Below are 120,893 nucleotides of genomic sequence, written 5' to 3'. Positions count from 1 at the left end.
CATAAAATATGTGTTTCTTCATTTTGGTGTCATAAATGTTGCGATCACACCAAAAGTATCGTCGGAAGCGTTATGCGTTAATATTGCATTAGCCTCCATATACCTTAGCGGAAATGGTTTTCGGCACTCCTCGTTCATATCAAAACGAAGCCGCGGATTTTCAAGACACGACCACGTACTTCAAGAAATACCGCTGCCAAAGTAGCTTTGAAATAATAAAAGTCCACCAATTTCTACATAAATAGTATGATGTTAACTTCAAGAAAAATCATTATTTCGCTGTTTATCACGAGCCTACAGTTCACATTAGCACAAGACAGATGAAGGTTGCACCATAATAGAGCTAAAATTGTACTAAAACTTGAGGGGGTCCGCGAGGGTCCGTGACGGTCAAAAGGGGTCCGCGAGGCCAAAAAGGTTGAGAACCACTGTTCTAGTGCAACTATGATGTTATCGACAATTGACAAGTCTTCAATATGACGTCACAAGCCGACACGGCGGCACCTATTTCTTCGTTGCTACATCGGATGTTACTGACGTCTGACAGACTCTAGATTACTATAGATAACTAACCAATGGGTAGATTAGTAATCTATATAGGCCAGGAAGGGCCAACCTTCTGGTCTATAAGGGACACATGAAATTGACGATGGAGCGCGCGGTCCGCTAGCCGCGCCAAGCGGGTAAAATTTACAAAGTTTATGTATAAACCAGGTCAATAATATTATTACTTGAGTAAATTTCGGGTCTACTGTATAGTATACCGCCTGCTAGGCTCAGTTTGCAAGGACACGACTATTCGGCGTTTGGCCACATCTATATCGAAGGTCTCCGATAATATGCGATAATCATTTTGTGCCTACATTTCACCGTCGACGATCTTTATGCGAGCGCAAACGCGAAAAGACTTTCTCCCGTAATTGCGAATACAGTTAGACTCAATCGGGTAAATTAGGCGTTTTTTTTTCATTTTCAGTAGGGGGTAGGCTACCAAGCAAGAAATCGCGTGACAATAAAACACGCGAAGCTTGAAGAAAAATTTCACTGCTATTTTAGTTTATTGTAATGTACGACGATTTAATGAAAATTTGACTGGACCCTGGACCTGCCAATGCGTCGGAACTGATATTTTAGTCATCAACATCCCAAATGTCGCAGCCAGACTTGTAATTTATGGTTGGCATTGCAATTTTTGGTTGGCATTGCAATTTCACAATCTGACCAATTCATTTTCGATGATAATAGGAAGGGAATTACATCGCGGGCCACGCAAAACCCTCTCGCGCGGGCCATATTTGGCCCGCGGGTTGGCCACCCCTGATATAGACAGGCCAATTCGATGATTTCAGAGCCGGAGCAGGGGTAGTAATGCCGCTCCGGAGCTGGAGCTGGAGCTAATGTATGATTGAAGAAAGCGCCGGAGCTGGAGCAGTTTAAATTTCCGGCTGCTCCAAAGCCCTGGTGCTATGTAGGCCTGCAGCAATAGGAATAGGGCATGCTCCACGATTGCCGGATCGTCGGTTAAATACTGTTCTGCAGGCGCGGCCAGTTATGCTAGTAACACTTTGACAAACAACAACCCGACTTTTGAGCACATTTTAATATACTCCGCTGATGCACATTTGATTCCCAAATCCCTAACATATCAAACTTGCTACGATCTTGAGATATGGCAATGTTAGTTTGTCCAAGTTATTATCGCAGCGATCGAAGTGATACTCAGATTTCCCACCTCTGCAATATCATACGCATGATTAACTGCAATTGCGCAACAACTTCATTATTGACTATATGAATGACAGGTCTATGAACGCGAGTAAGCGGTCAGCGGGGTCATTTTGTTATGTTGGGTATCGTAATACAGAATGAATGTAGAGATTATTGCATTTGCAAAGGATAATCCAGCTACTATGCTATTCGTATACTATTTGACTTGAGCATATTTAGTAGAATCCTTTGCGGCATTGTGCAGTTCGGTGCTTAGCAACGGTTGCCCCTTGGTCTTGACCGGCGGCATTTATCCATTGACCATTGGATTGAGTAGAAATCATTCATTGCAGCACGGCAGGTGGAAAACGGAATCTTTTAATTTCTACAAATACTGTTTATTTGATGATTTGATGAATGATCATGTTTTTATCTCTTTTCTTATAGCTGAAAATAATAAGTGTGTACCATACTTGAAATTCCCAATAATGGCATTGCAAGAAAAAGAACGATTTCCCGCTTTCAGATCAGACGTGCGAGCTTCTGGTTTAGCCGAAGTCTGGACGCACACCACAGATGATCTGAAATTCAATCAATTTGGATGGAGAAGCACCACCAAAGAGAGCAGTTACAGTACTGGCACTTTGATCGGAAACTGGTGTGAGCAAAGATATGACAATAATTACAATTTGAAAACGTTGAAGCCACTCCCATCTCAGTATGCCCATTATTTTGAAACCACCGGCGCGGCGGACTACAGAAATACTCCGGTCGTTAAGGGCTCACAAATGAAACTGGATCTGATGAAAAAGGCGGGTAAAGAAGCACATGCCTTTCCTGGTCATCAGCCTGAGTTGGATCATAATGAAGACAAAGCCATTTATAACTCCTTCATGACTACGTCTAGAGTCGGCTTCGTTCATCCAGACTGCAGAAGACAACTGTCTAACTAAAGATAAACTATTGTAGTGCTGTATTAGTGGGTGTGTGGTAGATTTGATGTCATATTTTATGTGTACATTTTGATATTAACTGTATAATTATTATGTTTTCAGTGTTAGCAGGGATGTAGGCATGCTGCTGCCAAATTTGACTCAAATTCTTGTCGTTGTCTCGATAGAGCCACAGCTTGTTTGAGCGTTATAGTTTTATCTGAAAGATACATCGGACACAAGCCATTCATTAATAAGAATTCTATATAACACTGTATTTATAAAGTTCCTGATGTTCTAAGGAAAGGCAAAATGCTCGTGGTGGTACTATCCTCCGTACCACTAATGCGGCAAGCTATCCTCTGGATTGCGTTACTGATTAACATACCTTCACAACTGTAGCAACATTTTAGATACTGAATTCTCACTGTGTTTATTTCGTTAGAAAAGTGATTTGAGCTGTGTATTTTTGCTCCAATATTTTCGTGCATAAATTGAGTCGTTCCTTCAAGCCTTATTGCAGCCTTCAAGAGATTTGTTTACCAACCAAAGTATTATTTCCACATTCAGAGTGATGGTATTTTATTGTCTTCCGTATAATATATTTTGTTGTATGATCTGTGTGGAACTGTATTTTTAGATATACAATAGCATAGTCGGTAAATATTTAAGTAAATATTTAAAATCTTCATTTGCAACAATGCACAATGCATCATTAGCTTTCGTAAGGCTTCACCTTTTTCCAAAAAGATGTGCTTCCATACAGAAAGTAAGTACTGTGGACTGTGGTAATTTCCTTTTTCAAGTCAGACGCCATCTCTTGAATCATGCCAATTGGACCTGAGAATCCTCAAATTGCCGTCAATTCGCCCGATTTCATTGAAATGGTGTCATGACAAAAATTTGTGTTATTGGTAATGGCCATAGGTGGTCAGTAACGAAGTACTTCTACTTTTTAGAAGTACTCAAGTAGTTTTCCTCTACTTCTGGTACTTACTCAAGTAGATCTGATTTTCGCTACTTCTACTTCGTAATATTTTGTGATCTACTTACTTATTTTTCGCCATTTTCAGTTTGTCAAGTAGAAGTAGTTTAATCTTCCAATCAGGAAGATAGCCTGAGGAATTTCGGGGCTGTTTTCACGGAGTATCAACATTAAATTTTCATAAAAGTTTAGTAAAGCCCAGAATTTTCGTCGCGCTTCGCGCAGTGCTGGGTAGGAAGTGTCCAGTATGATTTCACGAAAGTATCGGTGAATATAATTTAAGTAGAGGGTTGGCGTGGTTCCGTTCACACCAGATTGTCGCCCTTCGTCCATATCAAACAATTCATCACAGTATATATGGCTCATCAACTGATGTTTTGCAATCTAGCATTTACTTGTCATATCGTAATCTAGCATGTCCATGGCGTGTCCAAATCTGAAAAAGTGGACTCTGAATTTTTATTTAGTTTTAGAGCTGTTTTAGCATACCACCTTTCTGGACTGAAAACGTGACATACATGTTCTGCGTTTAGAAGTATGGTAGTATTTATATTTCACTTTCAATTCCCAGTATCATATACTTTGAGTTATAATTAATATCAGTTCTTTTGTCTGGATAAAATACATGTTGAAGTATAAAAGCAAGTGTAGTTATGCCTTTAATTTCTGGAGATAAAACTACACAATATGACTTTTTTACGGTCTACCATATTTATTATTAACGTTTACTAATCGCGCAAAGTGTTTACACCGTATTAACTACACAACTTCTCCGTGTTGCTCTTCGACTAAACTACTTATAATATAGGGTTACCATACGTCCTCTTTTAAGAGGATTTGTCCTCTTTTTTGACTTTTTTGAAAGTGTCCTCGGAGGACGCCCTTTTGTCCTCTTTTTTGAGATTTTGTCCTCTTTTTTGAAAATCTAGGTCAGATTTAGAGCAAATTGCCAGTGATATGCCGTAAATTAGCACAGAAGTTACGCTCCGGCGGGTATTTCGGAGTGAAAACGGTGATTTTAGCTCTGAGCGGAAAAATGACCTTTTTTTTTAGTCACCCACCTAGCAATGCGGAGAGAAAAACGGTATTTTGAGCTCTGAGCGGAAAGATGACCTTTTTTTTTGTTATTCAGTCAACCGATCACAAAGTGGGAAAAATTCACCGGTTTTTGAGAATTCTTCTCCGGTTTTGCAAGTCTCAGATTTCTGAAAAAGTGTTCTCTTTTTAGATTTCCAAAATATGGTAAGCCTATTATAATATGGGGAATGGCGCCATACCATGCTATTTTCTAAAACGTGCTGTTCGAGAAAACAGAGGATTATCATCGCATTTCCATATCAATGCTATCATTTTCACCCCATGATGTGGACGAATACTTATGCTATTGAAAATTGGATGCCTGCTGGTATGCATCATTATGATTCAAGCTCGTCACCAATCGCATAGCTCAATTTGCACCTTTTTACAATCCATGTGAACGAATTAGGATTGTTTTCATAACTACTTACTTACTTAAGTACTTTTAAAGTCAGTCAATTCTACTTCAAGTAGTTTTAGGTTGCTTATGGAATAAGTATTTCTACTCGTACTTGAGTAGATATTTTCGTCGCTACTTCTACTTGAGTAGATTTCTTGATAGATACTTTGACCACCTCTGGTAATGGCTTAGTATTCAATCCTCAATCACTGCTATGATTGGATATATTTGTATTTCAGAATAACGCGAAACAATAACTTCATATTGTTAATTTAGTCGCTAAAAGCTTTTCGACTGACTCTCATGGCGTTATTCTGAAATTCTGTACCCCAAATGGCTTGTTCAAATATCTGTATTTGCATATCTCTTTATTACAATGTTGTTAATTCTTTATATTCGCCGTTTTAGTTCAACTCAATATGGAAGTATCATTCTCGTTTCTTTACTTCGTCAACGACGGAAGATGAATACTTGAAGAAGATGAGAAATATCGGAATCGCAGCGCATATAGATTCTGGAAAGACCACAGTTACCGAAAGGCTACTTTTTTATACCGGGAAAATTAGCGAAATGCATGAGGTAAGACTTTCAAGTCTCTCCATTTAATGATCGGAATTGAGTGTCAAGGAAAGTAAACTGTTTGAGACAACTGCGTTACTTCAGAACAATCTCTTTGTCTAGATACACAACCTTAACTAATGGAAGATATTCCTAATCACAGATTCCTATACTATGAAAACTTCTCAATAGTGATATATTTCTATTTCAATATATAATATATCATAATCGTTATGTGCTAATACCTGTTCCGTCGTTTTCCTAGGTCAAAGGTAAGGACAAAGTTGGCGCTACCATGGACTCTATGGACCTTGAACGACAGAGGGGTATAACTATTCAAAGTGCCGCCACTCATGTGTCTTGGAAGGGCCACCCCATCAATATCATCGACACACCTGGTCACGTTGATTTCACTGTCGAGGTGGAAAGGTCATTACGTGTGCTCGATGGAGCGGTGAGTTGATTGTGATTAACCTAACAACTGATCTCGTCACTTCCGCATTTTTTATTATTAGTGTGAAAATTCTTAGTCTTTATTGAATTTGTTGTGTTATTGTACGGGGTCACTTTTGTATAAACTTTCATCACTTTCAGATTTTAGTCCTTTGCGCTGTGGGCGGAGTTCAGAGTCAAACGTTTACTGTTAATAGACAAATTCAAAGGTATAGAGTTCCGTGCATTGCATTCATCAACAAGTTGGACAGACTAGGTTCGAACCCCCACCGATGCCTAACAAATTTAAGGTAAAAAAACTATTTTTTCGGCGTACTTAAGTAGCTTTTGCCTACTTACAATAATTACACACTGGCATGGTTGTAACGCAAGTTGCAAGGTTCCGAATCACAAGTCAATCTCACTTTTATAGTTTTGACTCGACTCAAGCCGAGTTATTTCCAATTCATCACCGAGTCAATTCCGAGTCCAAGTCAGTGAGTAGAGAGTCAAGTCCGAGCCATAGTGTTTTGACTCGAGTTCGAGTCCAAGTCATTGTGTTCGCTGTTCAGTTTTGAGTTCAATTCCGGTTCAACGCACTTTTTTCAACTCTGCTCGAGTGATACAGAATGGCTCGCATTTTCTATATCGTAATTTTCCTCAGTTCTAACAGTTTCTGCCCCTATTTTCCTAGTATCAGGACTGATAGACGAAATACCAATCATGTGGGGACTTAACTATTCTTCGAAGTTACAATGAATGTCTGTCTTGGCCGTCCTAGTCTTGAGTCATGCCAATTGACTCAAGTCGAGTCAATTATCAAATTGACTCGAGCCAAGGCGTTTTACGCATTTGAAAAAAGGACTCGAGTCAAGTCAAGTCACCAAAAAATCGTGACTCGAGTCATTACAACCCTCGCTGGTTGTTTTTAGACTACATTCACCTCTACCTAACTGTCTGTTGCTATAGCAAACTACTTTTTCTACTTTTGGATTTTCACACCCTTAATTTTCTACTTCCACTTAATGAAATTTAGACAAAGGCTGGAAATCACTTCTAATTAAGTAGCAACACTGGCTACTTTGACCACCTGACCTAGATTAAGTTGAAGTACTTTGTTAGTCTTGTCTTGTAAGTTAAATACAGTTGCTGAATCCATTCAGGGGTAAACTGGGACATCACGCAGCATACTTGCAGATACCGATCGGGTTGGAGAGCGATTGCGCAGGTCTGGTGGATTTGATTAGAAGAAAGGCAATCTATTTTGAAGGTAGCAATGGCGAATCAATCATCGAAAAAGACATTCCCGACAATCTGAAGGAGGTCTCGGAAGAAAAACGGAAAGAACTCATTGGTAGATTACTTATTTTCTGCTACTTCTATCAATAAGGTGTAAATGAAGGATGGTAAGCAGATGTGGACGGTAGCGTCTGTCTGAGTGATCATTTTTTTTTCAAATTTCACCTACTAGTTGATAAAATTGTACCCTCCACCCCGCCAAAAGAAACGATTCACATCAAATTTAGGTCCCATGCAACATCATGTGGGAGCGTAGTTATAAGACTAAAAAATTATAAATGAAAAAAAAATTCAAATTTCACTGGCTCTCTAATGAGATTGTTACGCTGTCTAAAAAACGATGTATAACAGATTTGGCTTATTTCCAACTTGTAGAAGTTATTGCAGCATAGCTTGATGGAGTTTCCCGCCGTAAACAGCCTACTATTGTTTCAAGTCCAAAATTTTCAACTGCAATACTCTAATCATGGTGTAGCTAGCAAAATTTAAACCACTTATTTTGCAAATAAAGCCGAAATTTCTTACTCTGATATGAGTGATATCTACGTTACTGCACTTTTGGTTTAATTTACTTCTTGAGCTACGCGAGTACATCACCAGCAGAATTTTCTCTGCTTGAATATCATGGTCATTGTAGTGTCGCAGATATTCCAAGATGTCCCCATGCCCGAAAATGTTAGGCATTAATCACGTTGATTGAATTCGATTTGAACCGACGAGCCGTGATTACCAGTCACCAAGTGAGGAATTTGCTAACAGTGACCTGGCAAGTTCTATTGGTACTCCGATAACTCAACAATTGTGACTATTCTATAATTCCAGGTTGCGTCAGTGACGTTGATGATGAGCTAGCGGAAATTTTTCTAATGGACGAAGAACCAACTGAAGACCAGATTAACGTAATTATGATTGTTATAAACTACTGTTTTGTGGCTTGTGTGTTTAATTCTGCTGATGTCATCTACTTATTCTTAGGTTAGCCTTAGTAAATGTCTCTGCTATTGCTCTGTCACATTCACCTTTATCTTATAGGCTGCAATAAGACGAGCCACGGTTGCCAGAAAGTTCACACCTGTTTTAATGGGCACTGCATTGAAAAACAAAGGTGTCCAGACGCTGCTAGATTCGGTGGTGAAGTATTTACCTAATCCGTCCGAAGTAGATAATTTTGCACTCGACAATAAGAGACAGAATGGGTGAGTTTGGTGTAAAATATTTGCCCATTCCAGTGTCAGATTTGGTGTGCTACTGTGCATGGTTGGTGTGGAGCACAATTTCTCATTGCTTCTGCATAAGCGCAGAAAATGTAGTGACAGGCATATTTTGATGTGAAATTACAATACCAACGATATCCCAATGCTCATGATCCAAAATTTACCCTGGCCTCTCTTTACACAAGAGTAATCGATAGATGGAAGTGTTATTCTTTACCGTAATCCATATTTTGTATATTCATATATTTTTAGTGATAAAAAAGATCGTATTCTTATGAGTTCCGAAAGAACGAAAGAAAATTCGGCGGTCGGTCTGGCTTTCAAGTTAGAGGTGCTTCTTTTTGTGTGTCGATAAATTCGTAAACGGATTCACGCTACCTTCTGGTTTTGCAGCAAAGTGCATTTGGTCAACTTACTTATATGAGGATGTATCAAGGCTGTCTGGAAAAGGGAGACACTATATTCAACATCAGAACTGGAAGGAAAGCGCGTGTGCCTCGACTTGTACGGATGCACTCGAATAAAATGGAGGTATCCTTGGTGCATCTCCTAGAAAATGTTATGATTTATTATGATTTAAGAACTATCTAATTTTCATAATTAATAATTCCCTCTATCGGCATAATGCAGAGAATCCAACGATACAGTAAGGATGCTTAGAACAGGGGTACTCGCCATTAGGCGGAATGTGATCTACTTCTTGGATGCAGATCTGGTGACGAAAAGAACAGAAGAAGAAAAAATGCCAACACTCCCACTCCCCAAACCTTATACCACACTATCGCATCTGCTGGCTGATCAAAAACAGAGGCCAACACGTAGCTCGTACCGAATTATGCCAAATAATGACTTCTTTGGGATTTACTTCGGGCCCTAATCTTGCTAATTTAGTGTCAATGTTGACCGTTTCGTTATAGCCTGTGATTTGTATTGTTCCGCGATTGGCTGAAAGGCTCTCACAAGCTACCAAAAATGCCTTGTGAAGTTGTGATCTATCGGTAGTACGCACGCAACCTAGTGAGCATAAATGTCAGCATGCTTGACATGGTAGAATGCTTCGAACGGTACCTACAATGGGGAACTTCTGATGTCAATTCTTACTGTTCAATTTGTGGCTTTTCCGAATGTGAGACTGCTTGAGTCAAATTTGAGTCACACTTTAATAAGATTTGAAAGAGATCGAGTCTTGTCGGTAAATGCCTGAAACTTTACACTATAGTGGCATTTTATTGACAACTTCTGACTGGTTGCACGGCGCTGCTCACTGCATATCTGCTTATTTCTGTGTCGTAATGCAACCTATGTATCTTCGTGCATATTATGCTCGCTCGAATAATCAAATGTTTACTTTTAAGGACGTGGACCGGGTATACGCGGGTGATATCTGCGCTCTTTTCGGAGTCGACTGCGCCAGTGGTGACACGTTTGTTAAAGATAAGACACTGGAACTGTCCATGGTAACGTCGCGATCGTCAATCTTGTACGGTCCATCCAGCCAAGTCAATTTGATGCAATGCAGGAATCGATACACGTTCCTGATCCCGTCGTTTCAATGTCGCTCAAGGTGGAAGGTCGTGATGACGCAGGGAAACTGAGCAAAGCCTTGAATAGATTTACAAAGGAAGACCCGACCTTCACCACCCAATGGGATCAGGAGGCAAGAGAGGTGGGAAATGTTTAAAACGTTGAATTGTGCTTTTCAATAGACGCATGCTTGCCACTGATTTTTCCAGCTGATCGTATCCGGAATGGGAGAACTTCACTTGGAAGTCTACGCGCAAAGGATAGCGTCGGAATACAAGCTCCCGGTTGTGCTCGGTAAGCCAACCGTGGCTTTCAGGGAGACTTTCACGGATTCAATCAAGTGAGTGACCTTCCGTTTGTGTATATTCACAGCAACAGCCTCAGTCAAAACAGCGGATTGTTCTCCGTCTTTATGATACTCACAACTTTCTCGGTGGCTGTCAAAGCCGAATCATATATTTTCATTAGCTGCTACCTTGAAACACGTCTTACAGCAGCGGTTCTCAGCTTCCCGTGTATAACGGGCCGCATTTTAACAGCAAAAGACGCTGCTGGCCGCAGAGCAATGGTACTTTACTATATGTACCATTAGCATTACTGTAACTGTTTCGTAATAGAGGCAATCATCACGTCGAGCTCTTGACCTCATGCATATGAAAACTACAGTGGTATGAGCGTTTCTGAGCAAACCAATCAACCCTTTCTCATTTCCTAGCATGGCTGGAGGCCTGGAGCCCTGCACCAATAGTTACAGAAGTCAGCTTTGTTACGTTGATGTTTTTCGCTGGTCATCTCCCACCGTTTGCCCTGCCAGCAATTCCTCTGCGAATGTGCCCACTCGGATAAAATGCACCCATATTATTATAAGTATGCAATGTCTGTGGAGTCGGCGGATTCGTCCAATGCTAGGCTAAAAGTAGCCCAAGCGGCGACGTGTTTCAGAAACTGCGATAAAAGATCGACTGACATTGCTGGTACTCTTTGGGCCACGGTTGAATCAGACAACTGTACTTCGAAATTTGTCAGGTGATGTTGTCCCCTGCAAGTTCCGGAAACAGCGAATATTCACACAGTGTGCGTTTTTATTAAAGCACATCTTCTCTAGCAGATTTATTGGCTTTAGCGATGCGATATTCCAAGCAATTTCGAACCATGCGTCTGTAAAGTTGTCGGCTATTTTTACAATGACTCGAAATATGGATTGCAGGGCTTGGCACCTAGCTAGCAACGTTTTTTCCGCGGGCCGCGTGTTGAGAACCCCTGCCTTACAGTATTGTAGGTAACCGTATGTTGCAATTAGAGTGTGCTGTAGCGATTTATTGTAGCATCGCACTGCAGCTATGAATCTGTGTCCACCTACCGCTATCCCTTACAAGCTGTCCCATTAGCATTGTAAAAATCAAATGACGACCAATGGTATGAATTTTACTGGAGAATGCAAACGGATAACAACTCAGAAGGATGTGCGTAAAATATGAAGGTTCATATAAGCGACGACGTATCAAACAATCTTGGCAAATGCATTTGCGATCACTGTTAACGCAGGGTATATTAAAATAGAGCCACATTCGGGTGGTGCTAGAAAACGCTTCACCACATACTTTTACATGAGTGTATGGACGGACAATTGCGCATCAGACACAACACACTTTGCAATAATTTAACACAGTTCAACGGGCACAGAGTTTCAACGTTAATACACAAGTAATGTCATAATTTTCCTATTTTCGCAATGTGGCTGCGTGCGTGCGCCTTTGCCGGAATATGCATTATACAAAATAACTTGAAGGTGAAGTCACAGTTCAGTTGTATTGGATATCTACTGATATCGTGGAACAGGGCTACAAAACTGGTGAACCGCGGTCTGAATGCGGACAATTTCAGTGCTGAATCCGGACCGTATTTGTCTATTTACTTAGTACATGTAACAAAACCAAATCCATTATCGTTGATTTGCAAAAACAAAGTGCCAAAATGCCAACTCTCCCACTAGCTATGAAGATAACTAACAGAACAATTAATAAATTGCGTTTATAGCTTTTGCTAATACCGCTTTACCGAATTTTGTATATAGTTACACTGTATTACATTCGTACGACTGCAAATTACTTCATGAGAGTTCTAACATGCCTAAACAAACAAATTTGAAACATTTGTAACTGAACCTTTGCTAAAAATGTTGAGTAGCCCTATCGTAGAACATGAACGGCGTGGATATATGCTGAAAACAATTTGTCTTCCGTTGCGGTCACGTGATCGCCGTGAAAGTCGCGCCGGCGCTACACTTATAAAAATTTGCCCACGAGTCGCCCGCAAGTCAGGTTACAGAGAGGTGTTGTCCATCACGATTAGCGAAATCGACACCAGTCTCGAATCACCTAACTTTCCAAGTCTTCGGTGTGGTTTGCGATGTTACTTATCGCGCTCACCGCTGGCGTGGTAGTGAATGAGACGCTGGAACTTATTCACGGCGGAGTATAAATAGAGGCAAATGGTTTGCAATAAAAACGAAAGCGTCTGCTACCGGCCGTCAGTGTAATGTTTTCTGGTCGCTCTGCAATGGAATGGATTGGATTGGTGAACGGAAGCCGACTGGCAATCGCCGCGAATATGTTACTAACCGGAGCCACCAGATTTCCAAGCAGGATCTCCGGAAACCTAACGGTCGCTTGCGATGTCTGTAAGAAAACGATGGACATATAAATACCAGAGGTGATCAGTAAATAAGTACCTCTACCCTTCCAAAGTATGCGTATTGCATACTCAAGGGGGTTTCGCCTGCTTTCACCACTTACATAAAAGGTAATGGTTGTGAACTGCTTTCACGTCTACTTAACGGGGTTTAAAGCAAAGCTACTAACTTTTGTACACTCTAGATTTTTTGGGAGTGAGGGAAGTAGTTTTTGGATAGGTTTGCGTCACTTTTGATGATGAAATTGTCATGACAACCGAACAAAATAGGTCCGGCATCATTTTCTCGATAGTTGAACCCACTCGCATTTGTCATTAGTCATTTTGTGTTATCCGTGATGGTCCGTCTTCTAATGCGAAAGTAAGCCTTCGCCAAATGTACTTTTTGAACCTATTACATGAGTAGTCTTGATACTATGCTCTTCAACGCGAAGCAGTTTTGGCAGCACGTCTTGGAAGAAACTACTTCTCGTGAGTGGCAATGCTGTCTGCTTCGACCGCCTGCGATTAAGACTCACCGCCTCGTCCCATTCTACTATGGGAGCTGCTGCGTGCTGAAGTTCTGGCCCTTCCGCGCTGAAACCCGACTCCTGTAATTCAGAAAAGGAATGGAAAAGGGGTATATGTCAGGTAGTTAATCTGCTCTTAGTCATTGACGAGACTGTTATGCAGAGATTTCGCTCACTCGCGTCATGAACGGTAAAACGACACTCGCGATTCTGATGTCTGGGTAAGCGAAATTCACTCGCAGTGCAAATGCGAAAATTAAACTCGGTCTGGAAATGTGAACTAGCTGGACGTGTAATCGAGATTTTGGTTGAAATAGACGGAAATAATACGTGTAGAATACGTATTTATATCCACACCTATAATTATCAACCCGGCGGCATGTATACCAGTCGCTCAATCACGGAGATAATATGTATGACTTGTGTTTATCAATAGCGCAACAGCTAAGATATCAATAATATGAACACTGGAGATTTCTATTGATATCGCTGTTGTGTCGCTCATAACGTGAAATGCTCGAGTGTCAATACGAAAATATCCGGTCTCAATAATGTTGGTAGACGCGGTGTCAGACTCGGGTATTACAAAGTCGCTCCATGTCCTAATCCAAATACTTTTACCGCTACACCGTTCCAATTTTATCAATACTACGAATGGTGATTTGGTTATATATTTTAAGAACTTCTTGAAGTTACAAAATTTCAATATATTGAAATGATCCGCATATTTTCGGCTGGCACTCGTGGGAGGTAATCGTCAGCAACTAGTAGACAATGGGAAAGAACATTGTATATCAACAATCGTATATATCGTCATCGTCATATTTCGTGACACGATGTATATATGTTACAATATACAATGTTATTTCCAATTATCTACTTGGTGACGATTACCCCTGACGAGTGTAAGCCGAAAATATTCGGGTTCGTTTCAATAGGAATATACTTTTCAATTCTATATTTCCGACCTATCCGCAAGTCCAATGCTGCGTGACATCGTATGATCGGAACATAAACATGAGAAGATGAGATGTATGTCACAACAAGGTATGAGTTCATATGCTTCCGAAATTCGTTGAGAATCTGCTACCTCGGAAACCTCTTTTGTGACTTTGGCTTTGGATGCTTTTGGACGGCGTCGACGTTTCTTCTTCGATTTCATCTTTCGTTTCTTTTGCTTCTTCAATTTCGCGCGTTTGGCTTTCATTCGCTTGCGATGTTTCGCGGTCTTCCGCTGTTTCCGTCGCCAAGCTTTCAATTTGGGCAGCGGCATCCTGCGCTCGCAAAATACCTGCAGTTCCCGCACGACGTTTTTCGCGTCCACCTTGGCGGACACTGTGCACATCCGCTTGGGGTACTGCGAAAATGAAGCTCGACTCAGTGAGCTGCCACAGTGCCTTGGCGAAAGGATTTGCTACCCGGCACCAGTTAAAACATAGAGATTTCATGAATTAAATGGAGCGCAAGAATTCTCAGGAAAGGTAATTAAGCATTGTGTTTCACATTCCGAAACACTATGTAACGCACTGGCTTTACTTTGTACTAGGAAACTATGAAGATAACGATCATAATGAGCATAGGGAAGCTAATAATGAATGAATATGGTGATACCGATGGAAACCTCTAGACACCGTATTAAAACTAATCCACCCTCCTATAATTAGGCTTTATTATTCCGCAATTGGATACATCCAATCCAAATCTGTTTTTTTTTTCGAGCTCAAATCAAGATTTTTCGAATTCAGATCTGATATACCCAATGTTAAATCAAGAAGTCTTATTCCAGGCTTTTTTATTCATTTTGTCCATCGATATTCATTACTTTCCTCATTTTTCGTTGTGTTTCTGTTTCGTGGTACAAAATGAAGACACCCCTGTCTGTTTTGCCCCGTGCCAGAATATGCGTGATTGTGTTCTAGTGTTAGCGGTATACCAAGTGATCTACTAGCACAGTGGTTCCCAACGTGGGCGATTTGGCGTTCTAGGGGGGCGAAAATGACGAAGGGGGCGATAGGGGGGGGCGAAAATAGCGAAGGGGGCGATGGCGCGTCAAAACAGCTGTCCTTTTTTTTTTAGTCAACCTACGGAAATTTAGTTACAAAAGTGTGTCAAATTAGGCTTCGAGCCGTAAAGTTGACCTTTTTTTTCTAATCAACCCGCCGGTGATTACAGTTTGTATGCCCAATTTTCGGTACACAAAATTTGGGGGGCGATGATCGGTGTTGAGTTTGAAAAGGGGGCGATGGGTCGAATAAGGTTGGGAACCACTGTACTAGCACAAAGAGCTTCGAACCCTTGTCGCCCTATGCAATATGCATCTATCGAGAGTATAGCATTGCGACCGAATTTGACACGGGGCAGGATCTCCAGCGCTTATCGTACTGTGATGACCTGTCCGACTTACCGATCTGTTAACGCCGCAGACGCAGGATTTTGACTTCTTCAGGCACGCAGGCGCTATCGTCATTGCCATCTCCACGCTTTTTAAGTACTCGCACTTCTTGGCGACGCATTTCTTGCATTTCTTTATCTGTAGTGAGACAAAGGTCATTTGGAAGTGTCCTGGTAATGTAATCCAAGTTCTTTGTCTAATAGGCAGAGAGGAGTCGGCGAATTCCACCGCGATCATATAACGAAACTTGAACATTGCCACATTCAGAAGAGAACACCCATGATGTGTTTAAATGTAAAATTTAGGATAGAGTTGATTTCCAGACATCCTGGTGTGGTAATGGACTAAGTCCACGCGTTTGGTTCTAGACAGCAATTATGCGTCTACTCACTTCGGATTGAGATATCGACTTGACGATTTCCCTTTTGTATTTCCCGAGATCTTCATTCTCTTTTGCTATCGCCTTTTGCAAGACAAGCTCCAGGGCTGGATGCATGGAGGGCAAGCATGTCGAGCGAAACTTGGACGAGCTTTGAAACAAAGTGACGTAAGATCAGACTCCGGATCAGCAGTAGACTATGATTTTCTATCACAGTCAGTTGAGAGCTGTGCAGTATTATTTCAGGGATATATGTATGTGTCCATGCACGCACCGTCATCACATGATTTGTACATGTACATTAGGGCTCTTCAAAAATGACTTTTTTTCTCAAATCGTACTGGCTACTTCTTAAAATTGTTAGGTTACCTAATTTAAGCCTACACACAAAATTTGGTTCAATTCCAGCCAGTAACCGCTTTGCTACAGGAGAAGTAAGTTTCTATTTATTATCTAAAAATAAATAATAAAAAATTTGAAAATTTTTTGTTCACCCCGTGAGAGTGTTAGGCTGTCTATAGAAACGATGCTCACCAAATTTGGTTCAATTCCAACCAGTGGAAGCGGAGTTATTGCCGTCGAAAAATTTGGATTTGAATAAAATAGTATTTACGGTGACCGATTCTTTGTTTATTTATTATAGTTGTGCTCACCGTAAATACTATTTTATTCAAATCCAAATTTTTCGACGGCAATAACTCCGCTTCCACTGGTTGGAATTGAACCAAATTTGGTGAGCATCGTTTCTATAGACCGCCTAACACTTTCATGGGGTGAACAAAAAATTTTCAAATTTTTTAATATTTTTAGATAATAAATAGAAACTTACTTCTCCTGTAGCAAAGCGGTTACTGGCTGGAATTGAACCAAATTTTGTGTGTAGGCTTAAATTAGGTAACCTAACAATTTTATTAAGTAGCCAGTACGATTTGAGAAAAAAAGTCATTTTTGAAGAGCCCTAATGTACATGTACAGCCAATAAACGTGAGGTAGGCCTACCTCAACCCGTGACAATCCCAGTTGCATGGTGTTCCGAGGAAGAGCAGGTTCGCGGAATCATACCAATAAAACAGCGCCCTCATTGGGCAGTAAAGGAGTAGCGGTGTTTACTATTTAGTGTTCAGGCTCAAAACTTATTGGCGGATTACAGACCGCTACCTCCATTCTCCCGCCCGTGTATATGTTTACCAGCCGTGTGTGTATCCGCCCACATACCCGCAATTTCTCAGCATCAGTACTGCATGAAATATATAAAGAGTGATTTTGGGTGCTTATGAATTATTAGCCCAGTATACCTTGAATTCTATCTCGAGGCTAAACCGGGGCGGATCATGTCATTATCATACCATGCTAGGGTTTCGCCATCCGGATGCGGGTATAGTCGGCGTTAAATTAAAAGTAATCTCTCACGTAAATGTTTACGCACGATAGTATTTTTCGATAATACTCAATCTTTTGCAACATAAACAGTGTTCCCGCGTCTGGTGTCGAGGCTGGCGGTGTGGAAAGGCTGAATTGTGTTGCGTTTAAGTATAATGCCTTTTTAATAACTTGCTACTGAGCGCACTTTTCGTACGCCGATCCGTTTCCGGATAGCATTCAACAACATCGGGAGTTTTGCCGAATCCAGCCTGCTATTATGAGGCTTTTAGCCCGCGGGTGACTGTAACGGCACGCAGCACAACGTATCACAGGTCGTACGTTAAAGCTTCGAAATGTGAGCTCCCCCGTGCACTAGCTTTGAAAATAAGGACCGGCATTTCATAGTAACGTGCGCTCAAGTTTCGCCACTTCATTCTGTAATATTGATGTACAAACGACATGCAAATCAATCGCTCTTGTAACTAGGCCTTGGTAAAAACTCTCAACTTATGCGGGTGCTACGTCACTGTGCTGTACGTACGTACGTGTATACGACGTGCACACTGCACAGCACAAGTGTCTCTTGAATTGATATTACCTTGATTCCGAGTATTTCGTTTTGGGAGGGGGAGCAGGCGCGTATCTCGGCCGGGCGGGTATGGAATTCCACGGATTGTATTGTGGCGCGTTGTAAGGTAGATTGGTCGCCGTATTCCATTGCGGTGGTAACACTCTGCCTCGATAGGCCGACACTTGACGAATTGCACCAGTGGACCAGCGTTGAATCGGCGTCGTCACGTAATTATACTGCCGTCCCGACCGATACCTTGACGGGCTTGTTCTTGATGGGTGGTAGCGCCTGTGAAGGTAACAATGATCAACCTGATCTTCTATGTCGGAATCTACCTGCAATTATCCATACCCGTGAATTGTCAAGCTAGCTTCGTTTAGCCTGATCGCGATTATAAATCCGATCAGGGCATTTGCGAGCGCCAGTGTCTTCATCACAGTGACACAGCCCACAAAAATTTCCTACTTTGGAACTATGCATAGGCTATATCTGTAACGGGATGTCTTTGGATTAGTCTTCCGAGGCGGAGCAGAATTCGGACAGCTCTTCCAGATAATCCTGCCGGAAATAGACTTGGAAAACTAGGTAATTCTAGTTGTCGAATTAATCCAATTAGTAGAGCGAAATTCTGGTCATGTAATTCTAATCTAAGTTCTGGTTTGCTGAAAATGCTACACGAGAACGATACAGTGCGAAACGAGCCAATCATCCTGATGTACACAAATTTGTAATTCTCATGGTCTAATTCTGAATTGAATTCAAATTCCAAGTTTTCGGGAATTCAGAAATTCTAATCTAATTTGTTAAAGTACTGAGTAGCTATAATTCTAATTCTAATGCAATTTGGTAAAGCTGAATATATCCTAGTTGTCCAACATGCACCTGACAACCTCAAACAAAACATGGGATCCGACACTTTGAATTGCAGTTCGTTTAGTGTTCTTGAATTCGCGGTAATACCCTACAGACGCATTTCACCGGCGATATCCATTGCATTGTTGGCGACATCAATAATCTTGTTCGAAAATGCGGTATCAAATGACCTAGTATCTATCACTGCGGCAATTCGGCCCTTGCCAATCGGTGTCGCTACCTTTTTGATGATTTATCAGCGAGATACGCGGCCGTTTAGCGCGTTTGTTGACCTTGGTTTCCGTCGGCTACGTTTAAGACGCTCGACGCTCGATAAATATAATTCGTTCCTGATCAGTCTGGATGAATGGCCACTGGCCAGTTGGAAACGCTGTCGCCGCGTGATTGATGTCGAAATGATGACCGCCCGCCTATCTCTCGAAATACCGATTGCTTTCTAAAACGCGGAGATTTCTATCATAAGTTGATCCTTTCCCGTCGAAGTGAAAAGTCCTGGGCTCGCATCGCTGAGATTTTGTAAATGTGCTCACGGCGACTGCGATTCACGCTTTCCCGTATCTGAAACATCTCTTCACGCCGGGCGTAAAATCTATCCGAGGCACGATTGTAAACCTTACTCGCACCATGCCTATTTTCTGATCACATTTTATCAGATATGATGCAGACTTAATGACCGCCAGCGGGTTCCCGCACTATAATACACGATTACACGTACTGCCGCGAAAGTCTTTGTTTTGCGTCGGCTATAAGCGAGAGAATCTCAAGAGACATTTGACCCTGGGGTCTTTCATTACATGATTCACGTCCCCGGGTGGTCGCGTCGCCAATTACTTTCAATTCCATTCCAGACGGACTATATTTAGGCTTGCCTCTGATCTCGCCCATGCCCAGTAGCCCTTCCGTTACGAAATAGGCGCAAATATCCGCGTCCAATCCACACCGCGATACCTCGATTTATCACCGATAAAAGCGCTCGCGTCAGAACTCTCGATACGAAACGACAGCTTCGTCATATGACTCACGGCGACGGGTGTGCAGAACAACGATACGTTGACGCTTCCTCAACACCCACAACATGTAAACTGTGGGTTCGGGGCTTTGTAGTTCCACGGAAGGTTGTTCGTTGTATAATCTCGTATTTTGGTGATCCGTCAAATTCGTGCGTTGTGACAGGTTGAGACGGGGTTCCATGCTATTCGCAAGGGCGTAGTTATACGCTTGTACCCTGGCGATACACTTGTGATTGCGTAAATAACTAATAATTTAATGTCAGATGCCTTACATGTCCTTAGGCTTGCTCACTGACCTCGTCAGTCGATAAACACGTTACAAAATATCCTGTTTCACGCGATTCTTCGAGTCTGCGCCAGGCCTGTCCTGGATATGGTGACACTAAAAAACAATCCCGCCATCCCGCATTTAACTAATCCCGGTCCAATCCGCTCGGCAAGTACCTTTGTATGCTTTGGTACTGGAGTCGAGAGCTTACTAGTACGGATGACTGGTATACTCATATATACTTAGTAGGTTTTTATTACTGGCAGCCACAAAATTTCTAAATACGGCATTGTCCACCGCGATGTAAGCCGTGTTTGTCTACTGTTGAAAAACAGTCCTTTTGTCAGTCACGGTAATTTGAGTTTTCCCACCAAATTGAACATCTTTCCAAGTGTGGCAATTCCATATTAAGACTTAGTTTACTCTGCGTCGGTAAGTGTTTTTCTCTGAGTGCGTACACAATACATGTCGTAATTTTCATATAGCATACCGCGATTTGACGAACATGAAATTAATTGTAGTAGGTTCAAAGAGAAACGGAAACCGTGTTGTTCTCACGGTAAATAATTCCGTCTTGCCGATTACCTGACTCAGTGTTGGGCAATGTATTTTTTTCGCAAGCGCCATTTCGCTACGCAGTACCTTCAAACTTACGATTTGCGATGCATGACGCTCGCAACTGCTCGACGCACCCACGGGGATTTGCGCGTGAGACCCTTTCGGGCAAATTTGTCGTCCTGCCCGGGAGCAGTGTTCCATAAGTTTCCGCAACGATTAAGACGCGCTTGAGGTATAATTAAGCATCACCCCGTGAACTTTCTTGTTTACATTCAACCAAAGAGGCTTTCACGAGTTGCCAATGTGACTCCGAGCGACCTGCGCAGCATGTTTCTTCACTAAAATTCCAAACGCACTGTAACGCTCCCGGATACCTTCTTTCTTACGTTATAAAGTAATAAGATCTTGGTTGCTTTCACACCTTATTTAGCGTCCACTTGCAACGTAGTAATTTTAATTTTAATATTTTCTATATCGTCTGCTATCGGTTCAAAGAATTATTCAGTTATAAAGTAAGCGTTGTGCTGCGTTGTGAATTGCCAAGTTTTAGCTGCCAACTAGAAACCTTTTATGGGTTATACACTCGATAAATAGCAGTAAAGTCTACCTGCAACTGTCGATCTTGTATCTACATTCTACATCTACAAACTCATGGCATAGGATACCCTGCAACCGCATATCTGCATGTGACGACCATTGTCAGCGGTTAACGTCGCCTGGTAACTGAAACTAACTAACCTGATGGAAATGTACTCCCTTCTCATAACCAACTAATTCTTATTTCACTGATGCGCCTGCTGCCCTTGTCGGCACCTGTGTAATGTGTATTGACAGCAGTGTGTGCCGGCACTGTGAAACGCGACATGTGAAGACCTCGAATAGTACTCTCGACAGTTGTGATAACATATTTATAACTAGTTTTGTGTATCTTTCTACGAAAACATGTCACGTGGCTAGTAATCTTCAGCTGAGTCGCTTGTAATCTGGTTTAATTCGTGCGCGCGACCGGGATCAATTCATACAAGCTACTGTGTGTATTCAGATTCAGACAATATCTCATTTTAGTTGCTTTAATTTCACTTGATTGTGCTCAGCCGCTATGGAAGGTAGAAACGACCAATACTGATAATATTGATATTTATAATTTGTGGTGGTTGTGATTGATTAATAAGTGCCTCTTAATGCAGTGGTCTATCACGCGTGCATGGGTGAGTCTTGCGTACGCGCGTATAGTCTGCGACGGCACGAACGCGTTATCGGGTGCCCACTGGAACGAAATGTCGCGCAGATACGCATCCATCGATTTGTAAATCACAGTTGAGTGTTCGCATTAGTCAAGGAACCCGTTGAAATTCCCGAGGGTGACAGCTTGCGGTTGAACGGATCACGCACCTTAATCACGTGCACGCGTTAATGCCTGGTTAATTGAACAGCGAAACACCCTGTTACGACTATATTCCGTTGTGATTTCCTGTTCGTCAGCCCTACTCCGTCCAGGGTGGATCGCTTTAGAGCCGTATTTTTCGCTAGCTATCAGACGTAACCTAGCAAGAGCAAGTTGCGACCCCTCTGACGGCTTCAGAATTCCCGCCGAAGTGTTGGAGGCTTATTTAGGCCCCTCCTCACCATCTGATTTGCGTATGCGGTGTCTTAAAAACCTAGAAGTGGCCGCGTTGCAAGTCGACAGATACGGAACGACCACAATACAGTCGAAACTTCATGAATACGACACAGCAACCCCTCTGGCGGCTGCACCACAGCGCGGCAGACATGGGATGATTTGATTACTGATTCAATGCAATCGATTGCGACGACGATTACTTCTGGATTGCACGTTTACGCAACTATTGCGATGAGGCTGCCTCGTGAGGGAACAAATTTTTGAAAAATTCGCTACTTGCGAGACGACGTAATGACGATCGCATCTAATACTTGTGATATATAATGAGCAGAAGAGTTTTCAAATCTGACGTTTATACTATGAATACTTCACTACAACGCACTATTTCTTGATCACAAATGTTTAGTTTGACCTAGTCCTCACTAAAATATACAGTTAAGTAATCGCCCCTTTGCAATGAAATCGATTGGAAATATAAACCGATCGATTCTGATCACGATTAATTTAGATTTTTCGGACGTTATCGATTGCGATTACTTGAAAATGATGTAATCGTCTTAATCGATTACGATTACAAATCTGTATTACCCAATGTCGGCTACACAGTGCCTAACAGTAGTGCAAATTGATTCCGTTACTGAAACGGTCAGGACTTTGAACCATAAAAGCTCAAGGCGTAATATTCCTAATTGCCGTTCAGTAAATGTCTCGTCAATGTGACACCGCGTATAGTCAAATGGTCTTATTTATTTTACTGCCAACCTCGATTCAAGTGCCTGGGCGCGTGAGAAATAAATCGAGAATCTTGCAAGATCGTGTGCCCTCCGGCTAGGCGTATTATGGGCGTGAGTCGTATCAGACATGAAATGCGCATCACGTCGGTAAGCGTTATGGGCGATTTGTACCGACCAAGTTTAAGGCTTTGAAATGTGTTGGCGTTTAAGCGAAATTGCAGCGATGAGTCCCCGCTGATTTACCGATCTCGCGAAAGGCTAAGTCTTCTTATGCTGGCACCGGATGGCGTGTTGTTGCTGGTGTACAGTTCAAGATGGGATTATCGCCGCTCTTTTGTTATATGCTTAATCCCGAGGCGATATTGCCACCTCACTCGTACAACGGTGTCGACATTTGCGAATGCCTTTCGCATTCCGGTAAGTATGTTAGGTTGGTCTGACTAAATATATTCGTCTACGACCCCGTAATTAACACTAAACACGGCTGTCTTTGCGGATTCTTCCTCTACGTACTGAAGATACGTCCGGACATTCTGTTCGTTTGCCGTTAAGCTACAGTTCTGTCTGTGGTGTGCGGTCTAATTCATACGCAGTTATTACCCACATGGAACTTCTATATTACGAACGAATTTCCTCGGCCCGTCTGCTTTGCCCTGCAAGTGGAATGAGATCTTGATGAAAACCCGAAGAACCGTGAAGTTCTGCGTTTTCAACCTTTAACACTATTCGGGTATAAGCTACCGTGAAATTCCTAGCAAAATTAAAATCCTTTAAATCGCCCGCGCCCAGGTTTGTGTGAAGTGCAGATGGGAATCGTTGCGAAACTCCCAAAAGATTTTGAGATCTTTTTACGTAATTGGATTAGAGAGAGGGTGCACCAAACCTCCCGTATCTGCTCCACGTGCGCTCAAGTTCTCACTATACTCCGTAACTCTGACCGAAATGAAGCCAAGATCAAGATAAAGCCCTTTAAACTAGAATACCGCGCACGCCGCAGTTGCTTTGGAATCGCCGTACTGTTGGCTCAGCTGAAACGCCAAAGCTGGACAGTCCGTAATGCCGCCTTGGGGACTCTATCTCGTCAACGACACGAATCAGGCTCGTGGCCAAGATTGAAGTAGCAATTTTACTGGGTTGGATTCCATCCACGAAATTGAACTGTTCTTTCTTTCTCCTTTGAAATTTCACTTCAATTTTTCGCTAGTATCTTAAGACACCTTGCTTTTTATCTCGTGGCGCGATCTTGTGTTGTCGGACGTAACTTCTTTACCTCTTTTGAGTAATTTCGAAAGCCGGTAACTAAGTGGGCGTCATGATTGGATACTTCCGGTTGGTCTTCGAAATTTTCCTGCTGGCCCTGCAATTTCAAATTGCAATCGTTCAAGGAAGAAAAAGTTTAGTCTAAATTGTCAGAATTTTGCTGTCGCATTTAGGACCTTCCCGTCCTCGAATTTTTGACTTATAATAGTGCGCCACTATCTGTAAGTGGCATCGCAATACCGCCGTAATTGAAATCAGATACTTATAAAAAATTCTTCCTCAAAATGGCATGCCTCCGCCGCTGTTTACTTACACCAATGAGATTTCCCGTTGAATTCCTTACTCGCCAAACCAGCTGTAATTTATTGATGATAGTATACTTTTTCTCGTTTTGGTGCGTTTCTAGACTTCTCCAGACTCTATTTCCCTTGCGATATTGAGGGATTGGGTTTATAGTTCAATGATTCCAAATTCGTGGAACTCTCACAGTAATTTGCGCGTCCATTTGAGTCAGGCCGGCCTTTGTACTCCTTTTTGGAATACAATTTCCCATATCGTTAATGGTGCGATTGTTCAAAAAACCCTTTGCACTTAACTTATCCCGTCGAATTTTTAGCTTTAACAAATCGGTTTTCAAGTACTATTGGCATTTTCGGAACTGTGCGCAAATATCAACTTGCGCCCGGTCATCATTCAGCCGCATTTTTGCGTAAAAATAGCGGCCTCCGTTGAAATTGAATATCTCAAAGGCTCGCTTATGTGTCCTGACTTTGTTTTACTGCAAATCAAAATGAAAAAGAAGCGCTTCCATTGCAAGATTGGTGATCGGGCCAATCACAGCAAGCGGCAACAAACCGTGCAGGTTTTACGGCTCGTGGGCCATCTGTCTCAACGCATCCTCCACCAAGCATTGGTAAATGTTGCTGTAACCTTACTTCAGGGTTCGCCGATAGGTGTGAAATTGATATGTCGCGATAGTTCAATAAGAAATCGATACAATCCGTCGTTCAAGCTTCAATCACAGTGGTAGGATGTACTGTACATCGTACAAACATGTGCACTACGATTCCGTTTTGTAGTCCATTACGTTGTGTGCGACCTGGGATATAGTCGAAGACTTGAAATCTCTTTCAACAATGCGGATGTGAACATTACTACCATGGCGGTCGTTTCTTTGTGATAGAATTAAGATCGTGGGTATTTTTCTTGGGCAATGAAAAATAAATAAAAACTATGAGCAGCCTTCCAAAAGTTATCACCCGTACAAACTTTGCATTTGTCGATTAAGGTCAAGATCAACTGAAAAACAACATATGACAAAGATAAATTCGTCGTCTCCGTTCCGACCACTCTACTTTCAACTTAGGAAAAATTAATGGGCGTTGGGAGTGTCAAAAAAGATCCCAGTAATGATGCAGTTTGCGGTTTTGTGGTAGCGCTAACGTCACACTGAAAATTAACCGACTGGGGAAGAATTAGTGCCCGCGCGCTGATATTACCCCATTGGCTACACCCCTACTGATAATGGCATTTCGTCGTCTAAAATACGATCGTTCGCATGCATGCCAAACCAAGCGGAAGTCTGGATTTGTGCAAGGCATTCTTTGCTTGCTACGACGGTGGTCTTGCGGCACTATGCCACTACACCTCTACACCTCGTCGACGTGTACCGCAACGGCATTGTTTGGTGTCTTGCCGGAATAACATTTTTTGTAATCTTGAAATTCGTTGCACGCGTGCAATTTACGATATACGCCTTTCATCATTCACCTAACGCCGTTTAGGTATTGTCAATCACTAATCGATTTCATGTCGTAAAGCATTTGGAAATTGAGCCACGCAGAGCAGCCGAAAACGGGGACGTTAGTGCAGTTAACGAGACGTGCAGATTTTTCATACAACGGTTGTTGGTAATTACATGTGCCTACTTCAAACACTTGTCGGCGATGATGGGTTAAATAGCCTTTCACGTCCTTCACTCCGGTCAATCATACAGGCCCGCATGCTAGAGATTGCAATCTCTTTTCCCACTGCATAATCAAGATGTACCAATCGCAGTTCTAGATCTTTGTCATCCTGTATGTCCGATACGTGAAAACGGGACCGCCTAATCTAGTTTATGAGTTGCCGATCACCGCGCCGCAAGCCTGTCACCTTGTTGTCGGAAATTGCTCCGATTGCGCCTTTGCGATTCTTATTTAATAGACTGTTTGACTGGTGCGAACTTAGAAGGTGCAAACACAACATTGTTCTTTGAAAATGTCACGGTTGTTGGAAAGTTTAAAATTGAGGTCGAAAGGCCGCAAGCGCAAATTTGGTACCGTTAGAAGTCAGATTCAATTCGACGTCGGTACCGCTTGCCGATACATGTGTGCAGCATCAGGATATTTCGTTCGACCCGTGGATAAGTCGATCAAGTTTATCGATAAAATGATCAATTCTTGGTTTTCCACCAAGTGCCAGATCACGACAGGGTCAGAAATTTAACGAGAACGAGTTTTTAACGAGTTTCCTGTCATGTCAGTGTCGTGCGTTCCGAGACAGCCCATTTTCGCCCGATCCCATAATACAATCTACCCATATACAGCAGAAAATATAACACAACCGGATCAGATTGTGGTTTGCAAGGAGGCGACACTATCACCCGTTTACCAGCCCAACCATTTCTCGATATCAAAACAACGGAATATTGAAGTCCGTCACTCAACAGCAGTATCGCTAATCTGGCTGGCTTGTCGCGTACAGCCACGATCCGCCGACTGAACTTTGGTCATGGCAAACACATCGCTGACAAGATCCCGCCGCGAAACGCCGCCCTTGACCTCCAGCCGTCGTTTATTTACCCTTTCTTCACGCTCCGCTTTGTTCCCATAATACCCAGGGACTCGTAAAATAGATCCTGCTTACGAATATGCCAGTTTATTTCCTCACGCCGACGAGTATTCGCGCGATATTCACGCTCGACACTATAGCGGCCTTTCACAGTTTCACGTAACAACATTGACTCAAAAAACATAATGTCTGAAATGGTAAACTAAAACGGCACGAGCTTGCTATCGTCGTCGTCCCATTTTTTGGCGTAAACGTCTTTCGCTGCGGCAGCTTTCGAAACTATACTTCGTGATCCCTGTGAGATATAATATATCCGAATGGATCGTATTAAAACGTGTTCGTGGTGCGGAACTTGAAGATTTATTGTATCGCAACATCTATTGCAAAAATACATATATTTAAACTCTTGATGAGAGGCACCCGAAAAATCTTCGAGTTGAAAATATACATATTCTTGCAATTGATGTTGTGATGAAAGAAATGGTCTTAAAATATTACATCACAGGGGAAAAGCAGCCGGGTTGGCGAATGGCGCCAAATTTCCGACTTGACCATTGTGACAAGTCCATACTCGCTTCAGTAGCCTACGTGACAATGGTTTTGTGATGTCACGTCATAGCTAAAAACTTAGGCCTACCCAAATTGCCATTCCGGAAACGCCTATGGGGCAAGGGTTTATATCCTTGGCTTATCGTCATTGTTGAATATCGTCAATCTCAAGTTTTGTTTACCCGCAATATTCTCAGCGTCCCACAACCCAGGGTATACCAAATTCGAAATATTTCCTTTTGTGAGGAATTTTACGTCTCCTAACGACGAAATCTATGGGTGCAAGCGCAACATGGGTTTACCAACTAGTTCTTTGGTGCTCTGGTTTCACGTCCTGGATTGCTGTCCAATTGAATCCTGGACCAAGCTTGATATCATCATTTGTTATTGATTGTCAAACCTGTTTCAGGTTATCGTTCGAGGAATGTATCAAATGTCGCCACGCGGTTTTACTCCCGTGTATTTATGCGTTTGCCGAATGTATGGTTGGATTTGTGATACGTATTGGTTTTTCAACGTACCCGTGAGCTATTCGTATTTTGTTTACTGGGCTACTGGATAACGAAGCATCGTGTTACTCGAAAACAGCACGAGCTACTACAGTAATTACAAATTAAAACAACACGCTCATTCTCCAGGGATATCTAGATGTCCCTGTCAATCTCATCTTCACCATTATGGTCACAGAGCAAAATCTATTCATGAAACCACAGGCGCAATGAGAACTCAATCCGCGGCCGTGTGCAATGACATGATGCGATACAGCAAGCATCCGAAAAAGGTGTCAGTGAATTTACGTTTGATACAGTAACGACACGCAGTGTCGAATTTACGAATTTGAGCAGCAGTACAGTGGCGAATGATCGAAGACCAACTTTACAATATGATACGTAATAATCTTACCCGATCAATTGCATTCGTGAGCCTACAGCGTTGCTGTGCGTACCCCTGACCCGAGATGACTGGAGTTGAAGTACAGACGAAATCATCCTGTTACAGAAGCGCCGCGTTATTCTCACTCCGCTAGTTGTCACTAGCGTACTGATTACATCTACGTCAGTCGGGTTTTGGCTATTAGGTAGCCGATGTCGGTCTTACTAGATTACTAGCCTACGGAGGTTAGTAATTTATGGTAAGATCAACCAATGTGGAGTAAATCGACCAAAATGTTCCCTAAACAGTAAGATTTGTTATCCATATCGGCCGATTGTCGTACTGCATCTTGTCAAGTTGTTTCGACACCTTCCTATCTTTTCATTGTATCGCAGTTTTGTGGTGTTTTCAAACGATGAAAATATTAATAAAACTGATTTATTTGATGGTACTTACCGAAGTGAGAGGCAGGCATTTTTCTGTGGCGCTGGTTCCGCAAATAGTCATCCGTACGATTTGCTTCAACACGCAGACATCTCCTTTGCATTGCTTCCGAGGTGGTGTCATGTAATCGATGAGAATGTTGTCCAGCATTTGCTCTTCGCTGTCCCATTCGGTTTCAGGTACAACTTCCTCAACTGGATTTAAATGATGCCTTACTTGACACACATAACTGTTACTAACACTGTAGAGTTGTGAGTCTTACTCTTTTACAGTAATGCTAATGATGATAAAATTCCGGCTGCTAGTTGCACTGGAGACTCTGGAGTATTAAGTAAGCCTTATATATCATTGGCTCAAACCGTACTAATATACACAGTACCATGTGTATAACCGGGTGAAATCTGGCGAAGTTGATTTTAGAGTTAACATGACATAGGGTTCAATCTGTGCTCTCGCGCCCTTGCGTTGGATATTGAACGCCATCACTTTTCGCCATTGAACGTGTGGCTGAGGAAATGCACCGCTCATTGACTGGCCGTGTTCGACCAATAATGGCTGATTTCTTTTATTTACGTCAAATTCACAGACTCACCGTAAATCTCGTCGTCTCTTGGTCTGGGAACAAGATCTTTGGTCCATCTGTGGTAGTACGGCAGGTACGCACTCTCCGATGTCGGGATTGTTACGAAAAAACTGATAACAGAGAGCAGTCCAAACGATGCGATGCCGAATTTAGCGGACATTGTGCTGGTCCAAGCGATTAGATTAGGATTATTCGTTACAGACTGCTTGGTAAAAAGTAGTGTCAGATTGCTGAGATAACATGACTGTAAGTCGCGTGACTATGACAACGTGGTGATGCGAGCCGTGATGTCACTATGGAGAGACTCGCGCCATGACGACGGTTTTCAATATTAAGTTGACCTTATTCTGTTGAAAGAAATCTTGAATACTAAAATTTCTTGTTGACCCAACTAATTGGTACCAGATGTGCAGCATCGTCTGACTGCCATGAATACTAGCCAGCCTTCACGATTACCGGACCACGACCTAACATCGACTCGCCTTCCGCCACATGCCACCTTATTTTGTCGCTTGCGTCTTATATTCTCTGCATTACTTTTCATTCAGTGCGCATGCCTCTTCTTTACTTCGCCTAGGCCAAGGTGGGTGTCTGATCTTAAAGACTACTCCAAGTTTTTTCGACGCCCTCCTATCTTTTCATTGTATCGCAGTTTTGTGGTGTTTTGAAACGATGAAAATATTGATAAAACTTAATGATTGATTGCCACTATTGCGTGCAGGCCTGCTATTTCGAGTATAAGACCTGAACAAGCCCATGACTTCAAACGTACCACGTACGTCGCAGTTTTATCAAGCTACAGAATTAAACGAGATCCTTGCAGCGGAGTGGGCCTTTCCAATACGGTCGGTGAAATGTGATCGACACTGCGTGTCGTCACGTTAGTCACGTCAGTCACGTGACGTCACGTTAGTGAAATGATTTTGCCAGCTTCGATTCGATGGCTGGATTACTCGACTCGCGCCCATTGGCCGTTTATGCGCTTCGCAACTGCATTTTCTGTTCTCTTGGCAATTCATTCTAGCATTCCCAAAGCATCTTTCCGGAATTTAAGGGCATTGCAAAATACCTTTTGATTGATTTCGTACAATTATTCATCCTTGACCATTTTGATACGTTATATATTCGTGGAGGGCTTTTGACTATGAGCTATATATAGGTCGTTCCAAGCCAATATAATCTAGATTGTCCGTAGCGAGTCCAAAATTTCTTTGGTACAACACAGAGCCAGACGTGTTACTCCAAGAACTCATTCCCAACTTGCTGAATGTTAGCAGGCACCCTGCTTTTTATAACCGTCGAATTCGAATTAATCCGTTAATATTCTCACGGTGGGCGATCTCACATTCCCCTAAATCCGCGCAATTCACGTTCCGAATCGCACAATTAACCAATTTTCGCCGATATCCCCGGCCTATTCTGTCCCTTAATAAGTGCCCTTAATAATTGAATGACCGGTGACGGGGTAATCCTACCTACCTAACGTCGCCGACCGTGTGAGATTAAGAAGCTTGAAATTTGGCAACGTAAAGGCAGAGTGCCAATTCCCGGTGGGCGCGGAGATTGATTGAAATTTTAGGATCGAAAATGACTGAAACATCCCTTTGCTGCGGCCGCACGCCAAAACTCTTGTAGACCGCGTACTATGACGGCGGTGCCCATTATCATAGTAATTACGCAAGCGTGTTTAGAGTGGTAAATATTATGGTGTCCGCGGGGTTATTTTTGTTAGTTGGCATTCATATCGACGCCCATTTTTAGCTAGCTTGCCGCAAATACGTTATAAACCTTGTTGGATGCTTTTATCTTGATATCAACGCGGGGTATTGTAAATACGTCAGCTGTCGGGACTTCGATAGAAAATCCGAGATGCCAAAAATGGATTAAACTGTACATGTACATTATGGATTGGTCTTTATCGCAATTAGTGAAGTGGATTTGGTACACGTAAGGTAGGAGGGGCAAACATTCATATTAAAGATGATTTAGTATTTTTCGATCATACCTAGTTCACTGGACTTTGTGACAATGCTATTCGTTGATAACTACTCAACAGAAATGTCAGTTTCATTAACGTGCGTAGCTTGCTGTTGTGTTTCGTATACTCCTATGCGACCAATCGAGATTTCAAGGCTCACATGGCGGGAAATAGTATTGAAAATATAATTCTCGTTGCAATTTTAACTCTTAAGCGCAAAAGAACATACGGAAACGAAACCCTTGTTTCTGCACCCCTCTCACTCCCGCCTGTCTGGTTATGCGTGCGTTTTGCAATACGTCGCTCTCAATTCGAATACACAGGGACAACTCTTATCCCTGCCAAATCCAACTACTGACATAACGTAAAAAATAAAATTGTGAAGTCGTGACCGCGATGCTAAATCGCCACAGTGTAAAAAAAAAGTACTAACGCTTCTCAAGTTACGATTAGTGACAGTATGACAGTGTGAAAGACGAGAAAAGTTCAAATATGTAACTTCAACGATACCGCAAGAAGTGTAATGTCAGTTATACCTCGCATTAAAGATAATTTGGTATCACATTGCACTTCGTGACAATGCTATGGATGACTACGGCTTCACATATATGTCATTTCCACTGATGTCCGTGGCTTTGTACTACATATATGTTGCGATGCAAGGCTTCCACTGTGAAAATACTATCGACAATGTAGTTTTCGATGATAAATTATCTCACAGTGACAAGAACGTATAATCTCAGTACTCGAAAATATTATCTCTCATTACACAACTCCAATCTTCGGAATAAATACCCGATTCAGATGCGAGCTCATTGTACCAAGCCTTATAGCTGCGATTGCAGCACAAGACACGGCGATATAGCGCACCATTTCTATTCTAACTGCTCTGCACCGTGGCATACAACTAGTCGTACTAATTTGCGTTCAACAGGTTCGACTATACGCACAAGCGACAAAGTGGCGGGTCGGGACAGTTCGGACGTGTTATCGGATACATCGAGGTGAGTCGAATATAGCCGAGATACAGCCACGGACCGTGGAGGTTTCATTTCTGTTGGTGTCTTGACAGCCTCTCGAACAAGAAAATTACACCAAGATCGAATTCAGAGATGATACGAAAGGCACAAACTTACCGCGGCAGTACATACCGGCAGTCAAAAAGGTAATTTGGAGAAGTTTGTCGTGGTTTAGATTTATAGCTCTGAGCTGGGGTTCAGTCTCAACATCTCTCAGTGTGTGCAGTATGTTTATATCTGTTTTGCTGAATCTTGACAATATGTAGACCTGTCTAGCCTTATTACGGACCGTGACCAATCATGATGGATCGTTAGCAAGCATATAACGCGGGCGTAGCGGACAGGTTTTGCATCCTCTCCCTGTAAGAAAGATTTGGTCTTAAAATTGTGAAATCATTTTCTTTATGTTGTCATAGTTCAACCTTGATGGCATCCCGAACCTCACGAAAGGTAACAACAAACCACAAAAATTAAATAGACAACTTCCGTTACCATTATATTGGAATCTGAAAGAACTTCGTAATTAAATGAAAATTTGGCTGTCTTCACGCGGTTGTCCGGAATCGAGAATATAGAATTCAAGACAGCTCAAATCTGGCTTGTGCTAGAATTCGAGTATTGATGCCGAATGTGAAAGAATCTGCAGTCAGTTCCAAAATCCTGATCCTCTCCGGCTCCGGACTCGGCCCGCCAATTTCTAAAGTTAGGTATTCACAGGCAATTAGAGTAATTTTAAGGCATGAAATCCTAGACTCTCACAATGAATATTTCATGCATTAATTACTACATGATGCGTCTAATCTGAAAATTAACCGTTCCTTCTCCATATCGCCTTCCTGGTGTGTCGATCATCTTTCGGCAAATGTTCTTTTTCTATCTGAGTTTTTTTCGCTGACAATCTCAATTTACAACTTGCCCCCATTTATCGTCTCGGGGGGTAAGTTATTTATCATCTACTGCAGTGGAATTGTATGGTGCCGCCAGACTCGATATTTTCACTTTTCAGCCTTTTTTCGTGATAATTTTTGCTTGTTCCAGTGACAATTATACCGAGTTTCACTGCCAGGTGATAATAATATGTTTATTTTCCGTATCAAACCTGTACACGCCCATACTTATCAGAATCAGAATGCTTCAGAATCTATCTGAAAACCGATATTTTGGGACCATGGCTGACTGCGATATATGTTGAAACACGCATTCCTGAATCAAGTTTCTGATATGACTAAACTGATATCCTTTCGCACTTTTTGGAAAGCGATTAGCGGCTATTATATTAACACATATTGCTGACTCTCATGCTGCCAAGATGGTCTCCTTGCTAGACTATATAGGCATATTATTGTGCATTTGTCATTCTCGGGAGCAAAAAATGAAAGGCAAAATCGAATTTGCGATGCCGCAATTTTCTTTATTGATTCGCGCGATCTGGAAATATGATAAGACGCGCGTGTATAAAGTCCATCGAGTTCTCCCAACACGGGAGGTATTCCGATTTCGAAACCACTTTATCTCCGTTACGTTCACTATTTGCCGGACAGCTCCTAATGCGCCACGCTGCAGGAATGAGTTTCGCGCGCAAATTTGCATGTTTTTCGTTAATGTGCACCGAGAATAAGAGACGGGTGAAACCGTTGTCGTGTTGGGTGCATTTGGTGGTATTTTGATATTGGGGCGTCGGCTTTGTCGCGGTTCAGGAGGCTATATCATCTCCAAATATCATAGAAACGAGGATTAAATGGGCGTATAATATATTCCATCAAGGTTTTTATTTATAAGGTGTTTCATTGATATCACCGAACTTAACAAATGATTGTGTGCATGGCCAAACATAGGTATATGTAGTGTGTATATATGTAGGTCTTACAAGTAAAATTGACATTGTACATCATGCATTTCATGTACTGTACATATTCGAATTTCAGTAAATTGTGTCATATGCCATGTAGTAGGCTTAATGTTCATATTACGATGCATTTCGTGATCAAAAACACTGTTAGCACTATAGGGCCTATAGGTCAGTGGTTCCCAACCGTTTTTAGAGCCGTGGCCCAACTTCCGATTTAAAAATGTCCCGCGGTCCACCCATAAATTTAGTAAGCCGGTTACTTGAAAGAAAAAAGTCGAAGGTATTTCCGCGTGTGATAGTGTGTTGATCCGATAACCATTTTTCCATTAGATACCGAATTTTGTTAGTGTTTCGTCGCGGTTATTTTGTCAATAAGTACGTTTTTTTCTTCATTTGATTACAATTGACACGCGGCGGTAAAGGGCATCGCCGCGCGCGTGCGTGCTATCAGACTCGTGCCTCGCATTACGGCCAAGTCGCTACGGTCCGGCACTTCATGTTATATATCTCTCAGCGGATCCCATGAGAGCGTAAATGTTGTGTAACGTGTCATATTGGAAATGTCACGTTTGTTTTTTGTAGAATAAAACACTTAATCTAATTACGTGATTGAAAGGTCTCTGTTGGTGGCGCACAGCCTCGTAATGTGACTCGGGCGAATGTTTATCGCATGCCAAATATTTTATCCTGTGTTGATGCTCATGTAGCTCCGTAAACAAAACTCCATTGGGTACAAAGAAGCACTAACCTTGCTACTCAGATCCAATATAATGGGCATGTGGAAGAATTTAATCTTGAAGCAGCCAGACACATACTCTTCTCGACTGGCCGGCGGGTCTGGTGAGAATCGATTAATACGAAATTGCGAAGCAAACTAATGCGCGCTCCAATTCTGCTGTGCTGTGCGATATATTGTCGATCAGTGACGTCACAAAAAAATTACTGACTTTACACTGCCAACACATACAGTATGGTATATTTACAGACGCATTTTGCTATCGATTATGAACTTTATAAAAGTATATAAATCGTAGCAGCACGGTAGCGAAAGTTTGCATAAGTCCCAGTTCTAACATCCAAGCCTCCTCCAGGGCATGGTAGAGGACGCATCTGAAGTCGGTCCGCTGATAGGGGCGAAGATCAGGGGATATCGAGTTGTGGTTCAAGACGGCGCTCATCATTTGGTGGATTCGTCGGAGGTCGCCTTCAGGCTGGCGGGCCAGGGCGCTCTCAAACAAGGTGAAAGATGGTGTCTGAAGTAACGTATGTACGAGTACGTACGGTGTATTTCATCTGAGATTATATTAGCAATGAAGTAGGCTACTTTTACTGTGCAGACTAGAGTGTAGGCTCAGGCACTGTAGGCTCAGTGTCTGTGTTAACTTACTACTTTTGATTTCATAGCACTTCCGTTAAGCATACTTTCCATGAATCATCAATTAGTAACGTTTAAATTGTTATCGTTTTTACGAATTAAATCACGGCAATCACTGTACGGTACGGCTCGTGGCCTCGTGTTTCTGAACCATGCAAACAATTCGTAGTTGCGATCTGGAAATTTGCTCTGGGTCGACGCAGCCGAGGATTGTCTTCCTACAGTAGGATATTATAGTTTTGGAAAGTGCCCGAGTCGCCTGAAAAAGTAGTCCGCGACCACTTTGATTTGTGAACTTCCTAAAATGTCTCGCGCTAAAAGTGTAGGTAGCAATCTATCAAGTATGCAATTATGCATTCTACCATCCACAACCTACGATATCTTATAGGCCCCACGATATCGTACTGCTCGGACCATTTCCTCGATGACTGTGTCAATGTTGTGCGTGAAGACAATCCTGCGGAATTGACCAAAACAGCATTGTCAGCTCGTGCTCAATTTTAAAAGAAACATGTGAATACTTGATTTTGCTTAAAAAGCTGTGAAATGGTAGCGGAAGTGTAGCGTGACAGCAAAATCACCGGACTGAGCCGTCCAGATTGATGAACCATCTTGATTACTCAGCAAAGTGGAAGTATTTCGATACCCGCCAATTTTACCTGTAATACCAGTACCACACTAACTGCAGCATCGCTAACCATGCGTAACAGTTAACCCGTCCTGTACTGTTAGTATAACAATCATCATTCGTCACTTGTTCCCGGCCTTTTCAGCCATTGAAAGCAGTAACCTGGTCGTGTTGGAACCGGTCATGAAAGTGGAGATCACCATACCCTCGGAGTTTGAGCAAAACGCGACAGCCAGCATCCTGAAGCGCAAAGGAGACATTTACGACACTGACAACCTGGGCGAGTTAGCGACGCTGATTGCTAACGTGCCGTTGAACGACATGTTCGGCTACGCGACGGAATTGCGGTCTCTCACCGAGGTATGTGAAATTAGGCGGTGTGATTGGAATTACTGCCGGAAACATTCATTTGGTGATTAACGACAATCGGCTGATATATTGGTGGTAGTACTGAGGACTCGAGTCTTCGGAAATATACTGACCCATTTAAATCACAAATATCGACCAGTATTGTAAAACGTTATAACCAGAGGTGGTCAGTAACGAAGTATTCCTACTTTACGGAGTAATTTCTTCCAAGTTGCACTACTTAAGTAGTTATGATTTTAGTATACTTCTACTTAGCAGTCTTCAAATATGTAGGAAATAATAGGCTTATAATGCTTGTACCTGAGTATGATTTTAGTATACTTCTACTTAGCAGTCTTCAAATATGTAGGAAATAATAGGCTTATAATGCTTGTACCTGAGTAAAAATTTACATTACTCCTACGTGAGCCGGAGTATCGGCGATGACAGGTTTGACCAAATCCCGATTAAACTTGACGCAAATAGGCCACGATTAGACCCAAGTTTGAGCATGGCATTAAGGTCACTGCGTAATTCGGATAGGAATCGAAGATTTAGGAACTGCAAAGCCTCGTCATGTTCTACGATCCCGTGACATTCATGATCATCTTCACGCATGTTGCGCTAGTCGAGTGGAATTCAGAATTGACATTTGTCCTTCCCAGTCAGGTATTTTCAAGACTTATTGCTACCATATTTTTGTACGGCGTGGCGTAGTAAACGGCATATAGCTGTCAAGCGTCGGCCGCCGACTTCATGTCTCTGCGCTTGAGGTCTGTTGGTGAACCGTCGTTCGACGTTTCTTTCAGGGTAAAGGCGAATACAGCATGGAGTACAGTCACTACGCCCCGTGTCGGCCGGAAGTCGAAGAGAAACTCATCAAGGAGTACGCGGAAGCGAATGAAGCTAAAGCCCCTAAGAAAAAATCTGGAAAAAAGAAATAATCCACACGCTCGCTACAAGTTTTAGCGGATCCCGCTTTACCACCGCTCTATATGGCCAGCGATTGGCTCTACAATGTGCGTCTGGCAGTGATCGATGATCAAGATCACATCTGTACCAGCTCTTCTACGTGCGGAACTTTAGAACTTCCAAGTTCGCTATCTCGATAAAGTGAATACGAAGTCAATAAATATGTCTCAGTATCAAGCTGGTGTTGTCTATTGCTCAACTATCGCTAAGATAGCACATTCAATCAGTGAAGTAGTCAGAATGATCATATTGCAAGGAACGATGTCTTGTTACAGTTATTTGCGATGACGGGACTACGCTGATTACGGCAAACAAATATCGCGTCACAATGTCGAAATTCGTAAATTATGAAGGCTACGTCATTGCGTTTGGTTTAATGTTAACCCCATTGTATTACGTGAGGCGTGTCCAGTCGCAGCGTGACGTTGAAAATTGTCAGTATACTGTTCGAGGAGTCGAATGTGTAGTCGGTTTCTAGTCCGTCTCCCGAACCCGCGTCAGCTGAGTCTTCGTATGTCAACACTGCGTCGATGCGTTCGGTTGTGACGCCGAGTATGGTCGCTTTTTCGAAGAACAAGTCGGTGACGAAATCGGTTGCGTAGTGAGCGACCTCAAATCGTAGTGTCGACTGTTCGAAAGGAAATGTCTTATCACTGCCTATTCTGGTTCATCCAATTTTGAGTTCAACTTTTGGTTGCAACGGCTTAGGATAGCAAAATCATGAAAATATATTGGTGGTCATGTGACTGCAAAATTTTAAGCTTTATGATCAGAATGATGATGCGAACTGCGCCAATTGTTCTCAATGTAATGGGGTCGACGCTGGTCTCGTGCTTTTAGACATGCGAAATTATGTGTCAAGCGCTGGAGATGCAAATATGGACGGCGAGCATATAGTTAGGTAACAGTCGGGAAGTCGGTTTTAACCGTTTTTTCAGCCTGGTCAACAAAATGGATGGCCCGGACAGTAATGAATTCCGCAATGACGACCGATATTGGTGCTATTTACGTAAATGTCGATACTATCATCAGCTGGACGGTGTTTGATCATAATTGTCGAGGCCAGAACCGTTATTATGAAGACCGTTCGTCCGCACTACCTCTGCGTCTGCCATAACAGAATGAGTTTCTCTGAACAGTTGAACGTAACCAACCTGCGTGCAATTGAAGTAAACTTCGTAATAGCGTTCACCAACATCTCTCGCTTCGCCGTCGTCCCAATACAGAGATCCCAACGCTTCGCCCATATCATTTAAAGCCGCTAAAATTGACATCGGTCTTTGTCTTGATAACACTGTTGTAGTAGCGGGTTGCTGTAAAGAATATACCCCCCGTCTGTCATCACGCACTCGTACAAGGCTTTCGTCTAAATAGGTCTGCTCACCTGCATTGGGATTATAGTCCCTCCTCTCACGTGTAAATTGATGTGATCTAGTGGGGCGTCCAAGGATATGTGGAACCCTGTAGGATGGAGCTCCTGTCCCTACAACGGAATATATTTGGCTGTGCAAGGCATCGGCATATCGACATATAAATCAAAGAAGCGTCCTGGATGTCTGCTACAGACAATTTTTGCGAAAAATGGTACACGGAGGCTACACTCGAAGGGGAACCGATCACGCATTCAAAATTAGCAATCAGAATCTTCATAGAATCTGTCGCACTGAAGACCTTTCAGTATTCATTGATCACCAACAAGCTAAATTTCTTGCACACATAATTCGAAAACCTAATGACAGTGTCGTGAAGTCAATAACGTTTGAAGATGAAAGGAGAACGAAAAAAGGAAGACCCTCCGCAACGCTAATGAGCAATGTGCTCAATCGGAACGACACCGACATCAGGACATTCTCAAAAGCAACACTTTCAAGGGAACTTTAATTTATAACCTAAATCTTTGATGCTCTCTTTGTTGATGGATACTTCCATCACATCGGTGATGGTGCTTCAAGTCTGAACGCAGACAGAGCTAGACCTATATATATATATATATATATATATATGCGCCACGAGTACGATAAATATTACCGTGTAGAAGTCGAACCAACGAGATTCTGCCGGAAAATATCCTGTTACGGTCCGCGCGCCGTTCTCCAGCACCGGAGTGACGAGAAATCCGCTGCCGACCAGAAATTGCTTGTGGTTATTCCATGCGTTTCTATCGCTCGGAAATCTGAACAAAGACGTTGTTAGTAAACAATCGTAAATATTCAGGCATTCACTTGGACTTACTCGTGTACTAACGACCTTATTACGGTACCGCCTATTTTATGGACGGTGTTGTGTTGGGTGTAAAAGTATGGTAGAATGGAATACCGAACTTCTAGGACCTTCTTCGACGAAGCGGTCGAATCCGGTCCAAAAACAGTGGGATGTTGGGGCTGAAATGTAAGAGCAATAGTATTAGTTCGGCGATTTCTGAACGCTAGCCTGCGGTAGTCGTAGATATTGTGACGTCACATCGCGACCGTCATGAATACTCATACTTAGTATTGTTTAATTAATTGTTATATTTTTCCTTCAACTATCGAACTCTAAAATAGACAGGTGTAAAAAGGTTAAATTACATTAGCTTAATCTTAACGTCTTAACCGGAACACCGCCTCCGGCATGCACCTTTCGAGTTAATGGTCGCCCGAAGGAGACTTGTGCTGATGAGAATTAACAGTGGTTTAACTGTTGTCTTGCGATTTGAAATCAAGCGATAACATTTTTAAAATGCATAAAAGTGGCGCGTAAATTTAATTACCTCTTTACCGTTGGCGTTATGGTTTCTGCTGAACGGATAGAATGCTCCGACCTGCATCCATCGCGTACACAATTCTGCGGTAGCGTCAAACATGAACCCACAAATATCAGCGCCCACCTATTTCAAGTGAATACAAGTGAAATAAATTCCTTTAGGTGCGAGACGTCTAGAATTGACGTAGAATAGCGACTCACATAAGGAATTCCAAATATATTAAATTCAATCATTCCCGTAATTGCCCATTCCATTGGCGGCCACGAGCTTTGATTGTCTCCCAGCCAATGGCCTGCGTAATGCCCCGTTCCGGCGAACGTGGATCTTGTAATAACGAAGCTACGCTTTGCCGGAAACATATTCTATTCGGAATTAATCATGATGATAGCAACGAAAAACACGAAAGGGAGTGTCTAGTTAATATATTATACTTTGAGCGTGTCATGGGTGACTTGGGACATTGTATGACCGTACAAACTGTGCAAATCATAGTGTCGTCCCAGAAATTGACGATTTTCCATGCACAAAGTTCTGCTGTGCAGACCAGTTCTGAATCGAAGTAGCCCTGCAATTGCGAAACTTCACGGTAGAACTTGCAGTCGAACTCATAACCAGAGGTGGTCATTAACGAAGTACTTCTACTTTTTCGAAGTACTCAAGTAGTTTTCCTCTACTTCTGGTATTTACTCAAGTAGATCTGATTTTCGCTACTTCTACTTCGTAATATTTTGTGGTCTACTTACTTACTTTTCGCTATTTTCAGTTTGTCAAGTAGAAGTAGTTCAATCTTCCAATCAGGAAGATAGCCTGAGGAATTTCGGGGCTGTTTTCACGGAGTATCAACATTTAATTTTCATAAAAGTTTAGTAAAGCCCAGAATTTTCGTCGCTCTTCGCGCGCAGTGCTGGATACGGAGTGACCAGTATGATTTCACGAAAGTATCGGTGAATATAATTTAGGTAGAGCGTTGGCGTGGTTCCGTTCACATCACATTGTCGCCCTTCGTCCGTACCAAATAATTCATCACAGTATATATAGCTCATCAAAACGTTTGAAACTGATGTTTCGCAATCTAGCATTTACTTGTCATATCGTAATCTAGCATGTCCATGACGTGTCCAAATCTGGAAAAGTGGACTCTGACTTTCTTTAGTTTTAGAGCTGTTTTAGCATACCACCTTTGAAACTTTCTGGACAAAAAACATGAAATGCATGTTCTGCTTTTAGAAGTAGTATTTATATTTCACTTTCAATTCCCAGTATCATATACTTTGAGTTATAATTAATATCAGTTCTTTTGTCTGGATAACATACATGTTGAAGTATAAAAGCAAGTGTAGTAATGCCTTTAATTTCTGGAAATAAAGCTACACAATGTGGCATTTTTACGGTCCACCATATTTTTTATTAACGTTTACTAATCGCGCAAAGTGTTTACACCGTATCCTATACAACTTCTTCGTATTGCTCTTCGACTAAACTACGGGCGTTATAGTATTGCGAATGGCGCCATACCATGCTATTTTCTAAAACGTGCCGTTCGAGAAAACGGAGGATTAGCATCGCATTTCCATATCAATACTATCAATACTATCATTTTCATCCCATGATGTGGACGAATACTTATGCTATCGAAAATTGGATACCTGCTGGTATGCATCAATATGAATCAAGCTCGTCACCTATCGCATAGCTCAATTTGCACCTTTTTACAATACATGTGAACGAATTAGGATCGCTTTCATAACTACTTACTTACTTGAGTACTTTTAAAGTCAGTCAATTCTACTTCTACTTCAAGTAGTTTTAGGTTGCTTATAAGTACTTCTACTCGTACTTGAGTATATTTTTTCGTCGCTACTTCTACTTGAGTAGAGTTCTTGACTACTTTGACCACCTCTGCTCATAACTCGTAGCTAGTACGCTTACTTGGCATATACGGAGGCTTGTTGATTTCTTGACTACAGTTGGTACCGGATAGATCTATACCTAAAGGCAATGCGTTGAGGAAGCTGGAAGGTTCGTTCATATCCTGCAAGATATCAAAGTCTTCAAGTCATATTGCCAACTCTAACAGTATCTCAGGAGATAATCCGAATTCTTACCACCCACAGTGCGTCGTACTTGATTGCAGTTTCGTTGTAAAATGCCCTGCACTCGTCCAGCCACCACGCCGACGTATTAGGGTTTGTGTAATCTGCATGGTGCGTTAACCCAGGCCATACCTTGAACAAAAATCACTATGCACTTGACGAAAGGAATACAAACATACTCCGAGATCTGCTGCTGGTATAGTTCTAATCTAAAGAAATGTTTCTTGTTCATAATAATTGGCATATTAGGTACAAATATAGTCGCTATATCATTGGACTGGAAGTTCTTGACTTGATGCGTAGCCATAAAGAGCGGCGTTACATAAAATTGACAATCAAATGAAATGACTATAGTTGCATTTAAAAAAATTAAAAAATGTCGTGGCGACAGTAGCGCATTGACCGCTGTAATCGAAATTCTAAAGATGGCGACTTAAGACAAGTTGGTGACGGTACCCTTGAAGTAGCGGGAGTGACGCCGTCTTCATTCATGACAAATAAACCATCTCGAATTCCTCTTTCGTATGGCTCATACCCATCCTCGATCTTAATAGCTGGATCCAAAATGATAACGTATCTATGAAAATGTCCACATTTACCTATGGGCGCGAATAACCAGCAGACACTAATGCCAAACCTCATTCCCCACTCATGAAGTTGATTCGTAAATTCAGGTAGACCGTCATAGTTTTCTAGATCGTACGTAAAGTCCTTCGAGCCATTCATGTAGTCAATATCTCCATACTAGGAAAAAAATGATATTGTTGCTTCATAGTACGAAAAAACTGCCAAATTCCAGCATGCATCATACTTGCACATCGAAAGGTATTTCAGCCTGCCTCATATCATTTACAACTTCTTTTACCCGTTGCAACGACCCATATCCCCATCGAGATAGCTGAAAGCCTAACGACCAGTACGGCGGCATCATAGGAAGTCCTTAAATAAGCTTAGGTATGATCAATTGTACTGTAACCGCAATCTTAGATTCACTATGTACCAACTAATCGCTGGTACTCCTGCGTTAAAGCCTCTTGTGATTCGGCAAGAAATATGTAGAAGTCGAGAACTCCTCCTGTTGTTCTATATGTCACTGACGGTCGCGGTTGCAAAACGACATCTGTAAGTTGACCGCGTTCTCAAAATAATACACGAATATAGTGTTACTTAAGCCAACTAGTTCTTGACTTACCCATCGCGTTGGAATTATGGAAGTAAATCCCTACAGCTGTCCCTATGTCTGGGTCATCGATTGACATGAAAAAACTCTGATGTCCATATAAATTGAAAGGACCCACCGGTAACCAGTCTCGTGTGAACATGCCCCATCGCCGCCAATTCGAATCATGCCTGAAAGTCAGGTATATTACTAAGTGTTATTGGCGTTAAGGGATATTGGCATTGGCACTAAAATTTTCAATATTGAACTATCATTTCAGCGCAATTATAATATATAGCTCGTCTCACTCGAAGACACCGAGTATACCATTTATACACGCAGGTTATACTTGGTAAGTTTGATTATTGAAGACTAACGAAATGAATATTTTGATATGTAGTTGCGAGAATTAAGTTGCATATTACATAAATTTACATGCATCTACATGTGTGCACTCAGAATTCATTAGCTATAATGTGTTTTCATTCTTGCGTGCATTATACTAACCTGTATCTTTTATGATTATGCTCGCCGAAACCAAATACGTTTTCAGATGGTAGTATTGTCGAAATTTGTAGATAACGCTCTTCGTAGACGAGAGGTCCAATAGATGAATCGAATCTGCATTTGGTTAATAATGAATCAATTAATTATCGGCTGATTGCTTCGATATAAGTCCAATGCATAACAGCTACTATTTATTGGTGCAGACTCAACAGATATTGGTGTGATGTTGATATTATATTGAGGCGTGACAACGCATTACCGATGAAAAATAAATATCTGATATGTGTAGTCCTGCGTATGTATCTATAGCTTTATGATGGGTATGACTATTATTTTTATTAATTAAAAATTAAAAAAAGCAATTACATCAACTTCCCGGTGCTTTTCCTAAATACTCTCAAATGAAAGGGGTTTTCACTTAGCGCTAGCGAATACAAAGATTCCTCAGCCGTCGACGAAGCCGGCGAAGAAATATTCAAGATTTCTTCTGGTATTTCATAATCTTCGCCCGAGACATCCTTGATCTAATAACAGAAACGGTCAGTCGGGAAGGAATGAGAATGTGTTTTAACGGATCAATATCATTAAAATCGACCTTAATGTGAAGTCTGTTATTTGTTTGATACTCTATTTCCGCAGTTAATTCTTCAACCGGAGATCCGTAGACCGAACGGGACTCTTCATTGATCGTTAATTTGTATCTGGAAGTGTGTTTCATATGAGAAGGTAGCCATGCGTATTGAGTCAATAAAAAGTCTGATGCTACTTCGAATATCCCACGTCTTGCTGTACAGCTGCTGCTGAGTATGAAGGCATTGTTAAAACTCCATCCTCATTCAACGCAAAGAAGCAGTTGGGCACGAAATTTTTCGATGAAGGCAACCATTCGCACCCTCTTTGCAAGCATAACACCCTGTTCGGTCCTGTAGTGCGAAACAAATGTAAATTGTACTTTTCGAACGGTTATTCAAGTTAGACTTGTAAACATGCAGATTTATTGAGATTAGCCAAAAGGTTGTGCCGGGTGTATAATTGCAATCAAATGAGTTTGGGCGGCATGACATTCTTTTTCTAGGCTAATAGGGTATGATGTTGTCGATTTATCCTCTGGTTTCCACCACAGAAGAACCATTTCTGTTAGTGTAAGATAAAAACGGAATAGAGATGCCACGCATATAGCCTAATTGTGAGCCCGGCACATGGGATTTAGTATAATTGTGATCGCTTACGTTCTGTCATGCTCGGCATGCAGTCTATCCTATTCCATTCATTTCCGTGTTCCCAATGTATCTCAAATTCTACATCCATATCCAGGTTCAAGTTCTCGACCAGTAGCTGAAAGCGGAGTTGGCTTAGCTCTGTTTTCAAAATTATACATATTCTCCGGTATTACTTGCTTCGTGCTTTCCGCGTAGGTATATGCGACATCCGTCCCATCAATTTTCACTCTAGTAACAGCTTCCTCAATGCCAATAATATTAATATTGGAAAGTGTCATATTCTCCCCGCTATTGTGCGAATGTAGCACTCTGGTTCGTATCAATTGCTGCGACAACAAACGCTGTTTATAGTTCAACATTGTACATAAATATAAAGCGATCATATCAACCTTATTCGTAGTAAATTCAATTTCTGTGTATTCCCCGGTAATGATATTGTCAATTGACACGCCATCGTCCCAAAAGAGTCTTCCAAACGACTCCCCGTTGTCGTCCAAAGCAACCGTGATGGAAAAGTTTCTTTCTTGACTGAATGGATTAATTTAACCACCCTGTTATATGCACTGGTAGGTTTATGAATCGAAGTACAGGATACCTGTTTTGAATTGAATCAGCTGACAATTGCATGGGTATTGTGTTTCCTCCGTGAATATGTAGATTTATGTGATCTATGGGCGCCGAAAGCACGTTCCTGGATCCACGTTTCGGTTCCTCCTGGCCGCTGTGTTAGGAAACCATTGCATTATCTATTGGCTTTGTTAACTTGGGATTGCGGAATTTATCCCAGATTATCATCGAATTTTATGGAAGCCTATATTTTCGAGACTTAAATCTCAGCCTCGCGACACAGATAACAGAGCAGATGTAAATCGTATTATTTTGTGGAAGTATTGTTTCACTATCACTGACCCAATTATCCAGCCGTCACTTGCTCATCTGCTGGGCCCTGTTGCCGTTTCATTAAGTCGATAAATTTATCATTATATTTCTCTTCTAATAGGACGGTATGCTTTGACTGAAGCAGATATCCTTCTATAGTTTTCAACAGTAACGTTTGAGCAACACATTGCTTTTCTGGATCAAGGACAATTTGAACCGCTCGGTAAGATTGATATTTTCCGACCAACTCGAGTCTCCTGTAGTGGCTAACATGGCCCAGACTTTGTTTTTATTCCAACGACTTGGGACATGAATTTCGCAAATGCGACTGATTGAGTGTTGCCGATGAAAAACTTCGCATTATTCTTTCTGCAATTCCTGCTCAAAGCGTTAAGATTGTCCAGTGCATATCCAAACGGATGTTGGTATCGCGTTAGCGAAACGCAAAAAAATCCGTTTTGGTGTTCCGCGGGCATTTATTAATGCATGTATTGAGTATGACGAGGCGTAGACTGGTCTACTGTATACCTGTAAAAGTCAAACCATCGTGAGTCCGGAAAATAGGCGTCAATAGTGTTTTTTCCAGCTTCGACCACCGGACTTACTAAGAGAGCGCTGCCCCACATGAATTGATCGTCGATTTCATAGGTGGCATTATCATTCGGAAATCTGAATTGATCATAAAATTTGGAGCATTACATGCGATTATTAACTTTTGTTCATATCCTTACTGGAACATCAAAGGTCTAATGACAGTCGATCCGTGACTATTTGCTTCATAAAACAGGGTGTATAAATATGGAAGTAACTTGGTCCTTGTTTCCATGGCCTCTCTGACGTTGTTGACGAACCTAATAGGGCAACATTGATTTATTATGATGTATATTGCTTTCATTGCAGTGTAATTCAATTAACTCAAAGACTTTTCGTGTTTCCCAATAACAATCATATACAAAAGGATCAAATGAAAACCAATTTGGCAACGTATGACGAGACTATGAATTTTTTAAACAACGCTAGACGAAGTCAGCCCTGCCGGTAATTATGCTGTATAGTGTATAGTCATAACATACAAAACGCGTGACGTGAGTAGTAGTATAGATCGGTCGCGATTCGCCATGGGGTTCTTATGGGTGCGGCGGCGATTCGCCTCGAAACTCGTCCTGAACCGGTGACCCTTTCAGACCCCCCTTCCACCCGACCGGTGCCTGGGTTGGTATAGGCATCTCTCGACCGGTAACCCTTTTCGGTATAGGGATCTCTCGACCGGTGCCTCGAAACTCGTCTTGAACCGGTGACCCTTTTCGGTATAGGGATCACTCAACCGGTGCTAGTATAGCCATCTCTCGACCGGTAACCCTTTTCAGCATAGGGATCGGTCGCAAGCGGCTCTTATGTCTTATCGTGGAGGTGGCATACGGCTATTGCGTCTTATGGTGTGGGTGGCAAGCGGCTATTGTGTCTTGTGGTCGCAGATCTCTGGCGATTCGCTGAATGAACCTTTGTTAATGTGTATATCGTAAATTATTATATATGATGTAGATTAGTCGTGACAAATGACCGATCGTGTTCTAAGTCTTTCCTCGCTATTGATCGCTAGCTGAATAGTACTTTCAGATCGGATTATTCGCACCTTGTATACCGCTGTTTCGCACCTACAGAATAGTCTGCTGTTCACAGTCGTGACTTCACCGCGATAGCGCAATTTTCGAATCAGTCGCATGGTAATGTTTTGCTATTTAGTTTACCACAGAGCCGGCGTAGACGACGATTCAAACACCGACAATAACCGCGTTCACATACTAACACTTCAAAAAGGTGCGAAATAGTTTGCAAAACCCCGCGATCGCTGACAAGATAATGTCTCGGACATAGTCATCTTTCACGACTTGGTGTCATAGCCATACCGATCGCTCACACGGTGAAATTTTCGTAAGCAGTTTGTCACAGAACTTGATTTCGCTCGTAAGATTTAATAAGTAACGAATAACAGGCCGTCAGTGTCGGTAACTTGAATAGCGATAAATTGTCACTTATTTCCGCTCTAACCCTAATCCTTTGTGAAGTGAACGCTTATTCAAATAGGTGTGAAATAATTTTAAAATCCTACGACACTCACAGGGTATAATGCTTCAGACAAAGCGATATCTCATACCCGCTCACAAGGTAACATTTCCGTAATTAGTTTGTCACAGAGTCGTCGCAGACGGGGATTCGTAAACCAACAATTTGACACTTTCTGGTGGTCGCTATATGTTTTTGACACTTTGGAACGTGGTTGACTTTAGTTGTATGATAAGAATCATGCGAATATTCAAGCAATGTATCAATTTGACAACGTGAAATGAAACTTACTACACAGCTCAAGTTGATTCGTATCTGAATGTGTTAATTCGGTACAATTCCAATTAATTTGAGAAATCTTTTTAACGCGATCTTTTGATTCGACTGTAACCTGAATATTACTGACGCCGAATTTCAGCCACATTGAATTATTCACACATTCCGCGCCGCTGTTTTCACGCCTATAGAATCAATACCAACTATAACTCAACAAGAATCAAGAATCACAAGTATGTGCATCATACAGTTATTGTCTTTGTCAACTTGAAATCAAACTCTTAATACAAACACGCATCTTATCACTTGTCAACTCTATCATGAAAATCCTCGAACCTGTATTATTAAGAATGTTATAGTACGACGTCGGAATCCACTCGCGAGATGTACTAAAGGTAAATCCAGATAATCCAAAATGAAATATTTGGACTTTGACATATTCTGAATTGAAATAGATTGACAAACATGACTAACAACTTTCAACCCAGTCATATTTAGAGATTATACGCGCATTGATTGGAAACAAGTAATGAAACATTACAACTCTATTCGCGACCTGTCTTTACGTTTGTCAAAGAGAGTTTCAAAAATATTACCACTATGACATCTCAACATTTAACATCTTGCCATCAATAACAGAGTAAAATACAAAAACCTTGTCAAGTCAATCCGTTTGTAACTCGCCGAACCAAAGCAAAAAGTGTCCATACGAAAAGTAGACAAGACTACGCGAGTAATCACTACAACCCACAAACATATCATGTTCGGTTTTAGGCATATACCACCAACTCGTCTTTTTTGTTCAACTGTAAAAGTCGTTACTATGCCGCAAGACAAAGAAATTACTATGCGGTATATTTTGTAAGACAAAAGTAATTACTTCTCGGTGTCGGCGACTTGGGGTTAACATAATATATTTGAGTATACGACATTTGAAAGTACGACCATCGTAGTTTCTTACAATCGAACGCAGGTGTTATATCGAAAATTATCGTGATGTAAACATAAGGATTGTCACATTGATTTGACATATGAGATTTTGTAATAGTTGATCATTACTTTATTATTAAATTATTTGTGTTAATTAGACCCGGCATTGTGGTAAATGTTACGACAGCAACAAACTTTTCAGTACCAATGTTATTAACATATTAAGCTGTAAAACTATGTGTGTCTGAAATGTTCTTGATAGGAAAATTACTCCACCTTGGTAAAAATCACTCTGCGTATCGCGGATATCAGAAAATATTACCAGTAACCAAGACTAAAGATGAAACGACAATATCGGTATTATTACATTCAACAATCAGTACAATTATTAAAATCTATCGTTTGCGATAAACAACACTAAAGATGTAATAATTCCAGTATTCATTCATTGAACATCCGATACAAAATGCTTTATTATCCCGATTCCCAACGGGTAATTGAAACGACTAAGTGTAGAATCAGTATATCACAATATCGTTACTATTGAATCCAACGATTTATTGTCGGAATTTGCGACAGAGAATTGAAACATATACACTTTACAGAGTATGAAAATATCACTTTGAGTATCGAGTACCGTTCGAAGCTAGCGATCAATTCTTAATCATTTCTGTAACTCCCCATTGTGCGTGCTAAATGTAAAATATCGCGAGGTTATACACTCTAAGACTTTGATTATTGTAAAAGTAAATTGTGATATGTTTGTTAGATGCATCCAATTCAACTAGAAGTGTCTAGTGCCCAACACTCGTAATATCAAAAAGTACTTGCTACACTGTTATTTGCTAAACGTGTTTTGCATTGTTGTTCATTTCTAGTATTGATTGAAATTGTTTTTGAACCCTCAAATAATAATTCCCGACATGAAACTAAGCCGCCGAAAGTCGTTACCATCACAAAGAAACAATTTGCACGATGTTTACTAAATGTGTCCTATAGTTAGGTGTACTGGAATTATTTGTAAAACACACACACACACACACACACACACACACACACACACACACACACACGATCAGAGAAATTGGAAATTTTTCCGTTGTCATTCGCTAAAGTAAATGTCATCACAATACTCTGTCACTAAAAGACGTTACTTGGACGTGCTTGAATTCTAGACATAGTTCTGATTTACCCAACACAAGACCCAAGGACAGCCCTAGTTTCAGCCGAACACAGATACAAAATAATACTTGTTGTGTTGTTGCGGCATCATCACTCAACAATATCACCCTCAATACAAATGATGTTTATGTGTAACATGCTATTGATTTGAACCACACCCACCTGACGGAAGAGGATTTACTCAATCTTTACAAAATGGATATTGACCAACATCACATCACTGGATTGTATCTGTTTCGCTGGATACGAGTTATATTAGTTTAACAGTAAACAAATTTCACCCTCTTGGATTATGAACTCAATGCGTTAGCAGTCATTCAATATTTTGTTTGTGTCAACTAGTTACTTGGTATGTTACGCCACAACTCTTACAAAAGTACGAAAGATATTTACATCACACAAAGTAATCAACTTTACTCGATATTTTCACATTACGAAACTAAAGAATGGTTGGTTTGACTCTACAAACTGTTTCGTTACCTCAAGACCTTTATTGTCTGAATGGTTGTTCGTGTGTCTTAAGAACCAAATAGTTCAACACAGCACTAGTACCAACAGAAACATCAGAGTTGTTTACACAAAAGTTTGTATGCGTGCAGTATGCGAATACCATGTGTAAGTCCAGCACAATTGTGGTATCCATCCGGGTTTAGTTAACACAATTTACGACACCGAGGTCACCTCATCTTTCGTAAGACAACAAACCAACCAAGGTTTCAGGATATTCCCATGTCATAGCAATAAATCAGCTACTCCAACAACAGAGTACATATGTTTTCTAGTTACGGTGCTTACATCTTACACACAAATCAATCTACTTTGCTAACAAAAAGTGCTGGGTCATCAAGTGATTGTCCTAACAACAAAACAGCTAAACGTACTATCATACAAAATGGCCGTTATAGTCACCAACGGTACATGGTACAAGTAACAAGTCTCGAGAATCCAGTTATTGAAAAAACATGAAAGTGTTTCTCCTGCGCCAAGTCGTTATGTTGACGAAAGCGTATATTGTAATATCATGATCGATTTGCATTCGTTGGTCACAAAATGTCACTACTCTAAATAATTATTTTTCACTCAAACACAAACGCATACTTGTCACCAATCGTTTTCATCAAGCACGAGTTCAAGAAACCTGCTACGACATGAATTCCGATTTAGTTTTACAAATATTTTATAATTGTTTTTATTAACACTATATCAATGTCATCAAGTTGAGTATTTACGATATTAGTGTGTAGGTGTGTGTGTCATACTTGGAGGATCCGTATTACAATTGACTCGAATTGACTAAATGTAAGAAGGGTTGAAATGTTTCGAATCGATTCATAAGTGGTCTTCGTTGTGGTTTTCGTCGGACATACAGCACGAACTAACTGTAGACTCCTCTCTGTTGTGCAGCTACTCGGTAATCGAAATGCATTAACATGTAAACAACGATCTTGTTTCGTCACACCAAACATATGTTCACTATCGCGATACTCTGCACAAGACGTGCATAGCCTTTTCACACTCGTAATAGTATACCAACGTCAAGCGATAACGTTTAACAAGACCAACGACACTGAACCCACGACGTTTACCTATGTAAAATTACCACTTTCACTTGTCAGTCCATCGTTTACCTGACTAAACATATTATTTTCCTTTGGAGATCTGACGTTTACCCAGAGTAAGAAACCATATTTTCACTTGTAAATATATTTTTTCCTTGGCTAACAAACCTTTTTTCACTTGGAAATATATTTTTTCTCTCGGTAACAAACCTTTTTCACTTGGAAATATATTTTTTCTCTGGTTAACAAACCTTTTTCACTTGGAAATATATTTTTTCTCTGGTTAACAAACCTTTTTCGCTTGGAAATATATTTTTCCTCTGGTTAACAAACCTTTTCCCCTGAGCAACAAACCATTTTCACTTGGTGGTCCGTCGTTTAGCCGAGTAAAAATATCATTTTCCTTTGGAGATATGGCGTTTACCCAGTGTAACAATGCATTTTCACTTGGAAAAATACTTTTACCTAGAGTAACTAATCATTTTCTCCTGGGTAGCAATCCCTTTTCGTCTGAAAACTATCATTTAACTGAGTACCAATACCGTTTTCACTTGGAAATACATTTTTCCCTGGGTAACAATACCATTTTCGTTTTGAAAACTGACAACCACACCGCCCAATTTGATATTTTTGTATATTGTTACAACGAACAGTGACGGAAATATACACAGACTACCGGTTTCAGAGTATACCCATCGGTCGTATCACATCAATATCATCGGTTAACCACATACAATATGCTCTTGTACACCGAAATGCACGCTTTGGAAAATTGGACAATAGGCTTCGATAGTTCTGTGATGTCCGGGTTCGTGCTTTGGATTTTCCAGAGTCAAAATGTCTGAATAAAACACCTCCTTGACGATGGTTGGTATGTGGATAACGGTGTTCGGAAAACGGTTGGATTTATGTCACCCATCGCGATAACAATTCCTGGTCGAGTTTTCTCCCACATGTTTACTATATTGTGTCTTTATTGGTCAATGTATGTCTCGACATTCAGTTTGAAATCGGAAATGATAAAGTATGTAACCGGATCCGGATATCAACTCTGAATCGATAAACCAATGAACAATATTCAAAGTAAACATGTTACACCCTGTGTTTCCACGAAAAAATACCATCCAGACATACGTCGCGCTTGTTTGCCCACATCAGTATACGCGCAAATGGAGGTGTGTGACATTGCATGCAATGTGTTGGTATACAAACATCGATCCACAGACATTATCATAACCGGTAGTTTTGATGTAGATCGAATGTCACCTGATAACAATGTCATACCAATAAGCCACATTGCAATGACTCTGAGTCAATCTGAAGCATGACATACAGACACACAAACATAGAAACCGTAACATGGGTATTCGCACGACTACCTTTGACAGGGAAAGTGAACTGTACAGTACATACCAATATTGTGATCACAGTCAAATATGCGAACCGTGCACAATCATATACCCAGGTTTTTGTTGGATATGTACGAAACCGATAAATCGATACATTTCTTTTCCCTGGACATCAATAATACAATCGCCATTCAAATACATCGCTAGAATGTGAGGTTCGTCTGGTGTAAAATCCATATCAAATAACACCAAAGTGTGCCTTCCGTGTTTTATCATTTCCACCGACGCTTCTTGTCTGTGTCGTAACACTATGGTGTGGGGACTTGAAAAACGACAGATTGTAAAACGGATTGACATGACCAACTGAATCGATGTCAATAGCCTTGTGGTGATGACAGTATCAAAATGCTACCGATATGACGAGACCAACCCGATCTCTTGTAGCGATGACCGTTTCGAAATGTCACCGAACGAAATGGACCCTTACGATGATGTATTTTATGATTGTGTGTGAAATAACGAGGCAGTGTTCTATTGTGGTGTACGATTGCAGTCTTCATTCCACAGAAACACACCTTATTGGATCACAGTATCAGTCCGAGATTTGCAGAATCACTGTTCACGATATTTATCTGGAGTCGTTATGTGGGAGTAGCGACGTCCATACATCGTGACTGAAAGACTGATCGCAATCATTTCGAGCACCCGTGATTCGATAGTTCACCTTGGTCAAACGCTGCAGCAGAAACCTTCGGTGTCGACATCACGCTGGATATTGCCCGATGTATCCAATAGGCCTTTTGCAGGACTTCGATCACGTGACTAGATACGCATAGCAACAACAAGTTGGTTAGCAAGCTACTTTCTCGCGCACCTGCTTCAGTGCTAAATATCGCATAGTGTACTGTTGATTTCTGGTTGTAAACGTTTCGGAAATTTGTTGTAGAAGTCATCAGAGATTCACCTATGCTAGATGTCAATCATGTACAAAGCATTTAGAATGATATCGTCAGAATTACGCAGAAATCCATCGGTAACGTAGTCGTATTACGGTACTCAACTCTGATCATATGTACTTAAATTTATGCATTTGAAGTAAAGCAATTGGCTTATATTCTTGTAAGAGTATTTGTTAGTTCAAGCAGTACTATTTGTCTGTTGTGGAGCCTGATTTTGGATGGAAGATATGGCTGAAGCAGCCGGGACCCACAAGGATCAGGATATACTGTCTGCTGGTTTGGGTGCTGGCGTGCTGCTATAAAACAAATGTCGCTGAACACATCGGAAGTATCTTTTGGGAGAACCTGCCGTCAAGACTAAGCAAATCAGTGCACTTTATTGTTGCCTTATACAATGCCAATTTTATTACCACTACTTCGCAACTGCGATTGAAGTGGATTTGGCAAATCACACTCGATTTTGATAAATAGTTGATGTCACATATGTGCGATATTTAGCGAACTAAGGGAAGTAACTATCATATAACTCTTAGAGCAGCTCAAACGCAGTGACAAGATCGGTCATCCTATACCCAGACGTGGTCAACGTGGTCATTGTTGGGAACCGAGTAGAAGTAATGCCTTAATTTATACTCCAGTACAAGTAGCACTAATTACTTCCAGGACATGTCCAAAGTACTTCAAGTGGAAGTAGAAATGAATTTCTGAAAAGCAGTCAAGAAATTCGTTACATGAATTAGATTTGGTTGAGGGTCACTTAGTTTTAGAAATTGATGCCATGTGACAACTGTAAACATTGCATGTTGCATCTTCTTGATCAACGCAAAAGGGTGATGACACCACAAATAAGTGCAATTTTCAAAAATTAATTTAGTTACCGTGGTACTGGGGCTATTTTGCCCAGTTGTTATGACAACCTCACGCTTGAAGGGGATGCAATCATGCGCCAAAGCTACTTTCTAGTTGACAAAATCCCAAACCTGACAAAAAAGTACTACCTAAAAAGTGTCAAGTAGAAGTGGAAGTAGCCTAAACTCATAATGAAGCTAGTACTCAGGTAAAATAGTACTTCGTTGCTGACCCCCTCTGTGTATTGGCTCAACCAACTCAGAAATCTCCTCTAAAGACGACTAACATTGTTTCTTTCGCATTGACTCCGTAATATTATGAACTTATGATATTCTTTGATTCATTGAATTTACAAATAAACTTGCAAAGAAGATCGATTTATTAATTTTTGTGCATTCGATACCCAGAGCATAAGAAATAGTTGAAGAAAAATGGATGTTAACCTTATCAAGTTCAATAACTGCCGAGACTGTTATGCCAATGTATTTTCCTCTACCTCCATAGCCACTTGTCTAGACATATTCATAGCATCCACGGAAAAGCGCTTGTCTTGCTGTACACAAATGAAAAATCATTTTCAAAGCAGACATCAACATCGGGAAAGAAGTTCAGGACATTTAGTCAGTGGTCAGATCATCTGCTGACATTTTCTGTTGGCATGAAACCACGCTGCCTTCCACCGCATGACCAAATTTTATGTGGTGATAATAATTGGATCCAGGCTGAATTCTTGACGAGGGCATCATCAATTTCTTAGTTGCCTATGTTCGGCTCTCTTGGGATAATCCATCAGATCATTAATCCGTATGCATGTGGTATAGCCATATGTCTTGAAACTCAAGATATTTGCACTGTGCCATAGAGTGAAGTTTGTTTGTTTTTGGGGTACTCATGGTGTTTGTCGACTGCTATGGTCATTTACACCAGGCCGATATTCTTCATATTATCCGTAACTGCCGACTTATAGCACGGCCCACCTCTAGGCTTTTGTAAGACACCGCTGACGCGGATGACGTGGCGAGGAGGAGCCTAGGTAAACCTCCAACACTTAGGTATCGGAATTCGGAAGTCGACCTCGGTCGGACTCGAACCCGCACCCATTGGTGTTGCAGCCGCGGATTATACCACTGCGCTAGCTCGCCAGTAGATAGAGTGAAGTAATCCAATCCAGGCAATCAATCAAGTAATCCAGGCCCCGGGACAGTTTGTTTCACCCTCAATTGGAGCTGATGATCATTTTCCTTCGGGTAGTGGCACTTGGCAGCATGACAGAATGATCAATAACTTAATATAGGTGTAGAGGTCTAAATATTTTGAATTGTTTAACTGAGAAGTCATACAATAGCTTAGGATATTTAATATATATATGGTATGTAGCACATTGCATGAATTCATAACACATCAACGTACCGGCACTGGCAGTCATTGTCTCTTAGGCTTAAAAATAGCAGTATCCTATATATATTGCAATCGATATCAATCATCAAAATGCTGCAATGATTACCAACTACCGCTACAATACAACTATAGTATACTATCCACACCTAACTTAATGCTGCAATAAATATCACGCAGTCAATATCCTGCAATGTCGAATTTTGTGTCATAAAATCATAGTTGACTACCAAATAACGGCTACAATGTCGATCATTTTGACGCAAGGAGTTTACATAGTTCATGAATCAAAGACACCCAACATATTTGAATCCTTGCGCATCTCCATGACACTTGCGAACGTTTACAGCCCGAAAACGATAATATACTGTATCCGAAATACGGCTACGTTAACGACGGATTTCTGCGTAATTCTGACGATATCATTCTATGTGAGAGTCTTTATTTCATCGAACCAAAATACATAACAAACGGCAGTGATGGTGGTACAGAAAATATGCGTGCACAGTATTCGGTATTAGATAGGAATGATCGATAAGACCGTGAAGGTCATCTAGTCTGATCACACCAGCAGGGAGAATCAACGCGTGGCGAAATCGAGTGTAGTTACAATGAGCCGAAATTGGGAGTCTAAGTGGCGGCGGAGCTGGCCATTACGTTCATCAAAAAGCTCCCTCATTCTGTTAAAACCGTCCATGTTCGTCTTTATATTTTCGCTTGTGTATTTTCCGTGCTTGTGCTTTGTACAGGATTGACATCTAGCATAGGTAAATCTCTGATGACTTCAACAACAAATTTCCGAAACGTTTACAACCAGAAATCAACAGTACACTATGCGATATTTAGCACTGAAGCAGGTGCGCGAGAAAGTAGCTTGCTAACCAATTTGTTGTTGCTATGCGTATCTAGTCACGTGATCGAAGTCCTGCAAAAGGCCTATTGGTCTGGGTGGTCTGTCTGGAGATAGGGTCATGACTATCTTGTAATGTTGCAACGCGATAAAACCATCGACTAAATCAGTGAACGATGTCGAAATATCGATGTAATAGCGCGGACTCAGAGTCATTGCAATGTGGCTTATTGGTATGACATTGTTATCAGGTGACATTCGATCTACATCAAAACTACCGGTTATGATAATGTCTGTGGATCGATGTTTGTATACCAACACATTGCATGCAATGTCACACACCTCCATTTGCGCGTATACTGATGTGGGCAAACAAGCGCGACGTATGTCTGGATGGTATTTTTTCGTGGAAACACAGGGTGTAGCATGTTTACTTTGAATATTGTTCATTGGTTTATCGATTCAGAGTTGATATCCGGATCCGGTTACATACTTTATCATTTCCGATTTCAAACTGAATGTCGAGACATACATTGACCAATAAAGACACAATATAGTAAACATGTGGGAGAAAACTCGACCAGGAATTGTTATCGCGATGGGTGACATAAATCCAACCGTTTTCCGAACACCGTTATCCACATACCAACCATCGTCAAGGAGGTGTTTTATTCAGACATTTTGACTCTGGAAAATCCAAAGCACGAACCCGGACATCACAGAACTATCGAAGCCTATTGTCCAATTTTCCAAAGCGTGCATTTCGGTGTACAAGAGCATATTGTATGTGGTTAACCGATGATATTGATGTGATACGACCGATGGGTATACTCTGAAACCGGTAGTCTGTGTATATTTCCGTCACTGTTCGTTGTAACAATATACAAAAATATCAAATTGGGCGGTGTGGTTGTCAGTTTTCAAAACGAAAATGGTATTGTTACCCAGGGAAGAATGTATTTCCAAGTGAAAACGGTATTGGTACTCAGTTAAATGATAGTTTCCAGACGAAAAGGGATTGCTACCCAGGAGAAAATGATTAGTTACTCTAGGTAAAAGTATTTTTCCAAGTGAAAATGCATTGTTACACTGGGTAAACGCCATATCTCCAAAGGAAAATGATATTTTTACTCGGCTAAACGACGGACCACCAAGTGAAAATGGTTTGTTGCTCAGGGGAAAAGGTTTGTTAACCAGAGGAAAAATATATTTCCAAGCGAAAAAGGTTTGTTAACCAGAGAAAAAATATATTTCCAAGTGAAAAAGGTTTGTTAACCAGAGAAAAAATATATTTCCAAGTGAAAAAGGTTTGTTACCGAGAGAAAAAATATATTTCCAAGTGAAAAAAGGTTTGTTAGCCAAGGAAAAAATATATTTACAAGTGAAAATGATTTCTTACTCTGGGTAAACGTCAGATCTCCAAAGGAAAATAATATGTTTAGTCAGGTAAACGATGGACTGACAAGTGAAAGTGGTAATTTTACATAGGTAAACGTCGTGGGTTCAGTGTCGTTGGTCTTGTTAAACGTTATCGCTTGACGTTGGTATACTATTACGAGTGTGAAAAGGCTATGCACGTCTTGTGCAGAGTATCGCGATAGTGAACATATGTTTGGTGTGACGAAACAAGATCGTTGTTTACATGTTAATGCATTTCGATTACCGAGTAGCTGCACAACAGAGAGGAGTCTACAGTTAGTTCGTGCTGTATGTCCGACGAAAACCACAACGAAGACCACTTATGAATCGATTCGAAACATTTCAACCCTTCTTACATTTAGTCAATTCGAGTCAATTGTAATACGGATCCTCCAAGTATGACACACACACCTACACACTAATATCGTAAATACTCAACTTGATGACATTGATATAGTGTTAATAAAAACAATTATAAAATATTTGTAAAACTAAATCGGAATTCATGTCGTAGCAGGTTTCTTGAACTCGTGCTTGATGAAAACGATTGGTGACAAGTATGCGTTTGTGTTTGAGTGAAAAATAATTATTTAGAGTAGTGACATTTTGTGACCAACGAATGCAAATCGATCATGATATTACAATATACGCTTTCGTCAACATAACGACTTGGCGCAGGAGAAACACTTTCATGTTTTTTCAATAACTGGATTCTCGAGACTTGTTACTTGTACCATGTACCGTTGGTGACTATAACGGCCATTTTGTATGATAGTACGTTTAGCTGTTTTGTTGTTAGGACAATCACTTGATGACCCAGCACTTTTTGTTAGCAAAGTAGATTGATTTGTGTGTAAGATGTAAGCACCGTAACTAGAAAACATATGTACTCTGTTGTTGGAGTAGCTGATTTATTGCTATGACATGGGAATATCCTGAAACCTTGGTTGGTTTGTTGTCTTACGAAAGATGAGGTGACCTCGGTGTCGTAAATTGTGTTAACTAAACCCGGATGGATACCACAATTGTGCTGGACTTACACATGGTATTCGCATACTGCACGCATACAAACTTTTGTGTAAACAACTCTGATGTTTCTGTTGGTACTAGTGCTGTGTTGAACTATTTGGTTCTTAAGACACATGAACAACCATTCAGACAATAAAGGTCTTGAGGTAACGAAACAGTTTGTAGAGTCAAACCAACCATTCTTTAGTTTCGTAATGTGAAAATATCGAGTAAAGTTGATTACTTTGTGTGATGTAAATATCTTTCGTACTTTTGTAAGAGTTGTGGCGTAACATACCAAGTAACTAGTTGACACAAACAAAATATTGAATGACTGCTAACGCATTGAGTTCATAATCCAAGAGGGTGAAATTTGTTTACTGTTAAACTAATATAACTCGTATCCAGCGAAACAGATACAATCCAGTGATGTGATGTTGGTCAATATCCATTTTGTAAAGATTGAGTAAATCCTCTTCCGTCAGGTGGGTGTGGTTCAAATCAATAGCATGTTACACATAAACATCATTTGTATTGAGGGTGATATTGTTGAGTGATGATGCCGCAACAACACAACAAGTATTATTTTGTATCTGTGTTCGGCTGAAACTAGGGCTGTCCTTGGGTCTTGTGTTGGGTAAATCAGAACTATGTCTAGAATTCAAGCACGTCCAAGTAACGTCTTTTAGTGACAGAGTATTGTGATGACATTTACTTTAGCGAATGACAACGGAAAAATTTCCAATTTCTCTGATCGTGTGTGTGTGTGTGTGTGTGTGTGTGTGTGTGTGTGTGTGTGTGTGTTTTACAAATAATTCCAGTACACCTAACTATAGGACACATTTAGTAAACATCGTGCAAATTGTTTCTTTGTGATGGTAACGACTTTCGGCGGCTTAGTTTCATGTCGGGAATTATTATTTGAGGGTTCAAAAACAATTTCAATCAATACTAGAAATGAACAACAATGCAAAACACGTTTAGCAAATAACAGTGTAGCAAGTACTTTTTGATATTACGAGTGTTGGGCACTAGACACTTCTAGTTGAATTGGATGCATCTAACAAACATATCACAATTTACTTTTACAATAATCAAAGTCTTAGAGTGTATAACCTCGCGATATTTTACATTTAGCACGCACAATGGGGAGTTACAGAAATGATTAAGAATTGATCGCTAGCTTCGAACGGTACTCGATACTCAAAGTGATATTTTCATACTCTGTAAAGTGTATATGTTTCAATTCTCTGTCGCAAATTCCGACAATAAATCGTTGGATTCAATAGTAACGATATTGTGATATACTGATTCTACACTTAGTCGTTTCAATTACCCGTTGGGAATCGGGATAATAAAGCATTTTGTATCGGATGTTCAATGAATGAATACTGGAATTATTACATCTTTAGTGTTGTTTATCGCAAACGATAGATTTTAATAATTGTACTGATTGTTGAATGTAATAATACCGATATTGTCGTTTCATCTTTAGTCTTGGTTACTGGTAATATTTTCTGATATCCGCGATACGCAGAGTGATTTTTACCAAGGTGGAGTAATTTTCCTATCAAGAACATTTCAGACACACATAGTTTTACAGCTTAATATGTTAATAACATTGGTACTGAAAAGTTTGTTGCTGTCGTAACATTTACCACAATGCCGGGTCTAATTAACACAAATAATTTAATAATAAAGTAATGATCAACTATTACAAAATCTCATATGTCAAATCAATGTGACAATCCTTATGTTTACATCACGATAATTTTCGATATAACACCTGCGTTCGATTGTAAGAAACTACGATGGTCGTACTTTCAAATGTCGTATACTCAAATATATTATGTTAACCCCAAGTCGCCGACACCGAGAAGTAATTACTTTTGTCTTACAAAATATACCGCATAGTAATTTCTTTGTCTTGCGGCATAGTAACGACTTTTACAGTTGAACAAAAAAGACGAGTTGGTGGTATATGCCTAAAACCGAACATGATATGTTTGTGGGTTGTAGTGATTACTCGCGTAGTCTTGTCTACTTTTCGTATGGACACTTTTTGCTTTGGTTCGGCGAGTTACAAACGGATTGACTTGACAAGGTTTTTGTATTTTACTCTTTTATTGATGGCAAGATGTTAAATGTTGAGATGTCATAGTGGTAATATTTTTGAAACTCTCTTTGACAAACGTAAAGACAGGTCGCGAATAGAGTTGTAATGTTTCATTACTTGTTTCCAATCAATGCGCGTATAATCTCTAAATATGACTGGGTTGAAAGTTGTTAGTCATGTGTTTGTCAATCTATTTCAATTCAGAATATGTCAAAGTCCAAATATTTCATTTTGGATTATCTGGATTTACCTTTAGTACATCTCGCGAGTGGATTCCGACGTCGTACTATAACATTCTTAATAATACAGGTTCGAGGATTTTCAATTTTCATGATAGAGTTGACAAGTGATAAGATGTGTTTGTATTAAGAGTTTGATTTCAAGTTGACAAAGACAATAACTGTATGATGCACATACTTGTGATTCTTGATTCTTGTTGAGTTATAGTTGGTATTGATTCTATAGGCGTGAAAACAGCGGCGCGGAATGTGTGAATAATTCAATGTGGCTGAAATTCGGCGTCAGTAATATTCAGGTTACAGTCGAATCAAAAGATCGCGTTAAAAAGATTTCTCAAATTAATTGGAATTGTACCGAATTAACACATTCAGATACGAATCAACTTGAGCTGTGTAGTAAGTTTCATTTCACGTTGTCAAATTGATACATTGCTTGAATATTCGCATGATTCTTATCATACAACTAAAGTCAACCACGTTCCAAAGTGTCAAAAACATATAGCGACCACCAGAAAGTGTCAAATTGTTGGTTTACGAATCCCCGTCTGCGACGACTCTGTGACAAACTAATTACGGAAATGTTACCTTGTGAGCGGGTATGAGATATCGCTTTGTCTGAAGCATTACCCTGTGAGTGTCGTAGGATTTTAAAATTATTTCACACCTATTTGAATAAGCGTTCACTTCACAAAGGATTAGGGTTAGAGCGGAAATAAGTGACAATTTATCGCTATTCAAGTTACCGACACTGACGGCCTGTTATTCGTTACTTATTAAATCTTACGAGCGAAATCAAGTTCTGTGACAAACTGCTTACGAAAATTTCACCATGTGAGCGATCGGTATGGCTATGACACCAAGTCGTGAAAGATGACTATGTCCGAGACATTATCTTGTCAGCGATCGCGGGGTTTTGCAAACTATTTCGCACCTTTTTGAAGTGTTAGTATGTGAACGCGGTTATTGTCGGTGTTTGAATCGTCGTCTACGCCGGCTCTGTGGTAAACTAAATAGCAAAACATTACCATGCGACTGATTCGAAAATTGCGCTATCGCGGTGAAGTCACGACTGTGAACAGCAGGCTATTCTGTAGGTGCGAAACAGCGGTATACAAGGTGCGAATAATCCGATCTGAAAGTACTATTCAGCTAGCGATCAATAGCGAGGAAAGACTTAGAACACGATCGGTCATTTGTCACGACTAATCTACATCATATATAATAATTTACGATATACACATTAACAAAGGTTCATTCAGCGAATCGCCAGAGATCTGCGACCACAAGACACAATAGCCGCTTGCCACCCACACCATAAGACGCAATAGCCGTATGCCACCTCCACGATAAGACATAAGAGCCGCTTGCGACCGATCCTTATGCTGAAAAGGGTTACCGGTCGAGAGATGGCTATACTAGCACCGGTTGAGTGATCCCTATACCGAAAAGGGTCACCGGTTCAAGACGAGTTTCGAGGCACCGGTCGAGAGATTCCTATACCGAAAAGGGTTACCGGTCGAGAGATGCCTATACCAACCCAGGCACCGGTCGGGTGGAAGGGGGGTCTGAAAGGGTCACCGGTTCAGGACGAGTTTCGAGGCGAATCGCCGCCGCACCCATAAGAACCCCATGGCGAATCGCGACCGATCTATACTACTACTGACGTGAGCATCAAATCATGCAACACGGAATAACGTTGAACAGATGCGTAACAGTATATATTGATGAAATATTTTAAGACAGTCAACTCCTTCAGTCTGCACATAAATCTGGAAAGGGATATCAATCAAAATGGATTTTACTTTAGTATGATGTAATAATTAGAATCTATTTCAGTATAGGTCACTATACTCACTCATTCCCGAAATAGGCCGGGTCTTGGTCGAGGCTCTTTTGGGAATTATGATTGCGAAACAAAGGGTGGAAAGCTCCGAGTTGAGTCCATCTCACGCACAGTTCAAACGTTACATCACCATAGCAGCCGCATACCTCCGATCCGACGTAAGGAATACCGAATAGGTTGAATTCCAGTACGCCTACGGTAGAGAGCATTTGCTTCAGATGAGAAATCACCACGGAAATCTGCCACAGCCTCAATATCTCAATATACAGTATATTTGACCTGACGCTATAAGTCAGCTCATTCTCCAACCAAGCCATGGCACGGACTGGCTTATTGTCTTGTCTTATGTATTCAATATGTCAAAATGGACCGGTAAGGGCATAACATCACCAAAAATTTTCGCCCCTCCATGATCTTACTACCATCCTGGCTAGTGGTTACGCTATAGAATGCGAGTGGATTAATTCGCACAAAACTGCGGGGTTGTTCAATATTTGACAAAGGGACTCGCAAGGTACCGATGATTGAAGATTTGAGGTACTCCCAGGAGCTTTCAGTGTCGGTGATCGAATGTCCTGCGTATTTACCGCTTCCAGGGGATGTCGCTGTCGATAAGATAGCACACCTTTCACCAGAAGCTTTCCTATAAAACAATTTGGTATTGATTTGAATAATATATTATACGTAAAGGATCTCATATTATACATAGATAGGCATAGGAATGGTGAGAACGTGAGGTTCACGTTCGCGTTCTGTGTGTGAATCTCAGTAATGTAAAGGTTCACGTTCACAACTGAACCTTGGTAGGTTCTGCACTGTGAACCTTTTTCATATATTACAATTTTCACTTCATTATAACATCTTTGGTTGAAATTTATTGTATTGCAACTGCGGGCCACTCTATCAATGTCGTTGGCAGCATAAAAAATCAACACTAAACAAGCATGCGCCTTGACAATTTTACTTGCTTTGTTACAGAAGTTTGCTCGAAATATCCAGCTTTCCGTTTGTGAATATTTAGTGACTCTCTGCTGTGAGCTCGACCCGCAATCAAGCAACATCAAGAGCGAAATACAGTACATGTGGTCAGCGAATGATGCTTATTCGACCAATCAATGAAATTGATACCGCTGTCTGATGTAAAAAATATAGCAGGCGTACAGGGTCCATCTTGATTTCATATGTATATTGTATCATAAAAACCAAGTCCGTGCGATTGGGGTGTTGGCTACTGCTGTATAACTTGTTAATGGGGTAATATCGGTAGCAAAAGCAAGTATAGAAACCCGTTTTACACTCTGCTCAATATCAACGTAGCAATACTCAGACGCCGAATACATTGTCAGTTCTGGCCTTGACCGTTAAGGCGTAAACTTACATTCTCTTGCAAGCGACGGAAGATATTGATTTTATGGGATTATTTTATCATTTGATTGCCCCAGTTGATATACATATGGCGACGTTTAAAACGTCAATAAGTAGGCCTACTTCAGAATTGTGGCATTATATGGTCCGAGTCGTCGCTAGGTATCGTGTACATTAATATAGGACTATCTCTTCACTGAAATATAGGGCTGGAATTAACAATATAACATCACGTGACGTCATGAAGTTCACGTTCGCGTTCACACATAACCTTTCAAAAAGGTTCGCGTTCACACGAACCTGAACCTTTCAGAGGCTCACACCATCCCTACAGAGTACCGTGAGCGAGTGATACATTAGATATCAGGCTATATATTACAAATGAGAATGTGTGGATTTAGGTCACGGGAGATGTTGCGATGATTGTACATTGGGTAACAATTGGTTTTAGGTCAACGTTTCCTGCATGGTAGAGCATTTAGTCAGAATCAGAAATCTAAATGAAGAGCCTCTTGGAGGTACAGAACTTCAATATACAATCGAATGATATATTCATATTGGTGTAAACCAGGGGTGGGCAAACTTTTGAGCTCGCGGGCCGCACTATAAAAAATTGGGATACTAGTCCAATATTCTATAATATTATTTGATTATATAGTGACCGAGAACATGGAAATAATATATACGTATTTGTATATTTAAAACAAACCAAACATTGATTTGATGATAACGTAATACACGAGAATTTATAAGCTGGCCGTCCTTATTGTCATAATTATAGGGGTGAAAGTCGGTATGTCTCGATTCTTAGAACTGGATGTAAATTTGAGTCTATGAGCAGCGATCTGCTCGTAGATTTGCTGATTGTACTTTTGGTTTAACTCCAGAACACAGAATGCTGACAGTATCATAACCACGTTACCTTTACACACGCTTCTACAATATATAAATATTATAAATACAATTACTTCTACATAAGTGGTTCTCAAACTGGGGGCGTGAAAGCATCTGAAGGGAGGCGCGAAGCTGTGATCAACTGAGAATTTTTTTGCGCTCCGCGTGATTTACCTCCTATATTCATAGTTATTGCTTTGTGTACAGTCCTAATTTCATATTTGACAATTATCTCATCAACAGTCATAACCTTCCATGCCGTTAAACTATCCGTTGGGATTGCTAGCATTCTGGTTGCATTTTGTGATATGACGATAAGGGGGGCGCGAAATTTTTCAATATAGGCTATTAAAGAAGGAAGTGTTCAAAAAAGTTTTGAGAACCACTGTTCTACACACGCAAAGAACGAATCTATCTAACACACTTGCGAATCGGGCTGTACAGCACTAACAATAATAAACTTACTCATGTAGCGAATCTAATATCGCACTCGTGTTCCGAATTAAGTCATTTACGTTTCACTTTCTGTGATGTTTAGCAATAGAAACCTTCCGGTTTGCCCACCCCTGGTATAAACCCTAGTATTTTCGGCTGACACCCGTCAGGGGTAATCGATCGTCAGCAACTATTATAGAGAATTGGAAAGGACATTGTATATCAACAATCGTATCTAAATGAGAAAAAATTATGTTTTATAAAATATAATTGGTAAAATATAATCAAATAATGAGGTGTCGAGCTTTGCGTAAGAACACCCATGTCAAATCTCTATACTTCATGGAATCAGCGATGGGAGTTGTAAATTGGAAATTTTATTGAACTCGATGGGAAAAGTATCAGCAAATAGTTCAATTCCTATGATAAAGGGGTGCAGGAATCAGTATTCAGGGACACTGAACGACAAATACCATATAAAAGGGGCTTCGCCACCTATACATACATGGATATCTCTCTTTCTTTCCCTCCCTCCCTATCTATCTCTCTCCCTCCCTTCCTCTCTCTCTCTCCCTTTCTCTCTCTCTCTCTCTCTCTCGTTCTCTCGTTCTCTCGTTCTCTCTCTCTCTCTCTCTCTATGTCTATCGGATACACTAGCTTCCTGTAGAATTCTAAATATGGCATCACTGTTTTAAATGTCTTCATAGCTGAGGTTCCGTTATCCACCTATGTTAATGCTATAGTACCGCAAGAATTGACTAATAAAACGGTGCATGTATATTGAACAGTACATAGACTTACTGACCTGCATGCCTCCATAGTCGCGCGACTTTGCTCTGACCCGTAAAGGCTGTGCATGTTGTAGTGATACGTATTGACTGCAGAGTCCGATTTCCAATATTGTTTATTGGTCATGCACATCGTCCCATCAAAGATCTTCTCGGATTCTATCGCTGCGGTTATGAGTCAATGAATGTACAACTTTGGGTTGGGATGTCAAATTAGTAGTTTGTAGTCCATGCGTGTACCTGGATAATATGGCGGATTTTCCATGCTGTCGTTCTCGTCGCATCCATTAACAGACCCGTTGACTAATGACGTTGGCTCATTCATGTCCTTGAAAAATATTTGAGGTCATCATTTCGGGTCTCTCGCATTATATTACACTATCGTGTTCAAAACTGCGAGTGTCATGATATCGCAGTGGTTCTCAACTTTTTTTATCATCGCGGACCCCTTCTGCACCGTCACGTACCCCCGCGGACCCCCAAGTTTTAGAACAAATTTAGCTCAATTATCGTACGACCACCACCTGTCTTGTGCAAATTTTACCTGTATGGTAGCGATAAACAGCAATGCAATGACTTTTCTTGAAATCAACATCATACTATTTATGTAAACATTGGGAAAACTTTTATTATTATGAAGCAAATTTTGTAGCTGTATTTCTTGAAACACGCGGTCGAGTCTTAAAAATCTGCGCCGATGATTCGACATGAGCTATGGTGCCGCAAATCCATTTCCACAAAGATGGTGTCGAATGTTATAATAACGCGGAAGGCTTCCGATGACCTATCGCAGTGCTCTTCAACCTTTTTCGTCGTGGTACACCCTTTTAACATTTTCTCAAAACTCGTACACGGGAAGCGAGTGGCGCAGTTGGTTAACCACTGCAGCCACGACACCAATGGATGGTGGTTCGAGTCTCGGCTCTGCCATGTTTCTATGTGTCGGAGGTTTATCTGGGCTCCTCATCGCCGAACCCGCTGTAAATACAGCGCGTTGAAAAGCTCAGAAGAAGAGAGAGCCGAACTCTTGAAAGGAGGCAGCAAATGAGCCGAAAAAAGACTCAAGTTCAAGAAGACATGCCATTATGAAATGTATGAAATTTACTGTGTGGGCGCAAATAACCTCGAGTTGCAAGCGCCAATTATATGAGTTAATAAAAACAACAACAACAACAAAACTCGTACACCCCTGACCGTATAGTAAACCGATAACGCCGAAAGCCGCATTTTGATTACATATACAATACGTCCGGATTCCAACGGGGATTCGCCATGGCGCATGGACGACAAATGCTCATATCAAATTGGATACCGGGAACTTAACACCACGGAGAGCCCTTGTGGTGTTCTGTGCCTTCACTTATTTCTTGAGATATGCAATGCGCAAATTTTCTTACTGTAGAAGCAAAACATCCCAGCAGGCTTACAATATATAATTTATGTACCAAAATCGCGAGTATAAATATCAAGAAAAGACACTAGGATTATGTGTGTAGTCGCGCAGAGCGCGAAAATTTTGCACCTTAAATGGATTTCATCGAAAATGTTGGTAGTTTCACATATTATTGTCAAAAATTTATTAATTCTCAGATCACGTGATCAGATTAACCCGTAGAGGTGATGGAGGGTGTTTTCGAAAATATTGGGTACAATATTAATGATGATGCATCTTGCGGTTCCTATTAATCACTTAGTTGCATGTTGTTATTTCTTGGCCTCTCACCAGGATTGTTTGTATTGTTATTAATAATATTTTATTACACATCAATGACCGTGGTGATAATCGCCTGTTTAGAATTTGTGCGCCACGAAAGTGCATTTCCTAAAGTTTAGTATTTTTGCTTTGGGTAATGAGGACGACTTTTGCTTGCACGCGCACTCCCATTCTTCATTCTCTCTCGCTAACGTGCGTCCACTTTCAGGACTTTGCTGCTGACTTTGAAGCTCGGTTAACTTTTCTTCTGGGCTTTTCATGACGCTACGTTAACAGGGGGTCGGCGACGAGGAGCCTAGATAAACATCCGACACATAGAAGCATGGCAGAGCCGAGACTAGAACCAGCAACAATTGGTTACATAATGACGGTCGCCAACACACGCTAATTTGAATATGTGTAGAAGATCGCAAAATTATGGTTATGCGGCTGAATGAGGCCGTACGTCCGCAGGTTGAGCACCCCTGACGTAGCCGAAATAAGGATGGACATTTGAGCAAGGCTGCAACGTATAGTAAATGATAATACGAATAAGGGCTCGAGGTTACTGGACCACCATCTAACGCAGTGGTTCGCAAACTCGACCCCGTGCCTGCGTAAATAGGCTATGTATTCTGCACTATTCATAAGCTGGCCGCAGGAAGCACAAATTCAAAATGTCCGAGATCTCCTCGAGAATCATCAGACAGATATCGCAAGCTGAACACATGCTAACTCCACCCTGCTCTACTAAAAAAGGAAGTAATAAGTCCATTACCAAAGGTTGAATGATTAGAAACATTTGCTTATGACATCACATTGTACGATATTACACATCCGGTCATTCTGTTTTGAAGCATAAACTGGCGTATTTTTGTGATAGCTATATTCATCGTATCATCGGTTCATCATAATGTGGATCTGGTACACCCCTGTAAACCCCATCCGAGTGGTACACCCTTTGAAAATTCTGGTACACCCTAGGGTGTACGACCACCCCGGTTGAAGAGCACTGACCTATCGTATATATGACCTATGGTGTGAACTGCCGCGTGCTACCGGGAATGGCTTCTCGACCTACCGGCTTAGAGTCGTCCGTAAACGTAATGAGCCCCCCATAAAACTTGACGTCCAATTGGAGCCGTCACGTATATTCAATTCGCAATATTAAAAATTTCTGACTGGTAACGGCTTGACAGAATGTCCGTGCTACTTACGAGCCACAATCCGTCGAATTCAATATTGGTGTTGTAAAAATCCTCGTGTAATGTGGACCACCACGTCGCCGCATTACGATGCGCAAAATCGGGAAAAGCCACGTGAGCGCGCTGATCCTTTAGTAAAAAAACATTAACCATCGCAAAATGTTGGATTTCGTTTGAGGTAGACAGAATCGTATGCGACATACCTCGGCGGCCGAGACAGGGTCAGCATCTATCCCAGGTAACAAGGACCAAGACTTTCCGCAACTAATTTCATATTCGTTGTTCTTTATGAAAATCTGATATCTCTCGCCGTCTTGGTACGGTTGATATTCCTGGGACTCGTTGGCGCTTATTGATGGATTTATCACAATTATGTTTCTGTTTTAAAACATGAAGTTATGCTCATTACTCAACTGTCATCCATTCTATAGCCTACTATACGCTTTGCAATTGTGCAGTATGGCCGTTGTACTGATTCCTCGCATTTGAGCGAAGATGATATGGAATGTATAGACAGCCTTGTACTGTATTATGGTATACTTGATTATGTCCCATAACCTTATCCTCACCTGATGTTATAATTTTCCTTCAAATTCCGAAGATAGTCTCGTATTCCATCGAAATCCTTACCGTTTACGGTAAATGCTAGTCCCCTTTCCATATATTCTATGTCAAGGTGTTGCACATCCTGAAACATTACATTGATACATTAGAAATTAGCAGTGAAAGATAAATCCAGAGCTTTGTTACATGGTAATAGTAACAAAATACTTTTACTTTTCAGTACTCAGATATAGGTTTCTCGACTTTCGCTATACTTACTCAAGGATTTGGTTTTCTGAGTACCTTTACTTCTACTTCAACAAATAACATGTATCCAAATGAATTTGAACAATATGTTCCTCCATCAGGGTCAGCAAATACATAGTATCGAAATTTGTATTTCTATATAGTGTCTACAATTTCTAGCACCATGAGCAATTCTTGGTTAGTCACCGATGTATCGCTCAATTTTTGAAATTTGTTTCGGACGATTGGTGAGGATAAAGTCTGCGATATGTTACTGGTGTGCTACCACGCCATGAGTATAACAATGACTATCATCATTTCATCAAGTATACTTTAAGCATCTCGAAACAAATCAAGAAGTCTTACGTATGGAAGCCCGGTGGCGATATTTCGTTCCACCACTGCAGTCAAGTTGTCCAGCGAACCATAGCCATTTCTGGACAAATGAAATCCCAATGACCAGAATGGCGGCATTTCCGGTTTTCCGATAACATTAACGTATTGATTCGCTACTTCGTCTGGAGATGGGCCCAAAAATATATAAAAATCTAGCAATCCTCCCGTCGTTCGATAAGTGACCGCAGGCGTTGGTTGCAGAGTAACATCTGCACAATTGAAACGAGTCCATCAAGTTGTTCAAGCTGCTTGTAGCCTATACATCGCCCGCATGGTTACGATTGAGCGTCAATTCTGGGCGTTACATACTGATTCCATAACTTACCCATGGCGTTGCTGTTCATAAAAAGTACACCGTACGCATCACCGTTGCCTTCCATGCAGAGGAAGAATGGATGAACTCCATTTTGATTCAACTTTTTCTAAAATCAGAAATACAAATCTTGATTCGCTACAGGCTGATGGTACGGAAGTTGATGCCATGTACTGTGCACTGCACAGTAGGCCTACATGTTACACGTAAACAGATGCGATTCTATATGATTAAATGAGGCCCGAATGAAATATCAAACCTGATTGCGCGACTTTTTCGCAAACATTCCCCATGATTTCCAGTCCATATCACGCTTCCATCCGCTGTGCATGTGCTCGCCAAACCCGTACACATATTCAGAAGCAACTCGCGTTGAAATTTGAGCAAATTGCTCCGAGAACATCAACTCACCGAATGTAGTGTCGAATCTAAACGGTAAACGGAACGAACCCTCAAAACTTCGTACTATATATTCATCGAAGTTTATGTACATTACTGATGAGGATAATCTTCTCGACACCTCAACTCCAAATATGTCATTTTCATTTGAGTGCGTAACTCGGTAAAGTGAATTGGCTGGTTTTGTCACCGGTGGTGGATGATCAAATGGTACTTCGTATCGTTCAGTACTTGGAGAAATCTGCGATTAAAAGGTTACCAGTAATTAATCGGAATATAATTTTTCTGGAGGATAAAATATATTCAACGGTTATATTCGTCTTTTAAAACGTTTCTAACTGTCCAAATTATTCGTTCATAAATAGCATGTTGTATCTATAGACTAGGGGCGGGCAACTTCTCCGGTCGGCGGGTCGGATATGGGGATATGAAGTGCTTGGCGGGCCGGATTCCTGATTCAATACACATATACAAGGATTAATCGTATTTAATGTAAATTTTAAGTTTGAAGCATAGAAACCAAAACAGTTTTCAATGAATTTATTAATGTAATGTTGTTCAATAGCTGTTGAAGTCAACGAGACATCTGTGGTCGATCAAAGTCGATCAAACAGGTTCTTTGAACTCTGGCTGCATGAATAACTCAAAGAAAACAAAGAACTAGAGAGTAACTAAAATCATTATTATTTGTGTCCGAAAAAAAGAATGAATAACCTACAGACTATAATTTGACGTAGTAAGCAAGCAGTGTAGAATTGCTGCAGACTGTGACAAGGGCGGTATGGTATAATGTATATACGAACGAGGGCTTGTGAATTTTCCAAATTTACCCAGATATCAATTCATTACGGTTGAGTTAAAGCGTAAATGCCGGCAATGCAATCCTTTTCGTGTTGACGAACTTACACGAAAGGTCCACTCTCGCATTCTACTGACACACACACGCTAAAGAATAACTTAGAGTCACCATCATTTGACGTAATAAGCAAATAAGTGGGATTTGCGGCAGATTGTCGCCGCGGGCCACATTGTCATGTACGACCGGAAACTCTCTGCCGGCCGCTCAATATCACGTCGCGGGCCGTATTGTTGCCCACCCCTGCTATAGACGGACAGCACCTTTTTAGGTCAAGGTTTTGTTGAACTTCACCTCTCCTCGGACAAAATCAGTTCCGCAATCAAGTAAGGTCTCGTTTCCTATAGCATTTAGGTCGAAAGTCGAGACACACACATTACATTACGACTGCAATCTCACACGCAGGAAAAATTTCACCTATGCTGATAGAACATGAATGGCTAACCTTGACTCGGAGCGTCGTTGCTGACACGTAGGTAGTTGAGATGGTGATGTCCGGAAAATTAACTCCATAGTGAGTGAGGCTTTCGGGCTCGCTCAAGGACAGGCGCGATATAATTCCACTATCATTATAGAGCGATTCCCGCAGAGTATAAATGCTTGATCCGGCAAAGAAACACGGTGGTGCTAGAGAACCGTCGTCAACTGGTGACCACAAGCATCCCCGATCCAAACACTCTGCTTGTTCCCAGGATTTATCCGGCAGGCAATCAACTCTTTCGTTCGGAAGTTGGGAAATAGGTGGCTCAGTTGCCGAAGTAGTAGTATTCGTTGAAATTGGGTTCGTTTCGAAGTTGGTTGTCGACGGTGTGCCGTCCGGGGTGGTTGAAGAAACTGCAGATACCGTTGACGTGACGTCAGCGTCTGTTGAATCAAGGAAATTCATTCTCAATCATTGGAATCATGTGAAATCTTTTGCCAAATTTAATATTGTAGCATCCTTGATATCGTGTGTTCTATGCAACAAGTGGCCTACTCCAGGTAATGGATGGTATGTGAATATAATTGAAATCGAATCTTAATACAGTCACATGTTTCACAATAATCGCTATTGTGAAGAGCTATGTCAGACCAGGACCAAAACCTAACTACTTAGCCAACATCCGCCAAGGTCATTTCCGACAGTTCAAAACGATTCAAAATTTCGATACAAATACGATGCTCAGGTCTACAATATTTCGGAAAATGGTCCGACGTTTATACCGCAATTATAACGATGTCAGCGTCGATGCAAAGATTATTGTAATCCGATCATTAGGCTATATTTTAATATATTTATTTCGCGTATATGTTATTGCATTGCCTTACCTGTGTTCTCGGAAAAATATATTGGCAGGACAATAATAATAGCCAATACTGCTACTCCGGAAAGACAGCCGGTAATGATTAAAAATATTTTTGAGGATTCTTTGTCTTTATATGCATGGCTCGCCCGCCTTCTTTCCTTTTGCTGAAATCCGGTGTAAATAATCTCAGTCATAGAAATAACAGCTTATGCATAGCATTCACGGCGAACATTGGTACATGTAGGCCTAGTCCATATTCTAGGTCTTAGGACAGGATTTCCAGCGTATAGCTCGAGCAATACTTCGCGAATCCGGTCTAAACGGACTATCCTGGAGTTGAAGCGGTTCAAATGACTGTATGGTTGGAAGTATAGGCCTACTAAAAATATTATTATGTCGATTCTCTGAACGGAATGTCATGCAAAGCCGACTTAGGGGTTTAGTGTAAAGATTTTTCGCATGAATACTTAATATACATTCAATAAAAACTGCGTTACGTACGACAATGCATTCATCACATCATAAGCGAAGTGAAGTGAAGCTAAAGTTATTTAGATTACTTCTGACCTCGACAGGCTCTGTCTGTTCTTGGTCCATTCCTCTACGCTTGACGTCCTGGCGATTTCAACATCGTTGCTTTCAAACTTCGTTTGCAAAGCACGACTCTGGTTAATTAGTAATAATTGTTCAAACCAATTCTCTCTGCAAGCGTAATGAAATGAATAATGAACAATGAACATATCTAAATCAAAGAGGACTCATGACTATGGTAAAACTGAACGTGAAGAATGATAAGAATGGTTAGTGAGATAGAATACTAATCATGTTGGCCGAAATTGAATTGTACCAACCTTATTAACAAAAATAGAGATACTTTGAAATACGTTCACGACTTGATTTCAAACGAACATGTCAATGTGTAATTAACGCGTTCCCGCTTGAGAGCACCCCAGACCGTTGGTGGAATATAAAAGCAGAGATCGCATCCCTTTATTAATTCATTCATTCATTCATTCATTCATTCATTCATTCATTCATTCATTCATTCATTCATTCATTCATTCATTCATTCATTCATTCATTCATTCATTCATTCATTCATTCATTCATTCATTCATTCATTCATTCATTCATTCATTCATTCATTCATTCATTCATTCATTCATTCATTCATTCATTCATTCATTCATTCATTCATTCATTCATTTATGGATTAATTTTGTTTATCAAAACGTTGAAAGATTGCGGAACTAATGGAGCCTGGAGGTGTGTCGAAACGCGGGATAATTTCAGGTCAACATAGGTCCTCCCTTTTCAGGAAATAGAAAATATCCTCCGGTGACGCCAAATTTCCTTCTTTTTGGCAATTAGTCCTCCTTTGTAGCTTTCACAGCCAATAGATTGGACGGGCACAACTAAAATACGACACAAATGACGCGCAATCTAGAATCAGAACGTTCGTACAGGTCTGTCGGGAGTCTAACTATTTTTTGGTGAACGCCACAGTATTTTCCATGAAAATTTTCAAATTACCAGCATTTTCCTGTCCGATTACGTAACTTCTGTGATCTGTAAAAAGTGTCCTTTTTTCCAGATCTCAAAGTATAATAACCCTAGATAATATCTGTCAGTTAAGCGACCAGCTATGAAAAAAATGCGTAGGTCGGGGGCAGGGTTGTAATGACTCGAGTCACGATTTTTTTGTGACTCGGCTTGACTCGAGTCCTTTTTTAAATGAGCAAAATGACTCGACTCGAGTCAATTTGTGTATTGACTCGATTTGTACCATGTCATATAGCTCGAGACTATAAGACGGCACAAAGAATGTAGAACGGTCAAGACAGACATTTTCATTGTAACTTCGAAGAATAGTGAAGTCACCACATTATTGGTATTTCGTCCGTCAGCATTCCTGATACTTGTAAAAATAGGGTCCAGAGTCTGTTAGGACTGAGGAAAATAATATTGTGATATAGTGAGCCATTTTACATCAATCGAGCTGAGTTGAAAAAAGTGGTTTGAACCGGATTGAACTCAAAACCGGACAGTGAGCACAATGACTTGGACTCGGACTCGAGTCACAACAATATTACTTGGACTCGACCCCCTAACTCAGTGGTTCTCAACCTTTTTCATCTCGCGGACCGGTAAAATTTCAAAAGATATTTGGCGGACCGGTGGACCTTAAAAATTGAAATCAACCGTAAATGCAATGTATGCAGCCGGTTTCTGCAAGTATGATGCTAGAGCAGGGGTGGCCGACCTTTTTGCTATTCATCATCGCATTTCGATTACTTATACGACCTACGGTCGCATTCCAGGACATAGTCGCACTGACCTAACTGGACATCAAATGCCCATGATAACTGCTCATGTCCATTTCTGGTGAACGCCGGACTAATCTTTTTCATATCTTCTTACCATACGCATCGAAATCGCTACATAGTGGTCATGTTACGAATAATTAATAGGAGCGGTTGTGGTCGCGCGAAGCGCGAAAAGCTCAGATACAGCCTATGTTCCGACGCGGCACTGAAATCAATGAGTGGCGCTTTATCAGGTGTCGGGATCCTGTCTGCTGCACACTAAATCTGGCAATCTTGGTACTAAGCAAGCGTTGCGTATCTCAAATCTCTTCTGTTTCAAATACAAGTAGTCCAAAACATACAATACGGAATAGCTTGTTCAGAATATTGATACGTTAAATGGCGAGATTCGCAAGATTGCTTGCTCGTCCGATAGCAGTCGAAATAGGGAAAGAAATAACAGCAACAGAGCAATATAAAGGTAAACGAGAACGGACGGCGCAACAATTAAATTAACCAATCATCAACCAAAACAGAACAATTAAGACTTGTCGAAGAAAATAACGGAATGCAGTTGAATTAAACTGACTCACTAAAACATCCAAACTGATTAACTAAAAACATGACTCGTCAAAACACTCCCCCACTTGACCGACTATGATCGGTCAACAGATTCTTCCATCAGCAAATCTCTCCAACTTGTCGTTCAACGAAATCCATGGATCAGGTTTCAACGAAACGTCCATTGACGCGGCTGTTTCAACTTCACCTTTGTGGTGGATTCGTCCCAACGCAGTAGGCAATAATGTGTCTGTATCGAAATCCCGAAACGCGGGAGTGGAAACGTCAACAGTTGATACCATACACTTAGCGTCAATCAATGGTCCCGCAGAAACGTGTAACAATTTGTGGTGGGGTTTCCCACAGCCAGTGACGGAACAACGCTCCTTACATTGATGAAAATGCTTCGGGTGGTGTTTGTGTCCTTTCGGGGATAAGCATCTAAAACACACTTTACCAGGCTTCATAACCAAGTCAGCCAATCGCTGGGCGGGATTTAATTTCAGAAATTTAAAACAATCTTTCAATAAATGAGGTTTTGAGCAGTAGGTGCATGATAGCTGGACGGATTGAATCACGAGAGACTGGGCAGAAAATGCATTGTCAGGTTTATCGGTACCAACACTAACCAGCTCATCTTTATGTGGGGGCTTTTCACGTACGTCAACAGCGCAACGCCCATTCTGCGACTTACGCAACGATTCCATCGTCGCCAACTCGGTTCTTAGAAACTCAAACAGGAGATCAGAATCAGGAATCTTATCGGCTTCGATCAAGGGGCTAGTTTTTCTGATCCAACGCTCATGCAACGTACCAGGCAACTGGGACTCTAGTACCTGTGTAAAGAGTTGGTCCCAAGAGACGTCATACTGCGATAAAATGGCCCTTTTAGCAGTAGCGGCATCGAGAAGTTGTCTGACTTTGTCGATCTTAAATTCTACTTTCTCACCCTGTAGTAAGTCTTCGATGTGATTTCTCACGATCGCTTGCTTCTTTCCGTACCTTTTAAGAACGGCCTCTACTGCAGGCTCATAATTCACTGCCGCCGAGGGGAAACCATTGAGAAGGCCGGATGACGAACCTTTAAGAGCTGCCTTTAAATACGAGATTTTGTAAAACGGACTGACCTTTGGATTTTTGTGAACCAATGGCTCGAACGACTCCCAAAATGCCGGAAAAGTCAAAATATCGCCATTGAATGTAGGCGGCACTATTCCACTCGGGAGGGATCCAGCAGCTTTTTCCGCTTCTTCGGCAGCTTTCAGCGATGAAGACTTGGATTTGGCTAGAGGAATGTGTACAAAATAAATTTCTTTTGATCTTCTCATGCCATCAATGATTTCGGTCTTGAAATCACCATCGTCAAGCTGGTCGACTTTTGAATCCACGAATGCCTTGAGATCGGTCATTGATATTTCTACCGACCGTATGAAGACCTCAATTTCTTCGACGAAGGTGGAATGTGCATGTTTCTTCTCCAGAGCTTGCAAAGACTCTAAGAGGTCAGCATTCATGCGCCTGAACTTCTTTATAACAACCTCGTGTAGACATGAATGTTCACTTCTTGCCGATGAATGGTTATCGGACTGCTGGCGAATTTCTTCTAATTTATCGGACTGCTGGCGAATTTCTTCTAATTGCAGTCTGAATCGTCTTTCGGATTCTTCACGGTCTTGGGCGTGTTTCTGCTTGATCTCCTCGAGCTGCAGCTGAAACTTACGGTCAGAAGCTTCCCGATCTAATTGCTGCTGCTGCCGATGGAGATCTAGCTGATGCTTCATCATCTGAAAAAGCATAACCAGTTCATATGATGTACTCTCGGTGGTGCTCAATGGAGAGGGCTCCGGTTCTTTCTTTTGTGAAGGTTTGTCGGAATCTTGGATTTTCCCTAATCGGTCCGTCAATACAGCTTCGCTCCCACTTGTAGCTTCGCCAAGTTCTTGTAATTCGGGTCGTAAATCGTCGACCGTCATCTTAGCTAATGGCTTCCAAGTCGGTGCCAAGGTTGGAGACTTGGGAGATTCCGATGGAGACTTCACAAACGACATCGTTCAATTGAATACAACAACTATGTAAATGTAGCAGATTTAGTGCCAAGCAGAGTCGATCGATCTTCGTAGCGCAGCAGAGTCTTGAATATAGAGTAATACCATGCGGCGCCTGAATCGAAGAGCGTCTCGAAGATATCGGCTTTAATAGGCTTCTTGCGAATTGTTCCGACGCGGCACTGAAATCAATGAGTGGCGCTTTATCAGGTGTCGGGATCCTGTCTGCTGCACACTAAATCTGGCAATCTTGGTACTAAGCAAGCGTTGCGTATCTCAAATCTCTTCTGTTTCAAATACAAGTAGTCCAAAACATACAATACGGAATAGCTTGTTCAGAATATTGATACGTTAAATGGCGAGATTCGCAAGATTGCTTGCTCGTCCGATAGCAGTCGAAATAGGGAAAGAAATAACAGCAACAGAGCAATATAAAGGTAAACGAGAACGGACGGCGCAACAATTAAATTAACCAATCATCAACCAAAACAGAACAATTAAGACTTGTCGAAGAAAATAACGGAATGCAGTTGAATTAAACTGACTCACTAAAACATCCAAACTGATTAACTAAAAACATGACTCGTCAAAACAGCCTACTACCTCAGCTTTGTTCTAACCTATCTGAATGTAGCATCGCGAATTTAAAGATACCAAACCTTGTGCCCTGACCAGAGGCGGTCAGTAACGAAGTACATCTACTTTTTCGAAGTACTCAAGTAGTTTTCCTCTACTTCTGGTACTTACTCAAGTAGATCTGCTTTTCGCTACTTCTACTTCGTAATATTTTGTGATTCCCAAGCTTGCTTTTCGCTATTTTCAGTTTGTCAAGTGGAAGTAGTTTAATCCTCCAATCAGGAAGATAGCCTGAGGAATTTGAGGACTGTTTTCGCGGATTATCAACATTTAATTTTCATAAAGTTGTGTAAAGCCCATAATTTTCGTCGCGCCTCGCGCTCAGTGGATAAGGAGTAACCAGTATGATTTCACGAAAGTATCGGTGAATAAAATTGAGTTAGCGGGTTGGCGCGGTTCCGTTCACACCGCATTGTCGCCCTTCGCCCATATGAAATATTTCATCACAGTATACATGGCTCATCATCACGTTTGAAACTGATGTTTCGCAATCTAGCATTTACTTATCATATCGTAATCTAGCAGTCCATAGCGTGTTCTAATCTGGAAAAGTGTACTCTGACTTTTTTTTTAGTTTTAGAGCTGTTTTAGGATACCACCTTTGAAACTTTCTGGACTTTGGATATCAAATACATTTTCCGTTTTTAGTAGTAGTATTTATAATTCACTTTCGATTCTCAGTATCATGTACTCTGAGTTCTAATTAATATCAGTTCTTTTGTCTGGATAACATACATGTTGAAGCATAAAAGCAAGTGTAGTAGGCTAATGCCTTTAATTTATGGAAATAAAGCAATACAATATGAATATGGCATTTTTACGATCCACCATATTTTTTATTAACGTTTACTAATCGTGCAAAGTGCTTACACCGTATCCTATACAACTTCTCCGTATTGCTCTTCGACTAAACTACGGGCCTTATAATCAGTGTTGGGATGACTCGAGTCACCTTTTTCGTATGACTTGACTTGGCGTATCAGAAATGTAGATTGACTCGTGACTCGGAGCAAAATTCACGAGTCAATTTCAAGTAATCGGTGTCGATAAAAATCACTGTATCTTGCATATGTTAGGATTGTTCGCGAAACGCTGGTGTAACCCGTGAGAGCGACCAATCACTCAATGATCGTGCGTTTTAGTGAGCCTCCATTGTTCTCTCACAAATAAATTGACCGCAAACGAAGTGATCAAAGCTTACAGCTTACGTTGTCCTAAACTAGTATAGTATGGTAAAGTAATTTTTTATAGCAAAATGTCTATTTCTGTACTCTGTTCTTACCTTAACACAACCTATTGTTTCATTGAAATTGAATTCGAATATTGTTTAAATAGTCCTCAACCATCGGCGCAGGCTCAAAAATTGTATCATATCAAGTTGTAAATGGATAATGTATTGCATCTTATCAATTTGATTCTCTATTCTCTAGTTTGGCTGGTAACTATAAACTGAGGATATGCAATTACTCACGTAGGTTAGTAATTATCCGTATATGTGAGCGATACAGCGCCTTCTTGCGTGTATATTTAACTCTATATTCGTTCAACGGCTCAAAATCAATGACCACTCAATCTGTATTTCAGACACCTATCAAAATGCAATTACGTAATCATGCCTCATACTTCCAAAAGGCAACTTGACTCGTGACTTGACTTGAGTCACCTTCGAAAATTGATTGACTTGACTTGACTCGAGTCAAAATGTGCAATGACTCGTGACTCGAAGGTAGTGACTTGATCCCAACACTGCCTATAATATGGGGGAGGGCGCCATGCCAGTTCAACTGACTTCTATAAATGATATGTAACTTTTCAAAGACAGACGGCTGCCTTATGAAAATAAAAAAAATAATTCCGACGGTAAATAGCGTGAAGAAAATCTCCGAACTGAAACAAAATAGGACACTCGATTTCAAATCGATTTTAGGAATAATTTTGGGATAGGGTAGCGCCAGTTTCGGCCCTGTCAACACCGGTTAAGTGCTCATGGACATTTCCGTGAACTTGTAACAAATCAGCGTCATCGCCGAGCTACAACTAAGCCTGTCACGAACCGCATCTCATATCCGTGCAATGCATATCACAAATACTGCGAGTTGAGGCATTGTTTCAAATGGAAGGAAATAGTTTTTTTTTGTACGATAAAATACCACATGCATCGCAGATGTGCTAGATCAGAGCTGTACAAAGTGTACATTATACAATATAATACATTATCAAGAAATATTGCACTTCAGTAAAAATATTAAGCTATCCTCATTTCGGAGCTGTCTTCATCATGCGTTGCTAGCGCCAATGTCTTCGAACTGAATATAACGAAGGGATTAAGAGAAACGGATACATAGTGACAATTGACAAGGAATATTTTCAGTCGTCCACAAATTTCGATGCCATGATGTCGCGAATTCAATCCAGTTGGTTAGCATTAAAGCCCCCAAAAGTTATTTTGCCACTTCCTGGCGAATAGGCTTTACGATCCTCTAGCAGCCAACATTGCTGTTGTAGGTAACAGACACAAATCAAAACACACTACGATGACTGAAATTAGGTGCCTGGATTACCTTGATGCAATGGAGTAGCCATGTTATGCCAGATGTACATTTTTACAATGTACAATAAAACGCAGCATTAAATTTGACTAAATTATATGCTAGTGTCAATCTTACCCCTTTGCTTCCCTTGGATCCAGATGCAACATATTGTGGGTTCTCAAAACCAGGTGTTTCAGTACCTACGAAATGAAAAAAGCCGTGTGATTTCAAAAGTAAGAATGAGCAATTGAGGATTGCAAGCAGTCGGCGTCAATAGATCATCAATAAAACTAATATGAGCGATCGCAAGATCAAAAATGTCATCTTACTTCCGCCCTTCGACGTGAGTAAACCTTTCGAATGCACGTAATACGCTATGCCAGCCACAAGTATAACAGCGAGTATGGATCCAATCACAGCTCCCGCAATCACCCCCGCATTGGAATCTGTGAATACGTCATTTAATTGTAACGTGTACTTTCAAAAATGTTCGCAAAGAATTTACTTTTGACCGGTTCCGGAGCTTGTGTTTCAAAATGAATAATGTTCCCATTCTCGTCAGTCCCGATTGCTGCCAATGCATCGGAGAAGATATATTATTGGGTTGGCAGACACAGTAGCGCATTCGACTAACCTTTTGGTACACGACAAATGTATCCTTGCTTCCTGTCGCACGAATTGTCGTTCCATTTACCATCCGGGAGCATATCACCGCAATCCTCTCCGAATTCTCCCACATCGTTGGGTTCACCGGCGTTCCAATTGGAGTAGACGAAGGGTCTGTTATCACTCCACGACCAACCCCCTGGCAAGGACATGGATATCAGCACGCGATTTCCACTTGATATTTGAAATTTGGTTTCAACTTTCAACACAATGCTTTATGGCATCCAAGAAGGTAAAAATCATGTACTCGCTCCCACATGAATTTTCAGATTTTCAATTAGTAGAATATATTTGCCGATTATTCTGGTAAATACCTTCGGCATTGTCCCGAAGACCAATCCACAGCCATTCAGTGGTGTTCAGCCAGCTTATTATCCATTCGGTTTGAGCCCTCGAACCGATGCTAACCAATTGACCGGAATGTTCGATACACTTTTGCTCGGCTTCGCCCCATGTATATTGCCTGAAATTTCACGAGAGCTATTCTGCATTTCAGAAGATTGAAATAACTAAGTTTGCTGACCTCGATTGATCGCCATGCGAAGGATGCGCTCTGTAGCAGAACCCGCCATACTCGTGCCAATGCTCATTTGGGCACGAGCCTTCGATAGTGCCGGGAGTCGGTGGTATGGTTTCTGTAGCAAAATCAAGAGAGCAATACAATCCGGTCATATGTTTCACTAAACATATTACATTCAAACACACAATGTTTTGAAACACACCAAGTGTCAATCTGCGGAGATGTAGAGATTTTAACACACTTTACTATAAACATTATGAACGAATGCGCATACGTTTAAAATGAACGCATCTCATATGGAGAAAATAAGAATAAACTGTATGAATTTCACTTTCATTATAGAATTGACAGCACAAAATACATAAAACACATTCAACACACATCTATAACACACCAAATGTCCATCTACTGCAGCATTGCACGATAAGCAACTAGACATTCTACCAGACTTAACTAAGAAACATTGTGAACGAGGGCACACAAGTCGGAAATGAATGCATCTCATACATAGTAAAGAAGAATCAATTTTTTGAATTTCACAGTCAGAATGGGATTGAGAAAACACAATAGAAAAGTACACACAGAACAGAGTAACCCACAAAATGATGGAATTGTATCGTACCTTGGAACACATCAATGAGGAATAGAAAGTACGAATTTAACGTTGTCATATCGGTATTTACAACACACAAAAATCCACAATGCACAGTTGCACACACAAACCAAACTCGAAAATGTACACACCTGACGTCCATCTGCACACTGACGCGTATGTGCTTTCGCAATTTGCTGTCACCCACGAAGATCCGTGCATAGAATCTTGGTTCAATACGCATTGCCTTGTAGGCTCGGTCGACGGTTCCTGTTCTCCCCAATTTGTTACCCAGACCGGCCATTGATCGACCCATTTCCAAGTATTGGCGTCTTCATCTCCGTCCTGTTTAAAGGTGGATATAATATTAATGGTGTGAACCTCTGAAAGGTTCAGGTTCGTGTGAACGCAAACCTTTTTGTAAGGTTCTGTGTGAACGCGAACGCGAACCCTATGACGTCACGTGACGTCATACTGCTAATTCTAACCATACATTTCAGTGAAGTGATAGCCTACCCTACACGATACCTAGCGACGACTGGGGCCACATAATGCCATAATGCTGAAGTACATATTGACGTGTTAAACGTCGCCAAATGTATCAACTGGGGCAATCAAGTGATATAATAATCCCATAAAATCAATTTGTTCGGTCGCTTTGCCAACAATTTCGACGAGGACTTACTTGCCAAGGGAATGTAAGGTCACGCCTTAACGGTCTAGGCCAGACTGGACAACGTATTCGGCGTCTGAGTATTGTTACGTTGATATTGAGCAGAGTGTGAAACGGGTTTCTATACTTTTTACCGATATTTCCCCATTAACAAGTTATACACAAACGGAAAGCTGGATATTTCGAGCAAACTTTTGTAAAAAAGCAAGTAACATTTTTGGAGATTGGCAAGGTGCATGTCCGCTTCGTGTTGATTTTTTTATGCTGCCAGCGCCATGCATATAGTGGTGCAAAGTTGAAATGCGAAGAATTTCAACCAAAGATGTTATAATGACGTGAAAAATGGTAATCTATGAAAAAGGTTCACAGTGCTGAACCTACCAAGGTTCGTTTGTGAACGTGAACCTCTAAATTTCCGCGGTTCACACACAGAACGCGAACGTGAACAGACATGGCTGTATCGAATTTACATTAGCATAAAAAGCCAGACTGGGGCCAACACTTGATTTCATAAAAAATTGACTGTGCTCTGAGAAAACAGAGCTTCAAGTGACTGAAATATGATCATTTCAACACACCAACATTTTCTCGTACTGTCAATATCCACTGATGTACCTCTGTTTCAAAGTCTCTAAATGTTGTTTTCTAATACCTGATCAAGTTGCAAGCCCAGCCAAGCCGTCTGATCCTTGATATAGCTGGTGATGAATGCTTGTTCGTACATGGTTTGCACACTGGCCAGATTTGCGCCATATTTCATACTCTGACAGTTTGCTTGTGCGTCGGCGAAGCTCTTTTTCTCCGTTACCAAGTAATAACAGATGTAGTATCCGTTCAGTGTGTCATACTGTAAAAGTCCAGATCAACACCATTACATATGATGCAGCTTTTGTCTGTATCGAATTGTGAATTTTCGGACAAAAATCGTCACAAGGCTGGGGGACTGATACCACTACCATTACTTGATATAGTATGAAGGAACAAGATTCGATTCCCAATCTACACTGACACAGTAAAAGTACATTCTTATTGACCACCATTGGTTATGTGTAGCACGCCTGTACCTGCATCCATCCCGAAGGGCACTTTTTGTTGTTGTTGACTTCCAAGCCCGGAGAAATCGCCGGGTCCTTCGGCTTCTGGCAAATGTAGGAGATTGGGTTGTCGCAGACGTTGTCGTTCCATCTGCCGACCCTCGTTTCGTAATGGTACATTTCAACGCAACGTTCTTCCCCGTTGTTGTGGTTCGGTTCGTCTGGAGGTACAGAAAAAACGGCGTCATGTTGAATGGTTATGTAAAACTATTCCCGAGAATGTGGCTATGAAAATTTGTTCGATCCACATGTTAACTCTAATACTGGCCAGAATGATTTGAGAACTGACATATTTCACTTTTTCAAACATTGCAAGGTGTGCTAATCAAAACTCAACTCGACTAGTGATTGAATCACTCGTGTATTCAATTTTGCCCAGCACTAGTTACCGTGACTGACGCCAGTGAGTTAATCGGAATGCAGTTTGAAAATCTTTGCTGCTGCCATGATACGCGGAAAAGCTTTGGAGTTTTTCAAGTCAAAATAAATGCCACGAAATGGCTTCATATAACTACCAAGCAGAAGTAGACCAAGTCGAAAAGAGCGTCGAGCAAAAAGAGTTCAAAAGTAATCCATTACTGGTCTTACCCCTACCCCGTTGTAACCCGATCCATCAAATTCCATATCATGGCAATTCATATCATATAATTCCACTTACTCGTGTACCAATTGGTGTACGTCACTTCCTCGCCGGTCGACCAGTGATATTTATCCCACCATTGCTCGTCGCTCATGCCGATCCAAGCGTTTGTAGCCAGCCTCAAGACTTGAGCCCCGACGAACGCTGCGATAAAACCATAGTCACAACCGATGCCCGGAAATCCATGAAACTCGGAGATTCTCCTTACCGTTTTCGTATTTGTTGTGGATGGTCACGAGATCTCCGCCCATGTCCCGGCACTTTTGCCTGGCGTCGTACCACGGGGCGCGGCACTCGAAATCGCTCCAGTCTTTGGAGTCGGTGGCGCACACGGTACGTTCGCCTTGGACCTTGTAGCAGTAGTTGTCGTAGGCGAGCCAATTCGAAGGGCAGCCACCTGGTGAAGTCATCAACATATACCAATAGCTGTCAAACTTTTTAAAGAAAATCACGTAACATTCGCTTTATAATTTTTCAAATGACTCACGATCCCTTAAAACTCAACACAAATAAACACAAAAGCGTTTGTTTTTGCTTCATCAATATGACGGACTGACGGGAGTATATGCTTCTTGGTAATCAGCTCTGCTGTGTTTGGTTCCGTTTAGGACAACGCAACCCAATCTCGAGAATCGCATTCGACCGGTTCACACATTCAACCCCCCGAAAACACTGCTCTTGGTCCCCCATAGGATGATAAACCTAATGGTAAACTCTGGTGGCTTTGTCTTCTGTGAGCACATACCATATGTCAAAAGCTAGGCTTAATGTGATTCAAGTCTACAGACGCTGAAAATATGTGGTGTGAAAGTACTTCAGTAGCTCTCGAAGACAGTACCAAACATTTAGTAGCCAGAAACCTTCAACAGCCAACATTTCAAGCTTGTACGCGCAATACAGCTTGTGGCACTATCAAAAGGTGAATTCAAAACCTATTCCCATACCCTTGATACTGTTTCATTGAAAATAAATTGATGCAAATATATCCATAAACTACTATCTCTTTAATAAGATATAATATGATGAAATAAGTTATTTCTGTATCATCCATGTAGTCCAATAACGAAGCATCTTGAGAAAATAGTACAAGCATGGGTACTTGAGTACTCATAGAAAATGTAGTACTTCGTCAGTAAGCACCTCTGTAGTTCCGTTTTACTTTGTTACCAAGCACCTCTACAGTTAGGCTTTAATTTCAAGTATGGATATCAGATTATTACCGGCCCAGGGTTCAGTTGGTCCCGGAGGTGGCGGAGTAGATCCGATCGTTCTCTTGCAAATGTAACCTCCGAATTCAAGTCCGCAGTTGGCGTCATTCCAACGACCTCCTTCCATAATAATATCGACACATTGCTCCATGCCGTTACTGTCGTTGGGTTCACCTAGTCGCAGAAAAGCATACCTTGAGGCGGCTGTCTTTTAAAGTTATCGGTTTTAAAGACTCCCAACATGTGATTCATTTGATAATAACTGACGATGATAGCAGCTTGAAAATTACATCAAACATCTCAATACCGATACCGCTGTCTTTTTACCTGGCATCCAATTCACATAGTCCACTGGTGAATTATCGCTCCAATAGTATTCACCATCCACTCCACCGTACTCGCGAAGTCCGATCCAAAATCGTATCGTTCCTGTCATAGACTGTAAAAATTTGTAGAAGTTTAGATGTTAAAATATGCGACGTATGGAATTAAAAATTGGCGGCTTGGTCTCAATTTTATTGTGACTGTCTACCTACACAATAGACACTGATATAAAGTGCCGTGAAATTTCACACAAGCCTAATTTGAAGTACTGTTTTCGAAGACTAAATGATCGTATTGAAAATTATTCAATATTTGTCTAGGGACTTGATTGGATTTCAGCTATTCAGATTTGCCCACGTGTGTATGAAGTCATAATGAGTGATACTCAAAAACTCAACTTGAAGATCGATTCTTGATCCAGAATCGATTTCGCGCATGCTTAAAGCCTGCCTCTCAAGTGAAAATAATGTATTGCAATGAAATGAAAACCAGGAAGGTGAGTAGAGCAATGTCACTCCTAGAGAAATTGCTTGAAATAGAACTGCTTTGACACTAACTCTGCTTGCTTGTACGTACAAACACTCACCGCCAGTTGATTCGTAATGAATGACTGTTCGTTGTTTTCATGGAGCGACGCCAAATGTCCGCCGGCCGACACACATTTCTAAATACACATGATCGTAAACCCGAAAACTCTCGCTATCAAACCGACTGCTTACGTCTTCCGCGCTGTGCCAGCTTTCCACGCCGAGGTCATTGAAGAAATAACATGCTCCATTATACTCCAGCCACGTACCTTCCTCTTGGAACGAAGAAAGTCTGCACTGGGTGTTTGGCTTTCCCGTCGGCGGCACGGTAGGCTCGATCACGTCGAGGCCCTTTTTGAGTTTGCAAATGAACTCTCGTTGCTGTAAAATTGATTGGATATTCATCCGTATTGTAAGCGCATTGATTTTCTCCTACTTCATTGCAGTCGATGTTTTTCCACCGTCCTGTGCCGACGTCCCCTTCGTATCGCAGTTCTACGCAGTTGTTATCCCTGCTGCTCTGCGGGTAGGTCGGCGACCAGCTGGTGAACGCCACTGCTGACTGGTCGGTCCACTCCCAGCCGTCTTCGAGTAGCTGGGCCGTTGCAGCCCTGGAGATTAACACAAATAATTAACAGTGATGCCCTAAGAATGATACAGATATTTTTCGTGTTATATTCGAGATTTTGTCGTGATGTGGTGTGTATCCAGATGTGTTTATAAAGTTGTTATCAGTGGCACTCGAGTAAAAGTAGAAGTATAGTCATAAATTTCTACTAAAGTACAAGTAGAAGTAGAGATTTCTTAATAAAAAAGTGTTCCTATTTTTACCCAAGAAATTTGAAAATTGGAAGTAGAAGTACTGTAATCTAAAACATAACCACTTGATTAAGTAGTGCAAGTAAACAAAACCTACTAGAGCACGTCGAAAAAGTTGGAGCACTTCATTAAACCTCTGAGCGGAACTAAGAAGAGGCAGCATGAGCAAATGCTCTGCGTAAGAGTACAAACGATTGTGATGGCAGCGACGCTAGAAAATGTGGTGGATCGGTCATTTCTTTCGCGAAAATGCAGTTTAGATGCAACCGACTGAGTGAGAGCTAGTAACACAAGCCAAGAATGTCACAGAAATTTTGAGCAATACTGATGTTTCATAAAACACCAATATTGGCGGCTGACGCAGGCGGACGCAGTTCGATTCCCGTCGGAGGTTCATTTGGGCTCCTCTTCCCCCGCTGTCGCCGTTCTTACGGCAACAAAAAAGCCCAGAAAAACGACCCGAAGAAAGAAAGCACTCACAAGGAATGGAAAGAACTAGTAGAAAGGGCCGCGGCTTCGAAAAGATCAACATCGAATCGGGCACTCTAGGCCGAGGTGGATGTTTGAGTAAAGGATCGCTACTGATGCGTGTCGTTCGACATCCTCCTATCTGTTCGTTACATTGCATAGTGTCTTATCGCATTGTACATTGTATGTGTAGCTTGTTCAGATGAAAATTATAACCCAATGTATTGTATTGACGCAATTTCGATTATATTTTCACCACAAAGTACCTAAAAATATCATTCGAAATCTTGTTCAAGAATGATCAATGTGTCGACATCTTACTTGTTGTTCAAACCGATCCAAAGTCCGCTTGTCTCTTTTCCGAATTTGGTTTTCAGAAGCGACAAGATAAATTGTTCTTCGCTGGAGCTGTGTATAGACACTAGATCGCCGCCCGTAGCCAAACACTGAACAAAATACCGGCAGATAGCATCTGAAGTTCGCTCAAATTATTTGAATCATAGGATTGCTATAAAGTTGTACAATCCACTGATGAAACATAAAAGTTTCTAAATAACGCAACCAAGTCACTTCACGAGTCTGAAACTGAACGAATCACTCCAGGATAGGGTCACCAACTAATTCACAGGGTGTGATCTACTTTTAAAACGCACAATATAGATAATAAATCTGTAACATTGTCCGTAGTGGACTATTAGTTAAGATAATACATTGCCATGGCAATCAGGATATCTTTTATATATGAGCATTACACAGTCACATCTCCAGTAATCTATGAATGTTTAAAAAATCAGCCCACCTGTTGATACGCGTTGTTCCATCCGACAGCATCGTGAGCGTCTTCGTCAGAAATCAAATACGCTCTGTAACACCACGAGCTTCCGTCTTGAGTTACCCAGTTTCCTGGACAATCCCCAGTAGGAGGCGGCGTTTCTAGGAAGACGCACACCGTTAGACCAAGCCTGGCTATTAGCTACTGACAAAAAAGTGAGTTACCTTTCGGTGGAGGCGTGTAGCCGTCTCTTTCCATCTGGCAAATCTGGAAGGCCTTGCTTTCGCACCTGTAACTGTACCAAAGCCCGACACCAAACTCTCCTCCGTAAAACACGGCACATTCGCCTTTTGTGATATCTAAACGCGAAGCGTTGCAGATAATACTGATCGACCACTCATAGCGGCATTATTATATTGTGACAGATGCAACTAACAACCATAGGTGGCCAGTAACGAAGCACTTTCACATTTTTGAAGTACTCAAGTGGGCTTTGTCAGTTTATACTAATTACATGAGTCATTATATTTTAGACAACTTCTACTTCAACGTACTTTCTGCTTTTTAGATATTCTCAAGTTGAAAATAATGTATAGATAGGTTCGCAGCACCGTCATGAGCGAAATTGCCATGACAACTAGACAAAGCGGACCCTGTACGACGTCGAAGGGTTATAACTTTGAAAAATGTACCTATTTTTATTACCATTTGTCATTAATCGTGAGACACATCTTGTAATTATGAAAACTGGTGGAAGCATTAACAGACATAAGTCTGGGACCACTTGCTTAAACTACCAGGGTTATAATGAGTCGAGCCACGACTCAACTCGAATCGCAATTTTTCGTTGACTCGACTTCACTAGAGTCATTTTCTTAAAAATGGAAAATGACCCGACTCGACTCAAGTCAATTTGTTCATTGGCTCGACTTGAACTCGAGTCATTGCGCATGACACGACCAAATCATACGACTCAACACATTCCATATGACTTAATCAAGTCTGGCATATCAGGACTGATAATTGAAAAATAGGCCCAGAAGCCGTTTGAATAAACATGCTTGAAGTTAGACAAATGAATATATCATGCGTCCGAGGCCTTCGATATTACCCATGAGTTTTACAGAAGAGAGTTAAACATGATACTGAGCACTATGGCTTAGACTAAGATGCGAGTCTTAACACTATGACTCGGACACAACCAGTTGCTCCCCGACTCGACTCGGTGGTGAATTGAAAATGACTCGACTTGACTCGAGTCAAAACTATAAAAGTCAAATTGACTTGTGGGCTCGGAACCTTGTGACTTGGTTACCTCTTTTGTAATTGAGTGGAAATGTCTTGTTGATCAAGAGTCAAATCATTCCAGACTTGTTCAACTTGGCTTCAGTAATGAGCAAATGTTCAAACCTGGACTGCCTTTTCCCCAGTTGTCATAAGACACAGGGTATCCGCTCTCCCATTGCCACGACGATCCGCCAACCTCCGGTTGACCCTTCATACCGAGCCACCATCTGTAATCCTCCGCACCGATCACAGTATGGAGGAAGCTCTGCACGTACCTGCCGCGATATAACCACTTGAACATCGCAAATTACATTATATTCAGACCTGGTCAAAGTAGCCAGATTTCGTACTAAAGCAGTAGAAGTAACGCCATAACGCTATACTCAATTTCAAGTCGAAGTAGTAATTCCCAAGACATTTCAAAACTACTTCAAGTAAAGTCGAAAATGAAGGTTTGAAAAGTAAGCCTACTCAAGTAACTAGTTTCAAGGAGTAGATAAGGTCCAGGGGTAGTATACTTTAAGCGGAGGTGGCTCATTTGTGACTGACGCATAACGACTGATGACATTGCAAAAATAGGCGCATTCTTCGAAAATATGTTGAGTTGCTCTGATACAGAGGCTATTTTGCCAAGTCGTTATGACAGCATTTCTGAAAGTGATGCAAACATATCCCAAAACCATTTTCTACTTTACAAAATCATTACTGTAAAAGGTAAGAAGTTTTGCCTAAAAAACTGAATTGTAAAAATGGAAGTAGCCTAAAAACATGACTAATTCAGTAAATATTACAACTAGGCAGACCAATTTGAGTACTTAGACGAAGTACAATGCTCAACTGCTACAAAAATTGAACTCATAAAAGCGATACAAATCTATCCGAGCACTTCTTTTGTCCTCGACTAAAGCTTACGTGGAAAAAGTAATTAGATAGGCTCCAAAAATTGTCAGAACAAAGTGAAATAGTATATATAGATAACCGCTAGAACAGAGGCAGGCAGCTTCTCCAGTTGGCGGGCAGGATATGGAAAACGAAGTACTTGGCGGGCCGGATTCCTGGATCGATACATTAAACACGTATTTATCCACCTATACAAGGATTATTTGTATTTAATCTAAACTTCAAGTTTGAAGCATAGAGACCAAAACAGTTTTCAATGAATTTATTAACGTAATACACTTCAATATCTGTTGAACTCAATGAGACATCTGTGGTCGATCACAGTTTTGTTCTCAGGCTGCATGTCAGGCACAAAGACAACAAATAACTAAAGAATAACTACAATCACTATTATTTGTGTCCGAAAAAAAAGAATAACCTATACAGTCACTATAATTTGACTTAGTAAGCATACAGTGGATAATTTTGGTAGACCGAAAACTGTTTGCGAACTGTATGTTGCCTGTCCCTGCGCTAGAGTAACAAGTACAGGTAGATGAAACCTGCTTGAGTGCTCCAAAAAGAAGCAACATCCCCGAGCCTTCTACTTACTTGTCAGGCACATCAATTGGAATAGCACCTTGCGCATCACAGAAGTAAAAGTTGTCGATGTACGGTTGCGCGTCTCTATGGAACAGGTAGCACTTGTCTTCGTACGGTATCCAGCCTGAAGCCAAACAAAAAAAGACAGGTCTAAATCCTGTTGGAGCATGTCGTTTTCCCTATCACCTTCCTGGCATCCGGGCGGTGGTGTGGGCTCTGATCCTACGTCGTGCTGATAATAGCTCTTGTACCGCTTGCAAATGAAAGGTCTCGGGGTGTCGCAGACGTCATCGTCCCAAGTGCCCGTTTCGTAATCGAGCATGGCGCAGCTATGGCCGGACCGGTCTGGCTGCTTGTGTCCCCAGTACGAAAATAATACCTGGCAACGGTGGTATCGAAAAGTGACCATAGCGCCTTTTCGATATGCTTCCATTCCACAAACTTCTACAATTCCTACGCAAGTGTTGAATGAGCGATTGCGCATTGATGGTCGCTGACCGGTAAAATCTCAATATTTACTCCTCCATTTCAATATGAATATACTATACAATTATATACCCCTCTATATACGAGAATGACTTGACTGGAGCGAGAAAATTTTGCGAAGGTGCCTCAGATTAGGTATCATAGTGTTGGAAAGATACAGATATAACATATTTTTGCCTATAAATTAATATATTCTATGTGGATATCAAAATGTGACATATTTAAAATGGTATAGTATGACAGTTTTTTCTCTTTTTTACAAAATCCAAAAAAAATTGCGGACACTTGAAAATCTGTGACAGCACGACACACAGTTTGGGAATCACTGACATAAAATCTCGGATTTTCAACCCAGGTATTATACAGTAGTTGAGGAACCACAACTTTCCGCATTTTCATTAATTACTTCTAAGTGAATTCCAATCGGTGCACATTGTACACATACATAGTGCCCGTATGTCGGACATAATATTGCCTGTAAATGATCTGAAATTTGAATGGTGGTCCGTCAGTTATTCAGGCTGATAACTGGCAGTGTTACATTGCGGCATAGTCCTCACGGAATCAAAACCGCATAGTACTGTAGCATATATGAGAATGATATTACAGCATCAAGACTTAGTCCTAGAGCATCACAAGCTTGGTGCTGACACTCACAGGCTTTGAATCGCTCCAAACGTATTGATTCACTGAAGAGATGCTGTTCAATCCGATCCACATATCGTAGACGTCTTTTGTCAAGACCGCGTTTTGCCAGATGAAATCGGATTCAACCGTAGTCTCAATCGATGTCAAGTGCGCGTCGAGAGCAACGCACGCTGCTTCTGCAGCAGCCCAAGGCACCTCATCGGCTTCATGAGACAATTGAAATATAATAAGTTTGAAATAACGCTATACAAAAGGCACCTACCGATGACCTTATAGCAGTTTTGACCGTATGGTATCCAACCAGCGTCGCAATTCTTCTCTTCATTAGTAAACGAGAATGCTATCGGTGTTGCTCTAAATACATGATATTGGTCAGCAAATTTAGCACACAATTACTCTCAGTATAACACAACTTCGCTTCTACGGGTTAGAATTGAGACAAATTGGATGTGCAGCGCTTTCTTAGGCACCCAGCAAACAATTTACAGACCAGAGATGTAGAAAAGCTGTTCTGATTTGGTAGATATGAGAGCTCGGCGGGTTAGTAGAAAGGGGGATTTTGTGTCGACTCAATTCAATGTCTTTTCTATGTATTTCAATAATGTAAATATTACGCAGATACTACAGCGTTTTCTCGTCAACGCGCGGGATGTAGATCCGCTGGTTAAAAGACCACCTTGACACACTCCTTCCTGCTTCACCTATTTACGCATACCTGATCATAATAGCATGCCGTCACATATGCAATGGTGTCCACTACCCATTACCTTGTATTATATAAAGATCATAAAACAAATAATAACATGCAATGAGTTGGAGAAGCAGCCTGACAATTTGATGGGGTCCCCAGTGGAATTTGAAAAAATATATTTTTCACAACCTTAATTTGCATGCATGTACGATATCATGAGCCTACTGGTCGAGGTCTTTAGAGTGGACGTTGTTTCTTTGCGTTCCCTTGTACGAACTCTGGCCCTGTTCCTGCTTGATAGTGACGGCGCCGCCGAGATTATCGAGGAGCACTCCCGAATGGATAGCTGCCACGCAAACTTGAGAAGTCTAAATACGACAGACAATCAATCAAATATCCAAAGAACAAAACTAACATAATTAATGTCATGGAATTCATGCACATAGAAGATCACTAGACTTTGTTAACAAAATAGCACTCACCAGTTATGAAATCACATAGAATAAAATTTTAAATTCACAAGTACGAGAGAGATGCAATATAGACAGCAATGATGAATGGTGTGATTTGATGAGCGATTTTCAAAGAGCCAAAAACAAGAGACACTAGATTGAAAAATTGAAATTATCGTAGACTCAAGAACATATAGAAGCGACCTTTAGTCGAATTAGCAGCACATGTAGTATGTATTAGCAATGGCAGAGTATCAAGCCATGGACTGATTGTATAAGATCGGCCTAGCTCAGGGGTGGGCAAACTACGGCCCGCGGGCCGCATGCGGCCCGCAACACCGTTCTGTGCGGCCCGCGAGAGTCTAAAGAAGCTTTTTTAAAATATCGATAAAATGCATACTAAAAATCGTATTAATGCAGGGACTTGATTAACTTTTTCTTAGTATATTTCACCACGATAATTCTAAGACAGCGGTTCTCAAACTGGTGGGTGCGTCCCCCTTGGGGACGTAAAAGCACCTGAACGGGGGCGCGAAGCTGAGCTCTACTGAAAAAAATTTTCGCGCTCCGCACGATTTACATCCAATCAATAGTTATTGCTCTGTATTTAGTCTGAATTACATATTTAAAACTCTCATCCACAGTCGTAACCTCTTCCATGCCATCAAACTACCTGTTAGGTTTGCTAGCATCCTGGTTGCGTTTTGTGATATGTCGATAAGGGGGCGCGAAATCATTCACCATCATAAGAGGGGGGGGTCTTAAAAAGTTTGAGAACCACTGATCTAAGGTAAATCACAGCGGAATAGCTGCAACGACATTGACATAATTTGGATAACAAGTGGAATTTCAGATTGGCCACTCCATTTTCAATTATTTCAGTGATGTGGATATAAAAAAACGATTCGGGCGAGTCTTAGGTAGATTCGTTATCTGTATGCGTAGAAAGGGGGTATTTATATTTTATCTACACATAGGAGAAGCGTATTTGAAGCTAACATGGTTATGATGCTGTCAGCCTTGTGTGTCCTGGAACTGAACCAGAAGTGGAATTAGTAAATCTATGAACAGATCGCTGCTGACAGATTTAAATTTCAATCCTGTTCTAAGAATCAGGCCAACCGACTTTCATCTCTATAGTTTTGACAAATTGGTTATTGAGGTCCGCCAGCCTATGAAATCTCGCCACTATATGTTTCTGATGCGTGTACGATATCATCAAAGCAATGTTTGGCTTGTATGAAATAAGCATATATATTATCTCCATGTCCTCACTATATAATCAAATATCACTATTGCGTTTTGGTTTATAATCCCAATTTTATATGGTGCGGCCCGCGAATGGATTCAGATGTTGAATGCGGCCCGCAAGCTCAAAAGTTTGCCCACACCTGGCCTAGCTGGAGGTTAATTCAGCTGCGGATTGTGTTTTCTCGTGTGGAAGTAGAAAATTGTCAGCATCACAAGTTACAGGTGATTAATAAGCAATATGAATGTATTCGAGTGGACTCTAAAATTCTGTACCGCGCAGAGTCTCGTTAACAACACGCCAGTAACACTTCCAACTACCGATTGTTGAAATTGTGAGGTTTCACAATCATATGCACAGTGAAGCGAAGTGTCTAGGGTAGAAGAAAAATATCTTACGCCAGAATAGATTTTGTCTCCGTATAGGTCGTAGTTATATCCTAGCAGCTCGGGGCAAAACGACGGACAGTCGATATTTCTGACGGTACCCACTCCATCACCGGTTATAAAAATTTCGTCTCCGATGGTGTTACATGTCACCGCCTCTGAAATTATAAATTTTCGCATTATCTTCGCATCCACGTATCTCATAATCAGAGCCGGGCAAAGCCGGTATAATAATTGCAGCCGTACGCAATCGAAATGAATTGTCAAGTTCAAAAATGTTCACATGATCACAAAGAAAATACTGCTAGTTACGTTTATGACATTGATAAATTAGTTATCATAACTGTCACTGCTATGACACAGTGATGTGTGACGATACTGCAGGTGGGTTCAAAGGTCAAAAAGACAATTCCCACTGATAAAATAATTCTTTGTTCTGACTGGCGTACAATTTCGGGACTCAAAAAATTCGACTTTTACCACCTGACTCAAATCCTTACAATCAATGCCGGACTCGATTTGACGTTTTCATTAGCAATGTAGGTTACTCTGAATATGTAAATAAGTTTTCTTACGGAATGGATTACAGCCTTGTACTTCTATTCTCATTCCGATCATATCACCCTCCCATTCTAGCGGGTAGATTCTGATTCCGGTTGTGTAGATTTTCTCCGCGAAGACAACCTGATTGACCGTATTACGATCAGTAGCGCCTGTGAACACCATCTGCAAAAATGAAAGATTTTCGTTAGCAAGCTATCGATAATACGGTAGATCTGACCTCTTTAATTAGTACAGTACAGGATAAGATATATTGAAGTTTGAAATTATCATTGCTCCCATTACCAACATTACGATCTTTAAAAGATGGATAGTGAGTAACTTTTTTCATATTTGGAGTAGTCTGACCTTGGTTTGAAGGGTTTGTTTGCAGCACCCAAAATATATTTACGTCCCGATGGAATTGCGGTGAAGAAATAACGTCATCGCAATCCTGAAAAGTTTTCTACGCCACCCAAATAACTTTACGATTACTAGCTATAGTGTCGCTTCTGACACAGGAATTTTGCCGTTGCAACGCAGCCGATGCAAACGTAAATAAGTCCACGGCAATAAGTCTCATGATTCCAATATGATCCGTACCGATATGCATAGTTCATACCCCAACTCAACACCACGCAACGACAGCACAAGATCTAATATTGAAACTCACCTCTTGATCATCATAGTTGGTGTACATGGTCCACGCGCTGTTGGTCTCGTCGTTGGCGAAACCGACCTTGAATGACGTCACCCAGCGGTCCGCGTCATTGGCGCCCTGCACCATGACGCCGGCGATTCTCATATGCTTCGGAAGAAGTACTTGCATCCACGCTCCTGATGTATGAAATGATTTTATTTATGTTCCTTCGCAATAAGTTGAAATTATAATCATCTTGTTGTCATGTAATGATCCAAGCCTTTCATGCTTACTGCTTGCATATTTTTATGCATTTTTGTATTTCTCATTTCGAGTGCTCTTTTGTTTTATTACTATCCATTTGCCGAGGTAGTCTTTCATAGATTCCCTAAACTAAGTCATCCCTACTCTTTCCTATCTCTTCATTGTATTCTTCTAGCATTTTAAACAGACCAAATTACCCCAAAGATGGTACCATAACTAGTCACCGTTGCTAGGAAGAAGAAATAGCACTTTCCAACACATGTCAAAACAACTTCCAGTGAAAGTTGAAAATTACTTGAGTGAGAAGTTACAAAAAAAACTTGATCCAGGGGTCGCACGCTTTCACCTGTTAATGTGATCTGGCTACTGTCGAAATTGCAAGATCAATTGACTAATTACAGTACACAAAACTAAAATATTCGAAAATACATTCAGTTACCGTGACACGGTCGCTACTCCACACAGTTCTCATGACAATTGCACTCATAAAAGTGGTGCAAACTTATCCAAAACTTCTTTTTACCTTTCAAAATCCAAATTGTAACAGCTAAGGGGATTTATCAAGTAGAACTGGAAGTAGTAGTGCAAGTACGCACAACTACCATCTCTAGAAATTACAAACGAATTACATAGAGAGCATTTGAATATATAGTCACCAAGCAAATTAGATTTCTCAACGAACCTGTTCCTTCATTCGTAGCCCAGGACGTGGCGCTGTTCAACCTCCCGTTTCTGCCGTTGTGGCTTGCGTCCAGAGACGAGGATTCACTGATCATGCTGTCTGCGATTGTTCCGTTTTCCATTCCCAAAGGCTCGAAGCAGGCTGCGAGAATAAAGTTTCAAAACGTGAACGAAATATCGCATCCAACAAAACAACATGAACCCGACAAATCTCACTTATGGTTTCACAGCTGTATATGACATTAAGGTACTTGTATGTGCCCGAGCAAGGATCGCCGTAGATGTCGTTGGTAGCGTGGAGCCGGCAGGTCGTTTGTCCGTTGCACAAATCCGACACTATTTGCAACGAGTCTGCGGAGTGACAGTTCCCTGGCGGGACTACATCCCCTTCGCCGCACCTGGCAGAAACGTACAAATGAAAGCTTGGACGTCAAATTTGAGACGCGAAATTCTAGATTTTTTTCCAGATTATCGCCAACATCATGCTACTGTCTGTCTTGCACAAAATTCAATGGCGTATATTGATGTCAGAATACGACATAACTAACTCTGTGAACGTCGTAAGTTACCTTTTTGCGAGTTTGAAGCACAATATTTTGACACTCATTTCTCCAGCTACCGCTGAATTGTATTTGCAATGGATAAAGAGAGAGAGAGAAAGAGAGTAAAATTACACTCAAGAATAAAATACAGGCTGCAGCGACACGATCCTAATGGACTCCTGCGGATCATCCAGTTAGCTGCATCGTGTGACCATATTTCAATAATTTAATTTCTAATAATTTTCCATGATGCTGTTTTTTACATTCGTACCGGTATTCTTGTTTGTTAATTCAAAGTTTTGAGTGTAATGACTTCTGTAGTAAGATGTTCCTCACCTGCCATGACACTGTTATATCAACACTCTCCTCTATACTGTGCTGACAAATAAACATTTTCTCTCTCTCTCTTATGCAGTGCAATGGCGAATTAGCAAAGGTTTCGGATGAAATTGATACGAATAGTTGAATCTCACGTGAAGGAATTCGTTCTCCCGTATGAAGCGTGGTGGATGAGTATCACTTGATTTGCGCCGCACACAAGCGTGGCTCTCTCGCCCTCGCAGACATCTACTTTGATGTTGTCTGAAATTTAGATTTCTTGCAGTTTGTTACACTGTATCTAAGTGCTATATACAGATAACAAATATTTCTTGTAATGAGAATGCTTGGTGAAGAATCAGATCGAAAAAAGTGATAACGACGCACTTCGCTGGCAGCAATTATTCAAGGGATTTTAGTGTTGTAATATCTCTACTTTGACAGAGAAAACCGGGAAAAAAATGAAAAATATGCAATTACTAAATATGTAGTTTACAGGGTGGTATATAATCGTGATAATATTTGCATTAGCCAAAACCAGGAGTAATTGATTTCATTGGTCATCATATAACTACATTGAGTGAACTGTAGAGAAAAGCATGGTATATTTATCTGTTTGCTAATATCCTTAATATAGTTGGCATTTTACGATAAGTTTGATTTACGGTGGTCGAGCCATACTCACTATCTTCGGTCGAAACGTTGATATCACCGACTCCTTTTTGGCAGGCTACACCTCTTTGATAATAGCACGGGTTGTCATTCCAAGTGCCCGAATATGTGTACATTTCCACGCATTCTTCATAACCCATATAGTCATTCGGCTCACCTGCACACGGAATCATGGAATGCGGATTACTCTCGACTTCTCAAGAGAACAACGATACCTGGCTGCCAATATTTGTAGTTGAAAGGGGTGCTGTCAGTCCATTGCCACCCTTCATTTCCATCCAAACGGTTTGCACCGATCCATAAAGCCGATGCCGATACCAGCCCAGTAACATGGGCTGTGACGTATGCTTGCTCACGCCTGCGGAGTATCACTATTTACCTAAACTACTTTGTTATTTCTCTAGTTGACTCACTCAGAATGGATGCTCAGCAAATCTCCCCCTTTGCTGTAGCAGTATAATTGGGCATCGCGTTGGTCGCGTATAAGATAAGGGTTGAAATGATAACAATATAACTGACCATTGGGGTCAAAAATCCAATCCTTTCCGCAGCGTGAATCGAAATCGCCTGAAATATTTAATTTTATATCAGCTCATGCTTGATTTCGTCACATGATTGACGGAGTCACCTTTCTTATAGAAGCACGTGATAGTGTCAGGCACACTGGTATCATAACAACAACCCCTGGCGCGGCATTCGGAGGGAGTTATGCCATGGAATCCGCAGTCGAGTCTATCTTGGTAGGAGACGCTCGTGCAATCTAAACCAAGAGAAAGTTATGACTTTTAAGTGGTAGTCTTATCCAAAAGTATTAGCAATAAGTAGGGTTGCCATCGACATGGACCCAAAAATAAGGACAGTCGGAAAATTAGATTGGCATTTAAAAGCGTTTTCGTACATACTGTGTATTTATATGAGGCGTGGCATTGCATTTTCCATACTTTCGCCAAAAACAATCTGCTCCAGCAACTCCTTGTTATCAGAAAGTGCTTCATTGATCTCACGACCGCTCAGGTCTAGGTTTACTTTTACCCAGGGCCAGAACAGCACTTTGTTAGCCCCCCCCCCCAAAAAAAAAGCAATGCGATGGTCTTGGGCCCCCATTGGGTGATGAACCAAACTTCTTCACCTCGCTGTGATTGGAGGCTTCAACCAATATGGGAAAAGGCTGTGCACCATGTTCAGACAAAATCATTGTTGTATGGAGCAAGACCTCCAGTAACAAAGCTTGTAGTCTTGGTCCTGGCCAAAGCAAACTCCTTGCGATGTTATAATCGGGGAATATTGCGATGTGCAATCGTCGGTGAGGAATGATTGCTGGTTTTTGTCAGCATAGAATGCCCAAGGTATCCTCAGCAGCAGCTGACACACTTATTGTGTTTTGGGGTATCAATATAAGTTGAAATAGCGGTCTTTTTCATATGGCCTCCAGGTCAATGTCACAATTGCAGATATTGCAACACAGATACCAGAAGAAAATGATCGAAGTTCTGTAGTTGTTGAAAATAATACAAAATAAGGATATAGAAATAAGGACGGTTGAGGTTTCTAAGACGTGGCTCTTCAAAATAAGGATAAATCTTTAAAAAAAGGACGGTATGGCAACCCTGGGAATAAGTAAGTCTTCTGGTATAGTACTGTGAATGATTATGCAATTCAATACCTTTCAACCTCAGACTTATAGAAAACTCCTTTCACTGCCAGTTATCTAGTCTCGTACAGACAGAACCAATGAACTACATATAATGTAGATGGAGGTAGCCTGGCAACTTAAATTTGTGGTAGTTTTCCCGAAACCTTTCACCTTTGAAATTAACCCTATACACCCATACCCCATCCCGCCCCCAACACCCTTAATCAACGGACCGCATATGAAAAATGCTGTTATTTTGACTTCGAAAAAGGTAAAATTTACCTGCATCTGGGGTAGGAGTTGTCAGATCATCACCATCCGCGTCACAGCCCAGTAACTCCATACGAAGGGTGGGAGAGTCGTTCCATTCCAAGAAATAAAGCCGTATGTACGACGTGACTATTTGAGTTGGTAGTCTGTTGGTCACTTTCGAATTCTCATCGGTGTTACCCGTGAAGATCTTTCGTGAAATAAGAAATTTTGGAATGATCTTACGCCATAAATCAGCTTTACAGCTTGCACACATATTGCATAAATAGAATTATTTATGCGGTATGACAAAGTTAGAATAAGGACATTTGAACAAATATAAATCAAACAGCTTTAACATCACAGCGCCATGGACCGCTGAGCATACTTTGGAATAATTTGAAGCGATAAGTGATTTGACACAAAGTAGTGCGACAATCGAATATCGTTAACGAAATTAAAATGGTGTTTCTCTCACTGTCAACAACTTTCTAATATTTGAAGAGCTTCTTGAAGGTATAGAACTTCAGTATTCAATTGAATAGTATATTCATATTGAAATGAACCCGAATATTTTCGGCTGACACTCGTCAGGGCTAATCGTCAGCAACTAGTAGAGAATTGGAAAGAACAATGTATATCAACAATCGTATCACAAAGTATGACGTCACCACCATGAAATCTCTAATGAGAGAGCGTTCAATGTGCTATCTTTTACGCTAGGAGACGCACGGTTCGGACATCATGCTACCGTGTGCGCTGCCAAAATGATTGGCGGCGATACCATCTTGAAACAAAATAGCCGCCGCATGTTGGCCAAAATGTACATTGAACACTCCCTCATTCGAGATTCCATGCTGGTGACGTCATACTTTGTGATACGATTGTTGATATACAATGTTCTTTCCAATTCTCTACTAGTTGCTGACGATTACCCCTGACGAGTGTCAGCCAAAAATATTCGGGTTCATTTCAATATGAATATACTATTCAATTGTATACTTTCTACTAGTAAATTTATATATTTCATAATTTTACAAGGCATCACTCTATTACAGCTAATCACAGAACATCCATAGATATTATTGAATCAATATGATACAAATCTCCAATTATAAAGTCTTTCACACCTTGTCTTGACCTCCGCTTTTAACAGTGGTCCACGTAACGCCGTCATCAGAGTAGCTGACCGTGTACTTTGTTATCCATTGAGGAAAATCTCTCGGTCTACCTTGAGTCGTGATGCCAAACACACTTCTTCTGGGCAGCAAGCGAACTTGGAACCATACGTCCCCCGGGGTTCGATCGCTCCCTATAAAGGTTACGGCGCTCACGGTCACGTTTCAGGTATACGTCACAGCATAATACCAGAAGACGACCACGCGCCTATATGTTGACCGTCCGGACCGTTATTCAATCTGCCAAGATACGGTGCGTGATTTTCGTCCCATTGCGATGAAGCGGTGATCTGGCCATCCAGAATCGTTCTGGACTCCATGCCGAGCGGAGACCAACAGTCTGTGTCAAGAGAGAGTCAATTGTCAACTGTCCGAGAATTTGCAAAATGCAGTGTCAGAATAGCATACATAATCATGGCTATCAACATCGATCAAAAACTAATGACAGTTACATACTCTGAAGTAGCTGATGACTACTCAGGAGTCAGGACCTATCATCTGGAATGCATTACCACAACATATCCGTGAATTGCCTTATGATAGATTCAAAAAAGACTACTTAATCACCTTTTTTCGTTATATTAACACTGTTGTCCTACCTCGCCCAGACGTTGCTTCATAGACCATTTGCTACCATCATTTAATTTTAGTCAAGTGTACCTGTTTGATGCGTGTGTGATCAGACTAGTTGACTTTCACGGTCGTATCGATCATTCGTATCTGATACCGAATACTGTACATGCATATTTTCTGTACCACCATCATTGCCGTCTGTTGGTTATGTATTTTGGTTGGATGAAAATAAAGACTCTCTCTCTCTCTCTGATGACAGAAAAATGTCCGCACATCATTCATAACATCACCGGTTCATGACCACTTGCCCAGTCTTAATCATGGCCTTACTGCTGAAAAATGAGGACGAACTTGGGGGAAATAAAGACAGGCTAAGGAAAAAAGTCAAAAATAAGCACAAGACTAAGAAATAAGGATGGAAAATAAGGATGGAATGACAAGCCTGTGTATGATATTTAATTTATTCAATTTTTTGGGATATAATTGTCTTCCTCCTAGTTATGTATCTATTCGAGGAAGAAAGCGGATAACTTTGAAAACAATGCGACTATTCTCCCGAATCGATACCATTTACTGGTCATTTTGGTTTGCAGTTAATTGTATCAAAGCAAGAAGCGGCAATAAGATCGTTGATTGCACTACCTTGCTCATGTTTCTTGCACACATAATTGAGCGCGTTTTCACACTGAACGTCATCCCAATAATAGTTGGCATGCACGAATAACTGCACACATCCTTGCTGAAATGAATAGATATGACGCTAGAATCAGAAAGCGTCGATGGTGAAGAAATACTCACAGCTTGGTTATTGGGTTCACCTTCAGCCCAGTTCTCGTAATCCTGCGGAAAGCATTTTCAGATTAAATTAGAATTGTCTGGTAAGAAAATATTCACAGAATACTATTATTATTGCCCAGGAAAGCGATTTCCACACAAAATTTGTAGTTTACAACAGTGAGAACTCATTCATATGATGATGGAACTTTGGTATCATGCCATCGATTCTCAATCATGATAAATTATAAACATACATATCAATACTTTTTGTCATACCATGCATACTACTGCTACTCAATTGATATATACTATTATCTATATAGCTGTGTAGTACACTGCAGTCTACACCAGTGGACCTCAAACTATGGTAGGCGCGAGTTCGGCGGTTTTAAATTGTATTAATTCCACAATTTGCTGTCCTTTGCCGTAGCTAAAACCAGTGTAAACATATGCCAGGTTAGAATTGCTTCAGCTGTGCAACAATTTCACATTTATATTATTACGTCAAGGCAGATTCGCATCAGAGAAAACCATAAGCAACTGGTGAGATTGGTTAACTAGGCTGCTAGGGCTATGAAACTAATTCACCAGTGTAGTGAGAAGAACAAATTTCAACCATGTCAAAACTACAGTTCAATCAAGAATACATATAGTATGGATTCATCGCAATCGAATACGGTGGAGAATATTCGTCACAGTATGCGGTGTGTGAAAACTCGTTCTAGCGTGACCGTGAAGCCGTGATTTGAAGCATGTAGAAAAGAAGGATTTAGATCCCTGGCTCGACATGCAAGTGTGAGCAAGGGTTCTTGACATTGAAGGTCATTAAGTTCAAGAGCCGCAATCGTGTAATTGAAACTGGACATGGTCTCCTGTATACCCTGAATATTGTCATACCCAATAAGAGACATGCTTGTGCAGAACATGGTGATACATACCCATGGCGATTGATCAGACCATTCAAAAGTGTAGACATCCTTTACTGCATGACCTCCAAGCCAAGTTCCCCCATTGACGTGGTCTGCAATAAAATTAATGCAATCGAGGGAAACACGAGCATGATTCAATGAATGTGATGCTTGAAAATCTACGTTTGCGAATTGTGGTGACATATGAGACTTGGTCAGATATTCTACCAGTCTATAGACTGTAGTGGAGAATAAGTGTACAGTATAACAGACCTTGAGAACGGATTTTTATGCAATTTTATTAATATATCTTGTAAGTTGTACATTTATGTTTCATCATCATAGAATAAAAAATCGTTCAGGAGTTTTGAAAATAGAATGATACTGGACCTTTTACTGTAAATATATGGACATATTCATCCGGAGGACACAATGCTACCCCTAATTAGCTGCCCCCTGCAAGTACGTTGCAGCGTATCAATAGCGGAAGAATTCTTTTGCCAACGATTCCATTCAACTGTCTCTTACTCTTCTACTTACCAACAACAAAACCATGTTCCTCTCCCGTGTGTAAACTTGCCAGATTGGCGTCCATGTCCCGGCACGTTTGCTCGGCTACTGCCCAGGTTAATGGAGTGTAGCTGAAGTAGTAGCAATTGCTCTCGTACCACAACCAGTCTGGGTCGCATCCGGAGTGTAAATCTTGAAATACAGTCAAATGGAAGACACATTATGACACAATACAAATGCCTCGCCGTTAACAGATTGCAATTCGACAAAATCTAACCCTTACAGGGTATTATCTGCTACAACTAATACCAGTAATTATTATTCCTAATGAGAAACATAGAAATAATGGTCTTGCTTCTTACTTGCAACGGGAACGACAGGACTCGGAGTAACACCTGGAGCTATTTCACAAATATACGGTCGACTGGCAAAACAATCTTCGGTTTCCCATCTCCCCAGGTAGAAGTTGGTGTAAATTTGTACACAGTCCCAAGTATTCTAAAATAAGGACATTCAATGAAGGATTCATCCAGAATTTAATTGTGGCCTGGATAATATTTAAACAAATTAAATTGGTGGTAAACAAGTGCGAGTAAAGTACCGTTCTATCAAGGGGTTGGTTCTTGTTCCAGTTGATGTATTCTCCGTCATCAACTGGAGTGTTATTTTCATCTTCCCACTTGAACACGCCGTCTTGGTCCGAATCCGATATTCCTAACCACAGTTCACTGGCGCCAGCATCCAGGAATTCTGGAAGTTGCGTGCTGATGTACTGCTGCTCAGCCTCTCTATAGAAAAATGGCAGTTCATCGTCATTGTTGCTATCAAAATTACCGACAGCCTGCATATCACCGATCGATAGCACTACTTACGTTTCGATTACAAGAATATTTGCTCCCATGCTAGTGCACTGATCCCGCGCCGTTGTCCAGGTCGACCAAGCATTTTGCGATGCGACAAATAGGTAGCAACTACCACCGGAAAGACGCCACCCGTCAGCACACGATCCTATGACAAATAATGCCTGATTCCATTATGAAATATGGGATTACATAAATGCTATCGTGAATGAGAGGCAAGAGGACTATTCCATGTAAAATCTAGGAGCCGAATCAACGTTGTGATATGTGATATATAACAATGGAATTTAGACATGTACCGGCTCTGCCATCGTTGTTTTTGCGATAGTAAGTGTATTTCCTGCATACTTCAATAGGAAAAGACGTGGTTTATATTTGTTGTTGATGTTTTTTATATATTCTATTTTATAATATTCTACTTCTATGAAAGAATATTTATTGAATTGATGTCGTTTAACTCAATATATGTACCTGTAAGGCCAGTCTCACATAAGTAAGCTCTTTCTTCTCCGCAACGCGCAACTTGCCAGGGAGAGTCTGTTTAAATAATAAATTTGTTCACCACCAGTACCTGCACTGCAAGGGGTTCCAATCACAGAAGTCAGAACAGCAATATCTGATGTTTGACAAATGGCATCCTGATATTTCAGTTTAATCGTAAGCACACAGTAATAGTAAATCCTCAAATAAAATCTCATGAGGTGCTATGTCGATAAAACGATGTTATTAATTAACAGGGTGCAGAACCATACTACGAGATGATTTGGTATGGTGCTGAGTTACCACCTCTATTTTCAAAATTAAATGTCAATGTAGTCGCTGTAACGCGGGCTGTATAAATGTATAAGTCTGACGTTGTATCCAGAGGGTGGCAAAAGAATATACGCCCCCTCTGATATTGTGTTTCGAATGAAATCACATCGCATTCGCTTGTTACATCACAGTGCATACAACGCTACAGTTTCAGTGTTTGATGATGCAGCACTCAACGGTGCCATCAAGTCAGGTACAGCAGACTTTAACCTTTATTTATATTCCATTTCAATTACTGGTATGTGTATATTGTGTAAACATTGTATTTCTTACAGTTTGTTGCATCCGGGGTCATTTCAGTACACGACGATGCTCTGAGAGAAGCATCGGGCTCATCTTCTGCCCAGTTGGTGTATGAGACGGAATTGAATTCATCCACTTGGTTGCTCCAATAGAACTCGTTGTAGGCATGATTCTAAATTCACAAAATTTTCCATCGAATTGAAGGCATTTGAAAGGATTCATGGAATGGGAAGGAGCCACAGTTGGAAGACATATCACAACTGATATCAATTGAAGTGGCATGCAGTCTTTATCATAAAAATAGTGTTGTCAGCAGTGGTGGTCAAAGTAGTCATAGTTGACACACAAACTACAGGTTTAAGTAGAAAACGAAAGCTCTGAAAATACTCGAGTAGGTAACCTAGAGAAGTAGACTGGGGCGAGTGATACCTCACAGAAATTTGTTACTCAATAATCGCCAAAGGCAGGTTTCAAAATTGCAATCTGTGTCTTTGCGACTAGCACAGGATGATGGTGCCACAAATAAATGTGATTTGTAAAATTAAGATCTTCTTCCATGATAGGGAGGCCTCAACGCTCTACTGCTACGACAATTGGACTCATAAAAGCGATACAAATCTATGCAAACACTACTTTTGTACTTGACAAAAGCTTACGTGCAAAAAGTAATTGGTTTGGCTCAAAAATTGTCAAGTAGAAGTGGAATAGTATACAGGTAGAGTTGTAGTGATACAGGTAGAGTTGCATTTATATATATACGATATGGGATGGCTGTAACCCTCAAAATAATCGGTTCGACAGCTATAGTTCGTAGATATTGCGTCAAATGAGCTATATTTACCCTATATTTTAAATGGTCAATGACAACAACAACAACAATCACTGGGTTATTATTTTCATCTGAACAAGTTACATACAATGTACAATGCGATAAGACACAATGCGATGTAACGAACAGATAGGAGGATGTCGAACGACACACATCAGTAGCGATCCTTTACTCTAACATCCACCTCGGCCTAGAGTGCCCGATGTCACGGTTCTTTTTCGATGTTGATCTTTTTTGAAGCCGCGGTCCTTTCTACTAGTTCTTTCCATTCCTTGTGAGTGCTTTCTTTCTTCGGGTCTTTTTCTGGGCTTTTTTTTGTCGCCGTAAGAACGGCGACAGCGAGGGAAGAGGAGCCCAGATGAACCTCCGATGGGAATCGAACACGGTCCACCGGCCTAGTAGGCGCTTATCGTTACCACTATGCTATCTCCACTATGACGTCACAATTTAATATATGTGACATCATGGCTTAAAATATAAAAATAAAAAACATGTTTGAAACAAGGGCCTTGTTTTAAACATGTTTCTTTTAAATGCAACCCTAGATACAGGTAAATGAGCCTACTTGAGTACTCCAAGTGGGGCATTGTGACGTTTTTTCACTTGCCACGTCACAGTGGATCTATGGCCTCATTTCTGAAAATGCTCTGTCTCCTCCGAATTTTAATTCTGACTCAGCCCATGACAGCCATCATAGGTGAAAAATATACGGAAAAAAAATTGTTATTGAAGTCTTACCACAGTTGACAATCCGATCCACGTCAATTTATTTTGGATGTTTATTTCAATCGATAATGCTTTCTGCTCAGCTTCACTTGTGATTGCTGCCAATTCAGCTCCCATGCTCTTGCAGGATTGGTCTGCATTTAGCCATGTCTTCCTATAAATTTAAAAACCATAAATAATCAAACTCAATAATTCACAATTGCTTGTCCGTTCGGTTTATATCGGTCGGCTACAAGAATTCATTCAATTCAAATATTGGAATATATGCCGAGCTTTCAAGCAACATTTGTTGCATGTGTAAGGTTCCAGTAGTGAATGATTGGCCTAGTCTATCCCATAGGCCAGCGTATGCTATTCAAACAGCACAGGATTCCCCTTCAAGTAGCTTCGACCCCAGCGATAAAATATGTTTGAAATGAAACTTACACATTCGAAACAAATTTGTAGCATCTGCCGTTGAAGTATTCCTGCCATCCATTCTTAGTGTCACATCTTTCAATCTTATCTGGAAATTGAAGATCAGTTATTCTCATTCAAGTTCAACATGATTTAAACTAGGGACTAAACATGGAACAGTGACTTGGACTCGAGTCTCAACAGTGACTCTGACTCGACTGTTTGCATCCTGGCTGGGACTCGGACTTGAATGGGTGGTGAATTGAAAATGACTCGACTTGATTCGAATCAAAACGATAAAAATATGATTGATTTGTGACTTGCTTACAGCCCTGATGTTTACCATCACAGATCTGTAGGCCTGCAGTACAGGTGTGATAGTACAGAACTTATTCTGTGGTTTGAAACAAGTTGAAAAAAACACTCACCGACATCATTATCTCTCTCGCAGACATAAAACGCTGGTATTCCACACGCCATGTCGTTCCATAATCCATTGGACTCATGATTATGTGAAACACAGTTTTCCGTGCCTCCAGGAGCGTTGCTCCAATGATCCGGTTGTGAGTCTTGCCAATTTCTGGATGCGATCATGAATATTCATGATGTTATAACAACAACATCAAGGACAAAAATACATAACGTCCTTATATGGTTTGTGGAAGGATTTCGAAGATACAATCGTTTTCAAAGAGACTAAACTGTGCAGTGTGCACCTCTAGGTCATTGCAGAGCGTTCAGACAATTAGCGAACTGGCGAAGCACACTTTGTATTGTGGCCATGTGCACTCAGTAGGAAACTAGGTGGCAATAGCAATAATATGTATATAATCGATCTCTAATGAGCAATGTCTGCTGCTAAAGAAACACTTAGATAGCGACGGCCGCGGTCGTGCGAGCTATAGTTTTTGACAAGTAGGCCTAATGAAGTATCACGGTGCTCGCTCATCCGTGCAGCCTCGGATTGTGATGGAGTTTGGTATTGTGACGCAATAATGCTGTCGGGCAAATCGAAACTGCAGTTCCGGATCAAAAGCCAGACAGCATTGTTGTGTCACAATACCAGAATCCATCACAATGTAAAATTCGATGCTGATTTTGGGGGTTCCCGGGCTATGGACAGAATAAAATTTATATTTTTGTAATCAGTACAACAGTAGCTTTCCATTGGTACCCGTTTTATCAAATTTAGCACTCGGCAACCGGTCATAAATGGCCGCAAAATAGCCCTTAGCGAAATGGTAAGTATGGCTTAATCCAATCGCAGTGAGCCGTGAGATTTGGTTGTGTCCACACCATATAGGACGCAATGGTGACACTGTCATGTCGGCCATGCCAACATGGACGTTGTATTGATGGGTCGCACGTGGTCGTCCCACCTACGGGCAGGTCACATCATTTCGTTTTTGGCGGAAACACTATGATTTCCAAGCAGGTTCATAGGTCATCCAACATCTTGTTTTATCATCAAACAACTGAATGGGGGTTGGTTTTCACAAGAATAGTTTATTTCACAATATTATTGGACAGTTGATGCACCGTAGGTTATATTAGTGATCTATAGGTGAGGCTGTCAACCCTGAATTTCCTAGCCATATATGACGTCATGTCTTAGGGTACGGCTCTTTTTGACGTCGGTTTGATGTGAGTATTTCATTTCTGGATTGTTCGAATCTTGAATTCAAATATAATTTAGCGCCGGGATAGGTTTTCGATTATTTGACTTAGTCGAAATTGGTGATACATATGATGGCCTGCTTATAGGCCTACTTTAAATCCTGCGGGCTAAATCCCTTGTTTGTCGGCAAAATGATTTCTCCGTTGAAATTATATCTAAAGGTCAGCAGCAGGCGACGTGGGGCTACGATGATAGATCATCGAGTTGGCTAAAATTTGTAAGGCAATCGTGCACCAGAATTATAAGTGTATAAGCTAATTGCCCTCATAGAATCTGTATCTAAGGGCTATAGGCAATCGGCTATATATCACATATTTAGGTCCGAAATTCATTTGGCTGGTGTACACTGTGTACACTGTACAGCGTTCACCCCTGGTTCAGCAGGCTCATAGGTCAGAGACATTCAAGTGCTGCTACTTACGTGTATGTAAGGGGTGTCCCGTCCACCCATTCCCATGCATCATATTGATTAAGATCGTGTAATCCAATCCACATGTTCCGTTCGCCCGTATTTTGAGACCACAAATATGCCTGAAAGTTTAGAATTTTCGGGAATCATATATTCGCTTAAGATTTTTTCATTTCATCTCTTTGCGCCGTGGAACGCTTTGTGAATTATGGAATTCTCGTGATACATCAAAACGAATTTTTAACGTTACAATAAAAAGAAAACGGGAAAAATTTATATAAGCTTCTTGCAAATGGTAGTGCTGACTAAATAACGTCGCGGTTCCTTCGTATCTCCGCATCTCAGCACCCATCCAATGGTACAGATTAAATCAAGCTAGCTCCCTTTCTTTCTTATTGTAGTGATATTCGTAAATTCTAGAATTCCCTATATACATGTGGGCGGCGCTGGGGTACAGTTTAGTAGGGGGTGAAGCCAAATATTTTCAGCCATACAGTTAAGTCACAGCTTACAGGTATCGTGCGGTGCGACTCAAAGAACAAAATCACTGCGCATTAATTCAAAGTGTGAGATGGAAATGCAGCTTCTGCTCCCTGACTACGACACATCTGCGTATATCTCGGTTTCTTCAATAAAAGATTTTATGATACCAAAGTATTTCTGCCAATATCTGTGATTATTGAATAATCCAAAAATATTGCAGACTGAAACGCTTTAAAACAGGGTCGGTCTGTTTAAACGAGGGATAAACCGATAAGAAGGATTTTGGAAACTTCGGTATACAATGCAAAATGAGAGTGATTTTTGTGTCGTTGTCTTGAAGTCGATGTATTAATCGGCCTGCCATTTGTCCGGCCACTAGACTATTTTCTAAACATGTGTAATTTGTATTCCTCTTCAAAGGCGTTGAAAAGATATATTCATTCTTCATTGCATGCAACACCTTGTGCTTATATACATATTGTATATATGTATATTTGAAGTTTTACGCATGGCTAACCTTTATAAGTCGATTTTATACCAAGCAATTAATACCCAATGATAAGTTTTAGGCCCTTACGTTTTCCGTGTCATCTTCTACCACCGCTAAATTACCACCATTTCGCTCGCACTGAGACTGTGCTTCGTGCCACGGTAATAGCACCCCGTGATTTTGTGAAAAATAGTAGCATCTTGAGTTCTTTTCAATCCAATCGTCTGGACAAACGGCGATGCTAACTATAAAGTGAAGAATGATTTGAAAATAGTCGCTTCATTCTTACTCGGCCTTCATAATATAGTCTGACAGAAAGTATCGAACTTTCCAAGTACTAATATAAAAGGGGAAATGAGCTTACCAGCAATAAAGCACGCGAAGAAAGATAATAAAACGATACAATTATAGTTTTGATGCATTTTCACTTTATCATGAATAACCTACTACTCTCATGATAATACCTGAAAGTAACAAATGATTTAAATATTATCCTGGAATGACAACCTTTCTACATTCGTAGCATTACCTTACAACCTCGTAGTCCTGCCTATGAGCTATTAACCGTTGCCGAGTTTGTGATATCGTGTGATAGATTCCTTTAATTTTGACTCGTATTAGTAAAAGATAAATTATGTTCCGAAGTATAACTTATACCAGAAGGGAACGAACGACCGTGGCGCACCAGCCCCTTATGAGAGATAAGCGCCACTACCACTTTTTTTTATAAAATACTAATAATAATAATATACGTTTCCGGTATCGAATAGCGAATGATCGATACAACCTCTCGGGATCAAATAGTCTGATAATTCATGGATGTGTTGTGGTGATAGCGCATTTCAAATGATCGGTTCTGAGTAGCCAATAGATATCTCTTGGGCGGTTCGTCTTGGACTTACAATTCGTCAACGAGTACAGGTATATCTAGATCCATTGCTGAGTATATCCCGTTTCTAATTCACTGAGAAGCAATTCTCCAACAATTTATTCAACTTCGAATATGTTCCAATTATAAAGAAATCGATGGTGTCGGAGAAATCCTCACTGCAGTTATCAAAAATCGAGCGATCAGTCCCAAAATTCTAATCACGCACCCTCGCGCTTCTCCTCAGCCTAGTATTGTGTGGTCTCCGACGACTTGCTGCGGGATTAAACGTTTTGGGATGTTAGATAATATATCACCAAATTGTTACATAATGCATCACGGGTCCCGGAGGCTTGCTATGGGAGTTTAATTTCAGTGTGCGTAAACAAGCCTGCGCTTTTTTAATCCTGAATAATCATAAGGCAGGGGTACGGCGCGTGTAACTAATAATTAACAATGCGTTGTGTTTGTTCTATTGATGACTTCGCCAATGACGAGCTAGTTGCAATCAACAGTGTCTCGATGTGTTAGGCGTCACACTGCTGTAGCAACAATGTCATCGGACTTTGCGTAACCCATCAGATGTAGCCCTTTATTGACTACTACGAATAGAACCATTTTCTATTGCATAACGAATGTTTATTGTTTATTTAATGTTTATTCACCACATCAAGGTAACAGTGCAGTACCAAACTGTTGCTTGTTGCTGCAAGATGCCGGCCTGGCGATATACCTTCCTCCCTTCGTCCTTCGTGTAGGCTACAGCGACTTCGGGTGGGGTAGCTAGAATATCTTGGTTGGCGCACTTATTTTCATAAGGAAATGATATCACGATAACGCAAACGTTCCAAGTGAAAATATTTCTTTGCATTTAGGTTTAGAGCAGTGGTTCTCAACCTGGGGGGGGGGGGCGTGGGAGGCTCTCAGGGGGGCGAGAAATTGACAAAGTCTTTATAAATCGTGACTAAACATGTGTTTCACAACCATTCTGAAAAGACGATTTTTGAAGATGAAACTTAAATCGTATTCAAGTAAGCTTGTCAAATTCAAACTCCAGCAGTCGCGCTCTACGGAGTATAGGCTGATTTCAACTTCATCTGAGCAAATTTTTTTATATTCTTTGAAGATTTAGAGCAATTCCCACGTGTCAGTCATTCATTACTTCATAGCTTCGGCAGTAGCCTAAAGCTCGGTGCGCTAGGTATAGCTGTTGTTAATAGCTGGCGAACTGCACCGCCTAAGACAGACTTGATGCAATATAGGTTGCCCGGTTTCGCTCTCAATTAGGCTGCCTTAAATCAACACAATTTAATTCAATTTAAAAACTGATCAAATTTAGCATGGCTGGAATGAACGACGCCGTGCTCTCTGTAGTCCAGGGGTCACCAACGTGGTGCCCGCGGGCCCCAGGTAGCCCGCGAGTACCAAATGAGTAGCCCGCGAGCCTGTTCTCAAACTAGATCTAATAGCAGCATTTACCAATATTCGTCAGATTATAACCAGTGAGCTTTTAAATAAATAGATTGATTGATTTAGCTATTCCTGTTTAAATCACACCAATATTTAATTTACAAATGACAATACAAATATATAAACACTTAAAATGATGATATTGAATATCCTCAATTAACAATTAGTAATAAACCAACATGTAATAGTGAAATCACAAGATATCGAAGACGTAGGATGCGGCGCACTGCCTATAGCGGCGACATGACGGAATGCCATCCACAGTCTTATTGAAATGGCGGGAGGTTCCGTTATGGTAGCTCGACGTAGATGACAATGCCAAAGTGGTAAACAACGTTACTATTCGGTAGCAGAGAGCCGTGAAGTACTAGCAGATTTTCAATATCTGTATCCCCATTACTCGTTGCATCTTTTGACACAGGTTGTTTCTCAAACACTCAACGCAGTTTAGTACCATGTTTCTAACTTTCTGTAATCGTTGCTGCCAGCACCGTAACTCCCGCACCCCAAACACCCCAATTGGGGGGACCGAGCTTGAAGGGGGCCCAAAATTATTTCGTGAATTAGCATAAATCATAGAGTATTTTTTGAAAATTTATGCAATTTTTTCAAGTAGCAATTTATCTTTAATATGGGGTATTGGGCCATTACCGCGCCACGACACACCAAGACATACAATAAAGTTTTAGGCCATATAACATGCGACTCCAAGAAGTGTGCCAGAACGATTGCCAGCGAGAAAACCTTGGCCGAAAAGGTCTATGCCCTTATGCTGACCGAAGACTTCGTTATAGGCCTATATACAAAATACATATAGGTTTAATTGCGCCTAAATGACTGGCACCGAATGTTCCTGTCTTTGCAATCTGAACCTCACAAGACAAATACCATCCCTCTGGGAAAAATTTTATGCCAGTGAAGAAAAACCAATTTGAAATCGTGTGCGTCTCTTAGTTTAGAAGCCTACGTTTGGGCGATTCCATATTTTTTGATATAGAAGACTGGAAGTCACGAAATAACATCATGTAACGAAGTCATATCAACGGGTCCGCCCGCCCGAAGATGTGTAATTATTATTGAGTGGTCCTACCTTTTCAAACACACCTCACTCAGCTCTACCGGCAAATCTGATTACGTGAGCAGAAAGAAGATAAAAATTTATAACAATATATATGCAATTCCCGATCATACTGACCGATTCAATTATGAATTCTAGAAATTTTCCGCGCTTCGGCGACTAAATAGCTGATTCACTAAACATACTCCCAATGAATAATATAAATAGCGATAAACGTGTATGGCCGGATGGGGGGTCTGGGGGCCGAAGCCCCCCAGAAGTTCGGTCTATAACCCTATGGGGGCCCAAGTCCAAAGTTTTGGGGGAGGGGCCTGACGAAGTGCTGTTACGGCCCTGGTTGCTGCTGTCCGGTATATTGAAATATGTCATTCCTGGATGCTGAACAGTCGGAGATTGAAATTGTAACACTACAAAATGACCTCCACCTCAAAGCCCACTAGGCTGCAGCACACTCTTTGTGCCTTGTTGATACGAATAAGTACAGTGGTGTATGCACACTGCGCAGCAGCTATGAAGGTTGCAAGCCTATATTTGGTTCAACTTATCGTTGTGAGTCAGCCTTTTCGGACACGAACTTAATCAAAAACAAGCACAGAACACGCCTCCCTAATCCACATGGAACTCTCACTCAGAGTTGCAGTGTCAAGTTACATACCTGAGTACAGCACCAGTTTATAGCATGCAATGCCAGGCTTCTCATTGGCTGATATAGAAACACATAACACGATGTCTAGTCTAAAGTGTGACATGATTTATTTTGAAGTTGAGTTGACTGTTGTTGCAAAATTTATCCAAACATGGTGCGAAGTATTTCATGATTTCTTGAAAAATATTAGTGGTTATCTATAAGGTGAAATGGGATGTTTTGATTTAAAAGACTCTCTTAGAAGTCTTACCGCAATGTGATCCCTGCCCAGTGCTATGAATATGAAAGCGGCTATTCAGTATTCAGTCTATTACGGGTAAACGGTGGGAGTAAATGGTAGCCCGTCACTTCAATCAGTACCCAATAAGTAGCTCTTGGTTGCAAAAAGGTTGGTGACCCCTGCTGTAGTCACTACCAGCATTAGGATTATAGTCTCGGTGCAACCTTCCTTGAAATGAATTGATGTCCTGTTGTGAATGCTTTTTGTTATTTTCATACAAGTTTGGGGAAATTTGTCAGAAATGTAAAAAAACTCAACAACTGGAATGCGGATTAAAACTTGGGGTAAGATATATCATATGTAGACTATTACATCAGGGGTGGGCAAGCTGCGGTCATAGAAGCGAATGTGTGCGGCTGTCGACACCTAATTCAATTAGTATGTGTTTGCGGCCGTCGACATGCAAATTTAAATTACGAATTCACTCCCGAATTTTTGAGAGATTTTAATCAATCTTGAAATTTTCTTCGCGCTCCGCGCTAGTTAACGCGACTTCATTTTTCATTTTTAATATAGGAGCGCCCTTCTCAATCTGAGCCGGAATCGAAATCGTGTGCTCCTCACGAAACAAATTTGTTTATGTCACTTTTGGGCGATTTCAATATATTTCCACTACCGATACAACCGACAATCCTGATGGTGGGGGGGGGGGGGGGGGATAACAGCATTCAACAAAGTGACTTATAACAATTGGCCCAGCCGAAGATGCATTTATAACTTGCCCTAAATTTTCGAAAGCACTCGCTTCATAAACTCTACCGGTGAATCTGATCACATGGGCTGAGAAAGGATAAATATTTGATAGTAATATGTGATACTGCTACTATTAATTACGGACTTCATTCGTGAATCTGAAAAAATTTTGCGCTCTGCGCGACAATATATGCTATCTCGGCAACAATATATGCTATCTCGGTAGAATAGTCCGGAATAAATATGGACAGTTTAACTTAGGTATTTTGCGTCCAGTTAGATCATTACGTCTATGCTCTGGAATGCGGACATACACTGTAAAAAATAAAAACCTCGATTTACCGCGAAATGTTTGGAAGCACGGTAGCCAGACATTTCGTGGTAATCTAACATTACCGTTAGTCAATGTAAATCTAACTTACACTCGTCCGGTAATCTCACTTTACACGCCAGACTGTAATGTTACTGTCAACTCCGGTATATCCAATCTACATGTTCTCCTGTACATTTGCGATCGAGACTGTCATTTAACCGCCTACCAACCTACATGCTGTCCCTGTAAATCAGGATTACATACCAGCTTGTAAATTCACGTACATCCATACCTATCGCAAAGCCACCCGATGCAAAAATATAGCAACATTTTCTTCACATCCCCAAAACGACATTGGAACAAACTGTATATTAATTCATGATATCACGATGAAGTGGTTATCGATGGAAAAATATTGCTGCTGGAGGTCTAATTCTTCTTTATGAGACATGCAGTAACACGAGTGGTCTCAAGAAAACGTGAATTAATTCCACCACCGGCCAAACTCCCAATTGTTTCTTTTTCGCGTTCTCATTCCTTCTGTGTAACTAGTATCTTGCAGTTCCACTAAAAAGAATTCATGCGTAAGTCGCTATATAAAGCAAAGTTCCTAACCTGGACAGTGGACAAGACATTATAAAGACTAAGACAAATAGGCTAACAAAAATATAACATGTTTTGAAGTACCGGTACTGGCACATTGTGTGATGACGGCTCCGCCTTTTACATGACATAGCAGAGATTCATGACTTACTTTATCTCTGTATTGAAGCAACAGGTTCCTAATTTAAGGTGGCATGTGTGGCAAACAAATCCAGCAGTGGATGAAAACATCTCTATGCTACGGCCCGAAAATGACATTACCAAGCCAACAGTTTCAACTCCTCCGCGGCGGAGTATGTGGTCACTATATAAGTCGACAAATATCCCAAAATAGAGCAGAGAATGCGGCGAATGAAATATATCAATCATGAAATCTAAGTCATCAAGGGCTGGTGTGCAGAGTCAGATATTCACGGTAACAAATACTATGTAGTACTGTATTACCTTTTAAGATGCGTATTCCATTCAGCATTCCTAGGAATCTTCAACGATCGTGTCCACTTTCTTCAAGCACAGCAAGCTTCGCTCCACCCTTTGCTCAAATCTCACTAATGGCCACTGGCCAGAGCCAGACGACACTCGAACGATTTCAAAATAAATGGT

At 41.0% G+C, this 120,893-nt stretch overlaps 6 protein-coding genes and 2 long non-coding RNA genes across 9 annotated transcripts in view; 3 read left to right on the top strand and 5 right to left on the bottom strand.

The window, feature by feature from the left end:
* Positions 1 to 2,195: 2,195 nt before the first annotated feature.
* LOC145455817 (cilia- and flagella-associated protein 68-like) lies at positions 2,196 to 3,280 on the top strand. The gene has a single exon (XM_080333835.1). The coding sequence runs from the start codon at positions 2,196 to 2,198 to the stop codon at positions 2,658 to 2,660; it is 465 nt and encodes a 154-aa protein (XP_080189961.1). The 3' UTR covers positions 2,661 to 3,280.
* LOC145455815 (elongation factor G, mitochondrial-like) lies at positions 3,268 to 37,983 on the top strand. The gene is made up of 17 exons (XM_080333831.1): positions 3,268 to 3,408; positions 5,510 to 5,680; positions 5,925 to 6,113; positions 6,254 to 6,402; positions 7,255 to 7,445; positions 8,213 to 8,289; positions 8,423 to 8,586; positions 8,857 to 8,935; positions 8,998 to 9,135; positions 9,960 to 10,061; positions 10,124 to 10,270; positions 10,338 to 10,468; positions 32,550 to 32,619; positions 32,688 to 32,780; positions 35,575 to 35,722; positions 36,632 to 36,846; positions 37,644 to 37,983. The coding sequence occupies exons 1-17, from the start codon at positions 3,340 to 3,342 to the stop codon at positions 37,776 to 37,778; spliced, it is 2,268 nt and encodes a 755-aa protein (XP_080189957.1). The 5' UTR covers positions 3,268 to 3,339; the 3' UTR covers positions 37,779 to 37,983.
* LOC145455816 (uncharacterized) lies at positions 11,538 to 18,525 on the bottom strand. 2 transcript variants are annotated; one of them, XM_080333834.1, is made up of 8 exons: positions 18,384 to 18,525; positions 18,060 to 18,320; positions 16,112 to 16,250; positions 15,733 to 15,858; positions 14,419 to 14,685; positions 13,338 to 13,409; positions 12,750 to 12,806; positions 11,538 to 12,682 (listed from the first exon to the last, which is right to left on the bottom strand). In XM_080333834.1, exons 1-8 carry the CDS (start codon positions 18,464 to 18,466, stop codon positions 12,659 to 12,661), a joined length of 1,029 nt encoding a protein of 342 aa, XP_080189960.1. In that variant the 5' UTR covers positions 18,467 to 18,525; the 3' UTR covers positions 11,538 to 12,658. The 2 variants fall into 2 exon arrangements, with proteins under 2 accessions (XP_080189960.1, XP_080189958.1); XM_080333832.1 differs by lacking the exons at positions 11,538 to 12,682; positions 12,750 to 12,806 and having other exon boundaries at positions 12,872 to 13,409.
* On the top strand, positions 14,682 to 18,318 carry LOC145455819 (uncharacterized). Its single transcript, XR_013920427.1, has 3 exons — positions 14,682 to 15,283; positions 15,612 to 16,395; positions 17,075 to 18,318. It is a non-coding gene; the product is annotated as an uncharacterized LOC145455819 (long non-coding RNA).
* Positions 27,260 to 30,559, bottom strand: LOC145455818 (uncharacterized). Its single transcript, XM_080333836.1, has 4 exons — positions 29,647 to 30,559; positions 29,067 to 29,248; positions 28,641 to 28,727; positions 27,260 to 27,483 (listed from the first exon to the last, which is right to left on the bottom strand). Exons 1-4 carry the CDS (start codon positions 29,795 to 29,797, stop codon positions 27,391 to 27,393), a joined length of 513 nt encoding a protein of 170 aa, XP_080189962.1. The 5' UTR covers positions 29,798 to 30,559; the 3' UTR covers positions 27,260 to 27,390.
* Positions 37,984 to 38,033: 50 nt separating the features above from the next.
* On the bottom strand, positions 38,034 to 75,539 carry LOC145455814 (maltase-glucoamylase-like). The gene is made up of 39 exons (XM_080333830.1): positions 75,432 to 75,539; positions 74,887 to 75,028; positions 74,024 to 74,442; positions 72,815 to 72,963; positions 72,583 to 72,751; positions 72,336 to 72,432; positions 71,981 to 72,219; positions 71,395 to 71,513; positions 71,029 to 71,203; positions 70,838 to 70,954; positions 68,168 to 68,255; positions 67,945 to 68,092; positions 64,964 to 65,088; positions 64,458 to 64,638; positions 47,139 to 47,258; positions 46,936 to 47,076; positions 46,124 to 46,249; positions 45,918 to 46,056; positions 45,702 to 45,854; positions 45,538 to 45,643; positions 45,075 to 45,231; positions 44,904 to 45,009; positions 44,675 to 44,832; positions 44,309 to 44,422; positions 43,835 to 43,992; positions 43,643 to 43,762; positions 43,454 to 43,581; positions 43,280 to 43,386; positions 43,099 to 43,219; positions 42,655 to 42,774; positions 42,479 to 42,581; positions 40,981 to 41,114; positions 40,750 to 40,911; positions 40,556 to 40,672; positions 40,039 to 40,187; positions 39,835 to 39,979; positions 39,191 to 39,289; positions 38,961 to 39,119; positions 38,034 to 38,434 (listed from the first exon to the last, which is right to left on the bottom strand). Exons 1-39 carry the CDS (start codon positions 75,459 to 75,461, stop codon positions 38,186 to 38,188), a joined length of 5,589 nt encoding a protein of 1,862 aa, XP_080189956.1. The 5' UTR covers positions 75,462 to 75,539; the 3' UTR covers positions 38,034 to 38,185.
* A 6,963-nt stretch (positions 75,540 to 82,502) lies between these two features.
* On the bottom strand, positions 82,503 to 114,851 carry LOC145455813 (uncharacterized). Its single transcript, XM_080333829.1, has 54 exons — positions 114,704 to 114,851; positions 114,427 to 114,584; positions 113,379 to 113,488; positions 111,708 to 111,859; positions 111,310 to 111,388; positions 110,896 to 111,037; positions 109,359 to 109,500; positions 108,744 to 108,809; positions 108,285 to 108,420; positions 108,014 to 108,200; positions 107,775 to 107,910; positions 107,443 to 107,604; positions 106,933 to 107,015; positions 106,016 to 106,057; positions 105,860 to 105,956; positions 104,835 to 104,984; positions 104,597 to 104,778; positions 103,500 to 103,677; positions 102,213 to 102,344; positions 101,998 to 102,151; positions 101,800 to 101,942; positions 101,598 to 101,741; positions 101,068 to 101,176; positions 100,269 to 100,450; positions 100,054 to 100,194; positions 99,141 to 99,304; positions 98,503 to 98,653; positions 97,940 to 98,085; positions 96,066 to 96,208; positions 95,412 to 95,503; positions 95,159 to 95,352; positions 94,202 to 94,394; positions 94,025 to 94,139; positions 92,657 to 92,808; positions 91,471 to 91,605; positions 91,274 to 91,407; positions 90,796 to 90,920; positions 89,624 to 89,798; positions 89,380 to 89,568; positions 89,247 to 89,324; positions 88,664 to 88,775; positions 88,349 to 88,510; positions 87,337 to 87,525; positions 87,147 to 87,272; positions 86,459 to 86,649; positions 86,047 to 86,241; positions 84,874 to 85,066; positions 84,133 to 84,244; positions 83,924 to 84,072; positions 83,578 to 83,748; positions 83,449 to 83,514; positions 83,273 to 83,389; positions 83,079 to 83,143; positions 82,503 to 82,718 (listed from the first exon to the last, which is right to left on the bottom strand). Exons 1-54 carry the CDS (start codon positions 114,759 to 114,761, stop codon positions 82,689 to 82,691), a joined length of 7,329 nt encoding a protein of 2,442 aa, XP_080189955.1. The 5' UTR covers positions 114,762 to 114,851; the 3' UTR covers positions 82,503 to 82,688.
* Positions 114,852 to 120,016: 5,165 nt separating this feature from the next.
* The window catches only part of LOC145456308 (uncharacterized), an 887-nt gene continuing 10 nt past the window's right edge, over positions 120,017 to 120,893 (bottom strand). The window contains exons 1-2 of the long non-coding RNA XR_013920570.1: positions 120,735 to 120,893; positions 120,017 to 120,254 (exon numbers count right to left, since the gene is read on the bottom strand). The exon at positions 120,735 to 120,893 is cut by the window's right edge and continues 10 nt beyond it. This is a non-coding gene — a long non-coding RNA (uncharacterized LOC145456308). The remainder of the gene's footprint in view (positions 120,255 to 120,734) is intronic.

Source organism: Botryllus schlosseri, chromosome 14 (genome assembly GCF_051294905.1).
Source record: "Botryllus schlosseri isolate E-star chromosome 14, Bs_hap1, whole genome shotgun sequence".
Taxonomy (NCBI): Eukaryota; Metazoa; Chordata; class Ascidiacea; order Stolidobranchia; family Styelidae; genus Botryllus; species Botryllus schlosseri.
Note: the sequence above shows the minus strand (reverse complement) of the source record. Positions and strands in the feature narration are given on the sequence as shown.

What these genes read in the sequence shown, in the direction of transcription:
- LOC145455817 (XM_080333835.1), top strand. Translation starts at nt 2,196, where the DNA reads ATGGCATTGCAAGAAAAAGAACGATTTCCCGCTTTCAGATCAGACGTG.
- LOC145455815 (XM_080333831.1), top strand. Translation starts at nt 3,340, where the DNA reads ATGCACAATGCATCATTAGCTTTCGTAAGGCTTCACCTTTTTCCAAAA. An exon ending in GTCTGGCTTTCAAGTTAGAG is followed by an intron (nt 8,936 to 8,997) that starts GTGCTTCTTTTT and finishes CTGGTTTTGCAG; the next exon opens with CAAAGTGCATTTGGTCAACT. An exon ending in ACTTTCACGGATTCAATCAA is followed by an intron (nt 10,469 to 32,549) that starts GTGAGTGACCTT and finishes TGCGTTCAACAG; the next exon opens with GTTCGACTATACGCACAAGC.
- LOC145455816 (XM_080333832.1), bottom strand. Translation starts at nt 18,466, where the DNA reads ATGAAGACACTGGCGCTCGCAAATGCCCTGATCGGATTTATAATCGCG. An exon ending in ACGAAATACTCGGAATCAAG is followed by an intron (nt 16,251 to 18,059) that starts GTAATATCAATT and finishes TTTGTTTCAAAG; the next exon opens with CTCGTCCAAGTTTCGCTCGA. An exon ending in AGTCGATATCTCAATCCGAA is followed by an intron (nt 15,859 to 16,111) that starts GTGAGTAGACGC and finishes GTCTCACTACAG; the next exon opens with ATAAAGAAATGCAAGAAATG.
- LOC145455818 (XM_080333836.1), bottom strand. Translation starts at nt 29,797, where the DNA reads ATGTCCGCTAAATTCGGCATCGCATCGTTTGGACTGCTCTCTGTTATC. An exon ending in AATGCCTGCCTCTCACTTCG is followed by an intron (nt 28,728 to 29,066) that starts GTAAGTACCATC and finishes CTTCTGTAACAG; the next exon opens with GATGATTTCGTCTGTACTTC. An exon ending in TCACGAATGCAATTGATCGG is followed by an intron (nt 27,484 to 28,640) that starts GTAAGATTATTA and finishes TATATCTCACAG; the next exon opens with GGATCACGAAGTATAGTTTC.
- LOC145455814 (XM_080333830.1), bottom strand. Translation starts at nt 75,461, where the DNA reads ATGGACCAAGAACAGACAGAGCCTGTCGAG. An exon ending in AAGGAAAATTATAACATCAG is followed by an intron (nt 71,204 to 71,394) that starts GTGAGGATAAGG and finishes GTTTTAAAACAG; the next exon opens with AAACATAATTGTGATAAATC. An exon ending in ATATATTTGGAATTCCTTAT is followed by an intron (nt 40,673 to 40,749) that starts GTGAGTCGCTAT and finishes CACTTGAAATAG; the next exon opens with GTGGGCGCTGATATTTGTGG.
- LOC145455813 (XM_080333829.1), bottom strand. Translation starts at nt 114,761, where the DNA reads ATGCATCAAAACTATAATTGTATCGTTTTATTATCTTTCTTCGCGTGC. An exon ending in CGAGAGAGATAATGATGTCG is followed by an intron (nt 111,389 to 111,707) that starts GTGAGTGTTTTT and finishes TTCAATTTCCAG; the next exon opens with ATAAGATTGAAAGATGTGAC. An exon ending in CCACAACAAATACGAAAACG is followed by an intron (nt 87,273 to 87,336) that starts GTAAGGAGAATC and finishes GTTTTATCGCAG; the next exon opens with CGTTCGTCGGGGCTCAAGTC.